The 144,179-nt window shown below is 31.1% G+C and overlaps 5 protein-coding genes, 2 long non-coding RNA genes and 1 other non-coding gene across 10 annotated transcripts; 4 read left to right on the top strand and 4 right to left on the bottom strand.

Annotated features, from left to right (window-relative positions):
- Positions 1-46,055: 46,055 nt before the first annotated feature.
- Positions 46,056-48,334, top strand: LOC120068344 (reticulon-like protein B3). The gene is made up of 5 exons (XM_039020082.2): positions 46,056-46,622; positions 47,181-47,361; positions 47,439-47,580; positions 47,675-47,744; positions 47,847-48,334. The coding sequence occupies exons 1-5, from the start codon at positions 46,412-46,414 to the stop codon at positions 48,014-48,016; spliced, it is 774 nt and encodes a 257-aa protein (XP_038876010.2). The 5' UTR covers positions 46,056-46,411; the 3' UTR covers positions 48,017-48,334.
- A 2,524-nt stretch (positions 48,335-50,858) lies between these two features.
- TRNAL-CAA (transfer RNA leucine (anticodon CAA)) lies at positions 50,859-50,942 on the top strand. Its single transcript has one exon. It is a non-coding gene; the product is annotated as a tRNA-Leu (tRNA).
- Positions 50,943-65,435: 14,493 nt separating this feature from the next.
- On the top strand, positions 65,436-69,992 carry LOC120068385 (aluminum-activated malate transporter 9-like). Its single transcript, XM_039020135.2, has 6 exons — positions 65,436-65,969; positions 66,069-66,209; positions 66,352-66,621; positions 67,107-67,255; positions 67,857-68,003; positions 69,256-69,992. The coding sequence occupies exons 1-6, from the start codon at positions 65,678-65,680 to the stop codon at positions 69,823-69,825; spliced, it is 1,569 nt and encodes a 522-aa protein (XP_038876063.1). The 5' UTR covers positions 65,436-65,677; the 3' UTR covers positions 69,826-69,992.
- A 1,132-nt stretch (positions 69,993-71,124) lies between these two features.
- LOC120068383 (WRKY transcription factor) lies at positions 71,125-76,079 on the bottom strand. Its single transcript, XM_039020134.2, has 2 exons — positions 75,894-76,079; positions 71,125-73,765 (listed from the first exon to the last, which is right to left on the bottom strand). Exon 2 carries the CDS (start codon positions 73,442-73,444, stop codon positions 71,426-71,428), a length of 2,019 nt encoding a protein of 672 aa, XP_038876062.1. The 5' UTR covers positions 73,445-73,765; positions 75,894-76,079; the 3' UTR covers positions 71,125-71,425.
- Positions 76,080-90,428: 14,349 nt separating this feature from the next.
- LOC120067731 (GDT1-like protein 1, chloroplastic) lies at positions 90,429-98,375 on the bottom strand. Of its 2 annotated transcripts, XM_039019292.2 has the most exons (13): positions 98,101-98,375; positions 97,480-97,564; positions 96,740-97,045; positions 96,421-96,474; positions 96,194-96,255; positions 95,743-95,811; positions 95,418-95,469; positions 95,204-95,278; positions 94,013-94,142; positions 93,438-93,508; positions 92,236-92,283; positions 90,847-90,923; positions 90,429-90,636 (listed from the first exon to the last, which is right to left on the bottom strand). In XM_039019292.2, the coding sequence occupies exons 1-12, from the start codon at positions 98,241-98,243 to the stop codon at positions 90,852-90,854; spliced, it is 1,167 nt and encodes a 388-aa protein (XP_038875220.1). In that variant the 5' UTR covers positions 98,244-98,375; the 3' UTR covers positions 90,429-90,636; positions 90,847-90,851. The 2 variants fall into 2 exon arrangements, with proteins under 2 accessions (XP_038875220.1, XP_038875218.1); XM_039019290.2 differs by lacking the exon at positions 90,429-90,636 and having other exon boundaries at positions 90,765-90,923.
- A 6,391-nt stretch (positions 98,376-104,766) lies between these two features.
- On the top strand, positions 104,767-109,269 carry LOC120067772 (intracellular protein transporter USO1-like protein). The gene is made up of 3 exons (XM_039019350.2): positions 104,767-105,584; positions 106,842-106,964; positions 107,518-109,269. Exons 1-3 carry the CDS (start codon positions 105,156-105,158, stop codon positions 109,012-109,014), a joined length of 2,049 nt encoding a protein of 682 aa, XP_038875278.1. The 5' UTR covers positions 104,767-105,155; the 3' UTR covers positions 109,015-109,269.
- A 5,888-nt stretch (positions 109,270-115,157) lies between these two features.
- Positions 115,158-118,599, bottom strand: LOC120092582 (uncharacterized). 2 transcript variants are annotated; one of them, XR_016525103.1, is made up of 3 exons: positions 117,957-118,599; positions 117,525-117,584; positions 115,158-115,458 (listed from the first exon to the last, which is right to left on the bottom strand). It is a non-coding gene; the product is annotated as an uncharacterized LOC120092582 (long non-coding RNA). The 2 variants fall into 2 exon arrangements; XR_016525102.1 differs by lacking the exon at positions 115,158-115,458 and adding an exon at positions 116,490-116,943 and having other exon boundaries at positions 117,957-118,473.
- A 15,111-nt stretch (positions 118,600-133,710) lies between these two features.
- LOC150031709 (uncharacterized) lies at positions 133,711-135,034 on the bottom strand. Its single transcript, XR_016525526.1, has 2 exons — positions 134,156-135,034; positions 133,711-133,958 (listed from the first exon to the last, which is right to left on the bottom strand). It is a non-coding gene; the product is annotated as an uncharacterized LOC150031709 (long non-coding RNA).
- Between the last annotated feature and the right edge of the window lie 9,145 nt (positions 135,035-144,179).

Genomic DNA, 144,179 nt, shown 5'->3' with positions numbered 1-144,179 from the left:
GTTTACGAAGAGAAGGATTTCGGTTTGAAAGGAAATTTTATACGGTTTATCTGTTTAGATTTTCTTCCATTTTTCTAATATTTAAGGGAATTTATTATAAAACTTTGGCTGATTTTTAGATTTTGTTTTGATGCTTTCTATTTGGTTTCTGTTATATACTTTGACCGAAATTGTGAAAGGGAAATAAAGTATGGGTTTAAATTTTTATATCTTTATTTTCACGTAAGATTGTCAAAATATTTTAAATTTTTGAAAATCTATTTTTTTAAAAAAAAAAAAAAAAAAAAAAAACATATCTATAGAACATATGTGATTTTTTTTCCTTTTCCTAAAGACAGATGTGAGTTAATAGACACTTACAAATAAATATAATATTCAAGATCCTCTCAACATTGTTTTTTACTGATTATTTAAGATATAGAAAATTCAAAAGGTGGTGAGATACTTCATGAGAGAAAAAAATCATGAAAATATAGATTACAACTACAGAATCTTTTTATTTAAGAAAAATTGGACTTTTATTTTTTTAAAAATTGAAAAAAATCATTATGGATGAAATTCAATGTTACTTGCAAGCTTGAATATAAAAACAGCTTGATCACAAGAAAAAAAAAATCCTTGGCTATTAAAAATAATGTAAATTGAAAAACTGTACTCATGATTACAACTTAGTCAAACAAAAATCAAAATATCAATTTTAATAATTGTCTAAGTAGTATCTGATGACGAATCTAATTATGTAATACATCTAATAATATCTATGTATTACTTTGTATTGGAGTTATATTGTAAGTTCAATTCCTAAACAAAAAATGTTATGTTGGCATAATCGATCTACCATTTGGTTTGAATTTCTTCAAATCCCAAATAACAATTAAAGTTATTAATTTGTAAAAAAATAAAAACTAAATATGTTGGGCTCATTTGACACATTGTTGTATAATTTTTATCTTGAATTATATAATTGTTTAATCAAGTTAATAATTTTTTTCTTGCTTTATTCAAGAATTGTAATCTATTTTTGTGCTAAAATAATTTTTAATATCTAATCAAATTATAGTTTAGCTATTCAAGTATATAACAATTATTAAAAAATGGTATTTACCTTTTCAAGTTTTATTTTAGAATGAAAAAAAAAATTGTAAGTGAAAAAAGATTATTGGTATATGTTGAGTCTGCACACTTAATTTCTTGAATAAGAAAAGGCCCAAATGATGAAATGAGTTCAGCCGAATAGATCCATGATCAAAAGCCTTTTAATTTGCCCCAAAAACTTTGGTAGGTAGATTGTTTGGCTCTGGTTGCTTCACGACCTTCCAGCTGATGTGTAACATGTGGTGAATACCACTTTCACTGTCTGATGGAAGAGACACCACTTTCTGATGGGAAAAGAAATTAACAAACAAATTTTGTTTTCTTCCTCTCTCTCGTTTTTTACAGAAATGCTCTCTAACCCTCTCTTCTTTCTGATTGTTTGCGTGAGTTTACTGTGTGAATGAAGAAGAAGAAGAAACATGCAATGTGATAAAGAGAAAGAAGAGAAGAAGAGCTACACGGAGATGTACATGGTTCGGTAATAGAGTGCCTACATCCACGGGAAGGAGAAGAACTTTTATTATTCAAGAGCTAAGTCACTTTCTTTACAAATCTTGTAGCTTTTCTTATAAGTTTTTGAAAAAATTACCCTACTAAATGTAAAAGATGCAAATTTATACTTTGAGTTGATACAAGTAGTTACATAACAAATGGTAAAGAAAGTATAAAAAACTGTTGAAGTCTTGATTTGTATGCCTGAACTTATTTTATATTTCAGTATATTAAAAACAATTGTGGGTAGACAACAAGAAGGGAAATAGTAAAAAAATAACACTGAAATGGTTAGAAATGATATTATCAATTTTTTGTATTTCAAAACAAGCATGCTTCTTGAAAATTTATTAAACTATTCGGTCTATGTCGAGCAAGATTGACTGATGAAATTTAGTTAAAAAGTTATTTTGGGTTTTATCGGTGTTTGATTCATCTCCTGCCAAATATCAGTTGTCGGTCTATCATTGTCGTCGACATCCACCAACACCATCCCAGTTGTTGGTTTGGCTTTTAACGGTCCTAAGTGTGAACAAATGGTGAAACTTTGATATGAGTAAAACACTTGGCCTCTTGAAATTTTTTTTAACTTCCACCATACTTTTCATCTAGGTATCGGATGAGATTTGTGGGATTTTTTTTTTTTTTTTTTTAAAAAGTCGGTTAAGAACCTCTTTGGTATATTCAAATCCTAAATTCAAATTAATATTTAATAATTTAAAAAATAAATGAAAAAGATAATTGTTCTAAATGACATAAAGAAATATTTTCAAATGAAGCAAAATGTCACTATTTATTAGTGATAGACATGAATAGATATCTATCAATGTTTTACACGGATAGACAATGACATTTGTGTATATGAAAGGATCGAATTCTATAACCGAAGCGAGTGATTGTTTTACTTCTATTTTATTTTAAAATTACAATACAGAAAAGAAGTAGCATATGTATTAAGTTAAGCATGAAAAAAAATTTATAGGGAAGAAGAAATTTACCTTTGAAGACCATCTTCAACTTCCAGTAATCCCTTTGCTAATATTTTCTTTTCCTCAACGAACAAACTACCATGACACCAATGGACTCACCACCAAAAGAGTTTTATCCGCTATTCTCTTGAGAAGGACCAGTTAGTGGGAATCGAGTTTTAAAAGAAAGAGGAAATCTTGTTGCAGAGGAAACTTTTTTTTTATAGAGAACTCTTTCTCTAAAAACAAAAACTTGAGAGCAATATCAATGGGGAAGAATGAGTTTTTCTCTTCATTTTTTCTTTCTCAAAAAAAAAAAAGAGAATAACTTCCCATGTTTCATTGTGAAGTAGGTTTTAAAGAAAAACTACCCACTTCACACACTAATTTAATTAAACAAATTTATTTTAATTTCAATAATTAATAACTAACTTAAATTAATTAATTGAATAACTAATTAATTTACAAAATTAAATATATAATATTTAATTAAATATTTGAATATTATTGAAATATATATTTCTTCTATAACCTATAATTTTTAATATGAATCTAAGAGAGCAAGTCGAGCTAGAAGACTGGGCTAAGAAAAGCAAGTCAAGCTTAGAAAGTAGCTCGAGCTAGGAGGCCAAGCTAATAGACTTTTGGGTGGCTTTTGGCCATTTAGGAGCAATATTGTGAAATATGCATTTTAGCCATGCAAAATTGTATGTGTGTGTATATATATATAAAGAAAAATAAAAAAAATAAAAAAGAATAGATAAAGTGGGAGAAAGGTCGGCAGTTTATGGAGAAGCCAACCTATGAGGGTTGACAGTCAGGTTGTGAAGCCTGACTGACCTCAAAGCGAGGTCAACCATTGAAAAAAAAAGGGGGTCGGCATAGCCAAGATTCACCCTTGGCCTTTTGTCCATGCATGTGTATATGAATATATGTTTCGGGCATTTATTAGTGGAGCTATGTATGGCTTGGCCACATGAAGGCTATGTTATGTGTTATGAGGGAATTTTTTATATGGCTTACATATACATGAACCATGCATGAGCCATGAGTTTGCATTAAAAAATTCGTTTTAAGATAATTGATCTAAAGGCTAATAAGATACCCTTTTCCATTTTATATAGCTCAATTATTAATTGAACAATTGTTGTATTAAAGAGATATAATTAGATTGCAAAGAATAATTGGTGAATCAAGAGTCAGAGTTCTACCCAAGAGTCGAGCACATTAAAGACTAAAATGTGTGACAGCTCAGATAATGATGGCTCAAATGGGAAATAGGTAAATTGAAGATTGGTAATGACTTGGAAGTCGAAAAGTCAAGCTAACTTCAGTTATTAAATGGACGAACTATATAATCCTGGAGTTGCAGTCGAAGAAGGGTATGCTTTCAAACTTATACTAATTTTCTACTAGTTGAATTTTATTGAGATCCAATTCTAACTTGAGTGTCAGAGTGAATTTGGCTTAACACCACACCAGTGTTAGTTTTACTTATTTTTTGCATGATATCGAGTTACTCTCCCTAAAAAAAGAATACAAATTTATCGTTTGTGTGATTTTTGGTATCAATAGTTCAGCTTGTCTGTGGGGAGAGAAATAGAAAAAAATTTTAGCCCTACCACCACATTTTGTATTTGAACCATGAGCAACAATGTGAATAGAGAGAATCTCCCCACCTAATAGGGATGATTCAAACCGTGAACGTCATCCAAGGTGACAACCCACACGTGTTCCCAAAACTCACATGGATAAGACTCACCAACTTGAAAATGAACCAGCTCATGAGTATACAGCTCTAACCGCCCAGGTTGATGGCTTCGGTCAAAACCTGAACCAGATCATGGAAATGTTCAGACGACTAAACCCAATCATCGAGGCCATCAGGTGGAATGCCATTGGGATTGGTGTTCTAAATCTCTCTTGTATTCTCATAATTTGTAAACTTTGTATAAACAAATTGTTATTAATAAAATAATTGTTATTTTATGAGCATACATTCAATCAAATAAACAAAAATCTTAGGTTATTTATGTAATTTAAACATGTATGTAGAGACATATTGGTAGATCATGTTTAAATGATAACCTAAACGGTCTGTCATAGATGGATAAGGCTAGATACCTTATCTTGATGATACTACAGATACGACTCACTTTTATAGATGTTACAAGTGTTGTAAAGTGCCACAAACGTTCTGATCCTGATCATTTATGTGGAGACATATGAGCCGGGGTATCCTATATTAATAGTTTGTATAAGATCAGACCACAAAATGATTAGTCTCATTATATAATGTCATTAATAGTAGAGACTTACATTTCACTGGGATGACCATAAGTGATATGACCTGAATCTTAAGTGAGTTGTGAACTTCTACCTATGAGTACGTGTTGGGATTGGTGTCCTAATTCTCCCGGAGTCTCATTGTTTATAATGATATACATTGTTTGATGAATAAAATAATTGTTATTTCATTCTGGTATTTACTCATATCCAATAAACAAAAATCTATGGTTATCTTATGTGAACTTAAGCATGTATATGTGATATACAAGTGGATCATGTCTTGTGATAACCTAAATAGGTTTGTAGTACAAGGATTAAGGTTGGATACCTGATCCTAGTGACACTACAAATACGGCCCGCTTTGTAGAGGTTTGTAAGTGTTGTAAACTACTATAGATGGTAGATCCTGACCATTCATGTGGAGAAGTGCGAACAGGGTTGTCTTATACAAAGAGTTTGTATAAAACCGGACCACGAGATGACTAAACTCTGTATATAACGTTGTTGATACTACAGACTTACTTCTCACCTAAACGACCATAGGTGACAGGACCTCAATCCTGAGTGTTTTGGGAACTCCTGCCTTTGAGGGCGGTCATTTGATTAGTATGGGTGAGAATGGCCAGATTACCAACTCAACATGCCTACCTTTTTGGGGGACTTGTCTGATTTGGGAGTTGGAAACTCAATCCATAAGATGGAATTCACTCATTTCCCGAAGCAGGGATAAATAGAGAAATTTCTCCCTTAAGGACTGATTTCGAGGCTTGAACATAGTGGCCACAGCTTCTCTTTGGAAGAGAGAACTCAGTCATAGTAGGACTATGACTTATGTTCATTAGAGGGATCAGTGGTACTTAAGGAGTTAAATGCAACTACAGGGGCAACGGTTATTAACCGAGCTGTACTTACGAGTGATCTGTGAAGGGTTGTCGCACTGTTGATTCGTTAAGATGGACACATAATATATCTGTGGTAAGGAGAGTTTAGCTGTCGGTTGTTAGTGGAGTGTCTGACAGTTAACGGATGGTGGATCCCGTGACTAAAGAGTTTAGTCAGTTATTCACGTACCGTTGCAGCTTCAAGCTACAGGTCCATAAGTTCCCCTTGGTAGCTCAATGGATTCAGTTGAGGATCAGTTTTTGGTGTTGATTTGAAATGTTTAAATTGAAAAGAGATCATTCGATTATATATGATATGATCGGTATGATGTATGAGATACATTTAATAGAGGATTAATATGAATGAGATTTACATTAAGTACCATGGAATAGAAAAAGAGCTATGGCTTATATGTTTCATGAGATGAAATATTAAAACTATAGGTTATAAATATAGAATGATAAGTTGGTTATCATTTATATTTATAATAATATTAATTATTGGATAATTAAATCTTTTTCTCTAATAACAAATTGAGTGGAAGGTTATTGGTGATTTCATGGTAACCGTGAGATAAAAGGAAAATTGTTTTCCTAATTTTAGTAATGTTAAATTTTGTGAATTTGAGATTTTCTCTCTCGAAAAATAATCTCACGAAAGTTGTTAAGTAAATAGGATTTACTAAGCAACGACTTGGAGCGAGCTAAACGATCGTGTAGTGTTTGTAGGCAACAGACACGTAGCTAAGCGATGAGCTAAACGATCACTTAGCTTTTGCTAGACGATCGCTTAGTTTTTGCTGAACGATTGGGCATCGACCTATACGATAGATTTAGCCTTCTCTCACTTGCTCAATCATTTACATAATTTTTGTTTCCTCTATCTTCTGCCTCAAACCAAGTCCACACAGAGCCCACCCTCTGGATTCTCACACTGAGAATACCAAGGCAGCCTTCCTGGTGGTGTCTTACTCAACTCGACACCGTCGAGGTTTTGTGGAGGTCGTTCATGTTGTTGGGGTATTCGTGACCGAGGCAATCACTGAGTTCGAGTGGGCGGTGTTCGTGTAGTGTAGCAGCCTTGTTGGACGAGCATTCGAGGTTGCTGTGTTCGAGTGTTCGTGATCAAGGTCCTTGGCGATGAGTCTACAAATGTGTATAGCATTTCGCATTGATTATTTGTAGTATCATGCTATAATTTTTGTAATGATTGCATACCGTATGTTTCTGTTTATGACTGTAATTATAAAGTTCATATATGATTGTAATTTGGAATGATCTTTCCACTACTCATGAAAATCCTCGTGTTCAATTTCCTTCGATTGGTATCAGAGCTAGGTTGTTCTGATATTCCAAATTATAAGTCTGTTTTGAACTTCATTTTACAATCTCGGTGGGTTTTTACATTTGTGTTTAATTGTTGAGTGCATTTGTAGATGGAGTAATTTTGGCCCAGCTGTACACAAGCAATTTGTAAAGGGTCATCGCATTGTTGACTAGTTATACCCAATGGAGGCAGAATTATATATGTAGTGTGAATAGTGCAACTATATGTCTTTAGTGGATTGATCGACATTTAATGGATGTTAGGTAATTTAATTAAAGAGTTTAATTAATTATCCAAGTACCATTGGAGCTTCAATCTACAAGTCCATAAAGTCTCCTCTGTAGCTCAACATGGATAATTAAGAATTAATTTGGGATTAATTTGAATTGTTCAAATTAATTGAGGGAATTAATTATATGTGATATAATTAATATAATGTATTTGATACATTATAACATAAAGTTTATTTTGAGAGGAATTAAATATTTGAATATGATTCAAATACTAATTATATGGATAAGGTTCATTGAATTTAGTATAAATGTGATTTATTAAATACCATGCATTGTTGAGAGAAATTAAAACTATAGGTTATACTGTATTTGATACGATATAAAAACTATAGGTTATGTGTTATATTTGATATAACATATAGTTATATATACATATAATAAGTTTTATATATATATATATATATTATCTTTAATTTAATTTAAAAAATCATAATTCCCTCTCCTTAATTTTCTCTCCATCAATCGTGTGTGGAGTGTGGGGCTGTTGAGTTTTTACGATTTTTCATTCTTCCCTTAATCTCTAAATATCAGGGATTCTTTCTGAAAAACTACTATCAGAGAACACATAGAGAAGAAAATATTTTTCTTCTTCCTCTCAAAATTCTCTCCTCCCTCTTCCAAAAGAAGCAGAAACCTTACCTCCTGTCAATTCTCTTTCCAAAAGAGAATATAGAAGGCTCCACTTAGTAGTATCCTCTTCGAGGAGTCCATGATCGGATCAAGGGATTACTTGAAGACTGGCTTCAAGGGTAAATTAATTCCTTCCCTAACTCCCTCTTTAAAGCATGTTGTACTTTATTGTAATGCATATTTTTTTTCTATTCAGTAATTTGGGATTCTGTGAAAAACAAAAATCGGGAACAATCCCTTTCTGTTGCAAAACTTCACCAGTCTCTTCAATTGGTATCATAGCGGGGTTTTTCTTGGTCCCAATTTTTAAATTTTTTCTAGAATGCTTTTACAAATTTATGGTGGGTTTGCATTCTGTAAAATTTATTCATATTGATGAATGGTTGGTTGAATGTGATTGCGATTTATGGATATTTCGATATTAGGCTTTAGGCTTTAATTTTAAAAATTTGATTTGTAAGGGCCCGTTGTTTTGGGCATTAATTGCTATAGAGTCTGTAAATTTATAGTTTTGAGTCGTTTATGATGTTTCTGGTGACGTACTGGTGAAATTGAGACCCAAATCCGAGAAGAAACGACATAGATCGCAAAGAAGATCCTTTTGGTGGTCTGCTGAAGATTTGGAGATCTAATTCGTGAAGATAGCAATGATTTGAAGTAAATCTACAAAAGTTGTATATTTTTAAAACCCTTTTTGTTAAACCTGTTTTTCAGTATGCTTTATACTCAAATTAAGTGTAATTAGAGTGCTTAATGATTCTGTGTGTTTTCGTTTTATGCATGTTTATCCTATCACCTTTGTCTAAGGCTAATTCTATCTAGGTTGGGGTATTTAAGCTAACAGAAATGGAACACCCCTACCTAGGAACTGACCTAGAAGGTGATTAGGTAGATTTGCTATAAGCATGCAATTGTTGATTAAGGTTTGTTAAATTGTTTAACGAACATTAATCAAAATTGTTTAACTATCCAAAGTAACTGTTACTGTTGGGAAAACTTAAACAGTCACTTAGTAAAAATAATTAGCCATATTTTTCCTAAATTAAATAAACTCTAGGTTTTTAAAATACTCAGTGGGAGGAAAAAAATGTATATAATACATCAATTTTCAACTCACGTTTCTTCCTTTATGTTCACACTGTGAGACTCATTCTTGACCTCGAGGCACTCTGGAAGCGTCTCCCTTCTAATGGTATTTGCATGGGTCAATATCAAGGTGAATAGAGAGAGAATTTATAGTAAGTAGTATTTATAGTAAGTGGGAGAGGGATGTGTGTCAACATGTTCTACGGTCTCCTTCATTAGTTTACAACGTGAGATCTTCTTGCATGGCCTTGAGGCCCTCTGGGATCATCCCTGTTCGTAGCTAAGTAGGTGTCGTTAGTTCTACCTAACCCGAAACAAACAATATTTGTAAAGTTCTAGGATTCAATTGCATCGATTATTTGTTAAGATAGCTTACTCAATTAATTGGATTTTCTTCAAATCTAGTAATTAGTGCATCCTATGATAGCCATTCAACACACAATTACTATTATCTCTTGTACATATTGCTAGACATTCTATCAAACATATTAAAAGCAACGCATTCAATCATGAGTGAATGTGACAAAACCAAACATCTAGGCTAAACATGCTCAAGATATAGATCACTCACATGCTTCAAGAATTAAAAATGGATTTGAGAATGCTCAAATTAGATATTAAATGATAAAAACAAGTAGAAAACTCAAAATAATTTGTAAGAACTCTTGAAATAGAAACAAGATTCAATTACTTCACAAATCCATAAACAAATTCATGAAGAATTACAAGTTATAGATTATAATTCAAAAAGAAATAAAAATCTAAAGTAAGTAGGAAACAAAATTACATAGAGATTAATTGATACAGAGAGAAATTCCAGCCTCCATCAAAATCGTGCTCCCTTCTCCAATAAAAATGAAAGAAAAACTATTTATACTTGCATGGTAGCATCGTGGCATTGGGTTAGTGTTGCAACGCCAAAACACAAAAAAGCCAAGAAGTGTTGCACTTGAGACATGACGTTGGTGTTGACGCTGCGTTACGCGAGGCGCACGCGCGGAGAGTTACGTCAAAATTCAAAGCGTTGCAACGCTATGGGGAGCGTTGCAACACTGCCTTGTTTTACAGCAAAGCGAGCCTTTTGTCTTCAAGCGTTGCTCAACACTTCTTCTAGGGTCGTGACGCTGAAACTCGATGGCTATTACTCGATACTCGATGGCATTATTCGATGACATTTTAGTAATTTTCTGATTCTCTTCAATTTAGTTTATTTTCTTGGTCATCTTTTATCCTTTTGGCCTAATTTTCTCGGAATGACTCCTAAATGGCTTAGGGACTGTTTTACCTACAAAATGATCATTAAAAGCAAATAATCAACACAATTTTTTGGGAAATTAACAAAGAAAATATATCTTTTAAAAACCTAACAATCCCCCTTCATATGGTATGTGTATTAGGTCAATATCAAGGTGAACTCCATAAATGGATAGGATCGCTTTAATGTTTGCCTCAATCAGTTTTTTCCTTCAGTTGACTCATTGGGGCAGAACTCTAAGGTCTAAAATGAAGGGTCACACTTAGAGAAATTGTTAAGCTAGATAATGATTTCTTGACCAGATCATTGATAACTAATTTTTATAGGAATAAGAGTTATTCTGGTGTAATAATTTGTTGACAGTGTCTCAGTTTAATGAAGAGACAACTGACTACTCTTCGGTGACTTTTGTCCTAAATCATTGAAACATCATTGCAAAAATTAGATGTTAAATAGGGTTCATTTAGTTTTTGCTAAAATTGATTAGATGTTTCAGAGTTATGCTAAAATCTAATGTAGATCAATTTGTGTCTTTTCAGCAAAAATGTCAAATTATATTTTTCCATTATTTGCCTCTACTAGTTTGGTCGGTTTTAATTATACAACTTGGAAAGATTCGATTAAAACCTTTTTCGTGGTTAACGACCTCAACATCGTCTTGATTGAGGATTGTCCTCAAGTCCCAACCCCTGATGCAACATGAAATGTTCGTGATGCATACAAAATGTGGACGAAGGCTAATGATAAGGCATGAGTTTAAAGTTTGGCAAGCATATCTGATGCCTTAGCCAAAATATTTCAGAGCACAGTCACTGTACATCAGATCATGCAATCAATGCAAAAAAAAATTTTAGCGAAAGTTCTCACAATTCAAGCAAAATGGGGTTTGTGACAACAAAACCAATAATATCAGCTCCCTCGATAAACTTCAGTTCATATTGAATGTCAAGGGACAAATAAAGAAAGCAAATGTTGCCAAATTTAGTGAAGTTAATCAACAAGTATTGTCCTTTGAGATGAAAAATGGAGTTTAGGATATGGGTTATAGAGTTGATCCCACTACTATCTAGAATAGGAAGAACTCCAAAGAAAATAAATCTGATTTATTTGTCTTGGAGACATGCTTAGTATAGAATGATGAGTCTGCCTGGATAGTTGATTCAGGAGCTACTAATCACGTATATGTTGGGAATGTCCTAAAACTGCAGTTCATAAATATTAACAACATATCCTATTCATCAATAAAAGTATTATTAAGTTTTTTATTCAATAAATTGTTATCGATATTGCCTTCTGATATAAAAATCTAATAAACGAATCCATGGTTATAATATGAATACTTTAACTTTATGTAGCGACATAAACGTGGATCAAGTTTTAGTATATAACCAAAATGGTCTATAAGAATATGGATGAGATTGGGTACCTCATCCTGGTGACATTATTAGATGCGACCCATTTTGTATATTGATACAAGTAATGTGATCCCCAAATCATTCATGTGAAGACATGTGAGTGGAGGTGTCCTATGCAATGAGTTTGCATAAGACCGGACCTCGAAATAGTCATTTTTCTTTATAATGACTAATTACTGTTAAAACTGACTATTTCAAAATTCAATGACCTAGGGTAACTCGATCTTAATCCTGAGCTAACTATGAATTCTTGTTTATTCGGGATTATTCTTTAATTTGCATAAGTGGGAGTATTTCGATAGCACTACTCAATAAGCCTCCCATTTTAGGGATAAGACCGGATAGATAGCTAGGGACATAGTTCTGCAAGATGAAATATGCTCCTACCTGATTTAGGGTTAGCAGATAGGTTATTCTCTTAAACGCTGATTCCTAGTCTTGAATAACGGGACCCCACCCTCTCATGATCGAGAGAGTCATGGTTTATTAGTTGGACTATAAACCAAACTGTTCAAAAAAGTATCGGTGGGAGCTTAAGGAGCAAGATGTATTTACAAGGGGGAAACGGTAATTTTGACCTAGCTGTAAATACGAACAACCTGTGAAGGATCGACTTATTGATTATGGTTAATGTTGTGAAATCGATAATTAAAGAACACAAAAGGAACGTAGAGTAGGGAAGATCGACACACAGATATACGTGGTTCACTAACAGTGTGTTAGTTACGTCCACGGGCAGAGGGAAAACAATATTATTTCGAGAGAATGTTTTCAGAATCACATCAAAAATGGCGCCTCTAGGTTAGAGAGTTTATATATCGCACTACTCTAAACCCTAGGGTCAAAATCATAAATAACTGCAAATAAATAAATATGTTGAATACAAAAACTGAATCATATCAAAAGTGAGACCCCCGTACTAGGTTGTTCGAAGCGCCAACAAACAGATTCAAGGCATTTAAACAGTTAAAATGAATAGAAATATATCTATAATGAGGAGAGTGCAACTATCGAGCTATAGTGATGTGTCTCGGTAGTTAACGAATGTTGATTAATTTGGTCTAAAGAGTTTAGCCAGTTAATCTCAATTTGTTGGAGCTCATGATATGTAGGTCTATAAGATCCTTCTACTAGTTCGTAAAATTATATCTTAGATTAGTGAGGTGAACGGATTTAAAATGTTCAAATTCGAAATTAGTTTTGAATTTGAAGTGTTCAAATTCAATTAGGGTTTTAATTAATTGTATTTGATACAATTAAAACGTTTAATTTTGTAAAAAATTGAACAAAATTGGAGAGTTTAAAACATTTAAATGTTGATTTAAATATTAAATAACATGAATAAGATTCGTGTTTAATTAGATGCTTGATTAATTTCATATTTGATATTAAATTATTAAATTAATTAGTTTAATTAGTTTAATTAATTATTTAAATAAATAATACATTATTTCATTTATTGAAATTCAAATTCATATTTGAATTTAAAATATATATACATACATACATACATACATACATACATACATACATATATATATATACATACATACATATACATATATATATATATACACACACTTAATTTTACTAAAAATTAAATGGAAATTAAAAATTGAAAAATTGGAAAAATGAAAATTCCACTTCCAAGTTTTTCCTTCAATTGGAGCGGCTTCAACCAAATTAGCCACATTTCCCACTTACTTAGCTGCTAATTGACACTAGCATGAATAGAGATAAATAAGCTGAATTTCAATTTTGATGGATTTACGTTGGTGGAAATCTGAAACCCTCTTTCCATCTCTCAAACCCTCTCCAAACCTTCACATAATTGGCACCAATTCTAAGTTCCACTTCTCAAATCTAAGTTAGATGATAGTAGAGAAGGTTTTTGTGGTGGTCCACCAAAGTTTTGAAATGAAATTCATGAAGAGGAGCAAGAATCAAAGTTTTTCATCGAAGGTAATTGTATTCTTGAAACCAACTTTAGCATAAAACTATTTTGCATGCTTTTAGAACTCAAATTAAATGTAATTAAAGTGCTTATTAATTCTAATTTCTTCTGCTGCATGTTAGTTTACTCTATCAATTGGTATTAGAGCATGATTTAAGTACTTAATTATCGTTAATTTGAGTTTGGTGGGTGAATTTCTATGAATGTATGAAATGGTGATTGATATGGTTGAAATTCAACTTTGGCATTAGTTTTTTCTTCAATTATGAAGTTTAATTTATAATTAGCTCTTGATTGATGAGCTTATATGTGTGCTCTAGTGTTTGTAATTTTATTGGAGCCATTAGAGTTGAAATTAGGCTGTAATTGAAGATCAAAGCAAGCATGGTCGAGTTGCAGAAACCTGGAATCAAGCTTCTGCCTTGCAATGTTGCGACGCTGCAAGGAGAGCGTTGCAACGCTGTTCATAATCAGCCTGAGATGTTGCAATGCTGGGATGGAGTGTCACAACGTTGTTCATCCCAGCTCAGAAAGGCGCGCGTTTGTGAGCTGGTTCACGTGGAAAGACATCCAATTTGACTGGTTTGGTCTGCATACGGTCTGGTTCAACAAAATCTGGTCCGGTTCATCCTCAATTGGAGCATTTGAAGGCCACTTGGGGTTGGGTCGAGAGGTACAGACCTCTTTTGAAGTTTTTTTTTTTTTGTTTTCTTTTGTAATTTTTAGTTGTTTTGCTTGTTTAGGATGCCAAAGTTGAACCATATTGGTATTGTTTAATTATTTTATGCATGTGATGTATATTATATTTGAATTGAACACAATTGTGCATATGCCATTTAGATTTAAAATCCCACCATAAAAAAATATATTGCATGCATAATATTATGTTATAAGTTATTATAATATATAGTATGCATGTTTAGGGTTTCTAAATTTTAATATAAGTGTTATGTTAATTTTTCATGCCTTTTGATGTGTGTTATGGATGGACAGTGTGTCTATTTTTTTATAAATTGTTATAAATTTAGATTAGACATTAAAATCCATAACAAAGAAAAACAGCATGCTCACTTAGGTTAACAATTTGTTTTAATAGTTAAAATAAGTCGTTATCTTATAAAATTCGGTTACAAACTCAATTGGTTCATAATCCTATCTAAGACTGGAGGTATTTAAGTTGACGGTTTACATAATACCTACTACCTAGGGATTATGACTAAAATGATGAGTATTGTTAACCGATTTTATGAGCTTGCGTGAGCGGTGTGAGATTTAAAATTAGTTTAACACCTAGACATCGTAGGTTTAAATCCAAATATAAACGTTATACTTTGATAAATCATATAAACTTAGGTTGTTTAAAATTAACCGGAATATACTTAAATAAAAAAAAATACCCAAACATTTAGAACACTTCAGTGAGAGATTAACAATATATACGATATATTGTTTTTAGCTCTCGCGTCCCCAAGAGTTCACATCGTGAGATCCATGCTCGGCTTCATGTCGCTTTTATCGTGACTGCTCCATTCGGAATGTGTTTGCATGGGTCAAGAATAAGGTGAATGGAGGAAGTAGTTCATAGTAAGTGAGTGAAGGAAATGTGTCAACATATCCTACGGTCTCCTTCATTAGTTTGAACCTTGAGATTCCTATGTTGCGCCTGCTGTCGTTTTTAGGCAACACTAGCTAGTCGTTAACAGCGGCGATCCCTTCGGAGGGTTGTAACATAGGATTCAAAATAACCCAAGCTTCAGAAATTAATAGGGTTTTATAGTTACGTCTTGATCATTGTCTTTCAATTCGGGGGCATGCATATCGTTCTATAAGATCTGAAAATGGCGAGTCACACATACAAGGGTTACTAAATGTTAGTAAAAGTTCTTGACCAAAAATGGTAACCAAACTACTATAGGAATAAGAGTTATTCTGGATAAAGTATTTAGACAAGATTGTCTTACTTCAGTGAAGGAGTATTTGACTACCTCTTGATAGCATCTATTCTAACTCACTAAAGTATCATTGCAAATAAATAAAGAAATATGGATACTTTATTACTTTTGCTAAAATTGGATTTAGATATATAAGTTTAATATATTTTTTATTTTTCAGCAATGTCGAACTCGATTATACAACTTCTTGCTTCTGATAAATTCAATGGAGAATGATACTCTAATTGGAAATCGAACATAAACACAATTCTAGTTGTTGACAACCTAAGGTTTGTTTTAACGAAGGAATATCCTCCTCTTCCCAGTTCAAATGCTAACCGAAATGTTGGGAAAGTTTATGATAGATGGGTAAGAGCTAATGAGAAGGCGAGGACCTACATCTTGGCGAGCATATCTAATGTGCTCAATAAGAAATATGAAGCTATGCCCACTGCCTGTGAAATCATGGCGTCGTTGGAAGAGATGTTCGGCCAACCGTCATCTTCAACACGACATGAAGCTATAAAATATGTTTATAACTCATGCATGAAAGATGCCACCAATTTTAGGAAGCATGTCTTGGTTATGATGGTCCATTTTAACACTGTAGAAGCTCATGGCGCTATCATAGATGAGACTAGTCAAATTAATATGATCTTGGAGTCTTTTCCGAAGAGTTTCTTGACCTTCCGAATTAATGTTGTAATGAATAAGATTAATTACAACCTGACCAATCTATTGAACGAACTCCAGACTTACGAATCGATAATGAAATTAAAAGAAAGTTAAGCAAACGTTGTTTCACAGAAAAATTTCTGAAGGGATCATTTTCTGGAACAAAACCTTCAGACAAAAAGAAGTCTACACTTTCCTCTTCTAAAGATAAAAGTATCCAAATGAAGAAAGAGGGAAAAAGGAAGAAGAAACTTGCTACTAAGAAAACCAAGGCTTCCAAAGGAAAATGTTTTCATTATGGAGAAGACGGGCATTGGAAACACAACTGCATGAAATATCTAGCTGAAAAGAAAGTAGAAAAGGCAAATCAAGGTAAATCAGATTTACTTGTAATTGAAACATGCTTCGTGGAAAATTCTCACTTAACCTAGATATTAGATTCAGGCGCGTCTAACCAAGTTTGCACTTTTCTACAGGAAACTAGTTCTCAGACTCAACTCTCAGAAAATAAAATGACTTTCAAAATAGGAATAGGCGAAGTCGTTTCAGCTAAAGCAGTGGGGGATATCAAGTTATATTTTGGAGAATCTTTCATTTTGTTAAAAAAATGTATATTATGTACCAAAAATGAAAAAAAAAAAATTGATCTCCATATCTTGTCTATTAGAAAATATGTATAAAGTATCTTTTGAAATCAATGAAATGTTCGTTTTTTCAAGACGTGTTCATATTTGTTCTGCTAGACTTGAGAATAACTTGTATGTATTAAAACCAACTAAAGTAAAAGTTATTTTAAATATATAGATATTTAAAACGGCAGAAACTTAAAATAAAAGACAAAAAACTTTCTCCCAACACCTATCTTTAGCACCTCAGACTTGGTCACATAAATCTCAACAGGATTGAAAGACTAGTAATTAATGGCCATCTAAATCAGTAAGAAGACAATTCTTTACCGCCATGTGAATCATGTCTCGAAGAAAAAATGACTAAAAGATCTTTTACTAGAAAAGGTCTTCATGCTAAAGAACCCTAGAACTTATACATTCAAATCTTTATGGTCCGATGAATGTCAAAGCTCGAGGAGGATATAAATATTTCGTCAATTTTGTTAATCACTATTCAATATATGGCTATATTTACTTAATGAGTCACAAGTCTGAAACTCTCGAAAAGTTCAGAGAATTTAAGACAGAAGTTGAAAACATATTAGGAAAAAGAATTAAAACACTTCGATCAGATCGACGTGGTGAGTACATGGATTTACAATTTCAAAACTATTTAGTAGATCATGGAATTCAATCCCAACTTACAGCACCTGGAACACCACAGCAAAATGGTGTTGCAGAAAGGAGAAATTGAACCTTGTTAGACATGGTTCGTTCGATGATGAGTTATGCTCAGTTACCTTAATCCTTTTGGGGTATGCAGTACAGACTGCTATATATATTCTGAACCTGGTTCCCTCAAAAAGTGTTTTAAAAACACCACATGAGTTATGGGGATGACGTAAAAGTAGTTTACGTCACTTCAGAATCTAGGGATGCTCGACACACGTGTTGGTGTAAAACCCTTGGAACGACGTTCAAAATTACGCCTATTTGTAAGATACCCTAAAGGAACAAAAGGTGAATTTTTCTATGATCCCAAGGAAGATAAAGTATTTGTATCGACGAATGCTACATTCCTGGAAGAAGATCATATTAGGAATCATCAACCTCGCAGTAAACTAGTATTGAACGAAATGACCAAAGATATTACAGATAAATCAAAAAAAGTTATTGATCAAACTGGTCTATCAATAACAGTTGTTGCCCCCATCACATCCTTTTCAAGAGTTGAGAATGCCTCAACGTAGTGGGAGGGTTACTCACAGCCTAAACGTGACATGGGTTTAACAGAAACTCAGGACATCATACCTGATGATGGCCTAGAGGATTTATTAACCTTTAAACAGGTAATGGATGATGTTGATAGGGAACAGTGGATAAATGCCATGGACGTGGAAATGAGTCAATGTACTTCAATTCTATCGGGGAACTTGTAGATCAACCACATAAGGTTAAACCTGTAGGTTATAAATGGATCACCAAACTGGCAAGGTGCAAACCTATAAAGCCAAACTTTTGGCAAAAGGTTTTACTCAAAGAGAGGGGGTTGATTATGAGGAAACCTTCTCTCTTGTTTCCATGATAAAATCAATAAGAATACTTTTATCCATTGTCGTATATTATGACTATGAAATATGGCAAATAGATTTCAAGACAGCTTTCTTGAATGACCATCTTGATGAAAGTATTTTCATGTCTCAACCAGAATGGTTCATTGAACAAGCTCAAGAACAAAAGATTTGTAAGCTTAAAAGATCCATTTATGGGTTAAAACAAGCTTCTAGAACCTGGAATATAATATTTGACACTACGATCAAGTCTTATGACTTTGAACAGAATGTTGACGAACCTTGTGTATACAAGAAAATAGCCAACAAAACTGTAGCTTTCCTGGTTCTTTATGCTGATGATATCTTATTCACTGGGAATGAGACAAATTTCCTTGCTGGCCTAAAGAGATTGGTTAGCATCACAATTCCAAATGAAAGATTTGGGAGATGCTCAATACGTTTTTGGGATCCAACTTTTTTGGAATCGCAAAAAAAGAACCCTAGCACTATCTCAAGTATCTTATATTGACAAGATGTTGTCAAGGTATAATATGCAAAATTCTAAAAAAGGTATGTTACCTTTTAGACATGGAATTTGTAACATCTCGTGTTTTCGTAATTTTTCTTTTTAATTCAGTATTTACAGAAGGAAATTTTGGATTTTATGTCACATAAATTTAATTGAAGTTATTATCAAAATTAAATTCAATTTAGAGGGAAAATAGTTAATTTTGAATTGGAATTAAGAGATGGATGGTTTGGTTATAGATGGGTTTTGAGTTATATGAATTTAATTTGGAGTTATTCTCAAAATTTAATTCAATTTGGAAGGGAAGTAATTAATTTTGAATTGGAATTAAGAGATGGATGGTTATAAATGGATTTGGAGTTGTATGAATTTAATTTAATTTGGAGTTATTAAAATTAAATTCAATTTAGAGGAGAATTAGTTAATTTTGAATTGGAATTAAGAAATGGATGGTTGTAAATGGATTTGGAGTTATATGAATTTAGTTTGGAGTTATTGTCAAAATTAAATTCAATTTGGAGGGGAAGTAGTTAATTTTGAATTGGAATTAAGAGATTGATGGTTATAGATGGATTTAGAGTTATTGTCAAAATTAAATTCAAAATTATGCAGGCTAATTGTCGGGTTGTTATAGATGGGAAGAATGTAACATCCCGTGTATTCGTAATTTTGAATTAAATTCACATGAATTTATCTCTTACCTCCCTTTCTTTCTCCCTCACGCACGGCACCCCCACCCCCCCCCCCCCACCCCCCCAAAATTCTCTCTCTCTCTTTTGTCTTCACGAAGTGTCCCCACCCTTTGAGAATTTTTCCTCCCCGCTGTTCATCCCTTCGACCAGCAGCCGCATTGTCGCTCCCCTCTAGCCAATGCCTCGTCGCAAACAACACTATCGCTCGCCTCCAGCCAGCCGTTGAGCCATCTGCCAGATCTGAGCGTGCCGCTTGTCCGCCACCACTGATCTGCTGCATAGATTTTCTTTTCTTTGTCATTATTCTTGTTGGATCTTGGCTTGGGGATTGAAGTTGGTGTGAATTTATTTGCTGTTTAGCGGGTCGATTTTGTTGGCATTTTTGGCACAGTTTGGGAATGTTAAGTTGAGTGCTACTAGTGTTTAATTACTTAAGCTAGTCTTCGATTTTTGACTCGAGGTAAGTAATCTTAGTACTAAAACTTCCCATGTGTCAAGCAACGAAATTTAAGTTATCATTAAAGATTCGGAGGTTGTTTGCATAGATATGTATGAGGAAAGAGTTTCTCTGATTATATATGAACGATGTGTGATTGTTAGCATGAACTTCAGTATGTGTAATATATGAACTTCTATGGATGTATGAGTATGAGGTGATGTATGTATATGTTGTGAGCCTATGTTATGATGTATGATATATTTATGAGATTGTTGTATGTACCGTTAGTTAGATACCCACTAGACGTTGTCTCCTTCAGGATTCACTAGAGGTTGTGTATCCTCCGGGATTCACCAGAGTTTGTATATCCTTCGGGATTCACCAGAGGTTATGTCTTCTTTAAGACTCACTAGAGGTTGTGTCTCCTTCAGGATTCATCAGAGGTTGTATTTTCTTCGGGATTCATTAGAGGTAGTGGGTACTCCTAACTACGGTAGGATGAGTTTAGATGTTCATTTATATGTGTGGCATGAATATTAAGGCTGTATGTTCATCCCACCAGAGGTCGACATCTAGAGAATATAGATGTCTAGCCTGACCCCATTAGTGGGATTGCTTACTGAGTATTTTATACTCATCCTTTCTCATGTTTATGATTCAGATAAGAGTAGGGACGCATCGGCGAATGACAAGCGGAATCCGTGATCGAGCCACTAGGACCAGTCTTATGCTTCCGTGCATGTTTTCGAGATTTCTTTTCATGCTTTCAATTTCAGTCTTGATGTTTAGAACTCTTCATTTTGGTATTCATTTTTAGACTTGCAGTTTTCTAGATTTGTTTTCATGGTTATGGGTACCCTGTTACTTGGATTTTTATTATCTAGTTTTAATGAAATCTTTTAATTGACTTTATTTATTTGGCATTTATTTCGCTATGAAAAGGTGTCGTTTTAAATTCCATACATGCATGTGTATAATAATGACCTAGCTTGAGTCCTAAGGAGTTGGATCATTACAGAATTCATTTGTCAAAGGAGCAGTATCCTAAGACACCTCAAGAAGTTGAGGAAATGAAAAGAATTCCATATGCATCAGCAGTTGGGAGTCTAATGTACGTTATGTTGTGTAGACGTCCTGATATATGCTTTGCAGTTGGAATCGTCAACAGGTTCCAATCTAATCTTGGACACAGTCATTGGACTGATGTCAAGAATATCCTCAAGTATCTCTGAGAACGAGGGACTATATGCTCGTATATGGGCCTAAGGATTTGATCCTTATGGGATACACTGATTTTGATTTTCAGACTGATGTAGATTCAAGGAAGTCTATTTCGGGATCAGTTTTCACTCTTAACGAAGGAGCTATAGTATGGAGAAACATCAAATAGAATTGTATAGCAGACTCCACGATGGAAGCAGAATATGTAGCTACATGTGAAGCAGCTAAATAAGCAATGTGGCTACATAAGTTCTTGACGGATTTGGAAGTGGTTCCAAATATGCATCTGCCCATTACTCTGTATTGTGATAACAACGGAGAAGTTGTCAATTCAAAGGAACCGAGAAGTCACAAATGTGGAAAACACATAAAAAGAAAGTATCATCTCATCAGGGAGATAGTTCACCAAGGAGACGTGATAGTCACGAAGATAGCCTCAGAAGATAACCTTGTTGATCCAGTTACAAAAGCCCTCTCGACTAAAGTATTTGAGGGCCACCTGGTCAGACTAGGACTACGAGCTTCATAATCTAAGGTAAGTGGGAGAATGTCGAGGGTATGTAGATGCCCTAGTTTATTTTCCTGAACTTGAAAGATGATAATGTTTTGGAAAGAGAAAAAGGACTTTTAAGGAAGGAGCTTGACACATAAGAGATCGAGGATATATTTCTTTAGGAAGGGAACAAACTTACACTTCAAGATGTTAATCTCATACACTCTTAAGTTAAAAGACATGATGAGAAGTTAAGCTAGTTGCATTGAGGCTAGGGGTATACATGAATTGGGTTGGGTTGAGTTGAGGGTGTTTTTTGGTCCAATCCGAAAATTCAGATTGGTTTGATTGGCAACCCAAATGACCCAAATAAAGTTTCTAACCCAACCAAACTCAACCCCTAAAATTTGGTTTGGGTTGGGTTGTCGGGTTATAATTTATTTTTTATTTTTAATGAAAATAATGTAAATTTATATACAACACATGACTAGTTACTAAGATCTCATAAAATTAAAATGGTAAATATCAAATATCTATGATATTTATTGTAAACTTTAAACAAAGATATATATCATAACAATTTTAAAAGAAAAATATTAAAAATTTACAAATTAATCAATACAAAGTAATCAAACATTAAACAGAGAGAAATATATATATATAAATTCGGGTTGGGTTGGGTCAACCCAAATTTTTTTTTTTTTTTTAGCCAATCCATAACCCAACCCAACCATAAAAATAGAAAAAATTTAACCTAACCCAACCCAAGAACAAAATTAACCCAACCCAATCTTTACATTTTGGATTGGGTAGTCCGAGTTGTTCGAATTATCGGGTTATTTGAACACCATTATTTGAGGCTATGTGAGTATGCTAAGGAATTATTTTAGGAATGCTTTAGGACAAGCATTGTTCAAAATTTGGGAGTGTGATAACTTGTAGAAATACAAGTTATTGTTCTTTCAAAATTGGAATAATTAGGATTAAAATGATGTAAACGCATTCATAATAAGGGAAAAACGCATGGAATTGTATATATGTGATAAACTCATGCAAAAGTACCCTTTAAGTAGAAATTTCATCACTGACGCACTTTAATGCGAGAACCAGGAAAATTTACTAAGTGTTGCAGACAAAGCCAACGCCCAAGGAGTATGCATCCAACTAATTTGATGCATGGTAGATACATTTAGCTCGTGAAATTAAAGTCAAATCACAACTTGCAAGCATGGGCAACTAACAGGCGGCGTCTGAACAAGGCAGAATTGCAGGCAACTAACTCAGGGTATAGAATTTAATGTAGTCACATCACCAAGTGACTGAACTGATTGCCTATATGACGAGAAGTTGCCTACAGAAGCCAGAGTTAGACACTTAGAAATTTAGAGCTTGGAAAATCTATAAATTCTTCATCTCTGTCGATTGAAAGAAAGAAAAAGGAAGAACGATTGTCATTTTCCATCGTTGGTAATGAAGTACTACCAAAGAAAAGCTTGAGAGAGAGAGACATCTCCTTCATCCCTTCTACGTAGTTGTCAATAATAAGCACAAAAAACACGCCAAAGGGAACAAGAGATTGAATCCTACAGCTTGACTCTTCTCCCTTACTTTGAATTTTCATTCATTGTCTTACTTGATTGAGCTAAGATTCTATGTAACAAAACATCTCTCTTTAATTCAATCTCCATTTCAACCATTTCCACATTTCCATTTTTTGAATTACTAAGTTATTTGTGTTTGAAGTTTATTTTCTTGATATTTTCATAAAGTATATTGCTTGAATCCACCTGATCAGTCGATTGAAGTAAAAGCATTTAGCTACTCGAGAGAGTAAGTATTTGTGAAACTCATCAAGCTAGGGCGTTGAGTAATTTTAGAGGTAAAGTTATTCATGTCATTTGTCTGTTCATTTTAACTAACGCATGCATCTTAGAGATAAGATAAATGTGGTATTCACATCGAGAGGTGCTAAGCATAAACTAGAGAACAAACTTTAAACTCATCAAGCACATACACTTTGATTCTAGCAGGCATCTTTACCATCTCCACTTCATTTCCACTATGCTACATAGGCTTGTTGTTATACTAAAGAATCAACGAATACCATCTAACGTCTGATCCATTCATCCATGTATCCTTTTCCCCTTTATCTGAATTCCTACTTCCTCTTGCAAGCGTGCTAAGTTAGTTTAGTGTACATAACCAACGCATATATATAATTAGTGAACCATTGCAAATAGATCAGTAGACCATCTTGCATTAGTCTACACTAAATTCCCTGCGTTTGACCTTGGACTTACCAGGACACTTAAGTTAGATTTATACTTGTGTCTAGCTTAAGAAAACTTGTATGAAACTAGCAAAGTGTGCTTGAACATTAATTTATTATCTGTATGGTGCATACCATTATCTCCACGCCAAGAAATAGATCATTCATTTTTCCAACAATCATCTTTAAAAGCACAAACACAGAACAGTAACCTTGGCCTTTCTGCCCCTCTGAACTGCAGCAGGGTTAGCTTTATACTTCTTATCTCCCTTCTTCTTCTTCCACTTTTTAATGCCATATGGAGAAGGCATAGATTTAGTTCCAAAGGTCGAACCTCTATAGAATTTTTGGAGGAAGTGATAACATTTGTCTCTCCTTTCTGTTCCTTAACTTTCATCAAGTATTGGTAAGTTTATAGTTCATTGAGAAGGGTGGTCAGGTTGTAGTTCGGCTTGTTCATAACAACATTACTACGAAACTAAAGAAAACTCTCTAGCAGGGTCTCCAGAATAAAGTTAACTTGATTAGCCTCATCGATGACAGCCCTGTTCACTTCAACCACATTGAAATGACCATCATGTTAAGAACGTGTTCTCTGACAGATGTCTCACCTTGCAACGAGCACTGAAGATGAACATCAAAGCATCATGTTTGAACTATGAGGACAGTTGTCCAAACATCTCTCGCAGTAAATCCATAATCTCATGTGTAGTGACCATGGATTCATACTTCTTTGCCAAAACTTCAGACAAGCTAAGAATGATGTACATTCAGGCCTTTTCATTTGCCTTTACCCTTCTCTCGTATGCATCTCAAACATTTCAAGCTACATTTTGATGTGAGGCCTAAGGACACTCCTCAAGCAAGACAAATCTTATATCATCGATGATTAACAATATTGATTGTGTTTTTCCAACTCGTATAATTATCACCAGTTAACTTATCTGCACTTAATAGGTTGAGTATAGCCCTAGTCATATTGAATTTTATTGAAACCATACAAATTATTTATATTATTTATATACATTACTCATTAAAACCAATCAAAATTCAGCAAAATTTTAATGTATCCTGCGTGACATCTAATTTTGTAATGATGCTTCAGTGAGTTAGAATAAAAGCCACAATAGGGTAGACAGTCACCCCTTCACGGCATTAAGACATTCTCTGGTTAAGAAATTATTAACTTAACAATTTCTTGTAAGTGTAACCTTCATTTTATACTCTAGAGCTGCCCCAATTAGCCAATCCTAGGAAAAATCGATTGGGACAAAAACTGAAGCAATCTTATCCTTTACTACAGTTTGAGTAAAATTTCATGCAAATACCTTCCTTGGATACAAAAAAACGGTGCCATGAGGCCGAGCATGAAACCTTATTGCAAACTAGAGAAGGAGACCGTGGGATGTGTTAAACACGTCCCTCTTCCACTTACTATATACACTTTCTCCATTCACCTTGATATTGACCTATGTAAACACCTTTCTTAGGGGGACATAAACAAATGGTGCCATGAAGTCGAGCATAGATCTCACAGTGTGAACTTTTAGGGAGAACGTGAAAAGAAATTGACATATCAAATACATCATTTTCCTCCCACTAAGTGTTTTAAACCTAAGGTTCGTTACTTAGGTAAATCTTATTAATAATTTTTCTAACTCCATTGTTAAATTGGCCCAATATAACTCTTATATTGGATAGTTTAACAATATATGATTTTGTTCATTAAACAATTTAATAAACTAAATCATGTATTGCATATTTATAAATACTTGTCTAATTCACCTTTTAAGTCGGTTCCCAAGTAGGGATGTTCCGTTTCCGTCAACTTAAATACCCTAGCTTTAGACAGAACCTTCCTTAGACAAAGGTTCCTTATAAACTATTACTTTATAAATTTAATCTTTTATTATTTCCATTTAATCTTATTAAAAATAAATAAAAGATTAACCAATTTCTAAATCATATTAAAAACATTTTAACATAGTTCAAATGAATTAATTTTAAATTATTTAAAATTAATTGAGACCTATGTTTGCATGCAACTCTTGATTATAGATTTTAATTCTAATCACCAAACTTATAACACTTGTAAATTAATGAAATAATTAAAACTTATAGTCATGCATCTAATGACATTAATTAAATATAACAATTATTTTTGCTAAGTAATGTCATGCTCAATACAAATTCATTGTCATTATATAATATAACATTTATATTATAAATTAGTGAAAATAAAACACATCCATCATTCGACCATATAATATAACTTTATACTATAGTATGATGTATAGACATGTCAATAATACATGCAATCATATAACATAACATTCATATTCAATATGATGCATGGTCATGCTTATAATATCATGCAACTATATAATATAACAATTATATTAAATAAATTATGCATGATATATGTTTATCCCATGGTGGGATTTTAAATAACGATATGGCATATATTATGCAATATATAAAAATAATTATACATCATATGTAAAATTAAATAACCAACAAAATTGGACAAAAATTAGCATTTCAAAAAATTAAGTGAATTAATATAACATTTATATTGATTTAATAATTAAAAACAAATAAATTATACTAATAAAGGAAAATAAGCAAAAAAAAACTGCTCCAAAACTACCTCAGGACTCGAACCCACGACCTCCAACCGTTTGGAATGCAAGTGCCTGATGTTCTGCAACGCTGGTCTGAAAATTACTCTAGTGTTGTTACGCTCACTAGAGCGTTGCGACGCTGGTCTGGGAAAAACTCCAGCGTAGCAACGCTCGCCTAGAGAGTTGCAACGTTGGCCTTTCTGTGCTATAGCACAAAGGGCAGAATTGTAATGCTCAAATGCAATTTCTTCTACAAATTGAGTCCATTTTTGCTCCAAATTGCATCGATCTTTTCAGTAACACTTGCATCACGATCAACACGGACTTACAGACTCAATAGCATGAATTAAATACTCAAAACAACGGGCCTTTACAACTTTAAACAATTTAAAACAGTAAATCAAAAGTGCCAAAATTTGAAAACATCTAATTTGCAAACCAACATTCACAATGCAATGCAATACCCACCATTTCTCTTATTTTCATTTCCAAAAGAAATTCAGAGGTACAACCTGGCTCTAATACCAATTGAAGGAATGGAATCCCAATGCCAAAAGCAGGTGATCGCCTTTCTATCAGTGAATGCTTTTTGGAAAGCAACTTAAAACAGAGAAATTACATAACAAAAGGATAAACATTAACTCTAAGCATATTGTCTAATACATACACATAGAGGAAATGGAAGAGTGAATACTTATCCTTGTAGAAAAACAATCTTCACATTCTCCGCTCCAAATGATCATAAACTCTTTCTCCATGTCACGGAATCTTTTTCCACAAACACAGCAAAGTTACAGGTTCTCTTGGACACCACCACCTAGGCCTTCCTTGGTTCTTCTCAAGATAAGAATCAAGATGGAGTTATGAGCTCGCTATTTAATTTTGGTGAGAGAAATGGATTTGTTTGAGAGAGAACTTGGAGAAGAAATGTCACAAAGGAAATCACATTCAACATTTTGTTTCAAAAAACAAAACTCTTTGTATTATGTGAGAGAGAGCGGGGAGGAGTTATCCAAATAACTCATCCACTAATACGATGTATTCCCTTAATTTAATTTACATTAGAATTCATTTTAATGTAATTAAATTAAAGAACACTATATTAAAATAAAATATTATATTATATCATATATAATATAAATACCACATATTTGAATCATATTCAAAATATATTCTCTCACACAATATATAATTTTAATATGAATCATATTCATATTAATTTTAACCTATAATTTTAATACGAAACTCATTCATATAATTAATATTTGAATCATATTCAAATATTCATCTCTCTCATCAAACTTTATATTATAATATATCCATATACATTATATTAATTACATCTTATACAATTAATTATCTTTAATTAATTTAACAATTCAAATTAATCGATAATTAATTGATTTTTATTTGACCCTTATTGAGCTAGCAAAGGGACCTTACAGACCTACAGATTCGAAGGTCTAATTATACGAGATTAATTAATTAAACTATTTAATTAAATTAATCAACATTAGTCACTCCATTAAAAACCACAACTGCACTCTTCGCACTGTAGATATATTTCTATGTCCATGGATATAACCAATCAACAGTGAGTTGACCCTTCACAAATTGCTCGTAACTACAGCCGAGTCAAATTACTGTTTTACCTATATAGTTACATAACTCCTTAAGTGCCATTGATCCCTCTAATGAACAATTAGTTATAGTCCAACTATAAACTAGTCCCCTCTTGGGCCAGTGAGAAGGTGAGGCACCTCATTGTTCAAGACCTGCAATCAACCCTTAAGGGAGCAATTCATCTACTTACTTTATGACCGAAAGAAGTGAGTTTTGTCTTGTGTAGCTGCGTTCCCCTCTCCCCACTCGAACAAATCCCCAAAATGGTAGGCATATTGAGTTAGTGAATCTGGTCACTCTCACCCATATAGATCAAAGGACCACCCTCATATGCAGGAGTTTACAACTCACTCAAGATTAAGGTCAAGTTACATATGGTCATCCTAGTGAAATGTAAGTCTCTTCAAGTAACAACGTTACAAAGAGAGACTAATCATTCTGTGGTCCGGTCTTATACAAACTCATTGTATAGAATACCCCTATGTCTCCACATGAATGATCAGGATCAAATTACTTGTAACACTTTGCAACAATTATAACAATTACAAAGTAGGTCGTATTCGTAGTGTCACCAGGATAAGGTACCAACATTATCCATCTACTATAGATCATTCAGGTTATTACTTAAACGTGATCCACTTAAGCGTAATTCATGTCTTGTTAGGTATTTGGCAAGATCGACTTCGGTCTTGGTCGAGGTCAAGCAGGCCAAACCAGCCCTCTTTTCCTTGGCCCATTTTGGTCCTCAATTTTCATTTTTGGCTCGTATCACACTTCTTCTTGACCTTGTCGTTTTTAAATGTCAAGTATACCCTTCGATCCAAAATCATCCATAATAATTTAAATCTCAAATAGCCATTAAAGTTCTAATTTAAAATGTGTTTTATTACCAAAAAGAGTCAAAAACATGTTGAGCTCAATTTTGACACCATTCTCTATACTTTTTATTTTGAACTATAAAATTGTTTTCTTATGTCAATAAACTTTTAACTTGTCTTGTTAAAGAATTTTACTTTGTTTTTGTTCTATAATAATTTTTAATATTTAAATTATATTTAACTATTATAGTATTTATACATTTATTTTTTAAAAAATAAAATGAAAATGATGGTATTTACTTTTTCAAATTTCGCCAAAAAAATTTAAAAAAAACTAATGGTATATCAAAAAAAAAGATTGTTGGCATTTAATTATTTAAATTTTAAATTTGTAACGAACATGGTGAGAAAAACATTTTGGCTAGAAATATTCATAGGGCAGGGCAAACTTCTCTATCCACTACCCGACTCCTATTTAAAATTTCATCCCAGCAAAAATGTGTAAGAGCGGAGATGAAGATTTAAAATGCACAAGCTAAGTATACAGATCGAGTAATAATGTACATGAAATGGTTGGAAGATCAAGTATCGTCTTTTGAGAAATATTAATTCAATTCTCCTAATTATTAGAAATCGTTATAGGGACTCAAAATATGGTGATTGTTAGATTGTATGTCCTAAAACTCGTGGTTTGTAAATATTAAACATATTCTATTTTACAATAAGATTGTTATTGAGATTATTCAATAAAAATGTTGTTGAATATGTGAATTGCACATTTTTAACCCTAAAATCCAATAAACTAAAAACTCCTTGCTATAGCATGAATATTTGAACTATATGTGGAGACATAAAAGTGGATCAAGTTCAACTATATAGTCAAAACGGTCTATCGTATAGAGATAAGGTTGGGTACCTTAACCTGTGGACATTATAGATGCGGTTCACTTTATATTTGGTACAAACGGTATGATCTTGAATCACTCATGTGGAGACATGCGAGTGGAGGCATCCTATGCAATGAGTTTGCATAACACCAGACTACGAAATAGTCACTTTTACTTTATAACGTTGTTTACTGTTAAGACTGACTATTTCAATTTGATGACCTACGTAACTCGATCTTAATCCTAAGCTAACTATGAACTCCTGTTTATTCGAGAGTATCCTTTAATCTGCATGGGTGAGAGTGGCTCACCATCGCCGACTCAATAAGTCTCACATTTTAGGAGTAAGACCGGGTAGATAGCAGAGGACATAAGTCCTGCGAGATGGAACTCACTCCTACCCGATTCTAGGGATAGTAGATAGGTTGTTCTCTTAAGTGCTGACTCCAGATCTTGAACAAAGGGTCCCACTCTCTCATTGGCCTGAAAGGGACTCGGTTTGGTAGTTAGATCACAAACCAAATGTTTATTAGAGAATCGATGGGACTTAAGGAACAAGATGTAATTACAGGGGTAAAACGATAATTTTGACTCAGCTGTAATTACTAACAACCTGTAAATGATCGACTTAGTAATTATGGTTAAATCAAGTGGACAGAAATATATCTACAGTGAGAAGACTACAACTACTCATCTTTAGTGGAGTGTCTTGGTAATTAACAAATGTTAGTTAATTAGGTTAAAGATTTAGCCGGTTAATCTTGAATCGTTGAAGTTCATGATCTTCAGGTCCATTAGGTCCCCATGCTAGCTCCTATTGGACTAAACCTTAGAACAGTGTAATGAGAGAATTTGAAACGTTCAAATTCATTTTAGGGAATTAGAATTAATTTTATACGATATAATTGACGTAATTAGATATAGTTTAATTATTGAATTAAGCTATATGGGGAATTTGAAAATATTTAAATATGATTTAATATTGCACGAATAGTGATTCATGTTCGGAATTGATATTTTAATTTAAATTTGATATTAAATTGATTTAATTAATTAAATTTTTTAATTTTTATTTAAAATTAATTGTTTGAATTAATTTTATTTAAAATTAAAATTCATTTTATTTTTTTTATTTGTGAAATTCTTAAATTAAAATGAAAAATAGGGTTAGTGGAAAAATCCCACTTTTCCCACTAACCCTACCACCTCAAATTCCACCTCATGCATGCTCGATTTGGTGTCACATGAGGATGGATTTTAGGGGTGTTCATGGATTGGGTTGGGTTGGGTTGGGTTGAAAGACTTTATAGATCCAACCCAATTGTTCGGATTGTAAATTTTTTCAACCCAAATAACCCTTATTAAAAAATGAACCCAACCCAATCCAACCATTAAATATTTGGATTGGGTTGGTTCGGGTTAATCGTATCATTTATTTAAAATTTTGTTCTAAAAAAATAAAACGTAAATATGTAAAAGTCTAATTTAATTGTTTTCATATATTGAATTAAGATTAACAACTCAATTTTAATTTATACAGTGAAAATTTTCTATCTAAAGTGCAAAGAAACTACTTTTAATAGTTGTTGAAGAATAAATTATTCAAAAATATATTAGAATTGAATAAAATTAAAATCAATATATACATAAATAATTTTGTTATAAGTAATAAAAAAATATTTTAAAGTTAATAATAAATTCGGATTGGTTCGGGTTAGTTTGGGTTATATTAGATGAACCCATGAACCAACCTAACCCATAAAATTTTCATTAATTTAAACCCAACCCAACTGTACGGGTTGAGTTGGGTTGATCCGTTTTTTCGGGTCATCGAATTTTTTGAACACCTCTAATGGACTTGATCTTGCATGTATTCCTCTTTAAGTAGAAGAATTTTCAATGGAGAAAGGGTTCTCAAAGAGTTCTCTCTAATTTTTCCTTCATACAAGAACTCTAACACTCAAAATTCCCTTGAATCTCATCAGAAATTGGATCTCACAATTCGCTCTAAAAATGGAGAATAGCAAGGAAGACTCTTGCAGTAGTCCAAAAAGCATTTATAATCTGAATTACACAAAGGATTAGACTAATTTGGAGTTTCTACGAAGGTTATTTTCTCAAATCCTAATTGTCATTTTATGAACATGCATGCTTTAATTCTAACATTAATATAGTTAGAGTGCTTAGAATCCTAATTGCTTTCGCATGCTTGTAGTTAATTCTAACAATGATGATGATAATTGTAACCTAAGAAAACAAGTAAACAAGTTGAATAAGGATAACACCTAACTAAGAACTGTCATAGGGTTTTGATTTCATTCGATAGATATGTGGAAATTCAATAGATATGTGGAATCAAATTATATTCGTTAGATCATTTCAGTCATAACTTAGGCCTAAGAATCTAATATTCAAGTTTTCCGATCATACTCTCATGCATAATCCAATACTAGTCTAGCATACTAGTGCAAGCCTAAAAGTACCCTGCCTCTCAAGCAAGATTACAAACCAAACAACCATTCAAATGGTGATCAAGCATCAAATTGATTAAGCATAAACATGATAGAAAGTCAATGTCATAAATATAATCCATTTAGTTGAAATATCCATCCACAAACTAAATAAAATTCATTTAACCCTATAGCCACCCATGTTCATTAAATACACATAAACCATGTTCAAAATACTGAAGAAAGGAAATAGAGAAGAGAATGAGTTTAGTCTCCATCCCAATTTGTCACTAGCACCGCATCAACTTCACGCTCTCGATCTATCTTCAATCAATCCTAGCGACAAAGCTCAAGAAATCCTATGAGCAACACTCTCTCAATCTCTGTAGAAACCCTAGTCGTCCCCCTTCGATATAATTAAAGAAAACAGACATAAATAAAGAAATTCGTCGATATTTGTTGCTCCAAGCCACACAACACTAAAGGCTGAAGATTTCTTGTAGCGTCGTGACACTAGGATACAACACCACGATACTGTTAGAAAAAAACGTGGAGGACAAATATGAAAAATGAGAGATATATATTTTCCATTCAACTAAGCATGCCTTTATATAGGCTTACAAACATAACCATAGGAATGCCAATGGTTTAAAGTTATAAATGTCATCAAATGCTCATAACTCACATAACTCCTATAACTCAAAAATCACTATTAGTTACAAAAAAACTAAAAGTCACAAAACCTAAAAGTCACACTAAATGCCACAAATAAAGTTTAATAATGATAACCTTTTTAACGAATACTACCATGTTTCCTACCCTCGGATATAGAGCACTGAGCTTAGCTCCAGAAGTGCCTCAACGCTCCTTGTATACCATTTTCAACCTCTTTTTCTCTCTCATCAAGCATTAGGTCAATTTTGACCTTTCTAAGGCTATTGTCATCATTCACTACAACAAACATAGATTTTCATAACTTTAAAAAACACATTTCTTGACACTTTTTTTTAAGTCTTTGAATACACCATCAATGAAAGTGCATAGATGACACATCTAAAATCTATCATATTATTGATTTTTTCATGACTTTTTAATATAGTCAACAATAAGAATTTATTGACATTTATTACCTATCATGGTAACATTTTCTATGACAATTTATTATTGTCAACAAATGACTCAAAAGTTTAATTTTTTTTTATCAATTAAACCTTTATATCGACATTGAAAATCTATCACAGAACTATATACATTGACATCTATTTATAGTCAATGAAATTTAATTGATGATAATATTCCAATGTCAAATAGATACATTGCATGACATATGTGAAATATCAAAAAAGTGCTTTTAATAATTAATCATTATTTTTTCATGTCTATCATTACACCTATGTTTTCTTCGGTTTTGATATAAGATACATATAAAGATAAATGTGAACTTTCATATATAACAAGGTTGGTAACGTTTATACAAAGAAACTATGTAAAATGAAAATAGTAACCAAATTTTGGTAAGTTGTTTATAAAGAAACTAAATACAAGTGTTGCCAAAAAAGATTGGTACTATCTGACAAAAACACACATATACATAACATGCTTGTCGGTTTCCTCACTTCAATAGATTTGGCAAGACCTATTTAAAAAAACAATATTCATTTTAGAATTCAACCCTATACATCAATGTCAACTGTAATAGTAATATTTGCAGGATATATATACCTTTTTAATGTTCACAATCTTTTTTAGTATACACTCAAAACAATCAAAACTACATTTTAAAAAATTAAAAAACAATAAACAAATAAACCTTAAATATAATCATAAAATACAATGTGTCACAAAAAAGGCTTAATCACCTAAATGAAAACAAAATCGACTTGGCGCTTCACTAAAAGAAATGTTTGAAAGAGTTTGAAACCAATTCAAATCTACTAATATCAGTTTCTAAGGATTAGAAACCAATCTAAATCACTTCAAATGTGTTTGAAAATGCCTAAACATAGCTTTAATAGTTAAAACTCACAGAAATAGACTTAAAACTTGGATAGAAAAGTGCTCAAATTGGTCTAATAACAACCATTACTACAAAAAGAGAGATTCGTGTCTAACATCCAAAATCACAATGCATCATGTCTAACATCCAACATAAAATCACAATAACATAATTAATGCAAAGCTCATTACAAAAACAATAAAAATCATAGAGATAAACATGTGACATATTATAATTAATGAAGTGAAACAAATAACACACTAATATAAAACAAAGAAAGTAGAATTTCGCTTTGCTAGTGTGCTTCTAAAGCTAATCCAAATGCTCTAAACAAAAACAAGGTTTAAAGATTAAAACTCAATTCGGAAACCTTGATCAAAATCGAATGGATGTTCAAGAGGATTTACCAACAATCGCTAACCTGCTAACCAAAAAAACCTTAATCCTAGTTCCTTGTTCGATCTTGTTTGAACAGTTTGAATTCATTCCAAAACTACAAATAGAAGCTAAACAAGACTTTTAAACTAAGAACTCAAAAGAGTTCAAGCAGAATTTTACCTGCTGAACGTCCCCAAACAATTCTGAAACCTTGCTTACTAGTGTTTTAATAAGCTTAAGCCTGCAGAATTGAAGTCGTAAGGAAGTAGTAAACAACCATCTAAATAAGGATGTATTTAACTAAGGTACGTTTCTCAAGATTTTATCATGACATAAACTAGTGAACAAATGACCAAACATGATCAAAAAAATCTATCACAAGCAATAGTGAGCATAATATTATAACAAACATCTTATTCATATTATAGCTCAAATAAAATGCAGAGAATGCATAACACACAAGAGTAGAAATCCATTTGCTTAAAGCTTTGCAAAATTAACCCAAAAGCCTTCTTAGACTCCAATTCAAACCCTCCAAATTAGTTCATAATTGCTACAAGCTGTAAAATCCGAAAGTTAGAAACCAGTCATAAGCATTTTATTAGAGTAAAAAGCCATTATACCTATCGAACGATGTCAAACAGTCCTAAAACCTCGCTAGAAGGTGTCCAAAACTTGGCTGAAACTATAGATAAAAGTATCTAGGTGTTACAGGCAATACTATACTACATCCATCGAGTCCATGCTTCAAGAACAGGACCTCTTGATTACTTAATTTCGTCAAAATTCCATGTAAAAAGAATAAGACAATTATACAAGTCCAATTAAAAGAAAACTCAATTTCAGTTAAAACTAATCCAATCATAGGTCAATTTCATTTTCTTTGATTTCCAAGTAAGTGAGACCAATAGATTTGTACCCAAACACAAAAACTTCATAAACTCAAATCAAACAATGCCAATAAAAGTTTGATGAATATCTTCATGCTTCTTCCTTACATTTACAAAATTAAGAATTCAAATGAAAAAGATAAAAAACCAGGAAGAAAAAAAATGAATTACATAGGAATATCTACATCTAAATCCTAACATTTCCAATTATCAATTCCTCTCTTCCAGTTATAAGTTGACATAAGATGCAAAGAATTTAAAGAACCAATTTCGATTCTAAAACTTTCAAAGAATCAAGAAACCCATATTTCCTTGCAACTCCTTTAGAACAAATGAAAATTGAGACATTGCCTTGGTTTCTAAAAGAAAGAACAAACTTATCGCTAAGTATCTCAAATCTAAAATAAACTCTAACCTAACAAAGTCTTATGAACAAAAACAAACTCTAACATAGCAAACTTTTATGAACTAAAACAAAATCTAACATAATCTCTTATGAACTAAAACCTTTAAAGGCCAAACCTTAGGTAAAAAATCTTAATCAAAACACAATAATGTTAGGGGGAGATGCTCTTACCTTAAGAGATTCTTAAAAACTAACTTGAATACTCCTAACTAGTTTCAAACTACAAATAAAGTTTTTAACCTAAGGTTTTAATACTTAATTTATTGATCTAAATAAAATTTCAACACATAAAACTTATTGAAAATAACTTGAATCCTAGTTGAAAGGTGGTGGAAGGAGTCTGAAACTAATCCAAAACTACAAACAAAAGCTTCAAGTGTTAGCTAACACTAAAAAAAAAATTAATAAACCCAAAGAAGTGCAAGAGAAAATAAAGGTGGACATTAAAAAAATTGTACAAAAGATATACTGGTTATAATTATAACATATTTACCAATAGATATTGTTAATGAACTAACGAAAATGAGCATTAAAGATAATAAAAATGGATTGCTCTTCTCTGTACCCATTCCCAAGGAGAAAGCTCAACTCCATTGTGCTGTTGAATGTACCTTGAATTAAGAACGATTTTAGGGCAAACAATTTTTAGAGTTTCACATCAAACGACGACCAAAACAACATAGAAACTAAAATTAGACGATTATGAAGTCACGATGGTCCAGATCGTTCATACATTGCTCATTTCAATTCCATTTTTTGATAACGAAAAAAGAACATACCTAAATGAGCTCTAATAACGGTAGCGACAGCGAGCGAGCTAGCGGCGTCCTAACATAGACATTGAATTGTATGTTGGGTGCTTAGTCCTTTGAATGCAATTGTTCTATTGTTTGTTTTGAGAGTAAACCAATTTTTCTTTGTTTAAGGGCATTTTATGAATTAAGTTGGATGGAAATAATTATTATTATTATTATTATTATTTGAGTTGTTAACACCAATCAAATAGGGTATATGTGTAAATTACCCACCTGCCCATAGCCTAGATATTTTAAGTTGGGCCCAAAAGCCCAGCCCATTTTGCCAAATGACTAAAACGCCATCTCCTTTCGCCGTCCTAACATCCGATCAAAGCTTCCACGACCTCTCCATTCCGGAGGCTAAATACGTCCACAAAACAATACTTAAAAGCCTCATTCCGAATTTCGTTTTCTTCCTCGGATTTCTTTTTTCTTTTGCTGCACAAATAATGTTTTTGTTTCCTGAGAAAGTGAAACGAACAGAATAATGGTAAGTTTAGATCCCATCCCTACGATTTGTGTTGACGGATTGGGTTGGATTGCATTGAAATAAATGAAAATTTCATGTGTTGACTTAGCGTGAAAAACTACCAACTTATTATTAATTGTAAAAAATATTATTTTACTTATGATACAATTATATATACATATATTTAGTTTAAATTTTGCTTAATTTCATAAATTTTTTGGATAATGTATTCTCTAAAAAATAATTTTAAGTATTTTAAAAAGAAATTTTTCATAATATAAATTTAGATTGAGTTCTTGATCTTAATTTAATATATAAAAATAATAAAATAAATTTTTTACATCTTAAAGTTTTACTTACTTTTAGAATAACATTTTAAATAAATAAGGTAATTCGAACCAATCCAATCCATATGTTTCATTGTTAGATTAGATTGGTTTGGGTTGAATTCATTATTTAATAGGTTATTTGTAGGGGTGTTCATGGTTTGAGTTGAAAGACTTTTTAGACCCAAGCCAATTGTTCGGGTTGTAAATTTTTTCAACCCAAATAACTCTTATTAAAAAAATGAATCCAACCAACTCAACCATGAAATATTTAGATTGGGTTGGTTTGGGTTAATCAGGTCATTTATTTAAAATTTTGTTCTAAAAAGTAGCAAAACGTAAATATATAAAAGTCTAATCTAATTATTTTCATATATTGAATTAAGATTAACAACTCAATTTCAATTTATATAGTGATTTTTTTTCTAGAATGCAAATAAACTACTTTTAAGAGTTGTTGAAGAATAAATTATTCAAAAAATATTGAAATTAAATAAAATTAAAATCAATATATGTATAAATAATTGTGTTATAAGTAATAAAAATATATATTTTAAAGTTAATAATAAATTCGGGTTGATTCGGGTTGGTTTGAGTTATATTAGGTGAACCCATGAACCCACCCAACCCATAAAATTTTCATTTATTTGAATCCAACCCAACCCAAACAACATGGGTTGGGTTGATCGGTTTTTTTGGGTCATCAGTTTTTTTTAATACCCCTAATTATTTAGGTTGAATAAGTTAACCCGAACAATTGGGTTGGGTATAAAAAGTGTTTGAACCTAACCAAACCCAATTCACGAAACATCTGTACGTTTGTATTGGCTATAGATTTTTTAAAAATATATATATATATTATTGTTGAATGAGAAATTTTGGACAAATTCCAAATTGTCACGTCATTCATGAAGAAATTTCAAATCATCAAATTTGGGACCAATTAGGAGTTGACATGTGTCCGAAATTAAGGTTGAAAATAAATTTCGATGACGTCAAGTGGTTCCATCATAACCGTTGAATCAGATAAGATATATTTGATCCAATTTAATATTATTATTTGCATTAGAGTCCAATTAAGCCAAAAAAAAGGGCTAAATTTGACTCAAATGTCAAAACAAGGCCAAATCCAACTATTGAGCCCAAGGACTAACCAAGCTCAAGCTCGAGCCCATGAAGCCTACCAGATAACCCCTCATTTGTAGAGGTTAGCAATTCTACAGAGAGTTCAGAGAGAATTTTCCCAACAATTAGAAGATGCATTCTTTCAAGACTTCAACTCTTTATCAATTCAAGGGTACGCATTCGACTGAGAGAGAATCAAATGATCAAGTACTAGAGAATCGGATCACATGCATCAAATCAACATCAACATCAATATCAGGAACAAGTTTTCTCCAGAAACCTCGTATGAACATCGATCCTCCAAGAAATCATCAAGCCCAAAGGCCTATCATCCAAGAAGAACATCAAGCCTAAAAGTCGATCATGCAAGAAGAACAACAAGCCCAAAGGCCGATCATCTAATAAGATCAACAAATCCAAAAGTCAATCATCTGATTAACCAGTTTAAATATAAAGTTTATTTTGAACGCATCAAAGAATTATTGTGTTAGAGATTGTACTTGCTATACCAAAATTGATACAAATACATAGTTCAACTCCACAAATTAAGTTTCTCCGAAAACCTCGTGTGAACAATTATATTTGAACTCTTTTGATAAATTTTAAAATACACTTTTGAAAGTATTTCAAAACTTATTTTGAGTGGTTGTCAAACATTCCAAATTTATTTTTTAATAATATATTTTCAATCTTAAATACTTGAAAAGTAAAATCAAACACACTTTAAGGAGGCATTTGGGACAAGGAGTTGGTTATTATAGTCATAGGTTAGTATAGATGGGTTATCATATTTTGTGTTTGGGGTATAAATTATTTTAGTTTGGTTTATAATAGTATGTATTTGAAGTGTAAATTATTTTAGTTTGAAAAGGAAATAGTGAACACTATAGCAAACAATAAAAAAATGATGAAGGTAAAATAGTAAAAATTGTAGCAAACAGTAAATATTGTAGTAAATAAGGGTTTTGAAATAGTGTTGACTATAGCTAATTGGGAGTACAAAATAGTATTTACAAGAGGTGGTTATTATAATCTGATGATAGTCTTTGCCCCAAATGTCTCCTTAGAACGAAGAAAAAAATGTTTTCATAAAAATTATTTTTATTTAAACTTTTTAATAAAAAAAATTAAATATAAATTCAAAAAGCTATTTCGAAGAATTACCAAATACTTCAATTTTAACTTATTTTCAAAATTAAATGCTTGAAAAATCAAATCAAACCCACATTTCACACATAGAAAAGTTTTCAATTTTTATTCATTTTTCTCTTTCTAATTCTGATTTGTAATTTCCTTTTAATTTATTATTGCTTTAATTTATCGGGGGATCTGTATTTTGTTTATTGTTTTTCCAATTCTCCTTAGATTTGGAACCATTTTAAATTCAGATAAGAACTCCATTTTAGGCATCAAAATTTTCAAAATAAAACTTTAAAAAAAAAATCCTTTTACGAGTTATTCATTTTTTTTTTTTTTTGTCAACGATATATAAAAAAGACATAGAGTCGTTATTATAGATTTAATTAGTTAAGCTACATTTAAGTTGACTATACTTTTTAGGATTATATGTTAATTGATCTAGTTAGGAGGCCTTTTTTTACCAACACTAGCTTTTGTACTATGCAATGACCCTCATAATTTAATATTATATTAACACCTTAACAACAGGAGTTTGAACACGTGTCTTCCTACATCAAAGCACGGAGCCACATAGGGGTTGGGGGGGACATGCCCCCTCAAATTATCGATTTTTATATTTTTAATATAAATTTTTAAGTAATAGTTGATAATATTATTATTATAAATACGTATTTATTGTTAAATCTCATTTGTGGTTTACTGGTTAAGGGGTCGACTGATGCTGCATAGGACTTAAAGTTTGAATCTCACCTAATCTTTTTTTATCTCTGATTTTAAATTCCTGCTAAAAAATCTATATTCAAACTGGTTTACCTTGATGGAAATAAAAATCTGATTTTCTTAATGGAAATAAAAATATGTTTTTTTAAAATTCCAAATATGAAGTTAAACTATAAAGTAGGTTTTAGTTTTTTAGGTTGCAAGCAAATCAATCTCCAAAAAATTAGAAAATCAATACAATTCCTTTATCTTATATGGAATTTTTTTTTTTCCTTCAAAATTTAGAGAAGTTTTTAATCTCGATTATCAACAACATTCTCTTGAATATGTAATGCTTACTTTTCTTTTCCTATGTAATTTTTGTTATATATATATATATTAGTTTTAGAGTTGTACAAAATAATTTCTTTGTTATTCGTTAGGCTATACATATCATATCATTGATATGTAAATCTAAAATTCTTCTTAAACTTTGTAGTTCTTAAATTTTTAAATCTACATAATAGTTTTAATATTTTTATTGTGAATACTTTTGAAGAGTTAGCTCTAATTCAATATGGAGATATATTTTTATCGTGCCATTAATTTTTTTTATATAATTTTTATATTCACATTACTCTCTATATATTTTCATTTGTTTCCATGTAATTTTTACATTCACATAACTCGTATAGGTTTTTAAAATTCATATTACTTTTACATTCACATAATTCGTATAGGTTTTTAAAGTTCATGTTAGTTTTACATTCACATAACTCGTATAAGTTTTTAAAATTAATTTCAAAGTTCAAATTAGAAGATTATTTATTGTCATTCATTTGGGTATACGAACTGGGCAAGTAAATTTTAAAATCTTCTTAGACTTTAAATTTTTGTGCTTTTAAATCTATATAATATAATGTAGTATTCTTATTATTAATACTTTTGTAGAGTTAATTTAAAATTAATATGGAGACATGTTATAAAATAAAAAGAACAATAGAGACAATAGAGACATCATCTTCAAAGAAGATAAAGGTTTTGGGTTCCAATTGATCTTATACAAAATTCAATCTAGAAGAACTACCCACATATCCTGGTCTAAAAACCAAACTTTATGATTATAATTATGATATTTGAGATCAAGTTCGTAGAGCATATTTGCTAAAAGATCATTTTCAGCCTCGAAATCATACTTTTCTATAAGAATTTTGGTACAAAGTCAAGACGATTTAACCCAGCTAGGTTTAGTGAATATTCTAATTGACTAGAATATAGCATTTCAAAGGATGCCGCATTTTGCATATGTTGCTATCTATTCAAACAAGAAGTGAAAAGTCAGGAGGTGACTATTTTGTTAGTGAAGGATTTTCTAATTGGAAGAAAAAAGAGAAATAGCATATTCATGTTGGTGGTCCTAATAGTGCACCCAATGTGACTTTGAGTAAATGTATGGCTCTTTCGGAATAAAAACAACCTATTGAAACTTTTTTAAATAGGATGTCTGACCAAGCACGAGTTGAGTATTGAACTCGATTAGGTACATCAATTGATTATATTCGATTTTTATTACAACAAGGACTTGAATTCCGTGGACATGATGAGACATACGATTCAAAGAATCAAGATAATTTTCTTGAACTTTTACAATGGTTATTCAACCATAATAAGGATATTGAAGTTGTGACTTTGAAAAATGCCCCAAATAATTTGAAATTAACTTCACCCGATATTCAAAAAGATATAGTGCATTCTATTGCAATAGAAGTTGTTAATATGGTTATAAAAGATATGAGTGGCAAACAATTTTCTATCTTAATAGACGAATCAAAAGATGTATCTTCAAAGGAGCAGATGTCAATTGTATTGTGATATGTGGATAAAGGTCATGTGATTGAATGATTTGTTGGAATCATATATGTCAACGATATAATTTCTCTATCACTTAAAAGTTCCATAAATGATTTTTTCCCCTCAATATGGGTTAAGCATCACTAGTTTACGAGGACAACGATATGATGGAGCATGTAATATGAAGGTCAGTTCAATGGATAGGAAGCACTTATTTTAAAATAAAATGAACATGCTTCTTACATTTATTGTTTTTCTCATCAGCTTCAATTAGTTTTTATAACTAATGCTAAAATTCAAGTGAAAATTGTTGGTCTGTTTTTTATTGTTACAAATGTGATGAATGTAATTGGGCCTCAACGAAACGTCGAGATATTCTACTAGAGAAACATAGAATTGAAAATTTTGAAGTTTTGAATAATGGTGAAATATTAAGTAGTCGGGGATTAAATTAGGAGACAATAATTAAACGACCAGGAGATACTCGATCGGGATCACATTACTATATTTTAACGAGTTTTATTACAATATTATTTTCAATAGTTGATGTACTTGAGACAATTGTGCAAGGTGGATCAAATTCAGAACAAAGATATGAAGCAAAGACTTGAATAAGTTCAATTATATCTTTTGACTTTGTTTTTCATATACATTTTTTGAAAATTATCTTGAGGATCACAAATCACTTATCTCAAGCATTACAAAGAAAAGATCAAGATATTGTGAATGTAATAAATTTTGTGAAGATTTGTAAGAAAGATTGCAAAAAACAAGAGAGTCTAAATGAGATTCATTATTGAGTATTGTTTTTTATTTCTGTCACAGTCATGATATTGAAGTTCGTAAAATAGATGACCTATTTCTAATTCGAGGAAGACAAATGCAAAAATCTTAACTAGTTATAAATTTACATCATTATCGTGTTGAAGTTTTCTATGTCATCATTGATGTGCAACTTCAAGAGTCGAATAATCATTTTACTGAAACAAATATTGAATTGCTTCTCTCTGTAGCATGTTTAAATCCGAGTAATTCATTTGTTTCTTTTGATAGAAAAAACAATTTAGTCATTAGTCGACTTGCTCAATTTTACTCAAGAGACTTTTCAACTATTGAACTCTCTATGCTTGAGGATTAACTTCAAAATTACATTATCGATATGCGTTCAAATATGAGTTTGTTGAGTTAAAAAGCATATGTGATCTTGCAGTAAAAATGGTCACCACGTATAAAGACGAGATCAATTCATTAGTTTATTGATTACTCACCTTGACGTTGATTTTACCTGTTGCCACAGCTACTGTAGAGAGAACATTTTCTGTTATACATATTATAAAGACTCGATTGCATAATCGAATGGGAGATCAATTGATGAATGATTGTCGTATATAGTCTATATTGAAAATGATTTATTTGATAAATTAAGAGAGACAAGTGAAGTGATATTGTTTTGTTGACGATGAATGACTAGGATTAGATGCCTAAGGTTCTCAACCCAACCAAAACTAAATTAGAATTTATTCCACTTGACCCTATTATTATTATTATTATATTATATATATATATATATATATATATTTGTTACGGTCAAATTGGTGGAGTTTTTCAGCTTGTTATTTAATTTTTTAAAACAAATCTTTAATATTATTCTCAGTATTTGAAAATTACCCATATAGATTTGAACCATCTTAAATTTCGAACATGAATGTTTATGTGAGGCTACAATGTTATTTTCAAACTTCATTGACCAACCATAACGAGATGTGATGCAAGTTTTGTATAATATTAAAAAAAAAATAAAAAAAAATAAAAAACTCAGTCTTTCAAATATTTATGCATAATTATCAGACAGGTACGATGCAGAATTTTGAATCAACAAACCTATATTTTCTTTTACTAACGCAACAAAAATTCAATTATAAACAATATAGTTATGAGCCTATTAACGTAACAACTTCATTCAATACTTTTTCTCAAATTTAGATTGTATTTAGAATATATTTTCAAATGTTTAATTTAAAAATAAGTCATTTTAAAATAAACTAGAGAGTAAGACAACCATTGAAAATAGTTTTTCAAATGTATTTAAATCAGTTTTTATCAAAAGTATTTAAATAAAAACGATTTTTTTAAAAAAATATTTTTCTTAAATCAATCCAATTGGGCCCTTATATTTGTTCTTATAAAAACGTCTATAAATTTTCTAGCATCAACGTAGTTAAAAAGTTCATACTCTCACTTCTTGTACTTAAAAAAGAGAGGAAAAATTACCTTTTTAGTCTTTAATTTCATAAGGTTTGAAATATAAGTCTCGATTTTATGAAAATAGTATATTTATGAAAATTTTTAATCATCACTTTTATAAATAAAACAATATTTAGATGTATATTGTAAATGTCTATGTAAATATCAATGCAGCAGACGTTGAAAAACGAAAGGGAAAAATAATATCTTGAACAACAACCCTCAAACTATCTCCACAATGGAAACTCTCATAGCTTTACCTTTGATTTCAAAAGTCACATACCACCTATCAACCACGGATCACACCATGACTACTTTGAATAGTTATTCTCACTTATATACCCATGATCCTCCTCTTATCTAACCAATGTGGGACTTTGGTCACATTCTAATAAAAAATCATAAAACTAAAGAAAAAATTATAATAAAAAATTATTCAACTACCTTTTAACCTATTTTTAAAAATCTAGAAGGAAAATGATATATTTTGAAACCTTCCCAACCAAACACACTTATTGCCATGTTGAAAATGTTCCATTGTGACCTTACAATTTCATTTTTCCTCCACTTTGACAAACTTTTGAGAAATGATTTTTTATGAAAATTTGAGAAAAAAATCGAAAGTTTAAAAGTTTCAAGAAATTTCGAAAAAGTTTTGATTTTTCTTAATTAATTGGTTAATTCAGTTCAAATTTTTAAATATGATATTTTAAATTAAAAATAATAAATAATAAATTATCCCATAATCTTTAGATTTATTAATAAAATTTTGGAGACTTACAGAATACATTTTGAAATTGAAGAACCAGAAACCGAGGACTAAAAAAAAGTCATTTACTCAATAAAGAATCATGCCTCTAAATTTAATCTAGTTAGTTACTTAATTAATTAAATGTATCTTCAAATTAATGTTTTCTATATTAATAAACACTGCAATACTCAAAATAAAAAGTAAAATGATAATTCAATTTAATGTTTGGATTCAAAAGAATTTAAAACGTAGAATGCGTTAAACGAGGGGCAATTAAAATAATATTAAATAGTTAATATCAAAGAAATAGAAAATGGAGGAGTTTTTGTAAGCTAGTTAGAAAGAGAATCTCCAACGTCCGTACAAACCACGTGGCGGCAGATAAAAAAAGGCAGGGGGGAGTATTGTGAAAGTGATGGAAGTCACGTGCCAAGTCACGTGGGTGAGTTGCGGGATTTAAATTTTTGAACGAGTGGCTACGTGTTCGAATCGGAAGCGATTTCTTAATGGAGTATTTTTTTTCCTTTGTGGTTGTCAATGAAAAACCTAAAAATGAAGGTGGGGCTCTAAATCAGTAAATCTGGTCCGTCCTGATTTGGACGGCTGAGATTCCTCCTTCGAGATTCATCATTTATTTATATAGAGAGAGAGATGAACGGAGATAGAGCGCGCTCTGGGGGAATAATCAACCTTCGTAGTTGTGGATTTCTCTGAGCGGAAACAGCAAGTGGAAGGTTTTCGTTTTTGATTTTTGGATTCGTTTTTGTTTTTTCAAGGGTTTCTGTAAGTGGTTTTTTTTTTCTCTCTCTGGGATCTGTTGAAGCTTTTACTTGGTTGTGGCCATGGCGGAGCATCACGACCACGAGCATCAACACGAGGAGCCTAAAGGTGAGTCCTTGCTTGACAAGATTACCGAGAAGATTCACGCTCATGATTCCTCTTCTTCCGATTCGGATGATGACAAGGGCGACACTTCTGCTTCTTTCAAATCTAAGATTTATCGCCTCTTCGGTAGGGAAAGACCCGTCCACAAGGTTTTCGGCGGAGGAAAACGTAAGTAGTTTTCGTTTTTTTCTTCTGTTTTTGTTGTGTACTGTTTCGAGGAGAAGTTTTGATGCTACAAATGGTTGGTGATTTTTTTTTTTTTTTTTTTGGTTTGTTTACTTCCAAGTGGCTGGATGTTGAATCTGGATGATTTTTGTTGTTCTTCATTTTTGTGTTGATTTTCTTTGATTCTGGGAGAGATTATATGGCGTGTTAAGTGGATCGGTGTCTTACGGATTGTTTCTCTTCATTTCCGGAACTTTTAGTTTGAGTTTTTGTAGATCTGGATCTATTTACAATCTTCTAGCTTACGATATTCAGTCAATCCTGTTTCATCCTCCAATTGTTGGTTTACAATCCTCTATGACCTTTCGAATTCGCAATTTCAGGCTGCGAATTATATTTATTTGCTTGATTGTCTAGTATAGTGTCATTGTTTCTTTCCAAAATTGAACTTGATCTTCTTGATTCGTTATAGCCTGGAATTCACCTTGGGCGAAAAACGTTTTGACATTATGTAACCAATTTTCGTTTATGTATGTAATGCTCATTGTTTACCCTCTGCAGCGGCTGATATCTTTCTATGGAGAGACAAAAAGGTATCCGGTGGAGTTCTAGGAGGAGCAACAGTCGCATGGATTTTGTTTGAGTTGCTTGAATATCACTTCCTGACCTTGATTTGCCACATTTTAATGGCCGCTCTAGCAGTAGTGTTTTTGTGGTCAAATGCTTCTTTTTTCATTAACAAGTAAGTTTTTCTAGCCTGGTATTTGATTCATTGTATGAATGTTCGGTTAGTTGTATGCTGACACCTTTTCCTTACAGGTCTCTGCCGCACATCCCTCAAGTTCACATTCCAGAGGAGCCAGTTAAAGAGATTGCCTCTGCTTTGAGAGTTGAGATCAATAGGGCCATCGCTGTCTTGAGAGACATTGCATCAGGAAGGGATCTGAAGAGCTTTCTTTATGTATGTTAACCTCTTCCTCCTGGAATTTGATACTTGAATCTAGTTTTTAGTTTCAATTTAAGAAACTCATTGATCCCATGAGTTTGATTGGTAGGCAATTGCTGGTTTGTGGGTTCTGTCCGTTGTGGGAAGCTGGTTCAACTTCCTAACCTTGCTATATATTGGTGAGGAATTTTTCATTGTGGATTCCATTTCCAAATTGTTATTCCTCCTCTATAAAAGTCTTGCATTTGAATGACTTTTTGTGTCAAATAAATGTGTAACAGGAGTTATCTTGCTCTTCGCCGTGCCTGTGTTCTACGAGAAATACGACGACAAGGTGGACACATTTGCAGAGAAGGCGATGGCCGAGATCAAGAAACAGTATGTAGTATTTGATGCTAAGGTGCTTTCTAAAATCCCAAGAGGACCACTGAAGGACAAAAAGATTGCTTGAGAGAGATGCCCGACTGTTGTGGTAGTAGCCCTGTCGTTTTTTTCTTCTTTTGATCTAAATATGCACATTTGGTGGTAGGCTTTTTTGTCATTGGCGTTCTGAAGTTTCATCCATGGAAGAATCTGTCTTTTATACTTGTGTTCTCATCAGTGGGTTGGCAATGTGGATTAATTTGTGGATTGCTGATAAAAATACACATGATTTTGCTACAGTTTTAAGGCCCTCTTTTACATGTAAGCCTTTAGTGAAGCACAAATTTTAGACTTGTTATAATCAATATTGATAGGGGGTTTCACATATAAAGTGAGTGTTTCATTCTGGCTGGTTTTGCGTTCTTCTTTTCTTATCTATGGTTTTTCTGGTGGATTATTCCTTATAATTCTCCCCATTTCACTCCCCAAAAAAGGAAGTGACTTGATGCCTTGCAGGCAACAAGAATGTGGATTGTTACCTACCACACAATTGTGATTCTTGTGAAATCTGCTCAGAGCATTTTATCCTTTTTCTTTTTCTTTTTTTGAGAAGGCATAAATGTGGTTGATATTGGGTCAAATTTTACTTGTCCTATGCTTCTATTCCTGGAACATGGTTTCATTCAACACAAATACAATTTCTTGATAGTTCCACTCTGGTTAAGTTAAAAAAGATTGGAGAATTTTTTTTATTTGTATGTCACAAAAATAATTTATTTATTTGTTTGTTTTTATATTTATGATAGCTAGTGAGTTAATAGACTAGAGAATCTAGTGTTAGGAATTTGGGTGTAGTTCTTTGAACTTCAAATTGTTTGGGAATGACTTGAAAAGCTTAAAATTACTATCAGGTAGAAAATCACATTGAAGAATTACTAAATTGATTTGATATTCAATTTTACATTTTTAAATGTGATTTTTATATTATTAAAAGGGACAATTGAAATATAGCAATTGGGTCTAAAATATCCTTAGATATAACATAATTTAAAATTAATGTGTAAATATAAAAAATCTTAAATTTAGCTTTGAAAGTTTATTAGTGATAGATCATACGATTAATAATAGTCTTTCTAATAGGAGGAATTTACTAGAGTATATCACTAATATATTTTGTTATATTTAAAATTCTTAAGAAATATTATTATATATTTAATTAATATGGTGGATGGTTGGATTATATAGTTGTAAAAACATCTTGATATGTCGAATAAAACTGTTTTATTGAACTTTTTAAGATTTTTTAATTCTGAAATGAATCGAGCTTATAATTTTAGGATACCATGGTACCATCCTTTGTTTTTAATATATAACTGAATAACTAAGATGGCTTTTTAAGTTCTTTGTAACCCTCAAAAAGATTTCGTTAGTAGAATTAATAACCCTCAACTACTAAAGCATTACTTACATCATCATCAATAAAGTGAACATTAATATGCATGGAAAAGGTCCAACATAATAAAGTAATATCACATCAACGTGAAGACTACACTTTATTATCTCTAATTATATGAAAGTTTTTATTTTTAATTTGTATAAAAACTCGTAAATTTTGGTACAAGTTTCAATCATATTTCTAAACTTTAAAATTTTGACAATTTATGTCTTCAATTAGAAATTATAAGTGAATATTTACATGAATTGACGTTGTAAACATTCACACGAATTGACGTGACAAATCAAATTTTTTTAGTACACAATGTTGAGACGCTAAAGATATCATCCGTTCTCAACAAAACGAGATCTTTTTAAGTTTAATTACTTCATGCTGATATTTTGAGTTTTATACGTTAGTTTGTTTACCCTTTTTAGGAAAATTTTATATCTAGTTGCCATCTTATCAACATTCACAGAAAAACTCAATGGTATTTTCAAAAGATTTTGAGTGAATTGTAAAAATCATCCCCAAAGGGAGGTTGTAACAATGTGCATCGCTAAAAACTTTCGACCATAATTATTAAATCCCAGACTTTTAAAAGTGCAGAAATTATATTCTTAAACATTCAAGTAGAAAAATTAAACCCTCAAATTATGGTAAAAAAATTAGACCCTCAAACTTTCATAAATGTAAAAATTGAATCCGTTCTCATCTTTCTTACTCTTTCTCTTATACTATCCACATTTTCTGTAAATATTTATTCTCAGACACTAGAACAATATCCATTATCCTAACCATGGCGAAAAACTTTAATCGAAATCTCAAAATTTAGGAAATATTTCAAAAAAAAATTGTTTTTTTTTTAATGAATGAGCTAAGTTAATTCAATTCAAATTTTTTAGTTTTAAGGTTCTAATTACAAGTAATTGTATAGTTCCACATGCTAATATTATTTCCAATGAAGGATGAAACTTCGTCCATATGCTAATTTTTATAATTTCCAACTTAAACATTCAAGTGTAGAAATTAAATCCTCAAACCATAATAAATGTTAAAATTAAACCCTCACGAAAATTTTTATTTGTGTCAAATAAGTTCCTGATTTTTGAAAAATTCTTAATAAATTTTTAAACTTTTAATTTTTCTCCTTTTAAGTTTCTGAACAATAAAATATGTCTAATAGGTCCTTAAACTCTAAATTTTATGTTCAATAGATTCCTAGTTTTATCAATTTTGTATCTAACCTTGTCTTATTCCACATATTTTTTTTTCTTAAATTCATATATCTATTAAATATAAAATCAAAATTTTAAGATTTTATTAGACATAAAATTTAACTTTAGATCTAGGAGATCAATTGTCAATTTTTTTTAAAAAAAATATATATATATCAAGACCTATTCAATTCAACGAAATATAAATATAAATATATCTAGATGAGGGCATTGTCAATAAAGTAGATGAAAAGACAATTTGAGTTAACAAGCAAAAAGTCAGGATGGCCGAGTGGTCTAAGGCGCCAGACTCAAGTTCTGGTCCTCGTGAGAGGGCGTGGGTTCAAATCCCACTTCTGACAAATTGTTTTGTGCTTTGTTTCTTTCATTATTTAGTACTATTTCTTTTGGCAGTGTTGGGTGGAAAGTTTATTTTTTTTTATTGGTTTTGTTTTGTCGGCCTCATCGGGGATTGTCATTAGCCATTTCGATTGTCGTGTAATGACTTCAAATTCAACTTTTTTTTTTCTTTTTTCTAATATTATATATATATATATATATATTTTGGAATTCAATTTGTAACCTTGTAAATCTCATCTGAGTAATTTAATATAATTACTTTTTCACTAATTCTTCTTCTTTATCGACTAAGACGGTTCATAGATTGAGTTGGATTGAAGAACTTTTTAGACCCAACTCAATTATTCGGATAGTAAATTTCTTCACCTTCAAATAATTTTTATTAAAAAATAACACAATCTAATCCATTCATGAAAATTTTGGGTTTGATTGGTTCAGATTATGTCATTCATTTAAATTTGTGTTAAAAATAAGTAAAATGTTAATGCGTAAATTTTTTTATTTAATTATTTTCATTTATTGAATTAAGATCTACTAACTCAATTTCAATTTATATAATGAGAATTTTCTTTTCAAAATGCCAAGAAAGCTATTTTTAAAAGTTGGAAATTAAATTATTCAAAAAATAATAAAACTAAATAAAACTAAAATAAAAATATGGTTGTTTTTAAATATAGAAAAACAAACCAAAATATTTACAAAATATAACAAAATTTTAGAACTATCAATGATAGACGCTGATAAACACTGATAGACTTCTATCAATGTCTATCAATATCAGCGTTTATCAACGTCAAATATTTTCAACAGTTTTACCATTTAAACTAATTTTTCATAAAAATATGTATATATAATTGTATCATAAGTAAAAAAAGTCATTTTAAAGTTAATAATAAGTTCTGGATAATTTTGGTTATTTTAGGTAAATTCTTTAACCAGATATAATTTTCATTTATTTGAACTCAATCCAATCCAAAGAAGTTGAGAACCCAATCCAAACCGCGATTAGGTTGATTGGTTTCTTCGAGTCATCGGATTTTTTGGACACCTCTATTATTAAGCTTAATTTAAAAATCATATTATTATTATTTAAACTAATTAGTTGAAAGACAATTTCAAATATTAAAAGTTCATTGATTTTTTTAGATAACCATATGTAAAATTAATATTAAAGAAAACTTAGAGATAACTATATGTAAAATATTGAAACTTAAGGCACAAAATAAAACATACCCAAGCAAGCACAATTTAACTTGCATATGGATATGTTAACGATCAAAAGGTTCGAATCCCTTAGTCTTATGTACTAAAAGAATGAAAACATGACACATCCAAACGAGCACAACTTAACTTGTATATAGATATATTAACACCAAAAGGTTCGAATCCCTTGATCCTATGTACGAAAAAAAAAAATGAAAACATACCACTAAAAATGTATCCTTTTGAAGTTTAATACAAAACAAAAATAGCTCGGAGTCAAAATATAACATTAACTTAACAACCAAATAAAAATCGAGTTCCAACTCTTAAGACCAAAGGGGTATTATTTTCTGAAGAGAATTTTTTTTTTTAATAATAAAAAAGGTTAAATTACAATTTTAATCCCAAAATTTTATAATTTGTATCTTTTAGTTATTGAACTTTCAAAATTATAACTTTAACCCTTGAATTTTAGATTTTTAAAAAGCACGGATCTACTGACACAAAAAATTAAAATTTAAACTTATATTAGATATAAGATTTAATTTTTTTTTTTAAATAATTGGTAAAATAAATTTGACTTTATGAAACAATTACTACTAGACACCTTTTGAACGCTCCTTGACCAAATAAGCATAAATATGAAACTTCTAAAACTTAGTTGGTCAATTTTTTTTTTTCCAAAAAAACAAAAAATTACAAAAATACCTTTATTTCCTTAAAAGTTAAATTAAAATCAGGACAAGAAATAGAAACAAAATTTCGTCAAACCCAGATCTATTGCTTGGAAGGCAATTATCCAAATCGTTGGACTACAAACCTGTTTTTGAAGAACAAAAACAGCTTTATTACAAAATTCTAAAATTTCTTTGACCCAAATTACAAATTTTCTTCTTATATGCATTGCTTTATAAGAATCACCGATAGAAATCTCACCTTATATAACAATTTTAATATTTAAAACTACAAAATTTTATAAATTATACGAAATAAATGCACTTAAGATTTGTTTTAACTTGAAATGATACAACTTCTTAAATACTTAAAAGAACTGTTTTCTTATCACTTAAAGCACTTCTCTAAAACATTTGAAAAATAATTCAAAACATAATTTTCTTTATCTGATTGATTAAATAACTAATTTTTTAAAATGAGCATTAGGCCTCTCTCTCTAGTTGCGATAGTAAAAGTTTCATATCAACTGCTCGAGTTTTAGCAAAAGCCGCCCTCCAAGGTCGTATTGATTGGTTGAGAGGTTTGAAAGAGAACGTTGTTCTAGGAGGAATGATACCCGTTGGTACTGAGTCTTTTTCGTTTAAATAAAAAAAATGAGCAATTCTATAAGGTTAAATAAAAATGAAATTAATCATTTGAGATAATTGCTATGCTTAGTAGAGAAATCAGTATTCTAATAACTTCAGTGGTTCCAGTATGATACAAATGAAAGAAAATGGGGAAGAACATCATAATGCGATACTAAATCTTAAAAGAGATAAGACAGTTTGCTCTTACGGTACGTACCGCTTGTGCGCTCCATTGCATAGTCCTTGCCATCCACTCCGTTATGCGGCAGAGTGATCGTCGTTATCTTCTAGTCCAATATTTCATTAGTAGGCTGTGCCTACTAATGATTCCAATTAAGACAAAGATTAGGAAAGAACAAAAACAGTCAAACAGACAAACTCATGTAGACTATCTTCATTCAAGTTGTCAAGCTATAAAAGTTGATGATCTCAAGCTATCCTCAAAAGATATTCATATTTGTCAAATTAGGGTTTGAAAGATGTCTTTAATTTGGTAGGGGAAAAAATCATTTTCATGTGTTTTATGGTTTATTTTGAACCTTATATTTGAGAGTTTACACTATTTACTTAAAAGCGCATAAAAAAAACTATTTATATCAATCAAAAAATACTTCTCTAACCAATTATCTTAAAGCTATTACCACAAAGTAGTGGTGTAATGTTAATAGTTCATTAATTATTTAATTGAACTTCACATAGATCAAAACTAATATTTGAAACTCAAAAAAATAAATTTATAATAGCCTAACTTAACCATTTAAACTGGATTGATAAATAGATTAAATTCAAAACTCTAAAGGGTATTTATGCTCTCTCATTTATTATCATAGCCGTATATTTCATTACAAGAAATCTAGACTTTGATATTGGTTGAAAAAACTAAAAATAGATGTATAATGTCAGTTTCTTTTAAAAAAAATGGATCTTTAATATCAGTTTTAATCTGACATCGTAGGTTCACCTACATTGTCAGTTTAAAACTGACATTAAAATTTATTTTTTTTTAAAAGAATTATATATATATATATATATATATATATATATGATAGAGTAATCATGCAAACAACGGAAGAAATTATAATCAATAAGCACTTTAATTACATTTAATTTGAGTTTAAAAGCATGCTGAAAAGAAATTTTACAGAAAAGAGGGTTTCTAGAACTACAACCTTTGATGATACACTTCAATCACAACTCCTCTTCACGAATTTGGCCTCCAAATTGATAGTAAACCACCATAATGATCTTCTCTACTAATTTCGAGGTGAATTGAATAGGAAAGGAAGAGGGTTTTGGAGAGTATAGCAGAGTTTCAAGAAATCAAATTTCCAATCCTCTTCGACTCTGAATTTCAGAGATATATATCAAGATTATTCATGCAAGAGAACCTTAATCAGCCATTTGACACATCAAATTGCATGAGTAAAGGGGACCTTCGCTTCATTAGAAATTTGACCCAGACCTACTTTCTTCTCCTGCTACGCCTTGAGAAAGTTTCATCAATGGATTAATCCAACTGTTCTTAAATTCCATTTTCAATCTAATCAAATTTTCATCAAAATTTAATTTAATTTCAAATACCAAAGCTGAATTTTTTTTTTTATGAAAATGATAAAGAAATTTTATTTAAATAATATTAATTAATTAAACACCTAACTTAAACATGAATCCTACTCATGTCAATTAATATCTAAATCAATATTTTAATATTTTAACATCTCCAAATACGTTTAATTTCAACAAATTTAAACGTTTTAATTATATCAAATATAATTAATCAAGCCCTAAATTGAATTTGAACATTTCAAATTCAAAACCCTAATTTCGAATTTGAACATTTCAAATCCACTCAATTCACTAATCCAAGATATAATTTTACAAGCTAGTAGAGGGATCTTATAGGCCTATAAATCATGAGCTCCAACGATTTGAGATTAATTGGCTAAACCTTTTAGACCGAATTAATCAATATCCATCAACTACCGAAACACACCACTGTAGCTCGATAGTTGCACTCTCCTTACTGTAGATATATTTCTGTCCACTTTAACCATAATCAGTAAGTCGATCTTTCACATGTCGTTCGTATTTACAACTAGGTCAAAAATACTGTTTTACCTCTGTAAATATATTTTGCTCCTTAAGCTCTCACTGAACTGTTGGGGTTTGTGCCCTAAAGTCTCGTGTCCTGTAGTTTGTAAACAACTTTGTACGAACACTTGTGATGTATAATATATATGATATTTACTTCACTTCTTGACTTTGCACATTTAGATATTTTTTATTTTACCACAAACCAATAAACTTAATATCCCTGGTTGTATTTATGTAACTTAAGCATGTATGTGGTGACATACAAGTGGATCATGTCTTAAGTGACAACCAAAATAGTCTGTAGTATATGGATATATGAGGGAAACCTTATCCTGATAACACTATGGACGCGACCCGCTTTGTAGAATTGTTACAAATGTTGTGATTGTCACAGATGGTCTGATCCTGACCATTCGTGTAGTGGACATGCGAGCAGGGGTATCCTATACAAAGAGTTTGTATAAGACCATGACCTCGAAGTGTTAGTGTCTTGTCATATAACTCCGCCCATGACTGAGACTTCACTTTACTAGGATGACCATAGATAACATGACCTCAATCCTGAGTGAGTTGGAAACTCCTACCATTGAGGGCGGTTCTTTAATTTGCATGGGTGCAAGTGGCCAGAGCGCCAACTCAAACCTACTATTTTGGGAAATCGTCTGATTTGGGAGCTGGGAACTCAGCTTCACAAGATGGAGTTCACTTCTTCCCCAAAATAGGGCTAAGTAGATAGATTGCTCTCTTAAGGGTTGTTCTCGGGGTTTGAACAATGTGGTGCCACGCACCTTCTCATGGCTCGAGAGGTGTTCACACATAGTAGAACTATGTTATATTGTTCATTAGAGGGATCAGTGGTACTTAAGGAGGAAGATGTAATTACAGAGGCAAAACGATAAATTGGCCTACTGCAATTACGAGCATTTGTGAAGAGTCATCGTACTGATGATTGGTTATATTCAATGGACATAGAAATATATCTATGGAAAGAAGTTCAACTGTCGGTCTTTAGTGAAATATGTGGCAGTTAACAGATGGTGGATATCGTGACTAAAGAGTTTAGTCAGCTATTCACGTACCATTAGAGCTTCGAGCCTTAGATCCATAAGGTCCCCTTAGTAGCTTGGATACAAGTTGAGAGTCAAGTTTTGGGTCAGTTTGAAATGTTCAATTTGACAACAGGGGGTTCGATTATATATGATATAATTGAACTAGTTAATTATATATGATATAATTAATTTTTTTGTATGAGATACATTAATTTGGAGGAAATTGGATATAAATATGATTTATATCTAGTGGAGGAAAAATACTATAATTAATATATGATATTAATTTATATGTTATGAATATAATGAGATCACATTCATTGGACAGTTATAAAGGAAATGGGACGACGTCTCTTCTGTTCTAATAACGGATGAGTGTATTGAAAGATCACTTTGAGATGCATAAATAGCTGACGGTGTGTTAAGCATGAGATGCGCGAACATTGTGTTAAAAAATGTCATTGCTTACGAAATCAGTACCTATACGATAGTGCCTGCACTATTGCTTACATATACAATATTGTTAAGCGATTGCTTACCAATTACACCTTCGCGTGCTATTTACTAAACAATTGTTTACCCTTTCCTAAGCGATCGTTTAGCTCCCAATATTTACTAAACGATCGTATAGACGATCGTTTAGTTTTTCCTACACGATCGTTTAGACAATTGCTCACCATTTTCTTACACGATCGTTTAGAAGATTGCTTACTCTTTCCTACACGATCGTTTAGACGATCACTTACTTTTTCCTACACTATCGTATACTACACCTAAACGATCAAGCATCTTGTCTATGCGATAGACGACCTCATTTCCCACTTGCTTGATCGTTGTGTACGGTCTCTCTTCCTCCTTCCCTCTATCAAATCCGAACAAAGCTCACACTTTGGATTCTCACTCCAAGAATACTGAAGGCTCTAAGTGGTGGTGTCATCTCCATTTCCTTATGTTCGAGTGGTGGTTGTTCGAGGTAGACGGTTGGGTTTTAGACTCGCTGTGAAGAAGAAATCTTCAACTAGTATGATCTCTTGATCTCTTTAGCATTATGAATGCATATTAGTATGTTTGAATGTATATGTGGTAATTCTATCACAATAAATTGGAAAGATTCGCTTCCGCTCGTAGGTACTCTTGAATAAGAGTTCCTTCAATCGATATCAAAGCACTCGGTTTCTGATATTCCAATTCATTGCTACAAAAGAATTGCATTTACATTCACGGTAAGTGTAACATGTCTACTCTCTGTTTTAATTGTTAATTCGTTTATGGATGTGTGGATTAATGGAAATTTCTGGGATGTTACCTCGGTTTGTTGAATTCTCTAGTTAATTGTAAAGGCCCCTGCGTTTTTTTAGCACAATTAATTGCTTTCGAGTCTGTAAATTCAAAGTTAGTTTGAGTCTTGAGTCGTTCATGATAAAGTTTGGAGCAAGGGTTGTTGTTCTTCATGGAAGAAGACGATCAAGTGTTGGTCGTGTCGTGTAGATGATGAGGTAGACGATCGTTGAGTATCGGATGCTCGGCTGTCGTTTAACATGCGCGCACTAAACGATCGTATAACTCAGCAAGCCCCATTGCTTAATTACTAACTATACGATCGTGGAGTAATTGCATGGTAAATTATTTACCTTTCGCGTGCTAAGCGATCGTCTAGACGATCAGGCTTCACGACTTTATTGTTGTCTATGCGATTGTTTAGCTTTTACGCTATCTTCTAGTGTGCACTACATGATCATTTACCTAGAGGCGTTTACTAAATGATGGGAGTTTCGCCCGGTGGTTCAAGACCCGGTTCACTTTTGAACCGGTTTGCTCAGCTGAATTATGTAAATAGATTGTTTTCTCATTTCGGTTTTGTTTTGGTTCATCCCGGTCCTTTAATCCATGGTTTTATACATGTGATGTATATTTTTTGTGTCATATGGTATGCACATATAAATAAATCCCACCTTGGGTCATGCATATTCTCTTTATTATAAGTGTTATGATTTAGTGAAGCATGATTTAATTTACAGTGGACGAAATTTTGCAAGTATTTGTTGGCTGAAACAAATAATGTTGGAGAATATCTAAAATATTTTCTTCTATCTCCAAGATTTGATTAAGGACTTAGTTTAATCTTGTTCCAGCCTAGACTCAGAGTTCTTAGCTTCTACTTCCAATGATGGATCAACCAGAGTTTGGAAGACTGGCGATGGAGTTCCTGTAACTACTTTGACCCGTTGTGCGGTATGGTAGATATTTTATAATTCATGGTCCTAATGAGAACGCTTTCAGATAATAAGATTTTCAAGTCCTTTTTCATAGTTTATTTATCTAGATGTTCCATCTTTTACACTTAACTTATTTTTTCCTTTTGAAAATCATGAGATTATAATCAGCGGTTGTATGAATTCGGTATTTACAAAGAAAATTCAAGTTAAACATTACTAGAAATGTTGAGCATGGTCAGAAAATCAAAGCAACTAGGCAAAAGAAGAACTGAAGAAGGAAAATTTGAGGAAAATGATGAGTATTTATGATGGTTTAAATGGACCAATTTTCTTGTTCTCCATGAAGAAGGAAGAGTAATTCATTTGGAAAACTTTTTGATTACTTCTTTGGCTTGCTAGTCAGTATCTATTTACCTAATTTGTCAATTAAGTTGTTAAGTTACGAGCTTGATGGGAATTCTTGGATGCTAACATCTTTTGAGACTTGAAGAGTGTAGCAAAGTGAGATGAAATTTTCTGTCCTTTTAACTCCAGTTGGAATTAATAATGGGATTTGTGTGGTGCTTTTCTCTTTGTATTCAGATTTGTTGCACTTCTCCTAACATTGCTTTTAACTTTTGATTGTGATATACTTGGTCTCTGCATCATCTGCTAATTATTTCTACTGATTAATCTTTTGTTCTTTTCGTATAATTTTTATCAAGTCGAAGATGGTGTTATCCATTTGTGTAAGTGACCTTTTTGCATGTTGAAGTTTAGATTATGATTCTTGTTGTATTTTGAGATTTTTTGTTTTATGTTCTGTAGAGTTGGGGTAATTCATTTGGTTGTTTCTCTTAGAATTATTCCTGCGATTGATAAGCTTTTGTGGTTGCTGCAGTTAAGTTTCCTAGTACATCGTTTGGGATGTTTTGTGTTTTTTTCTATTTTATTGTTCTTGATTCTACTATTCTTGCTGCTGCTACTGGCGGTATGAAAACCAACTCTCTTGTTTATTTAGAGGTGACTTCCTTTGTTTTATGTTTCATCCTCGGTTATTTTGCCTTTGTTTGTGAAGGACATCCTTGCAGCATTTAGGATCAAATTTTTTTTCATAATAGGTACATCATTTTGTCTACGTCTTAAGTGGAATTTGATTAAGCAAACATTAAACGTGCCTTACATATCCTTTAGGGGTGGTTTGATTATTTCTATTTACTTGGTCTAGCTCTGTTTAAATCATTCGAATTTTAGTCTTTGGTTGTCACATAAATATATGTCAACTCAATTCATCAGACAATTGAAGAAATAGAACTGGACCAAAAGATTAAAATGGTCGGAGAGCTTGACGACATGTCATGTGTTGTGTACACAATCAGAATGGGAATCATGTTATACAAAAGTATATAGAATATGTCCCAAAATCAACAATCCATTTTATAGTTTCAAATTCTCAACTCACCCATATGGGTGTCGTGTGATAGAGGTGCTTTTTAAATACGTCAAGCTGATGAAACCCATTTCCTTACTGCATCAAGCTGATTTGTCTTGTGAGAACTATGTTGATATGTTTTCCTTGTGACAGAGAGTTCTTGAGCACTGCAAGGATGAAACCACCCAGATTTGAATTATGGAGGAAATTTTGGAGTAATATAACATGCAACGGAAGAAATCAGAATCAATAAACACTTAAACTACATTTAATTTGAGTTTTAAACATGCTATTCATATGACATTCATAAGAGAGTTTGAAACAAATATTACCTTTGAAGATCTCTTCTGCGAATTTAGCAGAATTTCACCAAGATTGAGCTTGATTCTTCAAGAAGACTACCACCAAGATCTTCTCCACTATGCTCAAGAAGGAATGTGTGGCGGAAACACTCAAATCAAGCTTAATTGAGGATGAATTTAGGTGGGTTTTGAGGGTTTTCAATTATCTAGCACTTCAGTAAGTAAACTCATAATTCTTATCTTTCTTTGTGCATGAAACTTGTATATATAGATTGAAATCATGCAAAACAGTAGGGTTGCATGGAGGACAGCTTCTACTTGGAGAATTAATGAAGAATTTGATGGAATTTAGTGATTTACCACTTAAAGAGATAGTAGATCCACTTTCTCTTTAATTTAGTCTTATAATCAATTTTCCTAAAATTGATTTTTATTTGAAATAAAACTATTTTATTTAAATTTTGTTTTTATAAAACTAATTTTATTTTAATGAATAGAAAATTAATTTAATATTTTAATATTAAATTAATAAAACACCAATTTCACCAATATGATTCAATTTCATATTTAAATCATAATTTAAATATTAATTGATTCTCCAATTTTGTTTATTTTCAACTAAATTAATTTTTTTTAATTGTATCATATACAATCAATTGAAAACCCTAAAATTGAATTTGAACAAATTCATAATCCTAATTTCATACATCAATACTCAATTTGTTATTACAATTTATGAGCTAGTAGAGGGACCTAATGGACCTATAGATCATGAGCTCCAATGATTTGTAATTAATTAGTTAAACTCTTTAAACCGAATTAATTACTATTCGTTAACTATCAAGGCACCACTATAGCTCAATAGTTGCACTCTTCTCACTGTAGATGTATTTTTGTTTATGTAAACCATAATCAGTAAGTCGATCCTTCACATATCGTTCGTATTTACAGTTGGGTCAAAATTACAGTTTTACCCTTGTAAATACATCTTGTTCCTTAAGTTCTCACTGACCCTCTAAAGAACAATTGATTCATAATACTACATATGAATCATGCCCCTCTCTATCATGAGAAGATGGCCCCTGATTGTTCAAGACCTGGAATTAGTACTTAAGAGAACAACCTATCTGTTAACCCTAAAACGTGTAAGAGTAGATTTCATCTCGCAGAGCTATGTACCCAACTATTTATCTGATCTTATCCTAAAAATGGATGGCTTATTGAGCAGTGCTATTGGACTACTTTCACTCATGCAGATCAAAGGACAATCCTGAATAAACAAAAGTTCATAGCTACCTCAGGATTAAGATCGAGTTATCCTAGGTTACTTTAGTATGGAATAATCAGTTTTAACAATAAACGGTTGTTATAAAGAAAAATGACTATTTTGTGGTCCAGTCTTTATGCAAACTCATTGAATAAGATGCCTCCACTCACATATCTCTGCATGAATGATCTGTGGATCACATCATTTGTATTACCTATACAAAATGGGTCGCATCCAATAGTGTTACCAGGATGAGATACCCAATTTCATCCATATACTTATAGACCATATAGGCTATATACTATTAACTTGATCCTATTTATGTCACTACATAAAGTTAAAGTATTCATATTATAGCCATGGATATGTTTATTGGATTTTCATAATAGAATGCAATATCAACGACTATATTGAATAAAATACTCAATAATAGAATGTTTAACACAAAATTTATGAACTGCAAATTCTAGGACATTCCCAACAAATTCTAGGATCTGTTAGCATGTTGGCACAAGATCAATATGGAAATTATGTTGTTCAGGTTCATGCTTCTAGACAAACTCTTTCAAAAGCAATGATAATTCACTCTATGTTCTCTTTACTTTTTATTTATATGGATAATGTGCAAGTTAAAACTCTTTGATTTCATCTTTTGGAGTGCTAGCTCGAGGTACAAAAAGACTAAGATATTCTGAATGTTTTAGTTTGTATGATCTTATTGGTATCTGGAGATTTTTTTATTTTCCCTTTCATAATTAATTATTTTGTCTAATTCTCCTCCTTAACAACATGTATTGGAGCATGGAAAACCTCATGAGTGTTCTACAATTATCAAGGAATTGGCTGGTAGAATAGTTCAAACGAGTCAGCAGAAGTTTGTCTCAAACATAGTCAAGAAATGCATGTGTGCTGCAATTATTAAGTTTTTGAGTGGATAATGATTTAATATTATATTAGAGTAGGATATTTTGTGCTCAAGTGTTCAAAAACCTTAATATCATTTAATTCTCACTTAATATTGATTTTCTATTATATAAATTGATATGATTTTTTTGTTTGTTCTAGGCAAGCCTTTTCAATTGAGTACGTTTGTTCTAGGCAAGTCTTTTCAATTGAGTATGTTTGATATGCTTTGTTATTGAAAATGTTTTGAATACTTCTTCAAATAGAAAAATATAAATTAGATTAGTTACTATATATATATATATATATATATATATATATATATATATATATTATTTCAATGACAAAACGATGATAGACATTTAACATCGACAATTACTAACAAAAAGTAGGTGAAAAACTGACATTAAAGATAATGTTCAATGTCGATTGAAAACTAACATTGAAGATAATTAACATTAAGATCTTGGTCATCTATAATGTCGATTAAATCGACATTAAAGACAACAAACATTAAAGACCTTTTATAATATGATCTTCAATGTCGGTTTTCAACCAACATTAAAGCCCAATTTAGTAAATGTTTGAAAGTTTACATGTGAAGTAGAACACGTTAAGAATATATTAAAAGATTAATAATTTACGCGAATATGCTAAGTTGAAATTTTAAAGTTAGCCCTTTGAAGCTAAATGATTATTTGATTTCTGATAAACATAAACAGCTTAGTATATTTTCCCCTTCGTAGAATATATTCCACTATACTTTATACATATATACATGAACTAAAAAAGAAACAAAAGGCAATTTTAATTCATTCTAAGTAATTGCCTCTCCATTACTATTATATTTCAATCTTCCAACAAAGATCTTCAGCAAGACTTTTGCTCTGAAAATATCCCAAAAGCATCTATTCCCAAAGAGATGATTAAAAAAAATCTAAAGCATAAAACGAATAAAAACCCACATTACGTGTGTATACAAAAAAGGGAGCAAGATTAAAACCTTTGTTACAAAATTAAAAATAAAATAAAAAATAAAAAAAAAATTTAAAGCACTTAATATGGATATTAATTAGATACCTAGGAATTGAATATTGGTATGATTAGAAAATTTTATGGTGCTATTCAAGAGAAATAGAGAGAGACAGAGAGATAGATGGAGGTGGTATTGTTCAGAGTTTCAGCCACACTACAATGATATTGAAATAAGCTTAAATACTATACAACTAAAAGAAGCCCAATACGATACACCTATAATATAGTAGATATTTATTCTCTTCAATATATTTTATTTTATTTCACGATTTCCACACTATTCAAGAAATTTTCTTTAGCCAGAGAAGGGAATATGATTAATCTTATTTGTATGTCTCATATACCATAGCTACTTGTTACCAAATCGGTAAATCAAAGAATAAAAAAAAAAAAAACGTAAAAGAATCAACACATAGATATACGTGGTTCACTAATGGTGTGTTAGCTACGTCCATAGGACATAGAGAGAACAGTATTATTAGAGAGAGTTGACTGTTTGAAGCGTCAATAAACAAATTTAAGACATTTTAACACTACTTATTACATCTTTTTATTCTTTAGGAACAATAAAGGGGTGAGAGTGGGAGATCAGTAGGGTTTTGTCAACAAGTATTCCATGCTTTCCTAGCTACATATACATAAAGTATGAGGAATAATGTTAATTATTGGGTGACCTAGGGCCTAGGGCACCCATGGGAAAAGAGTGAATGTCACATTATTAAAATGAAAACAAAGTATAACTCATAACAACAAATTTTAGGCAAAATGAGGCTCAACTAATTAAAAATAGATTAGGTAATTAGATTGGGTAGCACTTTTAAGATACTAATTATTTATTAGTGATAGATTCAATTGTTAATAGACTCTATTATTAATAAATCTCTACTAGTGATATAGTCTATTATTAATAAACTTTGAAGTAATATCTAAATTGTGTTATATTTGTAAATTCTTTTGGATTATATTATATCTACAAATACTTTAGACCTTACTACTATAAAAAATTCATATGAAATTTATAGAGGGTTTGCCCAACAATCATTTTTTTTTTTTTAAAATCAAATTCTATTTTTTGTGTTATCGAATTTGAATTTCATGACTGTACCCATTTTCCCATCCACCGCTTGACATCATTAATTCCCATATAAGCAAAGAAAAAGTATGATACCAAGTTGAGGGAATGGATATTGGCTAACACTAGGACTACGGGCTCCCATTCTAATAGTACGAGACATGAGAATATAGCCATCATCTACCATTTTTTAAAATATTTTTTTTTCCAAAAAGGAAAAAAAGCCCAAAATTACTTTACTCGAGAAAAATGTAAAAAAATCAAGATCAAAAAGAACATCTTAAGACTGTACTCATCTTCTATGCAACTTAGATAACATTTAATAAAAAACTATCAGAGGGTAATTTTTTTAAAAAAAGAATTTATTTTATTTTATTTTATTTTTATCGTGTAAAAATAATGGGAGGTTGCACCTAATCATTATTGTTATTTGATAATAATAATTGAATGAGTATTGAAACATAGACTAACTTAGTCCATATTGCCACTAGTTGAAGATATTTTCCTAAGAGAGAAGCACATGTCAAATGTGAACTCCCAAAGCTTTGTCAAGACATATATGCATGCAAATAATATAGCATGCAAAATTAGATTCTAATTCTCCACATACATATATTTGGTGCATTATTGAGGTTTTATGGCATCTTCTTATCCTCATTACGTCTCCAAAATTTCCCCCCATTCCATTATTATTAGTATTATTAATATTCCCTCTTATAAATCAATATCCTCTTCCTTGACAAAACATACAAAATCTTCCTCTTGATGCCATCACAAAACAACCCAAGTTCCCCCAACTTTCTTATGCCCTTTAAATCTCCTCCTCATTCCAAGACCAATAATCGCTCCAAAATTGAAAACTAGTTTGATTTTATTTGAGAATGAATGGCAAAAGGGGTAGTGTCGTTATAGACATCGGGTCTAAATCCGAACCTCCGGAGGCCGGGATGAAATCCGGTGGGAAATCGGGAAACTCGAGCCCTTCAATAGGGATTAGGAGTGTTTGGGAGTTTTGCAAGGAAGATAGAAACAGAGTGTTATTCTCATTAAAAGTTGGGTTGGCTGTGGTTTTGGTGTCTTTGCTCATACTTTTTCAAGCACCTTACGATGTGTTTGGAAGTAATATCATTTGGGCCATCATCACTGTGGCCATAATGTTCGAATATACAGTTGGTTTGTTCTTTTTTTAAAATTTTTTGAAGATTGTAATGTTAAATTAATTTATGATGTAATAATATATATATATATATATACACTTTTTTTTGGTCAAAGGTGCAACTTTCAACCGTGGATTCAATAGAGCAGTTGGAAGTTTGGTTGCAGGAATGTTGGCTATTGGTGTTGCTCAACTTGCTTTTTACACAGGACCTGTTGGAGAACCTATTGTCATTGGCATCAGCATTTTCTTAGTTGGTAATTTTATAACAAAAACCATTTGAAATCACGTTTTACTAAACATTTCCTCCCACTTTTTACAATGATTTGCATATTTCTTAAGTACTATGATTGAATTTTTAGCTATGATGATGATAGTGTATTAATTTTGAACACACAGGAAGTATAACAACATTGATGAAGCAATGGCCAAGGCTAGGTGCATACGAGTATGGATTCAGAGTGATACTTTTTACTTACTGTTTAATAGTTGTTTCTGGGTATCGAATGGGAAACCCACTTAGAATCGCCATGGAACGTCTCTACTCCATCGCCATTGGAGCATTTGTTGCAGTTTTAGTAAATGTTGTTGTTTTTCCTATCTGGGCTGGTCACCAACTCCACAACCATCTTGTCTCTGCCTTCAACTCCGTCGCAGATTCACTTCAAGGTCTCTGTGCATGCCTCACCTTTTATTACAATTTTGTTTTTTTTTTTTTTTTCAGAATTTTGCATGGCTTTAAAAAATATTATTAAATAATTTTGATATGAAATGGAGCCTAAATAATATTTTAATTATTTTCAACTTAAATATGAGGAAGTAAAACATATATTTAACTTAAAAAATCATTTTTTTTCTCGCTTTAAGTTTTAAAATATATATTGTGATCCCTAAAATTTGAAAATAGAACGTTACTCAACTGAAATCTACCCACTCCAAACTCTTCTCACTCAATTTAAATATATATAGTTTTAATGCATGTCTACATCAACACATTAATATATACACATACTTGAAGTTGGCTCTTTTAGCAAATAAAAGTTAAAATTAGATAATTATTCTCTTTTAATTCAAATACTAAATAGACATTCTAAAAGTTTATGATAAAATGGAAAATCCCAAGAAGTTGTTCTTTGTATTACAAAAAATGGCAGAATGTGTGAAGAAGTATTTAGAAGATCAGGGGGAATGGCAAAACTTTGAAGAGCTGCCATTGAAGGCTCTTATGGATGAGTTTCCAAATGAACCTGCCTACAAGAAATGCAAAGCTACATTAAACTCCTCTTCAAAGTTTGAAACTTTGGTATATATATATACCTCATTCGTCTCTATGTTTTGAGTATAGGTTCTATTTAGTTCATAAATTTCAAATTGATATTACATTTTTATTTTTCTCTTGAGTTTAATTTTCATCGGTTTTTAGATTTCAAGATATTATATTTCTACGCATAGAATTTTTCGATCTAATAGTCACTTTTAGTCTTTAATGTTAACTTCTAATTAAATTACTTTTAGTTGTGACAAAAAAATGATTAGTGAAGATCCATTTTTAAAAAATTAACAAAATGACCAAAGTGAGTTACTAAGACCAAAAATCTTGTGTGTTTGGTTACATTCTCAAAAGTGATTTTAATGGCAAGTTGTTAGATTGTCAAGAAGTTATTTTGAGTTCTAATCATCCATCCACCTTTTGAATAATCAATTTTAAAGCAACTCTTTAAAAGATGGTTCAAACCCCATAAATTATTTATTTAGAAGATTGTTTTTATTTGTTTACCAAACACTCGAGATATATTAATAAAAATATTTTTGAAACTCTAAAATCACTTAAAAAGTTAAAACATTTTTTTGATTTGGTCACTTAAAAGTTTGTTTTGATTATTAGTTTGACCTAATAATGACAGGCGACATCGGCAAAATGGGAGCCGCCGCATGGCAGATTCAAGCAGTTCTTTTATCCATGGGCGGAGTACGTTAAAGTTGGAGCAGTTTTGAGGTATTGTGCTTATGAAGTTATGGCTCTTCATGGTGTCCTTCACTCTCAAATCCAGGTTTCTTTCTCTTTCATTCATTTCTTCTTCTGTCTTGAGGCTCTGTTTGATAACACATTATGCCAAAAAATGGATAATAAATATAAAAATTTATGTGTAAAAGTAGTGCTTAAAAACTGGTTCTAGAAAGCATATTTTATTCTATAAAACTGTTCAATAATAGTGTGTATATATATATATAGGTGGAGATTTTTATGCATGTGATTGAAAATGATGGGATTGAGTGGGGTGGAGAGGGAACTATTCTCTTATACAAAATGATGGATGGAAATGGATTCCAATCCAACAATATTATTCTCTGAAAATTTTTTAAATGACTTTTAATGTATCTTCATACCTCCAATTATGCATCTATCGGATAATACTTGAATTTTCAATTGTATACGTAAGAATTGACCATATCATCATTTTTTAAAATTTCACAAGTTCTTAATTATTAAAAACTTCCAAGATTTTATGTAAAATTGAAATTTTAAAGTTCTATGAGATACTTTTTAAAATTGAGATATGTACTGTACTAGTAGACTATAACTTATAATTTATCCTACATTAATTAATTGTATTTAACAAGTATGTGTCAAATATTGGACATAGTATATATTTTCTTGGGTTGAACATGAATATGTTACCCAACTAAAGTGTTCAGACTTTAGAGATGGATCTAGTTTGGTAATCAAAACTAAAAAGGAGAGACAAAAAGAAAGAGGGAACTCTGCTCGAGCAAATATGATATCATTTTTGCTATCTACTTGTTTTGTTTTCGATCAATATTAGGAGAGGTAAGACATCGTTCAAACAAGTTAAACTAGATTTAGAAAAAATAAACAACTCTTTATTTAAGAAAACAGTCTTAATTCTTTCAAACGTGACAATATTATCTTTCATATTTCATAAATGTTTCAAAACTATCTTAAAAATAAAAATCCTTTATAATCTCAATCTGAAATCAAGGATAACCTTGAATGATGTGGCAACTTGAACAAACTTAGAATGGTGATGATGCATACACCTACACTTACCATCTTTGTCCCGGAAAAAATAAAACAAAAACAAGAGTAATAAAAATAGTTCAACATATGAGATGGAAAGCCTCCACAGCTGACCTCTTGGTTGAGAGCAATACTATAATAACAAAAAAAAATGTCAAATCAGCTAAAGAATATAATTCTCAAGATAAAAAAAAAAATCTGTTTGGAAACTCTCCGCTGTCTTATATATGCTGAAATAGTCTCATCTCATTAAACTATTGTAGGCTCCATATAACCTTAGAATCACATTCAAATCAGAGATCCAAGATGCAGCAAACCAAGCAGCAGAGCTGATGAGAAGTTTAGGCGAGGACATCAACAACATGAAACAATCCCTCAAAATCTCTCACCTAAAGAATGTTCACAGTGCAGCTGAGAAGCTCCAACGCGCCATTGACACTCACTCTTATCTCCTCACTCCCACTAGTGATGCCGTAGGCCTCTCCACCGCCTCATCGAGCAGCCTCAATGATCTTCCAAGCATATCAGCTGAGCTCGACAGCAATGGCTCAGAGAGGAGTTTAAACAAGCAGAATACTTGTAATACTGATTTAGTGAGGAAGCAGCAGTCGAGAAGGCAGCATTCGTGGCCATTGAGGGAAACGGATGTGTTTGATGACGGCAAGTGTGTCACTGTTGAGTTTTTGCCAAGGATGAGGAAGCTGGAGAGTACTGCAGCCATGTCAGTGGCTAACTTTACTTCCTTGCTCATTGAGTTTGTGGCTAGGCTTGACTATTTGGTTGAAACAGTGGATGAACTTTCTAGGATGGCTAAGTTCAGGGAAGTTCGTTAACAGTGACATTGATATGTGGGGATAAAGTAGAAGTTCATATTTGAAATGAGATCAAATGATTGAATATGTAATTGTTGCAAGAGAAGGTATATTTTTTAGCTTGAAAAGATACAAGAAACATGTATCAGAAGCCATATAGTTTCCATCAATGGCAACTTTCTTCCTTCCCTCTGCCTTTACACCCCTTAAGCAAATTAGTCCCTCCTAAATAGTAAATTATATGCTTCCTTAGACACGTATAAATATCCGGATCCAAAAAAGGATGTATGGAAAATTTAAATGGTTTATAGGATTCTGAATTTCCCTACCACCAAATGCAAGAAAGAATAATGTGCAAAAGTAGAAAAGTCAAGCAAAGCGAAGCAAAGAGAAATTCCAACGATTTTTGCACACTTTGACCTTGACTGTTCTCATTGGAGAATCATTAGATCCTACCATATATGATTGTCAAGGTAACTCAGAATATTAAATCTAAGATAGATATCACCATAAGTTAAGTTAAACCATCTCCTTTAAGCCGTTTATAATTTACATGACCCTTGACTGGTAGGTAACTTATGACCAGTCATCTAATATATGTCTATATCCATCGAAATTAAAAAGAAACATTTGTAGCAATTTAATAGTGTAAAAACTAAATCTTACCTATACAGCATACACCATCACTTTTGGTAAGAATTAGAACTATCACAAAATCTTAGTGATGCGAAAGAAAGAATTTACAAGTTAAGCATAAATAAACCATTTAAAAGGAAAATAACTTTCTATTGAATTAATGAAAAAAGATTAATGCTCAAAGATACCAACTCCTAAAAGATTAAAACAAAACGAAAGGTAATTACAAATCAAAAGAAAGACCAGAACTGAATACAATGGAAATATAAAAGGTAGAGAGGAACCATCAGAACAGTGAGATAGAGAGAACACCAAAGAGATACTGGGACATGAGCTGATTCAAAACACTCCGACCATGAACAATCTTTATCCATAAAAATAAGCCAATTGAATTAGACCACACTAAAGAGTAAAAAGACCACCTTTTAAATCTAGTCGCTAAGTTTTATGATATAAATAATTAAAAGAAACTACCCATCACTTGGACAAGAGGGGCCAATCTAGAGACTGCATGCATCTTTATTCAAATATTTTCATCCATCAGCCATACCGATTAACAGTGCAGTGGCTTAATGGTCATATCTAGTTAATTCAAAATTTTGATCCCAGCCAAAGGTCAACGGCCCTGATGAGAAGAGAGGATTAGAGAGGATTAGAGAGGGTATGAAAGCAGAAATAAGAAGATAACCAGAATAAAAAGGGCTTTTATCCATAACCAGAATGACGACATTAACAAACCTACAGGTTGTTGACCTGTATTGATAGCCTGTTCAACATACATTATCTAAGAATATATACAAAGAAAGAACAAACCAACAACCCAATACTTAGAATTTGCCCCCTCAATATAGAGCACTCTTAAGGAGTCTTTCCATTTGGACCAATAAATAACAAGCTTTATAATTGATAGATACTAAACAAAGAGAAAGAGACCAACATTACCGACCGACACCGGTTGGACCATAAAAAGAAGGCTGAGATTGCTTCACACCCAACTCCGAGGCATGATGTGAGGTTCCATTGGCTGATCAGGACCAGAAACTGCATTTCTACTGCTTGAGCCCAGTCCTGAGCTGCAAGCAAGCATTGCCAACAAACTTCCGCCATGCACTCTACCTTCGGGAATGAGAACTGATGTCACTGATTTTTCTGCTTCACTGCCTGCAAAGTGCTCAAGATTTGGACCAGCTTTGCCTCCTACCTTGATAAGATCTTCATTCATGTAATCTTCCCCGACAACTCCTTTCATCTTCTCTGTCTTGCTCAGATTAGGGTCCTGAATATTAGGTCCAAGTGAGACACCCCCATGAACCCTCTTATCTTGCACAAGGCCACTATGAAGTGCACAGAGACCCATCTTCCCTCTGGCGAATGAATTGCATGGGCAACAGGGTTGAGTGCCATACTCAGACCCAGGATGACCCCAAGAACATCTCTTTCCTCCACCATGTGCCTTGCAGAAATCTGTGCTTCCTTGTGCACTCTTGCCACACCCTTCAAACTTGCATCTCTTTCCCCCACCATGACGCACGCAATAGTCAGTCCTTCCCCTAGCGCTTTTTGTGCACTCAGGAACAGCACATCTCTTGCCCCCACCATGTGCGACACAGAAGTTGGTACCCCCATGGACACTCTTTGTACAAATACCACCTCCTTGGAATCCGCACCTTTTTCCACCGCCATGGCCCTTGCAAAATGGGGTGCTCCCTTCAGCACCTTTGGTACAACCAGGAGCCGTACATCTTTTTCCCCCACCATGAGCCTTGCAGTACATGGTGCTCCCTTGTGCCCCTTTAGTGCACCCAGGTGTTTGGCATCGCCTACCACCACCATGAGAGATGCAAAGACCGGAGAGGCCTTCTGCACTCTTGGTGCAGTTCTCCTTTTGACATCTCTTGCCACCACCATGACGAATGCATAATCCTGATTTCCCTCTTGCTGCTCGAGTGCATCCTTCACGGTTGCATCTTCGACCTCCACCATGGGCAATACAATAGTCTGTGCGTCCTTCTGCACTCTTGGTACAACCCAAGTGTTGACATCGTCGTCCACCTCCATGGGCCTTGCAGTATACAGTGCGACCCTCAGCTCCTTTGTGGCATCCAGGTTTTTGACACCTCCGACCACCACCATGTGATATGCAACGGCCAGAAGCACCTCTGGCTCCCTTGCCACATCCCTCAACTTGGCATACCTTGGAATTATTACCACGATTATATCGTGCTTGCTGCTGTTGTGTTATCCCGGAAGTACAGGTGACTGAGCTTTTTGGCATGGTTAAAACGCTCGAGGAAAGGTCTGGAACATTGGCAGGTGGAATCACAATCTCAGTAACTGGGGGGAAAATGTAGCCAGCCTGGGGATTCAAAGAGGTAGGCATGACTGGCTGGGCAATTCCTGACTTCCAACAACAAGATGTTTCTCCATCATCTATGTTCAAGGTTTCAACAAATGCCAATGGCTTCTCCATTGACAACTGAAGTGAGGGAAAACCCTGATAAATTGAAGTGACATCAGATTCAGATGGCCCAGTTGAGAGACTTAACTCCAAATCAACCTTCGGTTTAACTTTCTGTACTTTAAGTGACTTACTGGCAGGTTCTTTAGGGCTAGCTGCCTTATCACTACCAAGATTGAGAGAAAAATCCAGATCAAGTGCCATTGAAGATTCCTCATCAGTTTCTTTAGCAGAAGACACTCTGGTGCATGCAGTTGCTGAACTCCCCTTGCTGTCAGAAGAACTTGAGGAATGAACAAACCCAAGAGACAATGAAGACCCAACTGACTGACCACCCATGGATTTCTCAACCAAACTCCACTTCCGTTTTATTCCCTTTAATATGGACCCACAGGGAACTGAAGATCCAGTGGAATCAAGTCGAAGAATGGTATCTGCACTGTCTTCAGCTCCACCGTTTCCATCTTGGTAAGACTTTCCCAAAATCTTTAATACATTCAACGAATAATTGGCAGCAAAATTCAAGTTCTGGAAGCTTGAGCCCATTAAATTACAGTTAAAATATTGTTACCAAGACCAAATTATAATCGAAATAGACCAGCCTGCCTGACTTCCGGGATTTAAAAATGAAAAGCTATGGAACTAGTTTTATTTTATTTTTTATTATGTTAAGAAAAAAAGAAGAAGCTAATGAACTAGGATTAATAGTTTCAGAAAAAGACCCCACCCCCACTAACAAATCCAGAAGTGTCACACCGGTCCATCTTTTAGGATTCAACAAGACCTTTAGCGTATCAGTTGCACCAAATATCGATGAATCCAAGGAAACTTGAAACTTCTAAAGAGGCATATTGGTTAACAATCAACCTGTACACCAATAATTCAACTCATTAAAATTTATACTTAAAGTAGTAAAAAAGAAGCATATTACTAAAATAACAGATTCCTCTCAAAACCTAGCCCCTGATCTATCTTTTTATCATATCCCGCAATTCGAAAGGGAAACAAAAAGGACACAAAAACAGAATAATTTCAAAGACTAGAGAAACATTAAGGGATAGACAACCATCAATTTGTGGAGTCTTTGGTAATGTACGGATCCTTACCAAATCTAACAAAACTTAATTTGTCCCGTTTTAAAATCATTGCATGCCCACTTCTATTTGGAGGGTATCAAAAACCTAATCTCCGCACTAAATAAATAGTTCTCAAGAACATGAATAATGCTTCAAATAGTTTCTGGACCCCAGAACAGGCTCTAATTACAGATAAACAAGAAACGGCTATATTGATGATTTCATAATTCAATTGTTCAGATAAATAGGAAAGAAAAAATAAGGGAAATAACGGTACACTGATTGTAATGGACAAAAGTATAATGAGGTGAGATTTTCAGTCAATATAGATAACAAAAGTTCTCATATGGGTGTACATCTTTCGGTATATAAACCCCCCACCAACTCCCCCAACACACACACACGAAATAGAATAAAATAACTATGCCAATGTGTTCTAAACGAGAAAATAAAATAAACATGAAGGAAGACGGTAAACTGCTGTCATACATCAATCTACCAACATTAACTAAAGAGGAAATAGCATGCAGAGGGGTAAGCATGAATGTAATGGTTAAAATAGAAATCAAAAGAGCAAAATTGCATACTGATAGATGCAGAGCAAGCACACAGTAGGAATCTGTAATTAGTAAGTAGACAAAGAGCGCTCCTCTTTCCACACAAATGATACAAAATTTTGAGGAAAACCGAGTTACAAAGAGTGGAGATTTCAACTTCTTTTCTGAATGAAGAAGAACACTAAATCAGTCTAGTAACCTTAATTGAGAAAGCAACAGAGAATTCCTTGCTCGAGCAAGGGAATAACATAAACTAAAAGAAAAATGTATCTAGCAGCTCACTCTTTCTTGAATCCTTCTGGAACAGTAAGGATCAACTACAAGATGAAAAAATAATTATACAAGTGGTGTTACAGAAGGGGGGAAGCTGCAAATTTTGCATTCAATTGGTTATATGCAAATTTTGCTACGAAATCAAGCTGCTTACAGTAAACAGACGAGAATAACACAAAAATATGTAGAAGGATCCCAGAAAGTACCTTAGAAATACAAGAAAAATAATGAAATAAACAACCAACCAACCTCCCATAATTAATATGCCACTATTTGATTGCTGTAATAGTGCAGATGTATGACACATGAAAATCTCATTAAGATGCAAACCACAAACAGAGCATCTTAATGCTTAATTTCGAACTTGAATACCTTTTTTTTTTCTCGGGGAAAGGGGATGAATTTCGACTGAATTGTCTTCCAAATTTCTAACAGACCAAATTAAATAAAACCCCACTTGTTCCTTTAGGCTTTAATCCATAAAACAAAAACTTGCTCGACGATATTTCAAGAGTAAGACCAAAAGAGTAGATTCGTCAACATTTCAAATACAAGCTAGCTGAATCACGGATAGAAAAAGAAAGCACTCCACGATTAATTGAAGTACATCTCGAGCTTCACAACACATAATTCACAAATCGTCGGTATAACTCGACGAAAACCAAATCCTATGCATGTCAAATTCAAAACCACAAGCTGAAATGACCACAGAGAGGGGAAAAAACAAAATAAAACAAACCTGCAAATCAAAATTCAAACCACTTTCACTTGCAGGGTCCACGAATCCGGAAAATTAAAAAAAAAAAAAACAAAAACAAAAACAAAAACAGAAGAGAACTTCTTCATATGCGAAAACCCCATCGCCTCCCATGCTTCAAGCAACACAAAAACAGGGGAAAAAACAAAAGAAGCCCAAAAGCAAAAAACGAATCAAGACCCAGCAGAATTCAGGGGAAAGAAAGAGAGAGAGAGAGAGAGGAGATAGATAGAAGCTGAAAGAAAGTAAGAAAACAAAGAAGAAACCAATGAAATAATTTTGAAGAAGATAAACAGAGTAAGGAGAAGATGAAAGTAGTAGAAGAAAAGAACCTGAGAGTTGGATCGAAATTCATGCGGCGATTTGGGGAAGAGAAGGCGGAAAATTTAATGGAGAGGGAGGCGCCGGCGGAGAAGGATGGAAGAGAGGGATTAAGAGGCAAAGGGTTAAGATTGAGAAAGAGACATACAAATGCACACACAGATAGAGAGATGCTCAAAACGAGTGGATGTAACGCGCATTTAGAGGTGAAGAGGCTGCACGTTTAACCCCCTAAACCCGGTTCGGTTTTCTATGAACCGGTAAAGGTTCGTTTGTCGTTACCCACGCGCCTAATTTCTTTTGCCTTTTTTTTTTTTTTTTTTTTTCTAAAGATTGTTTTCTCTCGCAATTCTATATGATTTGGTAATAATTATGTGGATTTCAATCATTTTATATTTGTAAAAAAAGATTATTGTTATTGGTAATTGTAGATCAAATTGTTAAATTTTTGCCAAAAGGAGCATACGAATATACTAGTAATCAAAGTCAGTGGTTCAAAATTTTGAATCTCACTATTCTCTTTTGTACTAAAAAAAAGTAGAAGAAATTAAGATACATTGAGGTCAAAACAAAATGGACTTTGAAGAGTGGAAGTAACTATGTCACAAAAAGAAGATTAGGCATTAGTCCAATTTTCACCTTGAAACGAGGAACCAGTTCGTCTAATGAAAGGCATGTCTTGCTCTCCCCTGACCTAAAATATCCATGATGAGCTAGGTTAAGTTTATTGATTGATTAACCTAGCTCATAAAGAAATTGGGAATATATTGTTGAGGCAAGTAAAAGTGAGATGTGTTTTTTACCTATCCAAATTTAGTCATTTGTAAAAATATACTAATTAGAGTTTTATTATTCTCCAGAAGGTTCTATAAGTCCACACTTAGTTGTGACTTGTGATAAGAACAATATTAGGTCCAGTTAGATGACTCTTCAATTTTCAATTTTTGTTTTTGTTTTTATTGTCTATTGGTAGGAAATTTTTCAAAAATTCAAGTCGGGTTTTGAATAATAATAAAAATAATATTTTAATTGATTTTGTTTAGGCCATTCGATAACCATTTCGGTTTTTTATTTTTAGTTTTTCAAAATTAAACATATTTTTTGCATCTGTCTTGAATACAACAATTTAATTCTTAATCAAATTCTACAAACAAAAAAATAATTTTCGAAATTTAACTTAATTTTTTAAAATATTGCAAAGAGTTGACAACAAAGCATGAAATTTAAAGGTAAGATGAGTATTCCTCGACTTAATTTTTAAAATACAAAAAAGTAAATAATAAATAAAATGATTATCAAACAGACCATAAGCTAATGAAATTTTTTTTTTACAATATTATTTAAAAAATTATAAGAAAACTAGTATAAGTTAAAAATATTTAAAGAAAAATCGAATAATTATCAAATTAGAACCTACAATTTTTTCCTTAAATTTGATTACTAGAAGTTGAATTTAATTGAACAAGTCCATAAATTTGAAAATGTAATTACCTATAGATTATCGGTGAATATATATGGTTTTTGGTGTTTTTTTCTTTTTTTTTTAATTCATGAGTATGTTCATGTCAAGCTTTGTCTATCTTGTCCAATAACGATTTCTTTTATGATTTTTTTAAGAGAGGTTATATAATTTAAAGTTAAGTTTAAGAACAATTAATCTAAATATGTTTTAATAGATAATACATTAATTGCATCTCAAATCTCTTATCTGTGTAATTATTGAACTAAAAAGATATCGTAATAATTTAATGATAGATAGAGGTAATATTTATTATAAGCCGCAACCATCATTAACCCTAAAATTGCAAACATTTACTATAAATTAGAATATATTGACATTTTAATTTTTAACCCTAAATTTAATTTAATGGCAGTGATTTCATAAATTTGAGAGTAGTTGCATGAAATTGAAATTTAAAGATAAATATTATATTTGTTTTTTAGTATCGACTTAAAAATAGTGTAAGATAAGGATTTTTCAAGTCGTCATTCAATAACTAATAATTAAGGTAAGCCTCTCTATATATAACAATTCTATAATTCAAGTAATGTTATTGTCTTCCTTTTTTTTCCTCTCTTAATTTTAAGTTGTGAAGATAATATAAAATATTCCATCATTATAAAAACGATAAAAATATAAAACAATGAAATTTAATTATTTTGAAGAGTCGTGTTGGGTGAAATTTAAATTCTTTTCTATATCTTGGGATCAATTAGAGCAACATGTAATTAAAATAATACATATATTAAAAGAATTAACGGGTTGTATTAATATGTTGTGGCAATAAGACATTTCAGCTCATATTATTATAGTAATGCTCTTCCTAAAAAATTATAATAAATGATTTTTAGAAAAATAAAAAATAATAATAATAATTGAAATGAAAATTGTGGCAGATTGGAGATCACGATGAAAAATATTAAAATAATACGTCGGAAGCATAAAGATAAACATCCTTTATTTACCTTTTTTTTTAGTACCATAATTCACTATTTAATAATTATATAATTCAAACGAAATGAATTTCTGATAACAAAAAAAAAAAAGGAATGAATTTGGGCGCTTCTGCCGTCGCAATACATTCACTCGATGGTGGATGGACTTCATTTTACCGCAATTTTATAAATAAAAATCTATTAAATTATTTCTACAAAAAAAAAAATCAAATTTTTAAGAAGTGTATTTTTTAATTTTTTTTAAAATTGTTTCTAACTGGTCTAAGCAGTTTAAAATTGTAAAATAGGCTCAAGTTAAAACCCCATTTTGTAGTAATTTTATTTTCAAATTTTGTTTTTAAAATTTAAATTTATTTTCTCTTCCGTTCTATAATATAATTTTCATATTTCTCAAATTAAACATTTATGTTTTTCGTCCAAGTCTGAAAACAATATCAAAACTTTTAAAATATTTTTTTAATTTTCAAAATTTTGGTTGATGTTTATAAACAAATTGAATAACCAAACAAAGAAAATTATAGATAGAATAAGTATTTATATTTATAATTTTCAAAACACGAGAATAAAAAATTTTATAGATCTCTAAGATCCCATTTGATAACTTTTTTTTCTTGAAAATTAAGCTTATATTATCCACATTTCTTTACATGACTTTTACTTTTCTTAAGTGCTATTATTGAATTTTTAACCAAATTCCAAAAACACAAACAATTTTTTGAAAGCTACTTTTTAAAATTCTCAAAGTTTGGCTTAGTTTTTTTAAACTATTGGTGAAAAGTAGATAACATAGGAATAAATTTGGAGGTAGAAGTAGTATTCGTATGCTTAATTTTAAAAAACAAAATTATTACTAAATGGGGCCTAAATTTTCAATTTTATAACTAATAGATGTATGAATTGATAACGGACCTTTTATTTTTATTTTTTTTTACAATATGTGGATTAGTGGAATCAAACTTTTATCTTCAAGATCGATAGTACAAGCACTATGTTAGTTGAGTTATGCTCATTTTGGCATTGAACTTTCGATAGTGTGTTCTAATATTCTTAAACTAAAAAAAGTATCCAGTAAATCAATGAACTTTCAATTACATGTTTAATTCGTTCATAATTTTGTTTTATATATATGCCAAATAGGTTAATTACTTATTAGTATAGTTTAAAATTTCCATCAAAATCTCGAAATTTCAATCAAAATTTTAATTGGGAGAAATTTCGTTTTTCCCCTATTTCAACGAAATTTCAAGATTTCTCAAAATTGCAAGAATATTTCGAGAATATTCTGATTTCCTCCATTTCGACGAATTTTCGAGATTTTGAGAAAATTTCGATTTTCTCTTTTAAAATTAACTATGTTAGATGAATTCAAAAATTTCAATTTTATAGTCCTGATACACACAATTCTATAATTTCACACGTTAATGTCATTTTCGACAAACGATTAAAGCCTTTTTTTATGTGTTACTTTCTTCTAATTTCCAACTTTTCTCAATTTTAGCTTTATTTTTTATCCAAAACTTCCATTTCTAAAGAAACTGAATTTGAAAAATTCAAAAAAAAAAAAACAATATATATTTATTTTTAACCTTATTCAAACCTTCTTCATTAAAATTTCACATCATTTTATCTCAAAATTGAATTGATATGAATTTTTTTCCTTAACCATCTAAAACTTTTATAATTTTCTCATTGTTTCACCTCAAAATGTTGTTAAACTTTATATTATTTTGTAATTATTTTCTATTTTTTTTAATCTATACACTCGCATCAATATTTACACAGACAATTACAATAAACATTTGTCTTAATTTATAGAAATTGTGATTAAGAATGGCCTATTATAGTCTAATTGAGTCACAATTAAAGCTTTATTAACTAATTATAACAATTTTGATCAATTTTCATAATTTTTTCCAAAATTTTCATCAACATCGATATTTTCATTGTTATTTTCATAAAATTGGGATCTCGATATTTTCGACACCGATATTTTGAAACTTTGTTTATCAGAAATAAAATTCAAAATTAAGAGATCAATCCGACATTACTAAGATACAGAATCAAATAAATTTTTAACCTCAAAATAAAATAAAATTATATGGATATATAAATAAAAGAGGTGAGACCGGGAAACCGCTAAAACGGTAAAGGAGAGAAGTGGGTTAGGTGAAGGGGGTGGCGTGGCGATCCGAAATCGGGAAAACATAAGAAAGAAGTTGTGACACGTCAGCTTAATACTTTTTTTTATGAGTCGGCAACGCCTCGTCACCGTTTCTTTTGTCTATTGTGGGCCCCACTTCACCGCTCTTATTGACTTCCACGTTTCTCTTCACTCTCCCCCCGATTCGCGGTTTTTTTTTTTTTAATTATTATTCTTTTTTATTTTTTCTTGCCGCGGTTTTTCTGATTTCTAACGACAATCCTCTTCCACGCGCCTTTCTCTCTCGCGTGTTCTTCAAACTCCATTCCCCCTTTTCTCTTATGTCTTTTCTTCTTTTTTTTTTTTTTTTTGTAATGATAAGATTTTATTTTTGTTTGAATTCTCGAAGCGGCGTCGTTTTTTGACGTCTTTTTTGAATTGAAAAAGAAAAAAAACGTTCCAAAAAGAACGAGAAGCAAATTAAGGGTTTAAATTTCGTTTGGCCCCCTAAAGCTTTTGGAATTATTCTATTTTTAATTTATTTTCTTCTTTTCTTTTAATTCTAATTAAAAATTTCTTTCGATTCCCACCACTAATTATGTTACGCATGCGAATATTAACTTATTAACATCAAAATTGCATTGATAAAGTAAGATTAATTAACTTAGTTATAATTCATATATATAATTCTTTTTTTTAAGTCAAATGCTCGATCTCTCGTCTCTATAATTTTTGTACTAAAGTAAATATAAAAATCTCACCAACTTGACCTTAACTCAATATATTAAAATTAAATCACCTTAATGCGTGTTATGCATGTGAAATTTATAGTTTTATTTTACTACATAAAAAAAAAACTAAAAATATCTTCATTAAAGAAATACTATTACATTATTTGACTTATATATTTGTAACTATTTGAAATGGAAGACAAAATAGAAATTTATGAAATTTTAAAGGATAAAAGACATGATTGCTCGTTTAAATATATCTTTATCATTAGATTGTGATGTTTCATATATATGGTCTAAACCACATCCATTCATAAGGGATACGCAACTTCAACGTATAGTCACTTTGATCCGAATAGTTGTAATAGGGCAAAATATGTAATTATCTGTTCAAACATATCTCCTGTTTTAGATCATGATATTTCATATATATGATATAGATCACATATCCATATACAAAAAGAGATGTCATCTTATCGTGAAACTACTTCAACTCGAATAGTTATGTATAGAACTTGACTATGATATGTTCAAACTTATCATCATCGTTAAACCGTGATGTATATATATAAAGATTTTCCCATCATAACAACTTTTATAATAATAAGTTAAGGAGAACTACATAGTTTTGCTATTGCAATTTTGAATAGATAAATATTAGGTAACAAGTAAGTCGGATTTTTTTTTTTTTTTGAAGTTTGAAATTAAAGTTACTAACACAAGTTCTTTTTGACATTCACTCTTGTAGAACTATTTTAAAAATTCAATAATTTTACAAATTAATAAAAAGGTTATTCTTAACTTGTTCTTCTATTTTTAAAATTTGAGAATTCAATTTTTTTAAAAGAAAAATGTGAAAATCATATTAAAAAATATTAGGAACATACAAAATTTTCAAAAATTAAAAATAAAATTATTACTAAATGGAATTTGGAATAAATATTTTATAATTTATCAATCAAAATAACCACTTTAATACAAAAAGTAAATAATCTTAAAATAAAATTTACTTAGATCTTATCTCAATCTTAACTTGTATGAATAGAATTAAGTCTTTGCTTTCTCTTAGAAAAGCATAAATCCGAATTTCTATTTTCACATGTGATGTAATATTCTAAAAAAAAAGGATCAATTTATTTATTATTATTTTAAAAAAAAACTATTTTATTTTGAAAAGAAAAAGGTTTGATAAAGTTTGATATTTTTTTTTTTGGAATGAGCGACGTTTACCAAGAAATTAAAGAGTGGCAGTGAGAAGGCCAGGCCATAGCAGATCTTGAGCACAATTTTTTCACAGGATATTTTTTAAAGTAAAAAATTCTCCCTATATAATTATGAAAATAATAATATTAATAATAATTATAGACAAAAAGTCAAAAGAATTTATTCTTCTTTTCCTTCTCCCCCCACTTGATTTTGGCACGTCACTTTTCTGAACCACTGGATTACTGCCACGTAAACATTCATTTTCGCCGCCTCTATCTTTTAACACTTATCTTCTTTTTTAATTATTACTTTTCTACTTTTTTTTCCCTTATAAATTCTACCTTTTTATCATTTAACCTAAAATATAGTTTGAATAAAGGCATACTTATGGCAGATATCCATTAAAGATATTTCATGAAAATGTTAAATTATAGACAAAGAAATAATTGTTTATGTAATGCATTTTCAGATCAAGAATCTCGAGTTCATAAACACGTGAGGGATATAAGAGAGAAAGAAAATGAGAGGTATTGGATCAAAAGGCCTAATTTTCCTATCTCGGCCTTGAGTGGTCGAGATCGAGGCAAGTTGGACCAGCCTACCTTTGCCTGAAGAAGAGGTCTCAATCCTTTTGGTTGGCTCAAATCGACTTTTCTAAATCTTTTTTAGGTTTGGAATCCAAATCCACCACACTATAAATAGAGGGTCATAAGCACACTCGAAGGTAAGTTCTTCTCCCACATCTCTAGCTTGTTTGATCATTTGCTAAATATTGACTCAGACATCGGAGATTCTGTATCAGGCACCACCCGATGTTCTCATTTCTTGTCTTACAAGTCATATTCCTTCCTCTCTCCCCCCTAAAAAAAAGGTTCAGCCCTTCCATTTATTCAATAATTTTTTTGTTCGAATTTTATCATCAATAATGTATGTTGACAAAATATAAATATATAAATATCAAAACAATATAAGATAGTTCAATGACTAAAATAATATTCTTTTTAAAAAGAATGAATTTTATGACTTCTTATGATGGTAAATAACATTTATATGATTTTTTCAAATCAATATTACAAGTTAAATAAATGGGTGAGATTAACCAGTGTGTTATATGTGTATGTATGTATATGTACATATAAATTCAATAATGTTGTTAGCTGTAATTCAACTATTTTAGGCATGAATTAATCTCGACTAGAATGTTTGAGATTTGAATCTTCCTACTCCCATATTGAACTTTAGAAACTGATAGGTGAAGACAAATTTAATATCATGTCATCAAGTATGAAGAAGATCCAAGAAGTGGAAATGAATATTAATTGGGGAGGATGCAACGGTTTGAATACATTTTAAATCACCAATTGACCTAGAAGTTTAAGATGATAAAGGCATATCACTTAACACTCCTCCTCACTTGTAGGTTTAAAATATGAAGAAGACCAATAAGTGGAAATAAATATTAATTTGAGAAAAAACAACATTGCATCTTAATTCACCAATTGACCCAAAAAATTAAATTGATAGATGAAGGTAAGTTTAATCATATCATCTAACAATAGTACTCTCGTGTTATAATCTAGATTATAATTTGAGTTATTAAGTTCACTACTAATTTGTTTTTAATTAACAATTAATGACGTTGGACAAATCACATGATAAGATCATAGAATATATTCATTAGATTGATTTGAGAAAATATTTGTTGGTCCAATATTGAAGTTGAAAAAAAGAAGAGGCGAAAATCTTCTTTTAAGAGTTTGGAAAATCTAAAGGTGAAGGGAGGAACCTTGTAATTTTTTATTTTTTATTTTTTTTAGAAAAATAACTTTTTAGTCCATTAAATATTAAGTTTAGTTTTTATTTGATAAGTAATTTTTAAAAGATTACATATTTATCTTTCAATTTGGAGTTTAATCTTGATTTAGTTCCTATATTTTAATGTTGTACAATTTTACCCTCAAGTTTTAAAAAATGTTCACTTTAGTATTAAATTTTTTAAATTAATTTTAATAGTATTGAAAATTTAGTCAAACTAAATTCAATTTTTTTAAATTAGTAAACAAACATTAATACCAAAGACTAAAAGTGAATATTAATAATTAAAGAATCAAGATTAAATGTGTAAATATTGAAACGTTGGGAATCAACTGATACGAGACTCAAAATTCAAGAGTAAAAGTGCTACATTTTGAAATATAAATATCAAATGAAACTAGATCTAAAACTTTAGAAGAAAGGTTTGTTTTTTGTTTTTTTATTATTTTATATTTTAGTCGAGTGATGTTTTTTTATTGGATATATATATTATTAATGTTATCATTAAGTTACAATTAATTAGAGGGATGCGTCAGAGGAATATGCGTACAAAATATTCTGAGGCGCACGTGCCATGTCACATGCCAATGGCACGATAATCAATCTCAAGTCCCTACGTCATCATTTTCCGTTGCTCCACATTTCTTAGATATTTCTTTTGCACTTTTTAGTTACGTTTCTATCTTTTTCTCCATTTTTATTTTTATTACTATTTTGTATATTTATTCATTTTTGTCTACTTGAACTATAAAATTTAAAAAATAACACTTTTAATGGTTGAAGTTTAAAAAACAATTTTAAATAATCTTGAGTTACGATGAAGAATGACTACATACCTGAGGTGAACATAATATTTTTCAAACCTCAAACACTAATAACGTTTCTTACATATTTGTGTATATTTGAGATTGATTTTGAAATTATCAAAATTACTTTCTATATTTCTAAAATTATTCTAAAATATGCTTTTAATCACTCAAAATTAATTTAATATTACATGTTATCCTTTCAAAAGCAATTTCTATATCGTCAAAATTAGTTTCAAAAGATCAAAAATATATTTTATAGTGATTTTAACCTTTTTAAAATCACTTCCAAACATGATCGATCATAGACTAAATAGATCCTGATCTCAAATTTTGTATACAAAAGTGTATTTTATTAATACTTTTTGTTCACTTCTTTAGGTTTATGCTCCACCTATTAATCTTTAAAATGTAAAATATCTATAAAGTCACTAATTTCAATAATATCAAAATTTGCATAAGTTTTAAGTTTAATAGGAAAAAAAATAACCATTAAACCACCTTGTTAAAAGTTAAAACAAATAAAATTTAACAAAAATCAAGGTATATTATTTTTCTTTGAAATCTTATAGAATTTGTACCATATTATGTTTTATAGTTCCGTAAGAATATTATGTTTTATAGTTCATGAAAATATGATAAATCATTTTTTAAATCTCAATCACTAAACATGTCAAATTTGAAATTTTACCGATCAAATAATCACTGATCTCAAATTTAAAAAACCAAAAGTGTATTTTATATTTAGATTATTTGTTAAATTTTACTTTAATTAATCAATTAATTTTAACCAAAAAAAAATAATGTAGAATATCTGTAAAACCACTAATTTTAATAACATCAAGATTTGCGCAAGTGAAGTTTTATTAATAAAAAATATTAACCATGGCATAACTTTGTTAAAACTCGCAAAATTTAATAAAATATTAGCTCTAATATCGTTTTCTCCGTAAAGAAAAAAAAAACTTTTTTTCCCCCAAGTTTTGGATATAATTTCTATTTAGTATCTAAGTTTCAAAATATTATGCATTTAGACCCCATTTGATAATCATTTTATTTTATGTTTTTGTTTTTAAAAATTAAGTCTATGGACACTACTTTTACTTCCAAATTTCTTCTTTTGTTGTTCACTTTTCACCAACGATTTAAAAAACCAAGTCAAATTTTGAGAACTAAAAAAAGTGGCTTTCGAAAAGTTATTTTTATTTTTAGAATTTGGCTAAGAATTCAACCACTGTAAAAGATACAAATTATGACCAGAAATGTGGATGAAATATGGTTAATTTTCAAAAACAAAAACAAAAAACTAAATATTGGTTACCAAACGGGTATTAGTTATTAAGTTTTGAGTTTGGCCTGAATTTAGTCTCTAAGTTTTAAAATATTACTAGTTTACCCTTGACATTTGAGTTTTGCTTCAATTTAATCCCGTATTTCAAGATTTACACTTTTAAACTTGATTATTTACTAAATACTCATTTTTTGTCTTTAGTATTAATTATGTCAATAAATTAAAAATCATTAAAAAAAATTATAATTTATTTATTTTCACTTTTAAAATTAAATTTGATAATTATTTTCAATTAATCAATAGAAATTGACATTACTGATTGAAAATGAGTATTTTAATAAAATTTGAAGGTTAAAAATATAAAATCTTGAAAACTAGAAATCAAATTGCAACAAAACTCAAATCTCAGAAGTAAAATTATAACATTTTGAAACGAAGGGACTAAGTTAAAACAAAACTCAAAACTCAAGAACAAAATATGTAACATTTGAAAAACTAAGGACCAAATAGAAACTACACCCAAAACCTAGGGACCAAAAAGATATTTTTCCCGTTTAGAAATTATCTCGTGAAATTTATATCATACTCATATTTTATAATTCATTGAAAGTTGATATTGACTTTTTTTTTTTCATGAATTCTCAACTCAAAACTTGTTTTGAGTGAAAAATTGTAACAAGTTTTTAGAGACAATAACCAAATATATAACAACATTTTTAAAAAATGGTAAATATAGTGATTATCGGCGATAGAGCGATAGAAGTCTATCGCCCGTAGACTCTTACCAGCAGTGTGATCTATCACTGATAGACTCCTACTAGCGATATGGTCTATCATTAATAGACTATCTAATTTTTGTTATATTTGTAATTTTTTTACATTATGTTATATCTACTAATAATTTGGACCTGATTACTATATTTACAACTTTCTCTTAAGTTTAAGGTTAAAATTATATTAACAATTATCTAAATTTAGGGTACAATTTGATTGATAGTTTAGGATAAAATTGATACAATTTAACACGTATAGGAGTAACTATTATTATTACTATTATTATTAAGAACTAAAAAACTAAAAGTAAAAGTGTGAAGATGAAAATATTATATTAAAAAGTTATATAGACCATAGTATTTGAGCCTTAATTCTTTTATTTTTTATTTTTTATTTTTTTTATTTTTATTTTTGTCGGCCAATGGCGTAGGGAGAAGTGGAGAGCAACCCTAGTTGGTTTGCAAAAGCTCTCTTCGATAGTACAATTGATAAAAAGTAAACACATAAGAAATCTACGTGTCGTTACTATGTTGACATTCCCACCCAAAAAACACCCTATGCTCATGTCTTTTTTTTTTTTTTTTCCCAATAATTTAGAAATCAAATTTCTGATATCACAAAATCGATAGTACAAAATTTCTGTCAGTTGAGTTGTATTCATTTTCGTGTTCATATCTACTTTTAATGTTTGTGTTTGAAGAATTATGACCAATTCTGTCAACCGTTTTATTTGACTAATGATAATGATTTGAATTATGTTTGTCATGAGTAGTATCCAAATCCTTAAGTGCCCTCATGTAATCCCTTCGATACTAAGTGGATCACACATGTGACTAACTCCTAGGTTGTCAAAAAGGATAGAGCCAAGGAGGTAACCTACAACGTTTGGTCTTAACCGAGTTGGGTATCAGTCCCTCTTCTCATAAATCTTGTTGTTATACCAAGTGCACAATGACAATAGAAAAGTGAAGAAAAATTTAAATAAGGATTTGCGTCTTATTAAAAACGAACATAATACTACTCATAGTTCAATTCAACATGATCTAAGTATAACCAATATTTGGAGTGGGTTAACACAATGTACTAAATAAATGTACTGCTTAACTACACAATAAGCACTTCAACACCATTAATGTGAATATGTGACCAACTTCTTGCATTGACCTATTTAATCCACATTGATGTTATTGATAGTTCACATACATTATCTTTATTTTCTTCATTGATTATCTTTATTTTCTTCATTGACTAAACATTTTTGGCTTTATTGTATCCTAAAAGAATATTCCCATAGTAATAGATTTCGTTAAATTAGATCTATTACAAAATGTTCCTCAATTGTTTTTGTCACGTGACATTGATTAAACAAAAAATTTATGTGATTGTTTTTTCCTTCCGTTTTTAGTTCAACAATGTATGACAAACACTGGATAACTTAAAATTCTTTGATGTAATTAAACTTTATTAGAGACCCATTATCCTTGCTTAAATTTCATCTAGTGTCGATAGTTTCAAATTTGGATATCTAACCGTTTAAAATATTTATTTTAATTCCTAACCTTTAATAAACTGAACCATTTTGGTTCTCCCCATTATTTTCTTTCTTCCATGTCTTATTACGTGAAGAAAAATACTTTGTTACATTCTAGGCTACATCTATCTTTTCAATCATAGTTTGTTAAGTGGCGAATTCTTCTTACATTTTTCTTTATATGTGTTTGTGTGCCTATAATAAGAGTAGGATTCATAGAGATAAGTGCATCCTGGAATGCACCTAAGTATTGCTCTTATGTGAATAAAAAAAATAGTTTTTTTTTCCTTAGAAGTTCAATATTTAAAATACATATTTTGAAAGGTAATAGACAAAAATGGTTTTCTTTTTAAAATATCAAAGACTAAAGGTTAATCTATAACTGGTCCTTAAAACTTTGAGGTTAGTGCCTATTTTTTTTAGTACAATTGGGGATAAGAGGATGATTAGAATCATGAACCTCGTAGTTATTAACACATTGTATGCAAATTGAGTCATGCTCAGTTTGGCAAGTTGTACCTATTTGATCTAAGAACTTCTTCAATTTTGTGTCCAAAAAGTGTCTTATAGACAAAAAAATTGAAAAATTCATAAATTTATCATACATTATTAAAGCTCTGAATCTATTAGACACAAAATTAAAAGTCCACGGCTTACCTCAAAAACTTTAGGGAATAAAATAAATATAAAAAAAGAAAAGAAAAAAGAGTAAGAGATCCAATCCAAAAGAAATATCACAGCTCACAATCACATGTAAAGTAGAGAGGGGGGAAAGGGTGAATGAGTGTGGTTTTGGGACAGAACATAGTGTACGGAATCAAATTGGGAAAGTGATGGAAGATGGGGAACTTGAGATACAGAAAGACAGGGCCAACTCCACCATAAACTATAATCCTTCATTTCTACAACCTTTTTTTTTTCTTCATATCCACCAATTTTGTCATCTCCAACTTCTCCTTTCTTCCTTTTCTAAGGGCTTTATTTGATGAAATAAGTGGACTACAGAATGGATAATTAAAAATTTTTAACCTAATTTTGAATATCTTTAAATCTTATTTTAATACACCTATTTTCGACTTTGGTTCATTTTGATTTTTGTACTTTCAAAGTGTTTCTTTTATTTTCTTTTACTTTCAACTTTTGTCTATTTCAATCCACGTTGTCATGAGACACCCATTGATCCCTAATACATTTACAAAATGACCATTTCCTTCCATCAACATTTTAACATGGCCCTCCATTCACTCAATTTTCTTAAAATGTAGTCATAAATTTGCAGTGATATAAAATGTGTTAAAATTTTGTTTAGAATGACAACTTTTTAAAAGTACATAGAACAAGACAGATGTGTTGAAAATACATGACTAAAAAAATATAAGTCGAAAATCCAGGACCAAAACAAGCCAAAATAAAACTGCCATATATAAGGTAACGAGATTGTTTGAATTTCTATTCTAACTAATCTTGGGTCTTTTGAAATACTTGTAAAGCACATCTGGATTGTCATAGAAATGAGCTTTTAACTCCTAAAAATGAATTAATTAGATTTCATATATGTTAAAAATGAAAAGACTGGACTTTTCTCTTTATAACCTCACGTCTCATGTCAGACTTAATAAAACTTTGAGGGAACCACTAAGGATTTAAGAATTCTTGGTTGAGAACATAGGCCTAAATCAATCAAAACACAAGGGATGATTTTTCAAAAGAGGTTGAGAACCACAGTTGGAGCAAAACCCTAAAACCCTCAACCAACTAGGGGCTGCCTCTTGGCATCACCCAAAAAAGGCTCAAGTTTCGCATCAAACAAAAAACCAACTGAATAACTTTTTGAAAGCTTATTTACCAAATATAGTTCTTAAAACATGCAGGAAATATGGCCAACCTCTCGTTGTCTCATCCAATAAGGATAACAAGTCTAAAGCCACACAACCTTTAGATTCTGAGACTTCTTAACTTTAATATGATCTGATTGAACTTTTTCTCCTCTGTTCACACTTGACCTGCATAACCCATAAAGGGGAGTTTGGGGGCAATGAGTGGAGTTGCAAACTTCTAGGACCTATAGTGTAGGAAGTTAACAAGGCATAAAATTGATAGTTTAACACGTTAGGCTAAACGCCCCCAAATCTTTTCTGAGACAGATATCTTCATTCCACAAAGAAAACAAGTTATTTCACAAATCATGTCAATAAGAGAGTTAGAAATATTACAGTTCCTAGTTTACGATCTCGACTAAAGTTACGGCAGCAAAGACAAGAAAAAGAACACCTCCAACGTATGCAATAATCTGCAGATAAAACGGTTTATGTTAGAACAAGGACTTCCATTGTTTACGTAATTTCCAAGAATAAGAATATGCTCTCCACTTTTGAGATAAAAACAGGCAACTTGAGTTAGCAGCACAAGAATAAGAAGCAGCCTAGTAGGTGGGCCTAGATATGTTAATAGTTGCAAATCAGGAAGACCTAAAAGCATAAAACTTTCTTGTTCCAGAAATTTGTTGCGTTCAACTACTAATAGATGGAACCTTTCTAAAGCACATATACGCAATGATGCTGCTAAATTGCACAGGTATTATGCTGACTGACACTCAATTTCGTCTACCGTAACTTGGTGAGGGTGAAAAATATAAGATTTATTGGCTGCTTTATGTGAATGTAGAGTGGTTCAAGATAAGCCCTTTTGGTTTACCATAATTCTTGACTGGCGTAAAGAACATAACATACATTGACAACTGACAGCATCAAGAAAATTTAAAAAGATTATGTGCCTGAATATAATAAGCGGAGAAACTAATATGGACTACAAGGATGGAACTATTTGCATTTGCATGATGCTTTGGAATTCTGAATGGGGGAAGAAAGAATACAGTCACAATAAAAATAGGACATATCCAGATTCCAGAAGGAAAAAATAACAAAGGATATGTGCCAAAACGATATTCTATTCTTTTATATATTTGGATGGAAGGGAGAGGACTAAAGAAAGCAAATGCGATTTCAAACAATAATTACTTTGGATTTTTTCCCTCTTTTTTCTGGAGACATAAGACTATTTTTAGAACATTCAAAAGAGAAGTTTGACGAACAATTTCTCACTGATTATCCTTCCTTCTAAACTTGTGTCAATAATTGAAAAACTAAGGAAATATTTTACTCCTACAAAACCCCTGAATTTACTTTATTGAAAAAGTAATCATATAAAGGATCAATTCTTTCTTTCTTTCTTTCTTTTCCCCTTCTTGTGCGGGAATAACTGATCTCAATACAGACCCCCCTTCCCCCAAATAAAAAGAGAAAGGGGGAAAATAGGACAGAAATAAATGTTGTCATACCATAATCCTCGCCTGGTTGGCCTTTCGACCCACATTGAACAATGAACAGTTAAAAATAGTGAGTTGTGTTATGTTTTTTTAAAAGAAGAGAAACAGAGAGAGAGAAAGAGAAGAGAGAGAGAGATAACTTAGAAAAGGAGGAAATTCATGTTAAATTCACTTAAGGAAAACATCGAGTTCATCCACCTGGAGTATAATGTGCAGTCCATAGTGGTGAACTTTCATAAAAGGGGTAAAGTGGATGAATAATGAATGATCATCTTACCTTTTCTGATAAAAATGTCCCTAGCAAAGAACCTCCTAGAACTGCAAGCTGCAGATATATTATTGAAATCGAATCAAAGAACTGGTAACTTGTCAGATGAGCATGATAAATAGATATTGAAGGTTTGGCATATTAGATAAACATAGAGCTCCAACTCGAAATTAATTAGCAATAGAAGGGGTAACCCATGTATCTATGAGGTCTCTTCATCTTTTCGACGTGGGATCCTCAAGATGGTGCCTCATTTGATTCACCATTCTTGTGTCCAGTATTTTTAAATGTCCAAGGCACACGAAGGCACAATGACCCTCTGGAGCCTAGGGTGCAAGACACACAAAAAAAGTCACAAACTTTTTTTTTTTTTTTTTTTGGTGAGGCGAATACATAAAAATATTACATTAAAAAGAGAAAGCATAGTTGAAGTGGAAATATGAAGAGGAAAAAAAAGGACCCCAAACACAAAGAAATTTTGCATTTAGACTTCGTAAACTTGATTCTTTTAGTTAATAAAGAAGGAACACTTATTAGAATTTTTAAAAATAATAAAGAAGCCCAAAGGCCCAGGGCTTTGGGCCTTGGGGCTTCATAAAAGGCACACACCTGAGACGCGCCTTATTTTGTGAGACTCGCCTTTCTAAGACAAGGCACCAGACCTGTGCCTTGGGCCTAGGCGTGCACCTAAGAGGGCTTTTTAAAACACTGCTTGTGTCGAATCATAATTTTTGACCGAACACCCATTTAGGCTTCATGAGCTCTAATACCATATCAGATAAACATGAGATTCCATCTCAACACCAATTGCCAATGAGAGGAACATGTATCTTACAAAGATTGCAAGGTCCTTTCATATTTTCGATGTGAGATCCTCAGCCTGGTACACTTCATATATGTGTGTATAGATATATCCACATGTACACATCCACATATATATTATTCTAAATTGAAGTATTCAATGTCTTGTTTCAATTAAATACATGGACTAAACGTTCTCCTAATAAATAGACCCCATTGTAGATACGCAAACAAGATTCAACTTTATGTAACAACCACCTATAGAAGGTTCGTGAGATTCTGTACACACTCAAAACTGTTCATCTGTCTTACAGATCGACTTTCACACTAAGAAGTTGTTTACTCAATAGATTAAAATAAAGTTTACACAAATGTAGGAACTGGATACTGTTAAAAGAACAGATTTTTACCAATGTAGCAACACCATGACCAGCTAGTGCACCTCCAATGACTCCAAGGGGAGAAGCAGCAGCAGCAAGGGCTACATAATCCAGAAATAAAATATAGTTTGGAGTTAAGATATAGGAGGGTGTACTAAAGACTTAAATTAGAAACTATAATATTGAAAAATAAATTATCGAATGAGGAAAAAGAAAGTTAGTGCTTGTTTGGATCTTCCCACAAGCTCATTCCAAGGGCAATTTTTTAGAAAATGTTTGTAGTTAATTTTTTATTAGTATTGAAAAAAAAAAAAGTGAAAAATTTAACACAGTTTACACTAGTAAGTCTATTTCATTAGTTCTAATCTTTTTCAACCGAATGCTGTGTATTCCAAATTTGGTGGTCAGCTCTTAATCTTTTCACCATTAACAAACAAGTAAGGTTATAAACGAAAGGAGGGGAAAACTACTTGGCCGTCCTATCTTATAAACAATCAAAATTCAAGATTTACTATCGGACAGTTTTAGAAATAGATATCTATACAGTAATTTGATGACAAGAAGATGGTTAAGAATATGTAAATTTCAAAAGAATTTCCGATTACCAATTGTAGAGAAAAATGACTTGTCACCCCACTCAGCTACAAACACTAATGCAAAGGTGCTGACGACAGTACTGGCAGCAGCTAATATCCCAGCACCATTTCCTGAGAACTTTGAGACAGCTAACTCTGCCTGATTCAGATTTTAAAACAAAACTGTTATTTTCTGACATACTTTCAGCTTACTGGAGTCCAATCACACAAGTACATCTGATGACTTCGTATGATTCTCTAGAGGGGAAAAGAGTTGGTGACTACGGTAGTTTTGAGACTGTTTTCTACATTTACCATTTCAGTCCCCCCCACCCCACCAAAAAATAAAAAGAAAAGAAAAGAAAAAACTGTTTAATCTGAGACTTCTCTGTAACAAAGAGAAAAACAAAACAAAGTAAACATTTTTGTAAGGAAAAAAAAATTAAAAAAACACTATTTAGAGGGGGGGTTCAAAAAATTTCCACCACCAGAGTCCATGGACACAGAAAGCCTTCGAAGAAGTCCTCTCTACCCTGCACTGTGGTAGAAATAATTTGCCTAAAGTTTATTTTCAGTTTTCCGAAAACATCTTTAAATGTACTGTCAATCAACAATTTGAAGAGTACATATATATGAAAAGTTAAGAACACTGGTAGTCCAATGTAATGTTATTTAAAAGCCAATTTATTTTTCAAAATAGTTTGATAGTGAAATGTATGCTTTCCTTTTCAGGTGTAGCAAACATATAAATCTAAAAGGAAATTTTCAAAGTCGATCAGCTTAAATCCTTTATTTCATGTGTTAGGAATAAAAACAAGTCTGATTGGCATCGCATTCAATGTCTCATTACTAGGGCATTATATATTGTTTTTTGTACTGGCCAGTAGATATTACATTTATCTAAGGCCTCTTCCTGTATTTCATAACCTCACGGGGCTTGGCTACTCCACCTAGTATTAGTCTATTAATTTCATGCCAAAATTTCCATTTAATTAGCTAATATTCTCCTACAGATACTTTCAAGACAAAAAAAAATTCTAGTTTATTTTCACATAAAAATCTTAACATTTAGCTAGTTTATTCTTACATAAAAACCTAACACTTACCTAATATACCGCCATAACTATAGTAAGTACATACACTTGAGGACTTGATCAAGAAGTAAGAGAAGGGTTATTGAAGGACACTGTAACAAATGTCAGACATCAGTATAGGGATTACCTCCTTCTGCTCATCTTCAGCCTTTAGTCCATCGCTTGAGCTGGCATCAACCAATGTTGTTACCCCAAAATACACCTAAAATCAGCCGAAATCATTTTATTACATCCATAAAAAGCTTTCGAGTTGACATTTGGTTATTTCCTCAAGTATATAGCTTCTTAAGTGTAGCAAGCAATATAAGTTGTCTTGCCAATTACAAAATGACTGTACTTACCAAGAGACAGACAGCTGCAATATCATCAACGGGTAAATCACTATCACCAAGCCTGTGATCATATAGGTAACAGTGCTAAAGAATCAAATATGTTGACGGTACATGGGATTTCTTTCAAGAGGAATCAAATTTAAAATTTTTCTTAAACAATTAAATTGCTCAAAAGAATGAAAGGGGCCCCAACCCATGATTTCATTTAGGACCATATAACGTAAATCTCAACCATTTTGGATAAATGGTACATTAACAATTGAACATACAGTTTAAGAACTATAACTCTAACTTCTTCATATTCCTAAAGAGGTGCTTATCACAAGGATTATACCTGAATGGAAGAATCTCATCAACATAGTGAAAAGTTCGTCCGAGAACAACAGATATGATGGTCATTGCCCTGCCATGGAATAACACTTCTTCAAGGATTTGATAGCAAACTTTCCATGTTTTCATAAGATATCAACAGTACACACTTTTCGTATATAATATGATTCATCTGTTTTTGAATTAAAATAGACTATCTTGTATAAAGCCAAAGTCAATTCATGAATTATTTTTAATAAAAAGATCCTTTAAGAAAAACCTTAAAGCATATCTATCTAGTTACTATGCACAAAAATAAGGAAATTGCAAGCTTGTGGCTACTGACGTGGTGTCTTGCCCAGCTGTCTGGTAAATAAATCTATTTCACATGGGATGAATTAACTGATAAGAATCTGCTCGATGGGGTGTGGCAATGAAAAAAAAATACATGCTCAGCACATGGTGAAATAACATACGCAAGTGCACCAAAAGTTCCAGTAAAAACAGTAGCAGCAGAGTTCCTAGCTGCTAGAAGAGCCTACATAAGATAATAGACATATAATTAGGAGAAGCACCATATTCTATCATAATTAGGACAACATTTCAGAAAGCAATAATTCAAGCCCATTTGTATTAAACCCATGTTCAGGAGACTACAAAGTTTCTTTTTCCCACCAGAAGTTAATGATCATTTGGCACTTACTGCAATGAAAAAGGTCTTGTCCCCTAGTTCTGAAAAAAAGATTAGCAAAAATGCCTGCATGAAGAAAAAGTGACAACATAAGTGTGATTATTCGCTTTCACATCATACTCCAAGCTTAATTTCATTACTCTACACTTTAGCCAAAAATCGACCAACAGTATTAGAATTTTATTTGCATTCACAGACATGACCTTCAAAACTGTAAATGAGATGTTGAAGTTCGACCACAAACTCTCCACAGAGAAATCAAACTACAACTAGGCTTCCTTCAACATAAAAAATGCCGGTTCAAAAAAGTTACAAGGAGTGATTTACTAACTGAAGCAAAACCTGTGCTAATATCACCAAGGTCTCCAAGAGGTGGGACTGACTGCAACCCAGTAGCAACATCTGAACCAGCTAATGCCTGCTGAGAGTCTTGAAGTATGAAGAACCCAGACAGGAGCATAAATTTCAGAAATGAACTGCTGACTATAGTGCTAGAATTTTGGCTATCTGTATTTTCATGGATTCCCTCTGCTGAGCTGTACTTTGCTAATGACCTTTCAGGTGCACAACAATTATCCAGAACAGTTATTGATTTTGTAGATAACTCACGGCTACTGTAGTCATGATGACAAAGTTCCTGGAAGACAATTTATCTCAATGGACGAGTATGCATGATATGAACCTGAAAATGATACGTTTTACATGTGCATATTTTGTCCGAAAAAGGGACTGAAAAAAGAAAAAAGGCATATAACATCTAAAAAAGAACATTGAGGTTGCTAAAAGGATATAATTAAACTGCCTTCTATTATCATATTTTTAACCCCGCAAAACAATAAAAATAGCTGATTTCAAAGGGGTTGGTCACAACCATGGACGATTACATGTTTCAAAATTACACGTACAAAATCTAAGAACACTACCATTCAGCTTATAATTTCATTGGAAAGTACAAAAATATCTAGAATCCGGCATTACAAATGCCAGTTGAGTGAATTTTTAAGTCCCCTCAACGTAAATTGAATTGCAAAGAAAATGAGAACGGGAAAAGGGAAAATAGGAGAAAATTACTTGGCGATCATAATATTTTGAAACCACTTCTGATCTGCGCCAATACCAATTTTTGCGAGTTGTTGCCCGCCAACAGCTTGAAAACCTATATCAAGAAAGAAGAAAACAGATATCACAAATTTATACCATCTCTGAAGTCTGAACTGCATTAGCTTTCCTTTTTCAGAGACCATTTATCAACCATTTTCATTTTCTGTTCAATTTTAGAAAATCACATTGCCTATAGGCTATAGTAACGGTTTCTACACCTTTCTCACTCCTCAAAATTAAAATCAAATTTTTAGAAACAAAATTCCTTTTCTTTTTCTTCACTGCCCCAATTTTCCAGATAAACATTAAAGAAGTGTTATTAATATATAGCTCCATTTGCGTCTTCAAGAGAATTCTCGAAATAACCCAGTATAAATTCACTAATCAGGAACCCACGACAAAAATGAATAGGTTTCCAGTAAAAATTAATTCTATCCCACGAAGCAAGAACCTAAATCCGCGATTCCATGAGGTTCTCGGCTCAGATAGCCAAAACAGAGACCAAATTCATCTATGTTTTTCTTTTCCTATTTGGCATTAATGATAGTGAAATAAAACTGCAGCAAGCAAACAGGGTAGAATAGGAATTACCTGGAAAGAACGGGAACAGAATCATGAAACGAGAGGTTCCTACAAGGGGAGTTAAGAGAAACCAAACAAGTAGCTACGGATTTGGGAGATGAAGAGAGTGGAGGTGGATGAAATGTGAAGTGTGAAAGAGTTGTGGCTGGCATTATTCTTCAATCCCCGTCGCTATAGCTCTGAACCTTTCAGTCTTCGAGGGATTGGAGAAATGCGAGTCCAAGAAGAAGAAGAGAAGAAGAGAAGAAGGAGCAACCACCCGCTGTGAAGCGCCAAACACTCCCAACTGCACTTTATCTTTCTATCCGTTCCTATTGGGCCGATGGGCTCCACACACCATGTTATATGTTGGGCCCAATATCGAGTTTGTCGGCCACTCATTCGCGTCTGTGGAATGTGTACCATTGTTTACAAGTTAATTTCATCACTGGTTGGGTTTAAGTATTTTTAAATCTAACTCAATCATTCGGATTATAATCTTTTTCAATTTAAATAAAGATGATTCCAATCCAACTCAATCATAAAATATTTGAATTGAGTTAATTTGGATTAATCAATTAATTGTTTAATTTTTTATTTTAAATAGAAGTAACATGTTAATATATAAAATAATTTATTTTATTATTTTCACAGGTTGAAATAAAATTAGTAAATCAATTTTAACTATATTATAAAAAACTTATTTTCACAGTGTTAAAAATTTATTTTAAATAATTGGTGGATAATAATAATTTTTTAAAAAAATTAAGAAATTAAGTAAAATTAAAATAGATATATCATATAATTGTATTGAAAGTTTTAAAAAAAATGTACTTTTTAATATTAATAATAAGTTTGGGTCAGTTCGAACTATTTTTGATAAACCTATGAACCAACCTAACCCATAAAGTTTTCATTTATTTGAAACCAAATGGTTTGGGTTGAAGGTTTTTCGGATTTTTTGAATACCCTGACATTAAATTGATATTTTTATTAGTGGAGACCGCAAACTCGTCGGACTGAGCAAAGCATGAATTTCATAATTTTTTAGTTGGAGTTTTTTCATTTCAGGCAATATACTTTCTAATGTCTAATTTTTATGTTTGTACTTTCAATAAATCTTAGATTTAATCCTACAAATTTAACTTTTATTCAAATTTGTTAAATGATAATAATAGAAAATGAACAATAAACTAGTCAAATGAAATTTAAGATTTGTAGAAAGTTTTTTTTTTTTCACTAAAATTGAACATTTAAAAGAACAAAGATTAAAATTGAACAACTCTCAAAGTATAATAACAAAAATGATATTGGCAAGTTTTTTTACACCCCCTTCCATCTCGGTTCCTGCCAGTTCTGATTCACTTCTTTCTCTTGCTTTTGCCTCTGCTTGCGATCCAGTTTCAGTTGGAATAGCTTTTCTTGGGGAGATTTCCTTCTCTTCTACTTAGGAATATTGGATGCCCGGTCTTTCTAATCTTTATAATCAATGTTTTCATCCAATCCATTCTTACTTCAAAAGAATGAGACCTGGGATCTTGTCTTTCCACCATCTGACAAAAACATTGTTGGGTCAAGGTGGGCTTACAAGATCAAATACAAGTAAGATGGTTTTTTATATAGAGGTACAAACTGTAGCAAATTTTCTCACGAGTAAGAAAGCTCGCCTGCTTGCTCAAGGCTATGAAAAAGAGTATGGTATCCTAATACTGATATTTATTATTTTTTTGGATTGGAACTTTGATAATAGAACTTAAAAGGTTATATAATAATTTGTCGTGTCAAATAGGTGGTTAACATTTCAACATTGTGCCTAAGAAGCATAAATTATCATAGTGTGTTTGAAATAACTTTGAAAAAAAACACTTTTTGTAAATAAAATTAACTTTTCTATAAATAAATTTGAAAAAGATAATAATTTAAAGTTTGTATAGTATGATTAATTGAGTGATTTTAAATAATCAAAATAGTTTTTTTCCCCTCAAAAGGTTAGTTTTATATATAGCAAAACGGGCCAACTTATTACAAATACAGCAAAAGGACAAAAAGTTTCCTCCGCCCACGTACCGACCATGTAAAAGGTCCAAAACACCTTTGAAACCCAACATTTCCGAAAGTACATATTTTGATTTCTTTTTCGTTTGACGATTCTCTTTTTTTCTGTCTGATTTCTATTTGGCGTGACCCGACCTGACCCGAGAAGCACGTGCATGCCCAACCCAAAAAAATGTGTGACTTATCTCCTTCGTTGGACCCACAATCATAGCAAAATCTCTTTCTCCATCAACAAAAACAGTTCTCTTCCTCTTCATCTTCCTCAAATGAATCCATACAACTTTGTTATTTAAAACTATTTTGAAAAATCTAAATTACGATGGCATTTTTATTGAAAATATTCTTGCAAAAGTGTCTAAACTAGAAGGTACTTTAAACAAACCTTTAATATATTCTTGAAGTCATGCTTAAACGATTAAGGTTAATTTACGTCATTTAACAATCTCTTTATTATTTTTTCAAATTATACGTGCAATTAGTATTTTCTCTTAGTAAAATAAATGAAGATGTCATATTAGAAAGATGGGAGACTTTATAAATTTTGCAAGATACACCATACACAAGCCATTATTATGGTTAACTGGTTTTGAACATGGTGAACTTGGAGACGCATCATCTTAAAGAGTTAGGATCATTCAGCTATTTGTAATAATTGACATAGACATTTTCTTAACAATTTAATCTAAATATTGTATTTTTATTGTTAATATAAAAGATTGTCAAATGTATAGTTTGGTTCGTCTATTTTTGTTAGTGAGTTATGCACTATTTTCTATTTATATAAACCAATCATTAGTTAGAGTATAATACAATCAGTCCAAGGATTTTAATTCTTTTCGGTACGACATTTGTAATAACAAGAATCAAACCGCCAACTTTAAAAGAAGAAATTACTCACTATTGGGATTGACACCTTAAATCTCGTAGGTTATGTAGCTTGTCATTGTATTGTACAAACCATTTATTTATTTTATAAAATCTGAGGTATTTTATTCGACATTTAGTAACATTAATCCGCAAAACCAATAAACAAACATTTAAGGTTATCTTTTGAAGTTTAAATATGTATGTAGAGACATATAAGTGGATTGCGTTTAAATGATAACTTGAAGGGTCTGTGGTAGATGGATAAGAGTACTGGGTACCTTATCCTGGTGACATTACGAATATTACCCGCTTTGTAGATGTTACAATTGTTGTAAAGTTCTACAAATGATCTGGTTCTTATTGTTCATGTAAAGGCATGTGAGCAGGGGCGTTCTATACAAAACGATTTATATAAGATCGAACCACGAAATGAATAGTCTCATTATATAACACCGTTAATAGTAGAGACTTACCTCCTGCCTATGAGGTCATTTGATTTGCATGGATGAGAGTGGCCAGTTCGCCGACTTAATATGCCTACCATTTTGGGGATTCATCCGACTGAGGAGTTGGGAACACAACTACACAAAATGGAATTTACTTCTTACCTAACGTCCGAATAAGTAGATAAATTGTTCCCTTAAGAGCTGACTTCGGGGCTTGAACAATGTGGCGCCACACCCTCTCTTAACCCGATAGGGGTTTGATCATAGTTGGACTATGACGTATTGTTTATTAGAGGGATCAATGGTACTCGATGAGTTAGATGTAACTACAGTGGCAGAACATTAATTTTGGTTTAACTGTACTTACGAGCAATTTGTGAAGGGTTATCATACTATTGACGGGTTATATCCAATTGACATAAAAATATATCTATAGTGCAGATAGTGCAATTGTCGGTCTTTAGTGGAGTGACCGGAAGTTAATGAAAGTTGATTTATTTAATTAAACGAGTTTAATCAATTTATCAAGTACCATTGAAGTTTTAATCTATAGATCCATAAGGTCTCCTATACAGCTTAACTAGGATTATTGAGGATTAAATTAATTTTGGATTAGTTTGAATTGTTCAAATTAATTGAAGAATTTAATTATATATGATATAATTAAAGGTTGTTTTTAAATATAGAAAAATAAACCAAAATATGGAAAAATATGGAAAAATTTTAGAACTATCAATGATAGATGCCGATAGACTTTTGTCAGTGTTTATCAGTGATATTGATAGGCACTGATAGAAGTCTATCAATGTCTATCAGCGTCTATCGTTGATAATTCGAAAAATTTGTTATATCTTGTAAATATTTTCAACAGATTTATCATTTGAAATAATTTTTCAATAACTAGTCTAAATTAATTATATGTGATATAATTAACATAATGTATTTGATACATTATAGTATAAAATTTATTGGGATGATATAAATATTTGAATATAATTCAAATATTAATTATCTGAATTGGATTCATATAATTGTATTTAATGTAAATTTGATTAATATTAGATGCTATAGATTATCAAGAGAATGCCAAACTATGGCTTATATTATATTTGAAAAAAATATAAACTATGGGTTATATGTTATATTCGATATAACATACAGTATAATGTATAATATATGATAAGTTGGTTATCATATATTATATTTAATTTGATTTTTAAATTAAATTAAACAAGGGAGTTACGAAAATAACTCTCCCCTATTTTCTCTTATTAACAATTGTTGGAGTGGGAGGTTTTTTATTAAGTTCTTGTTCTTCTTTGGTTAACGCAGAAAAGTCCATGAGATTTTTCCTCAACGTACGATTCCTAGAAGTTTTTCCTCTATTATCGTTTTTTTCCTCTACCAAAGTTACAAGCAAGACCCACAACTCTTGCTCATATTTTCACCCTAAGGAGAATACGGAGATCTCACTATTGGTGGTGTCCAACCAAATAGAGATTTGGTATTGCTGCGTTTTTTGGATGTTCGTAATCTGAAGTTTGTTCAAGACCAATCAAGAGAAAATTCGTGGAGAGTGGTGACTTCAAAGGTTAGTGTTACAAAACCCTGATTTTCTCTTCTCCTCTATTTAGCGTGTTATAAGTTTATTGAAAAATGCATATTTTGTTCTCTGTGATTTTCGTACTATGTAAAAAACTAAACTTGGAACACGATTTCACTTTCGCTTCGGACCTCATAGTCCTTTTACTCACTTCATTCAAAAGTTTTATAATATTGACCAATAAATTAAAGATTCAAATCTCCATAATTGCATATCGCTTGAAGATGATTTAATATTAATCCAAGCTCAATACATCATATTATTTTGCGTCAAGGCCTATTTTACTTTGAATTTTTTTCCTAAAAAAAAGTTTTTGGTTTTGAACAGCATAGCAAGGTTGAATTACTATATTAATTTTTGAATTTCCAAATTCGTGTTTAAAGTTTTTTTAATTTTTAGAAGAGATGAATAGATCTTTCAAATTTTAATTTTATGCTTGAAAGATCCGCAAACTTAAAAAATCTCTAACATATGAATGATTTTTCATTCTCGTATATAATAGATTACTAACGTAATTAAAATTCGGAAAAAAAAGGTAAATCTAAAAAACCCGATATGTAAAAATGAAATTGAAACCGTTGACCATGCTGTTTTCTCATGTAAAAGAGCAAAATTAGTATGGAGTTTAGCTGACAAAAAGGTTGTTTTAACTGAACGACTTCAATCATAGCTTCATAGACAAATGGTTAGCTATTGACTCTTCCTATTCTATCACTTGCTTCGAAATTATAGCAATAACTTGTTGGGCATTATGGAGTGATAGGAGCAATATCAATCATAACAAGGACATCCTACTTATAATATTAAAGAGACTCATTAAACATTTTTTAAACTTCAAAAGTTAAAGGTCCTGTTTGATCATCATATGATTTTTTGTTTTTAAAAAATTCAGTTTATTTTTTTCACATTTTCGTACATTGATTTACATATTTTTTAAGTACAATGGTTGAATTCTAAGCTAGATTCAAAAAACAATAACGAGTAATAAAAGCTACATTTTTTTTTTAATTTTCATAATTTTGCTTGGTTTTTTAAATCGTTAGTAAAAAATGGATAATAAATGAAAAAATTTAGAGTCGTAAGTAGTATTTATAAATCTAATTTTTAAAACTAAAAATCAAATGATTATCTAATAAGATAAATACAAAATTCATAAATTTAAACTACAATGGAGAAGGAAGCCACCCAAATTGAGAAGGTAAACATTTGTATATGTCAAAAGTAACTTTGTTTTAAGGTTAAAAAAAATATACAAAAGAAAGTATATACAAGATTTAAAACATTAAACTTTGTTTGTTGGGACAGTTCTAGAAGAGGATGGCAGTTAATTTGTAAGAATGTTTGAAGACATTTATGACACATGATCGATCAAATCACCAATCTCAATGCTAATTAAATTCAACGGTCCTGATGAAAGATGTACTTTCATCAAAAGCAAACCCAACACGCCACAATGAGGAATCAAGTAAAACTCCTTCTTTTTCCCCTTTTCTTTTTGGGTTTTCATATTTAATTATCATTAATTAGCTTAACTAAATCATACCTTTTTCTCAAGTTTAAGATTAATCAAATCCTAAAACCTCTGTCAGAATGAGAAACAAAGAAGGCAAAAGCAAGTGAACAAGTCCACGTGACAGTCTGCAGTAATTCCACTGAAGTTGCCAGTTTTTTTTTTTTATTCCTTTTGTTGTTATTTATGAAGATCTTGTTTAAAAATCCAATCTTGGCAAGAAGGAAGGAACTTCTTGTACTAATTGAGAAGATAATCGTTGAAAGAGAGCATTTTTTTAAAAAATATATATAAAATTTTAATAAATAATCGCGGGTGACCCCAGCTAGATGCTCAACAGGTAATCCAAAAACTTTTTCCATCAAACTTTTTAGGCTACCACGGAAATAGCTTCAGATCAGATCACAGCCCAAGGTTCAGTAGAAGGCTGGCAAGTGAAAAAGAAAAGAAATTTAAACCAAAAAAGAAAAAATGAAACCCCACCTGAAAAAACAAAACCTTTGCTGAAAATTCTTAAACCCCAGAAAAAAAAATTTAGGGCCAAAAAAAGGGGATGGATGAGAGAGAAAAGAGAAGAAGAGAAGGGTTTTTTTAAGAGGGGAAAATGGAAAAAGGGGAAGGGAAGAGTGGGGAAGGGGGAGCAGAAAAGGAGGAAAATTTGGGAAAAAAGTTAAGGAGAGAGGTTTTGATTGGGAAAAGATGTGGACCTTGCACTCCAGTGCCTTCATGGAGGATTTGGGCTCCTCCTCCTCAAGAGACCATCATTAACCAAACAGACCCTTTTTACCATAATTCTTGTTTTTCTTCTTCTATCTCTGCCAGAAAGCTAGCGGCTGCTCTTTGGGAGTTTCATCAATACCTTCCACTTCCTAAAATGCACAGAGCTTCCAATAATGGCGTTTCTAATGGTGCTCCTGCTGATTCAAGGCTTATCCGCCGCCGCTACTTTCATCATCATCATCACTCTCATAAGGATAAAACCCTTGACCTTTCCAATTTTCTTGGTGATCCTTGCCCCAGCTCTCCTGAACAGGTCTGATTTTTTGTTTTTACTTTCAAACTTTGATTCTTGTTGCTGTTTTTGATTTGGGGTTTTGGATTTGTGCCTGTTTTTTCTACATTATGCATTTGCTTAACAATCCCAACCCTTCTAGGGTAAAATTTGGGGATATATGTTCTGTTTTCTTTGTATTTTCTTTTTGGTGATGATTGAGTATTACAAACAGAAGGCATTCTAAAACCAAGCTGGTTCCCTTGTTTTGTGCATAATGTTTCTGAACTGTGGAATGATTGGTTTCCTTTCGGTTTCTTAATTGCTCCCTTTTATGATGTTCCTTCTCTGTTTCCTATTGAGATTTGGCTACAGTACCATTTCCTACAGGGCATCTTTCTTTTTGAGTGGAAAGATCAGCTTTGATCAAATGTGTTTGTGGCAAGATGTTTATTTCTAGCTGGTCTGTGGTTAATGTGGTTGTTTATTTCAATGGGGTTTAAACAGGTTATGGTATTGGGGGTCTGGTTCAGTGCACTTTAACCTATCTCTTTTGGCTCATGCTTAAGAATCTGTATGTAACTAAACTTTGTTTTTGATCTTTTATAACCTCAGTTGGAGGTTCTTTCATGTAATTTTGCTCGTTTGTTCGTAATTTTTTTCATCTTCTGCATCTTAGTTCTCATTGGTTTACCATCTGTTGTCTCTCTTGCTCGTTAAAGAGGAGCAATTTTATCTTCCAGTTGCCATTTTTCTGCAGTTGATATTCTCAGTTTTCATCTTTGCGCTTTTTGAATTACTACAATTTTAAGTGCCTAATGTCGATTGAGCTATGCTTAGCATAAACTAGCTTGTTGCATAGTGTAAACTCGTGTTTTCGTTACACTTTTCGCTGTGTCACTTAACAATTTACTGGATTCATTTATCTTCCTTTCATTCCTCTTTGGGGTCTGTTTGGATTAACTTTCCAAGTGCTTGAAAACCCATTTTTTAAGCATTCGAAAAGTCATTACAAACAGCCCCCAATCACCTTCCTCCCAATATTGTACATATAAAAGTTGCAACGAACTATTTGGTTAAGATTTTCATTTAGTTGGATAAATTTCTATCCCCTTTATTCGAATGCTCAAATGAACAAAGTTGATCTAATCAGTTGCATCGATTTATTATTACTATTATTTCTATTCATGATTGGATCTTAACCTTTATGACAACCAGGCCGGTAGTTTTTTGTTTTTCTTCCTTCTTTTTGTTTGCCTTTTTTTCTATTTTCTTATTATACATAACTTCCAATGGCAGCCAGCAAGTGCAAGCAGTTTAAGGAGGCATGTCGCTGCATCATTATTGCAACATCATCAATCAATTGAAAGGAACAATCAAGCTCTTCAGCCCGTATCTCCAAGCTATGGAAGCTCCATGGAGGTACAAATTTTTCTCTCTTTTCCACATTTATTGACTAAATTTTTTCCCATTTGATTTTCATGGTACTATGCCTTTTCATGTAAAGAATTTGGTTCATAGGACAAATAAGATAGTGATTTGAAATCCTTTTCAAGTCAAGGAGGTGTATAGTGAATGTTAGGCTGTTCTATTTAAACCGGTAGCATAGCGTGAGAACTAACCAAAATGAGCTTTCTTTAAAAACTTTGAACATGATCATAACTGATACGATTGGTTCTTGAATTGCACTACCTCTCTGCATAATGTATGCCAAACCATGAACGAGGGAGTATGATATTTCCTTGTGTATTCTTGCTTGTGTTTGGTTTAAAAAAGCCATCATCTAAGTTGGTTGGTTGTTATTGCACCAATATGTTTAGTAAAGGCTTGTGTTCCAAAATGGCCAAAGCTCCAACAATCCACCATCATTCAAGAACCCGGCTTGTCATTGGTTATCCTCTGTAGTCTGTCGGTTCTTCTTCAATCTGAGCTTCAATATCTTTTGTATGACATATTGAAACCTCTTTTCTTGCAGGTGGCACCTTATAACCCCGCAATGACTCCTACTAGTTCTTTGGACTTCAAGGGAAGAATGGGTGAATCACATTATAGTCTTAAGACATCCACGGAACTGCTAAAAGTATTAAACCGAATCTGGAGTTTGGAAGAGCAACATGCGTCGAATATAGCTTTGATAAAAGCATTGAAAACAGAACTCGACCATGCTCATGTCAAGATGAAAGAGCTGCTTCGACAGCGGCAAGCTGATCGCCATGAGATGGATGATTTAATAAAGGAAATTGCAGAAGACAAACTTGTTAGAAAAAACAAGGAAGAAGATCGTATCAAGGCTGCAATTCAGTCCGTCAGAGATGAGCTTGAAAACGAGAGGAAGTTGAGGAAACGATCAGAGAGCCTACATAGGAAGTTTGCAAGGGATCTTTCTGAGACGAAATCTTCTCTTGTAAATGCCCTAAATGAGATGGAAAGAGAGAAAAAGTCTAGGATGCTATTAGAAGATCTCTGTGATGAATTCGCCAAGGGTATAAATCACTATGAGAACCTGGTGCATTGCTTGAAACCGAAATCTGACAGGATCACCGCTGGAAGAGCCGACCGTGATGGTTTAATTCTCCATATTTCGGAAGCTTGGCTTGATGAAAGGATGCAGATGCAGCAAGAAAACAATGAGACCAACATCGGGAAGTCTGTTGTGGAGAAACTACAACTTGAAATAGAGAGCTTTCTTGAAGCGAAACGAAACGATGCCAATGATAGCAAGAATGACCAATTGTTAAGAGATCGCCGGAATTCACTTGAGTCAGTCCCAATGAATGAGGCTGCCAGTGCGCCTCAAGCTGGGGACGATGAAGATTCTCAAGATAGTGATTCACATTGTTTTGAGTTAAACAAGCCAAATAACAGCAATACGATGACTCATGAAAACGAGAATGCACAAGATCATGTTGACGAAACAGGAAAATCAAGCGACGTGCAAAGGAAACTTGGGTCTCATGAGAGGTCAAAAAGCCGCACTCCGTCCAGCTTGCAAGTAAGGTTTGAAGAACAAATGGCATGGGCGAGGTCTTGTATTGGAAACAAGAAGGCCCAGTTAGTGAACATAGAACAAGGAAAACCCGAAGTGTTGCTTCCTGAAGCAAACAAACCTTGCAAGACCGAGAACTGTCAAGACGCTGATGGTGGAAGTAACGAGAGAAGAAACAATCACCATCCGATCCACGGTCCGAACTCAAGCCACATGCTGGACAATCTTATCAGAAATCAACTCTCATTGAAGGATGGAGACAATGTGCATCCTGAAGATACTTATGGTGAGGCCTCCTGCAGCAACTCAGGGTGGAGGAATCAAGCAAGTCCGGTGAGACAGTGGACAGTAGCAGCCCCAGAGATCAACATGACACAATCGTCGTCATTGAAATTGCCTCCTGGACTAAAGGAGAACACTCTGCACGCAAAGCTTCTTGAAGCAAGGTCGAAGGGGACTCGATCACGGTTAAAACTTTTCAAGTGATTTGTTTATACAACTGAGGTAGGGAGTGTGGAGAGTTTGGTTAATCTGGTGGTTTCTTAGCCTTGCTGGTGTAGGATACTACCTTTTTGAGTACTTTGGTGATATCACTCTCTTTTTGAATCCTTATTATGGTATCTCAATATAGTACAGTTTTACCTTCCACTTCAGCAACTGTAAGGATTGGTATATTAGTTGGAGCAGCAAGTGTAATGTTATTACCTTTTCTTTTATATATAATTGCACAATTTAGATGGAGATCAAGACCCTTAAAAGAAATTTTGTATTAATATACCCTTGGGGTGAAGGGGGATGGAGAAGATTTATGGTCTTTTTCCTTTTTGTGCAAATTGTAAAAACCATTCCTAAAATATGGTTGTAGTTGTAATTATACCCTCAAGTTTTTAAGGTTTAAATCCTATTTTGGCCCTTGAACTTTGAAACTTGTTCTATTTTAGTCTCCAAACTTTTAAAAACATCTATTTTAGTCCTTGAGTTTTTAAAAAGTGTTTATTTTGATTCATGCTATTAAGATTTTGTTAACTCTTAAATAAAATGATGAGATGACTTATATTTTAGATTAGGGGTGTTCAAAATAGAATAAGATTCAAAGTTCATAGACCAAAATAAGATTTAAACCAACTTTTAATTGTAAAAAAATTGACCCACCAAACTTATACATCGATTAAATTGGACTCTTAAACTTATATAATTGAGGAAATTGTGATAATTGTATAAGTTTAAGGGTCAACTTTTATCATTTAGAGGTCCAACTTCTATAACAATTGTAAGTTTGAGGGTCAAATTTTAACGATCATAAAAGTTTGAATGTGTAATTGCAATTACTACTATATTTCTGAGTCGTTTTGCAATTAGCTCTTTTTTCTCTCAAAAATTAAAATAATTATAATAATAATAAAACAACTAGTAGTTTAGGGGTAGGGTGGGGCTTTATCGTGCATATATAATTGGATGTGTTTATTAGAGCTTGTTCTTGGAAGGTCACATTAAATAGGGGTTGAAACCAAACTTTTCTTAGTGGCAATAAATGGTATTTGAAAACCAAACGTTTCCTTGGTAATAATAAATGGTATAGATTAGATTGGATTAAGTGAGATCTACCTTATATTACTTTTTAAATTCTATTCATTTTGCGGATTATTGAGTGATAATTTCTAGTACTATGGTAATATCAAAAACTTTTCATATTACCTCAATTCATCGTATGTCACAAGAGTAGCATAAATTAATATAATTAATAAATTATTTAATGACGTATCAAATAAAAAAATGGAAGGAACTAGTACAACAATTATAGTGAGGATGAAGAATCGAACCTTAACCCTTTAGAGAGAAAAATAGTTCCAAGTACCATTAACTGATTTTTCTATATTGATTTGTACATTATTTTACCAAATAAACTAATATCTATTTTACATACTTTATTCAATAAATCGATTTAACTTCAAACTTTTAATCTCATCGATTTGAACTCTTAACGTGTGATGTAATTGATAATTTCAGTTAAGTTTTCATTTTTCTTTATATATTTGAACAAGACTTTACATTTTTTAATTAACACTCCGATTGATAACAATTTTATTTTTAGTTTTTAGTCTTTAGTTTTTGAAATTTATGTTTATTTCCATTCAATTTTCTAATTATAGTTTTCACACTTTCTAAAGAAACAACTAAACTTCTAGCTAAATTCTAATAACATAAACACATTTTTGGAAACTACTTTTTTTAATTTTAAAACTTAGTTTGATTTTTGAAAGCTTGATAGAAGGTAGATGACAAAACATGAAAACTTATAAATAGAAGTAGTGTTTATAAACTTAAGGCTCATTTGGTAATCATATGATTTTTAGTTTTTTGTTTTTGAAAATTAAGCATATACACACTACTCCTACCTCCAAATTTCTTTTTTAATTATCTACTTTCTACCACTTAAATTTTGAAGACTAAAAAAATAATTTTTAAAATTTGGCTAAAAATTCAATCATGATATTTAAGAAAGATGTCAATGCTCAATTTTCTAAAATTAAAAAAAAAAAAAAAAAAAAAAAAAAAAAAAAAAACATAATCGCTATCAAAATAGATTTTTTCTTTTTTTCTTTTTTGTTTTTTTTGAGAAAAAAAACTTCGGGCTTATCACTTATAAATCAAGAGTGAAGAAATGAATGGCGGCAAGAACCATATATTATACAAGAAATGGTTGGATTTTGTGACATTGGGAATCCACCCCTCCAAATTTAGCATGCTCTATACTTACCAAATACCGCCAAAACATGACAAAATTAATGATAATAATAAAATAATCTAAAAAACTTGTATTAATTCAATAACTCAAACTAAATGATAAAATCAAGTTGATTCAATAAAATGTGGATAAGAATATACTATATGAACATCGGTAAAATGACTAGTCAAAATAAGCAACTTGGTTGTGTGGAAGTTTGAAAAATTACAAAATTTTACAATACATTAGGCTAATAAAGTAATATATTAGGGCACAAATTCAAACATATTGGTTTGGATCTATTGTATTAATTTTTTAACATTATATATATATATATAATTTATTTCTTTTCATTAGAGAGAAGATTTGGTATTTGTGTTTTCATTCAAGTATAAAGCTAGTCCTTAGACTTTAGTCAATAAAAATCAATTTCATCCATGTAATTTATAATTGATAATGATTTACTGCTTGAATTTTAATGTCTAACGGTTTAGTCCTTTGTGATAGTTTGTAATTTGTAATGATTTAAACCCTATTGTTAAGAATTTTGTTGGGTCTCTAAAATTTGTGTTGAATAAGACTATAAACCTTAAATAGTGTTTAACAAGTCTTATACTTTTAGTTTTTTATTTTGTGTCCAATAGAATATTAACCTATTTTATTTTTTATTTTAAAAAAATTCAAATCTCTATTTTTTTTACGTTTAAGGTTGACATAAAAAAAAGTTCATTTTATATCAAATAAACTATTGATTTTTAAAAATTTTAAATATGTCACAAACATCTTATTAGACACAGTTAGAACAAGATATTCAAAGATCAATATCAATAGAGCATTTTAAAATTTAAGAATCGATAGACAATTGAAAATTCAAGAACCTAACAACAATTTTTTTAAAAAAAGTTCAAAGTGTAAAATAGATACAAGCTTACAACTTAAAATACTAAAAACTTAATTAACCTATTTTTTAATAGATTGTTTAATAGTAACTAGATGTAGGTGCCTCTTTTAATTTGTTGATGCACTATAAATGTTTACATGAACAAAGGGTTGGAAAGTATATGAAGTAGGTTTATGAGTAAATTTAGATTCTAGTTAAATGACTAATGAAAAAGGAAAAAGACTAAAATATTTTTTCATTCAAAATGTAGATGTATATATTTTATTGAGTAGATTATGAATTATTTACAATGAAGATGTCTATGATATATATACAAAAACAAAGAATCAAATAAGAAAACAACTAAAATTAGCTTAATTCGCATAATTTATATATGGTAACACAAAATAAGAGATTTAATCAATACAGTACTAGCAAAAAAATAATAATAAATTAAAACAAACACTTAAATATTAAGGATCAAAATATAATTAGTCAGGTGATCATAGTCGATTTGAATTTATCAATTTTGGAGTCAATTGAGAACTAAGTCAAACCAATAATTTTATAAATAAGAGATCAAAACCAATGAATTTGGTTTTCGATTTTTTGTTTTTTTGTTTTTTCTTCTATATTTTTATTTTATTTCCACTTTTATGTGTGAATTGGTTCTTTTTGTTAGCAAACATTAACATTGAGTCTATTCTTTTTTTTTTTATAAATTGAAATTTGAAGGGCAATTTTTAAATATAAAAAAATAAAACAAAATATTTACAAAATGTAGCAAAACTTTAAAGCTATCAATGATAGATGCTATCAGTGTCTATCAGTGTCTATCAATATCACTAATAGATCAACGTCTATTATTGATAATTCTAAAATTTTGTTATATTTTGTAAATATTTTCCACAATTTTACCATTTGAAATAATTTCCTAAATTTAAATGTATTTTCTTGAAACTTTTTTAAATAAAAAATATACCATGACCATAATAATCAACATTTTTTTCTTTTCTAAATAACAAAAATATATACATCGTAATAATTAAAATATTAAAAGATTTTCAAGGTATATACATACACCGTTGATTCAATTTTTAATTGGTTTTTTAAACCAAAAATCGATCCGAACCAATACTTTTTGTTTTCTCTAAATACAAATCAATATGTTTAATTATGTTTTCTCTAAATACAAATCAATATGTTTAATTTATACTAGAAAAAAGAACTAAATTATTTAATTAGTTTAGATTGGTTTGATTTTCCATTTTTTGTTGCACTATGGAGATGGGACTTAGACCTATCAAATGATATATTCTTATAATATTCCATTTATAGGATATATTGATTAATACTTATTTTTTTAATTAAAAAGATTAAAAATGAATAAGGAACATTTTTTACATAGAATTTAATCACTAAAAAGAGATTATCCAACTAAATATTCGAATTCTCGAATTAGAGGGTGGAATATATATATATATATATCCTCATTTTTATGTTCAAATTATGTCATCAAGTACATCGTACATATTCAAAAATGTGTTTAATACTCTCGAAATTAATGACACTTAATATTCTCAAAATTAAATTAGCTAACTCAAGTTTGCTAGTTAATTAGATAGCTCGACTTAATTATATTGGACCTATTTTCCTCACTTATTAAAGTATTGTACAACTTATTGGTTATTCACTTTAAAATTGCACAACAATTATGTGTGATGAAAAGAACATTTTAGTTAAGAACATAGTACATGTAAATTATTTTGAACTTGCTTAAACAAGTGCTACACTTAATTGAGCCAAATTTGTGAGCAATCGAATATTGTAAATTTTAAAGGAAAAAAAAAAAGATTTTTAGTACTTTGATTTTATATCTAATTTTCTTTTAATCTCTAAATATCAAAATAGTAATAGTTTTAAAAGATGTCCGATCTGATTAATAAGTGGGTAGCACTTATCAATGAAGCCCTATCGATTAGTATTACGCGGAAAAAAAATCACGATTTGATGATATAACACAGGGTCTTAATCCTTAATATAATTCAATTTCAAAGTGTCATTTTTATCCTTGAAGTTGAGTTTTAATTCAAAATATAACTTAACCTTGTTATGAAGTATTTCACATTAATCTTTATTACTTAAATTAAAGTAATTATGAAATAAATTTTTTTAAATTACTTTAAATAGTTTGAGAAAATAATCAAAGTTATATAATTTTAAATTAACTAAAAAACAATAACATTATATATTAAATGTGAATTTTAATTTTAAAAAAATTGATATTAAAAGTATAAATCATGAAAGAAAAATTATTTCAAATGGTAAATCAATTAAAAAATATTTACAATATATAAACAAATTTTAGAACTACCAATGATAAACGTTTGATAGACATTGATAGACTTTTATCAATGTCATCTATCAATGTCTATCAACATTTATCATTGATAGTTCTAAAATTTTACTATATTTTGTAAATATTTTAATTTATTTTTCTATATTTAAAAACAATCCATCATTAAACTTAAAAAATTAAATTAAATCTACTAATCTCTCGACTTCTAGTACTTATTTAAAAAAAAACAATAGATAAAATCTAAATAGTGATAAAACCCTAATCTTAAAGATAAAATTGTATCAATTTGAAAGGAACTAAATTAGTATAAAAAATAAAAACTAACATAAAGTGATAGTTAGATATAAACTAAGGGTGCTTTTTGAATACATTATCAAATATTTAATTTAAAAATAAGTTATTTTGAAAAAAAAAAAATCGAATGTTTAATAACCATAAAAAAATAACTTTGCCAATATATTTTAGTCAATTTTTTTTTTTCAGAAGCATATAAATAAAAAATAATTTTTTAAATAATATTTTATTATCTCAAGTGAATCCTAACGGATGGTAAGAGTATTTTTTCTTAAATTTAATGTGGAACAATACATGCGATAATAAGATCACTTTGGATTTATGACGATATTTTGAATGGTATAATTTGGCTACTATTCAACCTCTAAAACTTCTAAAATTGTTAGCATCTTCATTAAATTTTCAAAATACACATTAGCCAAAGTATAAATGTTTGTACCCTATAAAATTGTTACAATCCTATTCAAATTTGTTACAACAAATTCTTGTATCTAAACTAAGAATTTTAACATCCATCTAAACCCAAATGATCTCGATGATGAATAATATAATTTTTTTTTTTAAAAAAAAACTAGTACAATATTGCAGCATATAAGAGATTACTAGGTCTTGTTCAATAGTCCCATGATGTTTGCAATTTCCCCATGAATAATTGCAGTCCTGCACTTGACCCTTAAGATAAATATTATTTTAAAAAATGTAATTCCGAAAATTTAAAAAAAAAAAAAAAGATTGGAAAATGAAATCCTCAATAAAGAGGCAAGTAACCCTGCTCAAATAAATTTCCAAAAAAAACATGGTCAAATAGATAGGGTTGCAATACACAAACATTAAATCCAACCAATCTGCAAAAGGAGTTCCAATGTTATAGGACATCCACTATATTAATGGCCTGGAATGAGCTATGTCACTATTAATCCAAGTAATAAAAATATTACATTATCCAAAGGCAACTTTAATTCCCCATACAAACATATGAAAATTACTTCAGCAAGACTAGAATTTACCTAACAAGTTAATTCTTTCTTTTGGAAAAAAAAATCCTAACAAAAACTTGATATTTATGAAAACAATCAAAAGAAATTGGCTTCTGTTTTAAAAATAATAATAATAATAAATAACTCATAAACTTTCATCAAAGGTATTTTGGATTTTGATTTTGATTATGCTACCAAAACAATCCAAACAAACTTTTAATCAAGAACTAAAACTTGTTTTCTTGCTAATTTTTTCCACATGTTAAACAATTCTTTTGACTTCCTAGCCAAATTCAAAAAAACAAAGATGAGAGAATTTTGAAATTACCTGTTAAGGATATTTTCAACCTACTTGATTAGATTTTTTAAAAGAAAAAGAGGATTGTTTAAAAGGAAGAAATTATGAGATGAGACATATTTCTCTCTCTCTCTCTCTCTTTTTTTTTTTTTTTTTTTAATTTCCCCCTCTTCTTTTTCTTTTAAGAAACAAAATGATTATGAAATTGACTTTGAAAATACCAAAACTTTGTCCTACAATAAAATTGCTCAAACATGACCAGCCAGAAAAGAGAAGAAAACCATCATAAGATTGAAAAAGGGGTTTTTTTTTTTTTTTTTTTGGAATAAAAAGAGAGATTTTGCCTAGAACAGATATTCTAGGGTTTGATGAGGAGTTATGATGCAATGCACCAATACCTATTTTCACAATAAAAACACAACAATGTATTTGGTTTCAACTTTTGAATTTGATATTGAAAATATTAACATTTGTTCATATTCAAACCATAGAATTTATCATACATGCTATATAATGACATCCTAAACCAACAAAATTTCCAGCTAAACCCCATTTTTTTTCCTAGCTACCCTCAATTAAAAATCTAAACTTTCCAACTCAATCTTACTCAAAGGAAACAAAAACATAGATTCTTAAATCAACATAATGGGAGAGATCTCCCATCCCTTCAATAACTTTTTAGTTCTTTTGCTTCCTTCTTTCATCACTTTTCTCAAACATGTGTAAAACTCCAAATCTTGGGGTATAATTAAGTATATATCAGATAGTTTTTATTTTAAATTGTTTGAAGATGCTATATCAATAAGCAAAATAGAAAGAGAAAAAAGAAAAGTTTACAGCATAGAGAACCTCTTCAATCTCATTCAGTTGCTTTTCTTGTACCTAAAAATGATAAATCAATTACCCATTAAACTAAAGCAACTTTTACATAATCCATTTAACTTCCATAATCATTTTTTATTAAAAAAAAAAAAAAAAACCTTAAATCCACCTTGAACAAATGAAAAAGGACAGAACCCTAGAAGAAGTCGTAATAAACATGCAGGAAAGGAAGGGAAAAAAGAAACTAGAAAACAAAACAAAACAAAAATCTCAGAAACTAATCAGACAAACAGGAGGAGGAAAAACAGTCGTTTTCTGAGATTTTTTAAGATTAATGTAATAAAATCTATGAGAGTCATTGTATAGAAATAGAAGGGGTAAAACAGTAAATTCATAACCAAATTTGTTTTCTTTAATAAAACTCTCTGGGAAAGGTGTAATATAACATGTCTGGGAACTTGTTGCAGCACAAAGACCATCACCCAAGAAGCTATGGTGTGTGTGCTGAACCTTGTGTCCATTAAACTCCTTTTCTCTCTCTAAAATATTCCATCTTTTCCAAAAACCCTAATCCACCCCTTCCATTAATATTATTAAACATTAATAACCAAACAAAAAGAAGAAAACATTAGTCATTTTACCTGAAATTTTCTCAAATGGGTCTTCTCTGGGCAAATCTGAATCCAAGCTTTCATTAAGTACTGATCAAGAGAAGGGGAGGAAAAGACAAGATTTTTATAATTTCTTTTAACATAATTTAGTAACTGTAAAGTGGGTATTTGAACTTTTGACCAATAACAAAGATTACAATGTCTTAAATGTCTTAACTTGAACTATGCTGAACAGCGCAGAGATCTGATCTACTCCCTTAAATAGGAATAAAATGAAGAAAAACAGTTCTTTTTTAACATAAACATTATAATTGTGAAAGTAGGTACTCAAATTTTTAGATGAAATTTGCGATATCTTAACCATTGAACTATGTTGGATGAGAGCGAAATAATGATGATGATGGTTCTTTCAACATCAAGATATATTACAAAATTGTAAAAGTTGATATTCGAATATCTGACCTCTAATGAAGTTTGAGGATGTCTTAACCATTGAGGTATGCTGACGAAGAAACCTTGATCTTCTTGATTGATAAGAAAGCTAAAAACAAAGCAAAAAACAAAAACAAGAATTTTCTTTTCCTTACAACATAACATTGCAAATGTAAAAGTGGGTGTCTGGAACATTTAACTTACAACAAAAGTTACAGAAAAATGTGGTTAACCATAGAACAAAGAGATCTTGAAAGAATAAGCTAAGAAAAAGGGGGGAAAAGATCAAAGAATGAATGAAGAAGAAGGTAAAAGGAAAGGGAGCTCCCTTCAGTCCAAGTACAGGAAGCTTAAGATTCAATTTGTCTCCCGCATCATTCAGTCGTTTACTGAATCCATAGGCCATGAATTTTATGAGTCAGTATTTGAATGAATGAGTCGGCAGCTAATTAAACCCTAAACGCCACCCGTGAGTGGACTGAAGAAAGCTCTCTTAACCCTAAACAAGTTCCTTTGAAACATCAACAAAATTACAACTACTCCCATGGATCTAAGACAGAACGCCAAAAGGGGTTTTATAAAGATAAGGAAGAGAGAGAGAGGGAGAGAGATGAAGATAATATTTAAAACATTATGTACAAAAGAAATTATTAATGGGAGACATTATATTCATATTCTCTATTAATCTTCTATTTCTCTACATATATATCTCTTTGGATTTGGAATCCCTTTTGCTTGCCTTTGCATATGCCCTAATCTTCTCTCTATAAAATTCACACCATGACTTTCCTTTTATTTTAATTACTATTACACTTTTGTATTCTACATGTATGTTTTAAATATAGTATAATTTGAAGGTCTTGTTTTTTTATCATAGCCAAATCTTTGCCTATTTTTGGTTTAATTAAACAAAATGAGAAAAAAAAAAGAATTTTTTATGACCGGAATTAATTCTAACTATTAATCCTATAGATAAAATTCTAATTTTCCTTGATCTCTTAAGATTAAAGTTATAATTTATTTTTTTTAATAAGATACTGATGAGAGAATAGATCAGGAGATGTACTGAATATCTTAATTACGTTGACACGTTTTTTATACTCGATCATACCTCAAGCCTAAAAGTGATAGTTGTTTTTTCTTTGTTAGGAGAAAAAAAGGTCAATCTCTTGAGTTAAAAGAAATAGACATTTCTCCTTTTGGGAGTAGTTTTTCAAATTGGGTTAAAAGGATATTTTTTTGGTCAATTTTACTATTCACCTTGTTTGGTGGGTGCAGCTTCAACTATTCTAAAAAGTTGATTTTGTAGTCAAATCTACTATTCACCTTGAATTTATATTTTCCCAAACAAGAAACAAATTAACTTTCATACAATTGATCTTGAGGATGCTGTGTGTAAGATATCATCAAAATGGTTCACTATGTTAGAACCAAAAAATGGGTAAAAATAATATTTGTTAATTGTAATTAAAAGTCATTTTCTCTAATTACTCTCTTAATTTGTTCTCACAAGTAGCATATTTTAAATGAAAGGTCTTAAATACTAAAATTTATAATAACTTATTTTCTAAAGAATTCTGATTGATGTTTTACGTTTTCAAATTCCCTAAGTTCATTGAATATACATTCAATAGGTAATCAGAATTAGTTTTCGTAAACTATTGTCAAGTTCTGTGGATCCAAACAACGCGAGTTATAAAAATATATTTTTTTTTTAATTTCAGCATATCAATATTTTGAATTCAAAATTTTAAAATGTAGAATCATATTATAAAATATAAAAATAATAAATATATATATATATATAGTATTCACGTTATAAACTCGTTTTTTCAAATTAAAATAATTATTACATGATATATTATATGTTTGCAAAATAATGATTATACAAGAAGTTGAACATAAAATAACTTCATGAATTAATTGGTAATAGTTTATATTCGACCTACTATTTAGTAAGCAACTATAATTAGTTTTATGGTTTATAAATATATTTTCAAAATATTTTTGAAAAAAAATATTTAAATTGAAATTTAATTTATGAATATGCTACCAAACACAATTCACGATGGTGGCAAAATTTGAACAGGAAAACGCACTTAATCTTTAGGTGCTCTCAACGGTAAATTTTTATTCCTTGAGAAGAAATGCAACCTACTAAATAGAGAAAAATATAACACCGGTGTGATGCATGTCACATAATTTTTTATGCTTGAGTCAACAATCATCAAAGTGTCAAAGCAAGCTAGAAATTAGAAATTTTGGTTACCTTGGATGATTCCTATGTGCTTCTGTTCATATATAGAGTTGGACCTAGGGTTCCTAATTTGAGAAGGGTTTAGGAATGGTGATTCGAGCCGGACATAGAGGCTGAGATCCTGGCCCACGGGAAATGCACTGTTGAGGAAGGAGATGGGTTTGCATTGGCCTCAACCACCGAGGGTGAGGCAAGCAAGTTGGGTCATTGACCCAACTTCCTCCTCTCTTGCGAACTCTTCCTCCCCTGACATGTTGGCCTGTATCCTGTACTTTCTTAACCCTCACGTGACTATTGTTATTCTAATCTTACCCCTAACATCTTCCCTCCTACACTTGGGACTCTCAAGTCCAAAATGATTCATGCAACAATTTATTTTAAAATAATAATGGTAAAATACGTATTATGTAATGTACTATAAATACATAACATAACAAACTAATAATCATACAACGAAAAAAAATCAACATAAAACATATTCATAAATTAATAGGTAATTATTTTAAATGATAAACCTGCTAGAAATATTTTCAAACATAGCAAAATATCATTGTTTATCAGTAATATACTCTGATAGATACCTATAAATATTTATTATTATCTATCACTAACTTATGAATGTCTATTAGTGTTTATTTCATGATAGACAGTAAACATTTTGCTATATTTGTAAATAAGTCGGTTCATTTTACTATATTTTAAAACAACTTTATGTTAATTAACTATACCTTATATTAATTAACACACTATATAATGGTTAACTACAACTAGTGATAAGGACAATGACCCTCAAACTATCTCCACAATGGTATGATATTGTCCACTTTGGGCATAAACCCTAATGACTTTGTTTTTGGTTTCATCCCAAAAGGCCATTGAGCCTCCCCTTAACATACCACCTATCCAATAGAGTTCAACTACGAATCACACCATGACTACTCTCAAGGCTCCATTATACATCTTTGTTCGGCACCGAGGATTCTACCGAGCATGGTTAATTCAGGAGCATGATTCTGATACCACTTGATAAGGTCAACGACCCTCAAACTATCTCCACAATGATATGATATTGTCCACTTTTGGCATAAACCCTCATGGCTTTGTTTTTGGTTTCACCCCCAAAGGCCTCATACTAATGACTACTTCCAAGGCTCCATTATACATCTTTGTTCCGCACCGAGGATTTTACCATCAACGACCCTCAAACTATCTCCACAATGGTATGATATTGTCCACTTTGGGCATAAATACTCGTGGCTTTGTTTTTCGTTTCACCCCAAAAGCCTCATACCAATGGAGATGGTCATCCTCACTTATATACTCATGATCCCCCTTTTATCTAACTAATGTGGAACTTTGGTCGCATTCCCAACTAGTTTAATGGTTAATAAATATAGTATCAAATACACATATAAAACAATTGTTTAAATTCGAATCAAAATTTTAAATTTGCTATCAAATGGGAAATTCAACTACATTTTTATGGAATCACCCGTTTTCAAATTTATATTTTAATTTGTTTACTAAGAGCGTGTCGACCCAAGGAGTTGAGAAGTAGGGATTTGTGAACTTCACTCCTTATTTTACTTAAGTAATTTGTGGATCCCGCAATTAAAAAATATCAATTTTATATCTTATTAACTTCTTCCATTGTAGGTCCAAAGAGTTCACAACTTCCTTAACTTCATAACTGTTTACTTTTCACTATTTCATTCCTTACTCAAACAATTCCTAAGAAAACTTTTATATATAATTTGAAACAATATAATTCCAACATGTAGTATTTGTCAATATTTTTGTGTGAAGACAAAGGGTAATTGGAAAGGTGAGCATTGGATTTTTAAAGTAATAAAAAGTATTAAAAGAGTATAAATAATATAAAGCTCAAGGCCTAGAGATGCTAGTAGAAGGCTAGTGTCCCTAGGGTTCATGTTCATGATGGGACAAATATAAATAATTGGAGTATTTTTAATTTTGATTTTTTTTTTTTAATTTTTTGGTATTTCCAAACAAACAAAGCCCTAGTTAGAAGCATTTTTAATTTCTTTTGTATATTACCACACAATGTGTATAGTTGGACCACTTAAATCCTCACTTTAACACTATTTTAAAATGTTATCTTTAAGTCATGCAGCTCTTTAGAGAAAGTAATCAAATTAAGAATAATATAAGAAATTAAAAAAAAAAAAAAAAACAAATGTCACTATTTATTTATAGTACTATTAAGAAGGGCAAACAAACACATGAGTATAAAAGCATGTGAAATATTTACAAGTTCAAAAACATTTTAGTACGGCTAGACACTGTTTGCTTTGTGCAGCCAAGTTGGTTTTGAAGTACAAAAACACATTGTTAAATTAATAGTAATTTTATTCCATTTCTGCAGGTGAAAAGACTAATCAAATGTGGGCAGTGAAACACTCAAATGCAATAAATAATACAAACAAACAAACCAATATATAATAATAAAATCAACTCTCTTTCTCTTTCTCTCTGCTAAAAAAACTCAAGAATTAGACGTAGGTTTCCTGATCCTTTTAACCAGCTTTACCACCACGCCCACTAAAGCCAATTTTTATTCCTTCCTCCCCATTTCAAATCATTTTCAATATATATTCAAAATTGTTCATTTGGTTTAAGCCTATTCGTTTTTGTTAAACTACACATGAATCCTTCTACCTATTGATAATGGGTATCTTGTTTGCTGAGAAATGTTTGAATTTTGAATCCATAAAAGAGATTAGAAGATCAAATCCACCATACAAACTTGTTTGTATAATTTTTTAAACTTTGTAAGATTGATGATTGAAAACCATTTTTAAATGACAATTTTAAGGTAATTATTTTAGATGTGTCAATTTATTTACAAATGTGGTAAAATCTTTTATGCCTCAAATATTATATATTAGCCAATCATATAATTTTAAGTACTTCTCAAATAATATCTTGATTTAATGTTGTCAAAGAGTATGTTTGGAATACATTTTCAAATGTTTTATTTAAAAAATTAAGCTATTTTGGAAAAAGTTGGAATGTTTGATAACCATTTAAAATAGTTTTCAAATGTATTTTAATCACTTTTTATCCAAAGTATTTAAATAAAAATGATTTTTTTAAAAAAATTTTTTTTCTCAAGTCAATCAAAACTTATCCTAATTCTATTAGAATTATGATTGTGTTTTGTTTATGTTTTCATTTATTCACTTAATCAAATGAATTAAGTGAATAATCAAATGAATTAAGTGAATATATGTTTGATCAATATATATATTAAGAAAGTACGAAAGTTTAAAAAAAACAACATTTTCATCTAAAAGATTTCACAAATGAAAAGCTACATGTTTTTTTTTTTTTTTATAAATACGATATTTTGCATTATATCTTATTTCATTGTTTGTTAATTAAATTAAAAATATATGATATTGTAAAAACAATAACCATACAAAATTTATAACATAAAAATTAATTAATCAATAATAATTGAGATGGAACTTAACATTTAGTTGATAAGTAAAATTATCTTTACCAAAAAAAAATCATAGTTAACTTTCATACCATATATGTGAGGACCAACCATTTTTTTTAGTTCGAATTTCTTTACTCCTATTATATTAAAATTGTATAACCATTTTGTTGTATAAAATAATTTTATCCAACAAATACTTGACTAAATTGGAATTTAGTTTATAGAATTTCTACCAAACACATTTAAAGTCACTAAGGAGTTGATTATCATAGTAATGATTTGTATTTGGGGTGTAGATTACTTTAGTTTGGATTAAATTAGTATGTATTTGAGGTGTAAAGTATTTTACTTTTAGAATAAAATAGTAAACACGGTAGCGAAAAAATAAAAAATAATGAATGTAAAATAGTAAAAGCTATAACAAATGAAGTTTTGAAATAAGATTTTGAAATAGTATTTATAGTATTTGCCCAAACGGCCCTAAAAGAAACATAATATACAACCTTAGATTTTAAGTTTCTAAAAACTAATAATTTTGGCTCCATTTGTTTTGAACATATATATCCGAACTAAAGAGAGAGATTGGAGATTTGAAGGCTATGTTTTAGGTTACATTTATTTGTATGTCTGAAAATGGATGATAACAAAGAAAAGTGAGATAAAATTGGTGGAGAGAGGCAGCACCCACAAGAGGCACTAAAGAGGGCAAAACATAGCAGTGTGTGTATTATGTTAGTGCTGTTTGACTATGAAGAAGAAGATGATATGTTTTTTCTTAAGGAATTTGGTGTCTGTCTGTTTAGTGCAAACTTTTTGGGGGGCTTGTTTGGAGCCTGCTCCCTCAAACTCCTTGACCAAAAAATAAAGTTTAATTTTTTTCCAACTGGGTTTCTTTAGTTTTTTATTTTCTCAAAAGGCTTTTTTTTTTTCTTTTTTTTTTTTTTTTCCTTTTAATTTATAAATAATAATAATAAATTAAAAATTCGCATGAATATTCTCAAGAAGATGAGTGAGTGGGGTGGTTCTTCAAATTGGTGATTTTTATGTTACTTCTTTTTCTTCAATTGTTCCCTTTTTACATGTTTTTGTTTGGGTTTTAGGAAGTTTTTGGATTTGCTTAGTTAATTAGGTCATTTGATTCTAATTATTCCATTTTGCAATTTGGATGAGGAAAGAATCAAATGTGTAAATGTGCTTTTGGTGTCTGTCAGATCAGATTGTGAGTTTTTTTTTTTTTTGCTTCCTTTTTGGCATAAAAAGATGTTTTTTTCTCTTTTCTTTTTGGAAGGAAAAAAATGTTCTTTTTACAATGCCAATAAGAATATATTTACAGAACCCTGTGATCAAATTTCTAGAAGTTTATGAGGTATATCTCCAATTAAGATGATGATAAAGTAGTCTTTGTGTAATATAGTCACGCAATAAGGTTTTATTCCTAAACTCAATAATTGTAATAAACATTTGAATTTTAAGAATAAAACTAAAAAGATACCGATCAACTAAAAATAGTCATAAATTTAAACAAAATAGGTTGGAAATGGTAGGACCCTCAGAATGATGAACTAGTCAAGTCATGGCGGTCAAGAGAAAAGCAAAATCTGCAAAACAAAAACTCGTTATAGGCTGAGTCGCGAACCTCGTTCTCTTTAAGATGTTTCACGGCTCGCCCAAGTGTGCAAGCAGGTCTGAAATTGCCACGTTGCCCCAAGGATAAAACAGCCAAATGAAAACCGATCGGAAATGCACCATTACCGATTGAAACGTACACTCTTTCTAAACTCACTGCTCGAAAATCTAAGATGGAGGAGGAGAGGAAAATGAAGTGGGAATTATGAGAATGAATTCTGTATCTCACGAACTACTGAAGGCCTCGCTTTTATAGGCCTTCAGCGTCGAAACTGACCGTTTTAAAAATAATTAACAAACCGTTTTAAATATAATCAACTAACCGTTTTAAAATTAATCAATGGACCGTTTTAAAAATAATCAATAAATCGTTTTAAATATAATCAATAGACCGTTTTAAATATAAATTTGCATCCAACAAAACATTTAGGAGGTGTTTGGTGTAAATAGTTGATTATTATAGTTGAGTTATAATAGTTTGTGTTTGCGGAATGAATTATTTTAGTTTGGGTTAATAGTATGTGTTTGAGGTATAAACTATTTTAATTTGAAAAATAAATAGTAAACGATATAGCAAAGAATAAGAAAATAATGAATGTAAAATAGTAAAAATTATAACAAATAGTAAGTAGCAAGAGATGATTATTATAATATTACTTCGATCCAAACGTCCTTTTAATTGGATATCACATGAGAATCTTTTATTTTTTTAATAATTAAATGTCAATATCAATATTTTGATATTACTTGACAAAAGAAAATCATAAACTATGCATATATCATTCAAGACACTACAGAAACAATGTTGGAAATTGAAATTTAGACATGCACAATAATTAAAAACCCTATATTGCTATGAAAGAGATGAGATTCCTCAATCATACACATTTTCATGTGCCATTTGACATTATAGCATATCTAAACAAGAGAGAAAGCAAATATGAACATATAGGAACGTTAAAAAGAATATATATCATTGTAATATCAACATATAAAACTTGTAGTTGTATGGTATTGTAATCATATTTAGGTAGAGAAATTAAGCTAATGAACACTCAGTTTAGTTTATGGGTTTGTGATTCTAAAAATTTAATTTATGGTTTAAAACTTGAGATTCAATAATTAAATAGGATGGATTAGATTAATTTTCAATAAATTCAACAAGATATCATGATACATTTAGTGATCGTTCGTCTCCTAATTCTCTTATTAAAAAAAAAGATCAGTCAAATATGTTTGAAATCTTATTCTTTTCTCCAAACTTTCATATTTAGTCTATTTCGGTTCTTACATGCTCATGAACACTCAATTTGTAGTCTCTAAACTCTACCTAAAAATCTATCTTTCAATCTACACTATTTATGTATGTGTGTGGGTGTGGCTTTTAACTTTTAAAAATTCTAAAATCGTAATAATCTACTATACACACGTGAAATTTTAAATATTTGTATAAACACGTGTACAAAAGAACAAAAGATGTCACATCAAAGTTTCTACTTAGATGATAACAACGGGACATAAAAACTAAACATTTCAATAATTTTAGTCTACAATACTAGAAAAACATCGTATACATATGATAACGATTTGTAAAAGCACTATATTTTTTAATTTTAACCGTCATCGTTTGTGACACTTACACAAAAATCTTCCATTAAATTAGGCGTATTTTGCAAAACCAATATCATAGAGTCTTGCCACTGTCATTTATACAATATGAACCGACATGTAAAACCTAAAAGAAGCATTATAAAGTTTAAACAACTAAAATACTTAAAAAAATGAAGAGTAAACATAAGGTGAAGTTGTTGAATAGAAAAATGAAAATGAGGTATGTATATAGAGAGGGATTGTATTGGAATTCAAATGTAAAATAATGAGGGAAAGGAAGGGGGAGACATAGATGGGTGGGGGGAACCACCAAACAACCAATGGGAGAAAACATGATGGAGAAGAAGAAATTTGAAGAATTGTATATAACTTTAATTATATCAGATTCTCAGTCACTTCCTGAAATCAGTGTCATATCAACTCCAAAAGGCTGCTTTCCTATTGAGAAATGGTATCCCCCCTCTCCCTTCCCTCTTCACTTTCTTTCTCTTTACTATTATCAATATCATTTCATTTCCATCAGTCCAATCAATACTTTTTCCCCTTTTCTTTCCATCTCCTTTTGCAATATGTCTCTTCTATCCGTAAATATATACCTTAACCAAAGTAACTGTTTACTTCACCTTTTGGTTTCCCCCCTTCTCTGTTTTTCATTCAATTTCAAGGTAACTTCAATTCATGAAGGTACTTAAGAAGAGGGAAAATATCATTTTTCAAATCCTAATATTGGGTTGTAATTATATCATATCAACTTTCAATTTCAACCCATGAAAATGTTACCTTCAATTTAATTAAGTGTTAAGCAATTTTTTTTTTAAACAAAAAAATTTCATTGAAAATTCGTCAAGAAAACGCCTTTATGAGTTATTTTATATATAAGTTTAACACTAAATTAACGAGGTTTCGAAGAGAAAATACATTGATTTTTTTAATTTGTGAGTTTTGAAGAGATTGTATACTAAGCTATCTTTAATTTCATGTTAGGTTTCATCTTGGTCGAGTTCGTGAAATTTGAGAGATTTTTGCTTACAAGTTGAAAAAAAATATCGGGTGATGACAAAAATTGAACGAATAATATAAATTACAACACTTATTTAAGTTTAGGGTTATATTTATTATTGTTTTTTTTTTTCAAAAAAATTGATACATCAAATAAAACTTTGAAAATTGATTTTTCACCCTAGAGTTTGAGTTTGTGTAACATATTAAACAAGCTTCTAACATGGAATAAGAGAAGTTCAGGATAATTCACACGAGTCTAACCGTATTCGCTAGGTTATTTTTTAAAAGAGTTTTCTATAATCTTCTATATATTACAAAAATCTTACCCCAATTTTGAAAACATTTAAGGAGAGTTTGGGACTCTCAATTAATTATTATAATTAATGGATATTATAAATAATGAGTTATAATAATTTGTGTTTGGAGTTTAGATTATTGTCGTCTGACTTATAATAGTTTGTGTTTGGGGTAACAAAAAAAAGGAGGGAATGTTTGGGGTAAGGAGTTGGTTATTGTAGTCTTAATTATTATAGTTGGGTTATAATAGTTTGTGATTAAAGTATAAACTATTTTAGTTTGAGTTATAATAATATGTGTTTGAGATGTAAACTATTTTAGTTTGTGAAAAAAATAGTAAACACTATAGCAAAAAAAAAAAAAAAAAAAAAAAATTATGAATGTAAAATAGTAAAAACTATAGTAAATAGTAAAAATTGTAGCAAATAAAAGTTTTGAAATAGTGTTGACTGTTGCTAATTGGGGTGTACAAATTATTATTTATTGTAACAAAAAGTGATTATTATAGTCTTATGATAGTTCTTGTCCCAAAGGCTCTCGTAATGAATGAAAAATAGTAAATACTGAACAACTAGTAAATATAACAAATATGATTTTGAAATAATATTTACTATACTTAGACTTAATTGCAGGCTATAAATGATTGTAAATACCACTATTATATTTAGTGTGCCAAATATGGAGTGAGTTGTACTAACCTACTCCACCAACTTCAAGTTGTTGCCCCAAATGCCCCTTGAGTTATAAGATTTGTAAATGCTATACGATTATGAACCAAAAGATTGTATATTTAGAGTATTTTTAGTTGTTTATGAATGTTATTTAAAAGAAAAAAAAACTATAATCATCATATTAATTTCTTAAATATCTTTTTAAGCATTAAACAATGTCTCAACTACCAAACAAAGATAATTTGAAGTAGAAAATATACTCTCAATCGTTTCTCGTACATTTCAATTATTTTTTATCGACTATTTGATATCTAACCTAATTTAAAAAAGGGTTTAAAAGTACAACATAATTTCGAATAATATTGTTCTCACAATAATACAATCAAACACGAGTGAACTCCAATCATCCCAAACATTTCAAGTAATTTCACGTTCTATTAGTTCTTAAGTCTATATGAAAAATCATTTCTACCCAAACAATACTTGAAATAAAATAAAATGAAAGAAACCAGAATCTCAAAAAAAGTTAGATGGGATGCCAACTATTCATGTATACTTGGCATTGACAAAATAGCCCTTTAATTAAAAAGAGAAAAAAGAAAAAAATTTACTATTCTTTTTACTTGACCTATTGAGGTAATTTTTGCTTCAAACTCATAGTTTTACTATCCAAACCTCAAGAATTTGAATGTGATGATGCCATTTCTTGTGTTTGTTTTGTTGAGGAAAGTGAAGATGCAATTAGCAATTGCAAAACAATATAAATAGTTACATTTAGAGGGTAAAAAGGTATCACAGGCAGATTGTTATGTTTATATATAAAAATGTTAGAGAGAAATAATGTAAATGATTAGTAAGAATTGGTTAATTAAGGGAGAAAGGCAGATAGGTTATGTTTGGAGTTTAGCTAAATAATGCAAAAATTAGGTAAGGTACCAAATTAGGGTATGTGGCCATGAATTTATCCCCAATTGAGAGTTTCAAAGATTACATTGGCACTGTTATGATTCAGTTTATCAACAACAAAATTCATTGTGTCACATCTTGTCTGATTTTTATGTTCCCCTCCACAAATGAAAGTCCAATCTCATTGGTAACATAAATCATATGCTTCTTTGATTTTACCAAACCCTACATTTTTTTAATCAATACATCTTTTTACCTTTTTACTTTAACTCTAGTTTTTTCCCCTTCTCCTTGGGAATTTATGTTAACATATACTTCTAATTTTTTTTTTAATAATCAATCTAGTAACACACATTGTTTGATTTTTTTTTAAAAAAAATTTGTTTTTAGTTAATACCCACTATCAACTTTTATACTCTAAAATTTGAAATTGTATTGGTTAAAATTTTACCAATTTAAATACTAAACTTTCGTGATAAACACTTTTTATTTTATTATATTTTAAAAAATTAACTAAATATAAAGAAATAAAATTTCTTCTCCAAACATTTCATTAAAATAGCAATAAGTATCATCACATGTTTTTTTAGTAAGTAAAGAAAAAACCAGGAAAGACGAGATGATGAAAAATACTAAAATTTAACCCAAAAAATTGCTATTATTTATTTAATTTCTCGCTTTTTTTCTCTAGTATGCATTAATATTTATATTTAAAGAAGTATTTTTCTCAAGTGAAGCATTAACATTTTAAAATAAAATTCTGAAATAACATATAAATTGATTCACATACGGAAGTCTAGGATTTTAGAGTATAGAATTGATATAATATTTCCCAAGTATATATATATATACCTCAACTATTTTTAATATAAAAGTGAAGACTTAAATTGAAAAAAAGAAATCAATGCACAAGGAATGTAACTTAAGCTTAAATTTACGGACGAAATAGGAAAAATCATAGTTGATATATTCTTAGTGATCAATAGAAATGTATTTTTACATCACCGATTGACTAGTTATCTAGAATTAAATTTGGACATATATATATATTTTTTAAATATTGTAATGTTTGAAGTTAAGATATTTTTTTAAAGGGTAATAAATAGATGGAATCTAAGCTGTGGCTAATCTCATTCCTCATATTTTTATTATATAGTTTAAAAAAAGATAAAAATAATCATTTTGTTTTTTTATGGCTGATTTTCAATGGTGCAATATAAATTGTGCTGGGCTACACCTTTTTATTATTTTATTATTTTTTATTTTCTTAAATCATTTCTATAATCTTGTTAATAGAGATGTTCACGGGTTGGGGAGGGACTTGGGATGTCATTCCCCGTACCTATCCCTACTCCCTATTTCATTTCACATCCCTGTGAAATTCCTATAGGAATTAGGGTAGGGATTCCTTGGGTTCGGGTTCCTGTAATTTTTTCCCATTAGTTTAAAAGAAAAAATCAATTATTTTAAATTATTAGTGTGAACAAATTTTAATAAATAATTAACTCTATCATCAAATTGTTTATTGTAGTTAGTTTTACATAAAAATCTGAATTTAAAGATAAATTACTCAATTGTTTGTTTTAAAAAACAAATAACTTTTTTAGTAGAAAGAAATAAATATAAATCAAATTATTCAGTTACATAATCTAAATTTAAATATTCAATTTAAATATATTAATTATCTTGACTAATAAATAATGAAACTTAAAATTTGAATGCAATATTTATAATAATAAAAATAACATATCATTAAATAATTATACTAAATAAATAAATAGAGCTTAACTAAGACGGGGGCGAGGACAGGAAATGCATTCTTCGCTTTTGCCTCCGTTTAGTTCACGATGAATTTTTTTTCACTTCCTCTTTCATTCTCGGTCTAATCGGAAAATTCTAAAAAAAAAAAAAAAAAAAAAAAAAAAAGATATCTCTACTTGTTAGGTGCTCTAAAAATTAAAAGATAAAAATGTAATGGGAAAGTCCTAACTCGTCCCCACATGAAAGGACATATCACATGGAGAGTAACTAATAAGCCATATGAAGCACAGAGATCTCCCTATTCACCCGGGCGTATAGCTGTTTTTTTTTTTAATAATTAAAAATATTAAATAATAGTAAATAACTTATAACTATAAACCTTTGAACTGTATTACTTAAAATTTGTGTGAGTGAATCAATTTAGAGTATTTGTTAATAATTTTGTAGTTATTTTAACTGGATTTTATTTAAAAAATAAAGAGATATAACCTAAATTAAATTGCAACTATTTTGTGAAACAGTGAGAATTATTGACAGACAATAGAAGACAAGAAGTTATTTGGAGGGTGGAATGGAATTGGGTTCACAACCATTCATTATTAATTGGGTTGTCCCTTGAAATGACATTCCCACAGCTGTTTTATTTATTAATTTTATTTTTTGAAAATTTATTTACATGAATTTGGATATTTTTTTGAACTGTATCTTCATCTTAAATCTTGATGGATCTGTCCACATGTTATTGTCTTTTTTTTTGCTCTTATTTGTACCTCATTTTGTGGAATTTTCTCTGCTTCTTTCCCCAATATCTTCAATTTTTAAGCTTAATCTAAAAATGTTTAGGTTAGGTGGTCTAATCATTTCTCTTCCTTATCTATTGTTTTCCACTTTGGAGAAAATTATACTTGAAATTTGCTCCCATAGCCCTATATAAATTATTGGGTTGTAAATGTGTGGTTATGAACTATATTGATAAGATAAAATAATAACCAATAATTGAAACTCGAAATTTAGAGTAGTTTTTAACTCTTATGATATTCAAATATCTATCTTTTACTTAGTAATATGAGTTATAGCGTTTAATAAATAGTTCATATCTAATAGATCTATGAACTTTAAAATATGTTTAATATATTAAAAAAATTTCGATTTTGTGTCGAATAAATTATATTACGTTATTAAAAATATCTATCGCTTGATTGTGGTGTTTTTTTTTGTTATGATGTTTACCAAGATTAGGAATAATTTTTCAACCGTTGTTAACAAATTTGCATTAGTTTACACAAGATTACTTTTAGGATTTATATTTTTTTTGGTATTGGAAAATAATTTTTGTTTTTGTTGTTGTTGTTTTTTTTTTTTAATAATTCACGACCAAATTTTCTGATTACAATAGCTCTATTAGCTAGTGCAAGTATTATGATTAAGTCTTGGTTTCAAGAGTTATATTAGTTCAAACTAATGTTTAATTATTGTATTTTTACGTCTTGTTATCATTGTCATTTTGTCTTTGTCTATATTTTCCATGTTTTCTTGAGTCGAAAGTTTAGGGTTGTAACAACTCAATTACCCCTTACAAAAGAAGAATCAAACTCATCGTTTGAGTTGGATTTTTTTAAAAAATCTCTTTTTCCTTTTGTACAAGTTTTAGCTAGTTTTATTATTTCAATTCTTGTGTAGTTATATTTTCATTCACTTGCTTGTCATTCGACTTATTATTATAATGTTTGTCTTATGCTGCAAAAAGAAAAAAAAAGTAGGGTCGGAGATTTGTATATTTGGCTTTATAATTTTTCAAAAGTAGTGGTTTTTGTAGTTGTCTCAAATAAAGTCGAGAAACAGAGTATTTTTCTGCAAAATATTTTCCTTATATGGAATTATCCGATAGTAATATTTCGTATGATATTTTTCTTTATTGAAACACGACCTTCCTATTCCAAATGGAGATTTGTTTCCTTTCTTATATTTGATTATTTAAAAAGATTTATGTTGTCCATTTAGGTCAACCGTATTTTTATTTTATTGAGCAAGACGATTTTTGTTCGACGGCCAAATTTTTCTACATTATGTTCTTACTTGTTGCTCACTATTCCGATGTGTAAGTTCTTCATCCGTTGAAGTGCAACTGAAGAGTTTAATCTAACAATCCTATTTCTAAAAACAAAACAAAAAACAAAACAAAACAAATTATAAAAAATCATGTAACAGTCCATGGTCTATAAATATATAGTTGTTTACATTTACTACATGCACTTGAAAACAGAAAGAAATTTGTAAGAAGAGAAGAATTCATCTTCTTGTAGTTCTAAATAAAGGAAATTAACACCCTTCTAGTGGATGTAGGCTTGACTAGTAAAACCACGCACATCCTTGCCTTCTTCTTCCTCTTCTTTTCTTCTTTCATGGATTACATGCCAAATTTCTTCCAAAACTACCTGCAAATCGCCATAAACATCAAAAGAGAAAGCTAGAGAGAAATGAGAGCAAAACGTTGTAGAGAGAGAGAAGCTTTCTTTTTTGAATAAATTTTTCCTTTACTTGTTTGATCTGTATAGTAAAGAAAGTGGAGCTTATCACGCGTGTGGCTCCATCAAAAGATGTGGCCAACTTCTCAACCTTTCAATTCACTTACCATATTTCCAATTCTGATCATAGTGGATCTTTGTTATTCAAGTATTGGGCCTAAAATCAAACTAAAAACCCAACAAACCGGTATCAAAGCATAAAGACTATCAAGATTTCAGTTCTTTGAGAATCAAGAATCAAGATTTAGTGAAGTCATGGCAGTAGCAAGGTTTAAAGTGGAGAAATTCAATGGAAATGATGATTTTGGCTTGTAGAAGCCAAAATCAGAGCCATCCTTGGCCAATAGAAGGCTCACAAGGCCTTTCTTGATCCATCTACTCTACCAAATACAGTCACAACTCAAGAAAAGGAAGATTGGGAGCTGACAGCTTATAAAACTTTAGTTATAAATCTGAGTGACAACATTTTGAGGCAAGTCCTTGATCAAGAGACAACCTACAGGATTTGGACTAAGTTGGAAGATTTATATGCAACTAAGGATCTTCCAAATAAGATGTATCTAAGGGAGAGATTCCTTACATTTAAAGTGGACTCATCAAGATCTCTTTATGACAACTTTGATGAATTTAAGAAGATTGTTGTTGAGTTTAAGAACCTTTGGGACAAAATAGGTGATGAAAATGAGGCATATATGCTTCTAAACTCCCTACCGGACTTCTACAAAGAAGTTAGAAATGTTTTGAAATATGGAAGGGATACTATAACCACAGATACAATCATCACAACCTTAAGAACGAGAGAACTTGAGATGCAAATAGTGAAGAAAGAACGACCAAGTGGTGAAGGATTGTTTGTAGGGGAATTTTAAGCTCAATCACTCCAAAGGAGAAAAACAACAACAAACGGATGAAAACAAGCCTAAAAGAAAGACTAATTGCAAATATTGTAAAAAGAAAGGCCACCTGATCAAATATTGTTTTATTCTTAAAAGAAAGAATTAGGAAAAGGAGAAAAAAAGCCAAAGGCAAACAACCTGAAGCCTCAATTGTAAAATGATCTTATATTTACTCTAATGCTCTAGCTTCAACACAAGACAAGGCCAACTACGTAAATCCCCTAGGGAAACATGATTGGGTCATGGACTCTGGATGCATCTACCATATGACCCCTATGAGACCTTGGTTCAATACCTACAAGGAAATTGATGGAGATATGGTCTACACGAGCAACAATCAAGCTTGTAAAATTGAAGGGATTTGATCAGTGTCATCAAAATTCAAAGATGGGACTGTGGATCTCCTTAGAAATGTAAGACATGTGCCACATCTTAAGAGAAATTTGATCTCCTTGGGAATGTTAGATGCAGTAGGGTGTGAATACATAGGAAAAGGAAGAACTCGTGAAGTTCTAAAAGATTCTAAGATGGTCCTAGTTGGAGAGAAGGTCAATGAGCTATTTGTTGTCATAGTAGTTGAAACGATGATAAGAGCCTATACAGTGACCACTAATGAATTCGCAGAGGCTGACATTTGACATAAGAGGTTGTCACACATTAGTGCTAAGGGGCTGAAAGCTCTATCTAAACAAGGTATACTACCTAAAAGGATTTCTAATCAACTCACTTTTTGTGAACATCTTGTATTGGGCAAGGCTACAAGACACAAATTCACGAAGGCACAACACTCAACCAAATCCATCCTAGACTACATTCACTCTTATCTATGGGGACCAGCCCCAACTCCAAGCCTCAGTGGCTCAAGATACTTACTTTCCTTTACCTATGACTTGTTAAGAAAAAGTTGGATTTTCTTTCTTAAATCTAAATACCAAGTTTTTTATAAATTCAAAGAATGAAAACTCACAATAGAGAAGCAAACCTCAAAGAAACTAAATACGTAAGGACTGCCAATGGGTTGGAATTTTGTAGTGAGAAATTTAATAAGTTTTGTAGAGAAAATGGAATCACTAGACACAAGACAGTTAGGTTTACACCTTAGTAGAATGGGGTTGCAGAGAGGATGAATAGAACAATTATGGAAAGAGTTAGATGTCTACTATCTAATGCTATTCTCAGTGAGAAATATTGGATTGAAGTTGCTACTTGTACAGTTTATACCCTGACATTTACTCATATCCAATAAACAAAGCTCATTGGTTATCTTATGTGAACTTAAGCATGTATATGTGATATACAAGTGGATCATGCCTTAAGTGATAACCTAAATCGGTATGTAGTATAAGGATTAAGGTGGGACACCTGATCCTGGTGACACTACGGATACGACCCGCTTTGTAGAGGTTTTCAATTGTTGTAAACTACTACATATGGTTGATCCTGACCATTCATGTGGAGACGTGGAGCGGGGTTGTCCTATACAAAAATTTTGTATAAGACCTGGACCACGAGATGACTAGACTCTGTATATAACGTCGTTGATACTAGAGACTTGCATCTCACCTAAACGAACATATGTGACACAACCTCAATCCTGAGTGTTTTGTGAACTCCTGCCTTTGAGGGCGGTCCTTTGATTAGTATGGGTAAGAGTGGCCAAATTGTCAACTCTACATGCCTACCTTTTTAGGGATTTATCTGATCTGGGAGTTGGGAACTCAATCCATAATATGGAATTCACTTCTTTCCCGAAGCAGGGATAAGTAAAGAGATTGCTCCCTTAAGAGCTGATTCCGGGGCTTGAACATAGTGGCCACAACTTTTCTTTAGAAGAGAAGACTCAGTCATAGTAGGACTATGATTTATGTTCATTAGAGGGATCAATGGTACGTGAGGAGACAGATATAACTACAGGGGCATAACGGTTATTGGCTCAATTGTACTTACGAGCGATTTGTGAAGGGTTGTCGCACTGCTTATTGGTTAAGATAGACACATAATATATTTGTAGTGAGAAGAGTTCAGTTATCGGTCTTTAGTAGAGTGTCTGACAGTTAACGGATGGTAGATCCCGTGACTAAAGAGTTTAGTCAGTTATTCACGTACCGTTGGAGCTTCGGATCTACAGGTCCATGAGGTTCCCTTGGTAGCTTGGATTCATGTTGAAGAATCAAGTTCTTTGTGTTGATTTGAAATGTTTAAATCGACAAGAGGTATTTTGATTATATGTGATATAATCGGTATGATGTATGAGATACATCTAGTGAAAGATTGATGTAAATGAGATTTACATTAAGTACTATGAAATAGAAAAATAACTATGGTTTATATGTTTCATGAGATGAAATATTAAAACTATAGGTTATAAATATAGTATGATAAGTTGGTTATCATTTATATTTATAATAATATTGATTATTAGATAATTAATATTATTTCTTTTAAATAACCAAATATAGTGGGTGGTTATTGATCATAGTAACCTTAAGGTTTTAAAAGGAAACCGGTTTCCTATTTTGAAAAAAAAAAAAGGTTTTTACAAAAGATTGAAAAGTTTTTGAGTTTTCTCTCCGGCGAAAAGAAACTCATGGAAGTCGTCAAGTAAATACAGATTTACTAAACGACGGCTGGATTAGGTAAACGACCGTGCAGGTGATAATTAAACGATCGCATAGCTTTACTAGACGATCGCTAGCCCAAGGTAAACGATTGTGTAGAATCTACCGAACTAAACGATCGCATAGCTTTTGCTAGACGATTGCATAGTTTTATCTAAACGATTGGGCATTGACCTATACGATAGGTCTCCGACTTCTCCCACTTGCCGAGTCATGTACACGAACGTTCTTTCCTTTGTTCGCTTGCCTCACACCAAGTCCGAAAAACCAAAGGAAACTTAAGTCTAGGGCTATAAAGTGTATGTTTTCTGGGTTCACAGATGGGGTAAGGGATCTCAAGATGTGGAATCCAGTTGAGAAGATATTCATTGTCAGCAGAGATGTCGCCTTTAGAGAACAAGAAATGTTTATGCAAAGGGAGAATGTTATTGTTGAAATCCCTAAGAATCCTACCACTAGAATTTAGATGGAGAATCCCAAGTATATATCCACAAAGATCAATCCTCTAAGGGATTCAGAAGAAGAAGAAGGAACCACAGGTGAGCAAGCTGAAGGTGTTGAAACTCAGCCTAACTTGAGTCAATACTCATTAGCTAGGGATAGATAGAGAAGGGCAATTGTTCCTCCAACTAAGTATATTGAAAAAAATTATATGAGCCTAGTTTTGAATGCTACAGTAGTCCTAGGTGACCAAGAGCTAGCTACCTTTGATCAGGCACTGAGCTACCCTGATGCAAGAAGTTGGATTGAAGCTATGTATGAGGAAATGCAATCACTAAATGTAAATAACTCATAGAACCTAGCTTCTCTTCCTAAGGGATGCAAACCAATAGCATTCAAATGGATTTATAAACTAAAATAGGGAACTATCGCTGATCAAAAGCTTAGGTGTAAGGCAAGACTATTGGCTAAAGGATTTACATGGAGAGAAAGGCATTGATTACTTTGATATCTTCTCACCAGTTGTAAAACAGACCTCTATTAAACTCTTATTGTCTTTGGTTGCCCAGTACAACCTATAACTAGATCAGCTAGATGTGAAGATCGCCTACTTACATGGACATCTAGATGAGAATATTTACATGGCAGCCTAAGAGTTTTGAGGAAAAGAGGAAAGAGGATCCTCATTGTCTTCTAAATAAGTCTATTTATAGACTTAAATAGTCCCCTAAATGTTGGCACAGAAGGTTTAATGACTACATAGGGAGTATTGGGTTCCAGAGGAGTACTTGTGATATTTATGTTGATGATATGTTGCTACTAGGGAGTTCTAAAGACGACTTAACTCATGTCAAAGATCTCTTAAAGAAAGAGTTTGACACAAAGGATATGGGCCAGTCAAGAAAGATTCTAGGGATTGAAATCATAAAAAACGGGGATACCTCTACTCTAAGTATCAATCAAGCTAGCTAGTATGAGAAAATAATTAAAAGGTTTAACCTATTGAACACCTAATGCAAATGCAATTAGTCTCTTACAGTCAACGAATGGGCAGTTTGATGTATCTAATGATCTCAACAAGGCCTGATTTATCCTATTTTGCCAATCTTGTAAGCAGATATATGTCTTCTGGGTTGATACCCTAAATTTCATAGGTTCTATAGTTTGTAATTGTAACGTACTAACATTTTATTTATTTAATAAAATATGAGATGTTTTATTCAATATTTAGTAGCATTAACCCATAAACCAATAAATTAACATCCAATGTTATCATCTATAGCTTAAACATGTACATGTGGATCAGGTTTAAGTGATAACACAAATAGTCTGTAGTAGATGGATAAGGCTGGGTACCTTATCCTGGTGACACTACGAAAATGACCCACTTTGTAGATGTTACAATTGTTGTAAAATACTACAAATGATCTGAACCTGATCATTCATGTAGAGACATGTGAGCAGGGATATTTTATATAAAAGAGTTTGTATAAGATCGGACCACGAAATGACTAGTCTCATTATATAACATTATTCATAATAGAGACTTACATTTCACCAGGATGACCGCAGATGACAAGACCTGAATCCTGTGTGAGTTGTGAACTCCTACCTATCAAGACGATCCTTTAATTTGTATGGGTGAGAGTGATCAAACAACCGACTTAATAAGCCTACCATTTTTGGAATTCGTCTGATTAGGGAACTGGAATATAGCTACACAAGAAGAAATTCACTTATTCTCTAACGTTTGGGTAAATTGATAAATTTCTCCCTTAAGGATTGAATCTGGGGCTTGAACAATGTGGCGCCACATCCTCTCTTGACTCAAGAGGGGTTTGGTCATAGTTGAACTATGATTTATTGTTCATTAGAAGGATTAGTGGTACTTAAGGAGTTAGATGTAACAATAGGGGCAAAATGGTAATTTTGGTCTAACTGTACTTACGAGCAGTTTGTGAAGGGTTATCGCACCATTGATTGGTTATATGCAATAGAGACGGAAATATATTTGTAGTGTGAAGAATGCAGTTGTCGGTCTTTAGTCGAGTGAATGACAATTAATGGATGTTTAGTAATTTAATTAAAGAGTTTAATTAATTGTTCAAGTACAATTGGAGCTTTAATATACAAGTCCATAAGGTCCCGTCTGTTAGGGTTGGTAATGAGGCCGGGGTGGGGCGGAGGGGTGTCCCCCGTCCCCCGTCCCCCGTCCCTAGCATCGTTGGGTAAATTCACCCACATTCCCGCCCCCGTCGCCACCATTTAAAGGCGGAGACGGGAACGGGGATTCCTCATCGGGGAACGGGGTCCCCACGGGGCCTCATTCCCCGTTTTCACGCGGAGATTCCCTTATAGTTCCCCGTGGGAATCCTCTACCATATTCAATTTAGGGTTTTTTTTAGTTTTTTAAGTTTGGGCTTGGCTTCTTGAGCTTAGAGTCAGAAATTGGATATATAAATAATTTTTTTTATATATTATAAATATATATTTATAAAAATAAAATTATATCAAATCATGGTCGAGGTCGGGGATGGGGCTCCAAATTTTTTTTTCGATTTGACCACATCCCCGGTCAAACCGGGGATTCCCCACCCTGATTGGGGCGAGGATCCGACCCCGCAGGGAATTTTGCCAACCCTACCCTCTGTAGCTCAACTGGGATTATTGAGAATTAATTTTAGATTAATTTGAATTGTTCAAATTAATTGAGGAAATTAATTATATATGATATAATTAAATTAATTATATATGTGATATAATTAATATAATATATTTGATACATTATGATATAAAGTTCAATTAAGAGGACAAAAATATTTGAATATGATTCAAATATGAATTATACGGATTTGATTCATATAATTAAATTTAGTATAAATTTTATTTATATTAAAAACCACAAATCAATGAGAGAATTAAAACTATATGCTATATTGTATTTGATACAGTATAAAACTATATGTTATGTGTTATATATGATATAATATAGAGTTATATTAGGTATAATATTTATTTAAATTAAAATTGATTTAATTTAGTTTTAATTTTAAATTTAAAGGGAGAGAAATAAATTTAGTCCCTTTATTCTCTCTTGATCCCACGCAAAGAGTGGAAGTGGGTGAAAGAGATTTTTTCACGCATAAGCTCTTTTTTTAGTTTTCCATCTTCTTCTTCACAGAGAAGAAATAAGTGTGTGAAAAAAGCTTTTGTAATTGCTAAAAAAATTTCCTCTTTCAAACTCTTTCCCTCTTCAAAAATTCTGCAAAGCTCACACTTATTGCTATTCTCACATTATTCTAAAGAGAATATAGTGGACAATTTTGTGATGGTATCTGGGTTTCTTGGATTAGGGTTGTTCGTGACCGGAGAGGAAGAAGATTCGTGATGATTTTCGATTCATCGAGGATATGAATTTCTTCATTGTATTTAATGCATGTTGTAAAATTTTCCACTCTTCGCATAATTGTGTATTCTGTAACTTTGTGTTCTGTAAGATTGAAAATTTTCACAATTTCTTCATGTCTAACCCTGACAAAAGGCATTGGGAGGCTACTAAATGGATACGTAGGTATTTGATTTGGTCCAAAAGTGCAAAGCTGACCTATCAGAATAAACAACAGACAAATCTAAAGTTGTATGGTTATGTTAACTCCGACTTTGCAAATGATGACAAAAGGAGATCTCTATCATGCTACCTTTTTCTATATGGTTTTGATTTGCTAAACTTGAAGGAAAATTTACAGTCAATTACAACCCTTCAACTACAAAGGCAAAATATATGGTGCTAGCGAAGCAATAAAGGAGGCATTGTGGTTAAAGGGCTTGATGGAAAACTTAGGTATATCACTAACAGTATTTGAAATCTACTGTGATAACCAAAGTGCAATCCATCTTTCCAAAAACCCACAATATCACTCAAGGACAAAACACATAGATATTAAGTATCACATTGTAGCTATTCATCAGGTCTTATCCCCAAAATGGAAGGTTTATTGAGCAGTGATGTTAAACTATTCTCACCCATGCAGATCAAAGGATAATCCCGAACAAACAATAGTTCATTGCTAGCTCAGGATTAAGATCGAGATAACCTAGTTTACTTAATAATGAAATAGTTAGTTTTAACAGTAAACGATCGTTATAAAAAAAAGTGACGATTTTGTGGTCCAGTCTATATGCAAACTCATTGCATAGGATGCCCACACTCACATGTCTTTACATGAACGATCCGTGGATCACATCATTTGTAGCACTTTACAGGTCTTTGTAACAACTACATAGTTGGCCGCATCCAATAGTATTACCAGGATGAGATATCCAATTTCATCCATATACTTATTAGACCATTTAAGCTATATACTTTTAACTTGATCCTGTTTATGTCACCACATAAAATTAAAGTATTCAAACTATAACTATAGATATATTTACTGGATTTTCATAATAAATGAAAAATCAACAACTTTATTGAATAAATTACTCGATAATATTTTGTTGATAAATAGAATGTTTAACATGAACTGAGAGTTCTAGGACATTCCCAACAGTTTGATCTATACAGAAAAGAAAGTGGAGTTTACCACGTGTGTGACTCTCATCAAAAGATGTGGCCAACTTCTCAGCCTTTCAATTCACCTACCATGTTTCCAATTCTGATCATATTGGATCTTTGTTCTTCAAGTATTGGGCCTGAAATCAAACTAAAAGCCCAATAGCAACACTTTGAAGTAAATTGCAGTCTTAGGGGGAGCCTAAATCATTGCTAGAAGAGAAGAGATTTTCAGGCTTAAGGGGAGTCTGAGACTCAGCTTTGGAGAAGAAGTTCTCCATTTTAGAGGGTATCTCATTGCTAGCAGTTGAGTTTTTCATGAGTCACTGTAGTGATCGTGTATTACAGATAAGTACTACGTTGTAAATTGTTTAACTTTTTAATATTAGTGGATTATCTTTCTTGGGCATACTGCCTTACATATGTAGGTAGATTATCATCGAACTGAGTTACCAACTTCTGTGTGTCTCTACTTATTTACTTGCCGTTAGTTTTTTTTTTTTTTTTTTGTTAGAGTGCTTATTAGTACTTTCTGTTTAACATTCATATTTCGAGTGGGAAGTCATCCTATTACCTTTTCAAATAGTATTCATGCTTTTAATATATTTGTGTAGTCAAATGTGGTGTTGTGAGCTTTATATATGTATATATATAGTATTGTTGGTCCATAAGAACTTTCATCTTTGATCACAGGAATGTTGAAGAGAATATTAAAGAAAAAAAAAGTCCAAATCTTTATTAGTGGGATCATTAATTGGATGTCTCCATATGCTTTCAATTTCCAATAAGATAAAACTAATTGTGTAGTTTTTTCTTCCTGTAAGAAATAGAACCTTAATAGCTTTTCAAAAGTGAATAACTTTTTTCTACCCCTTGAAATCCAAAGGTAGAGAATTTAATACAAGAAAGTACGTGAAAGGACCTATTTTCCATGAGTGGGCTAAAAGGCCCACCTTATTAACATGTCCCTGAAACAATAATATCAGCTAATAAGTAAATAATTATACAAATATGAATACAAGAAAGTATATATATATATAACTGTAATTACATAATTCATTTTTATTTTCTAGTTTATCACATTATTATAGGTTCAAACTTATCTCATCAAAGTATATGCTACTCAGTTAAATTTAAAATAGTAAAATTTCTTCCAACGAGAAATTTAATTAAATTTTAAGTTAATTATTAGAGAATGACCGACAACTTTTTTGATATGACTAAACATGAACATATACAATGTAATTATATAAATAACACGACATTTATTTTGTGATCAGAATCATGTGTGATGCTCAATTACTTTAAAATAAAATATATTGAAAAATACGATAGAGATGAAGAAAGAACAAATACTTTTTATAAGAATATATTTGAGCTCATCATAGATGAGGTAAAGAAGCACAATGTCCTATTTAATATAGAAATTAAAGCCTACAATTGAGAGAGTACATGTGCAACTCTATATAAGGATGTTTACACTTTATAAGTTCTTGTATTAATGTAGATTTTTTAATTTTAATTTTAAGTTATGTTGTCTAGATCATTTTTTTCTTTTCTTTTGGAAAAAGATACACCAGAATATTCCAACTAAGTTATCTAGATCGTGCTTACGAGGAGAAAA

This window comes from Benincasa hispida, chromosome 12 (genome assembly GCF_027475165.1).
Source record: "Benincasa hispida cultivar pf3 chromosome 12, pf3_genome.v1.1, whole genome shotgun sequence".
NCBI lineage: Eukaryota > Viridiplantae > Streptophyta > Magnoliopsida > Cucurbitales > Cucurbitaceae > Benincasa > Benincasa hispida.
This window is presented reverse-complemented; position numbering and strand designations above follow the sequence as displayed.

Coding starts and splice junctions, on each gene's coding strand:
- LOC120068385 (XM_039020135.2), top strand. CDS start 65,678: ATGAATGGCAAAAGGGGTAGTGTCGTTATAGACATCGGGTCTAAATCC. Junction 65,970..66,068: donor AATGTTCGAATATACAGTTG/GTTTGTTCTTTT, acceptor TTTTGGTCAAAG/GTGCAACTTTCAACCGTGGA. Junction 67,256..67,856: donor CTTCAAAGTTTGAAACTTTG/GTATATATATAT, acceptor TAATAATGACAG/GCGACATCGGCAAAATGGGA.
- LOC120068383 (XM_039020134.2), bottom strand. CDS start 73,444: ATGGGCTCAAGCTTCCAGAACTTGAATTTTGCTGCCAATTATTCGTTG.
- LOC120067731 (XM_039019292.2), bottom strand. CDS start 98,243: ATGCCAGCCACAACTCTTTCACACTTCACATTTCATCCACCTCCACTC. Junction 96,256..96,420: donor ACAAGACCTTTTTCATTGCA/GTAAGTGCCAAA, acceptor TATCTTATGTAG/GCTCTTCTAGCAGCTAGGAA. Junction 92,284..93,437: donor GTCATGGTGTTGCTACATTG/GTAAAAATCTGT, acceptor ATATATCTGCAG/CTTGCAGTTCTAGGAGGTTC.
- LOC120068344 (XM_039020082.2), top strand. CDS start 46,412: ATGGCGGAGCATCACGACCACGAGCATCAACACGAGGAGCCTAAAGGT. Junction 47,581..47,674: donor ATCTGAAGAGCTTTCTTTAT/GTATGTTAACCT, acceptor TTTGATTGGTAG/GCAATTGCTGGTTTGTGGGT. Junction 47,745..47,846: donor CCTAACCTTGCTATATATTG/GTGAGGAATTTT, acceptor AATGTGTAACAG/GAGTTATCTTGCTCTTCGCC.
- LOC120067772 (XM_039019350.2), top strand. CDS start 105,156: ATGGAAAAAGGGGAAGGGAAGAGTGGGGAAGGGGGAGCAGAAAAGGAG. Junction 105,585..106,841: donor GCCCCAGCTCTCCTGAACAG/GTCTGATTTTTT, acceptor TTCCAATGGCAG/CCAGCAAGTGCAAGCAGTTT. Junction 106,965..107,517: donor GCTATGGAAGCTCCATGGAG/GTACAAATTTTT, acceptor CTTTTCTTGCAG/GTGGCACCTTATAACCCCGC.